The sequence below is a fragment of the Adiantum capillus-veneris genome, chromosome 10, assembly GCF_014529385.1.
Source record: "Adiantum capillus-veneris isolate H3 chromosome 10, ASM1452938v2, whole genome shotgun sequence".
Taxonomy (NCBI): domain Eukaryota; kingdom Viridiplantae; phylum Streptophyta; class Polypodiopsida; order Polypodiales; family Pteridaceae; genus Adiantum; species Adiantum capillus-veneris.
In genome coordinates this window covers 109,045,730-109,189,908 of record NC_140940.1, presented here as the reverse complement: position 1 = coordinate 109,189,908, position 144,179 = coordinate 109,045,730, and the positions used below count along the sequence as shown (strand labels likewise).

The following is a 144,179-nucleotide window of genomic DNA, read 5'->3' as shown; positions in this document are numbered from 1 at the left end:
TTCGCTCATGGATTGTTCAAACGACACATGTAGAGGCTACAACACAACTAGAGGTCATTGCCTGCAGCAAATCTTCTTGTACAAGAGATAGACATGGCACGGATCAAAGAAGTGATTGAGCAAATGCCAGCCATTTGTCACGCCTTAATCAATGGCGTTGTGATTGCCTACTTGATCGGGATAGTGCATAGTGGCCTGCACCCGTTCAACATAATGTTGGACTTTACTCGCGCAAATAAACCCCACATCGGCATCATTGATTGGGGGACGATGCTTAGAACGTAGCTAAGTGCGCAGCAATCAATTATCTGCATCCAAGCGCACAGTTGGACTCTACAGTTTTGGAGGCACAGAGAGCAGGGAATATAGAGAAGACTAAGTGACTGTGGATTGCTCCAGAACTATACGATCCACGGTGCACAGATGCATACACAAAAGCGAGCGCCGTTTATGCATTGGGTTATCTATTCAACATGCTGATAGACTTTTGGAGTGCAACCAGAAAAGTTTATATTCCAGAAGAAGTTTTTCACCACTCGGACGAAGATGTTATGAGGGCTATTTGGATTAACGTAGATTGTTGGATGAATTTAAAAGAGCGGGAACAAAGAAGAAATACATCTGACGTGTTGATATATTTTAAAGAACATTTAAAGACAGACCCTAACCCTGTCCAACATCCCCTTGTTGAACTTGCACCTGAAGTGGTTCACCTCCTTGAGTCAATTATCTTTAGTCATTTCAAATTTGTCGTATTGAGTGTTGGTATTTCAAATTTTCCTTGTGGTTCAATTAATCGCATCAGTTTTGGTTTGATTTAGTGGATTGAGTGTTGGTATTTCAAATTTTCCTTGTGGTTCAATTAATCGCATCAGTTTTGGTTTGATTTAGTGGATTCTGACGTCTTATGTAGTGGACGAGAAGTTGCTATCTTGTGCATCTGTGATACTGTTGAATCGTGAGAATATATATTTGCCAATAATATTGAATATTTGTCTATTTGTCGATTGCAGCTCCAAGAGAAAATGGTCGATGAAGAACAAGATATTGGCACCCAATCAATGCCTAATGATCAACAACAAGCGGCTGTTAATGCATTTCAGTGCACGAAGTCTCGAGCACATGGTATGTTGGCACAACAAGCGACGTGCATTGCTCGATGACTCTTATAATGGGCAAATCAAAACCACATGCAATGGAAAGAGATCAATAAAGAAGTGACGAAGGACATGATCAAAACAATATGGCCATGTGAGGACGTAGAGATCAATAAAGGAAGGTGAAAGGTTTCAAAGTGCAACTATGATGCGATCAAAGAAAATGCTGAGAGGATTTACTTGGAAGTTTATGGCCATTTCATGCACAATGCAGATTGTGCGTTATATTTTGTAAAAATGTTATATGTTCACTTTGTGCAACAATGACCAATAGAATTTTCATCAAAGGAGACAGCAGTTGTCAGTCATGATTTAAGGGAGAGTTGTGTCACTTTCACCCGAGATGAGCTTGCATTGATAGTGGAAGGCACCGACCTACAGTTAAAAAGAGAGAAGGATATTTACATGACACAATTGGCAGAGAAAGATACTGAAATAACACGGCTTTCTATAGCCACCCAGACACCCCAACGCTCATAGGTCCAGATGGAGAAAAGCATTTGCCACTTAAGCTAGGACGTTCAAAATCTGACACAACGAGTGAATTCAATACCTATACAAGGGACACACATCAGCCACCTTGTCCTGCATTCAGATTTGGTCCCCTCGTCTACTTCAGATGCATCCTCATCTTTCCAATGTCCAGTTTGCGACAATAATTTTGATGGATGGAGTGGATATTATACATTGACATGTGGTCATTATTATCACTTATTTTGTCTTATAACACCATATTAGAGAGTTTGAGATTTTAGAGCCAATTTGGGAATCACCAATGTCTTGAAGATTTGGCCATATGGACAAATCTCAAACCGTTTTTAAAGATCAAAGCCTTCCATAAGGTAGTACTTAAAATGGTCTTCCAAGCCATGCTCTCAAAACTTTGGATAAGATTTTTCTATGTGGTCACATATTAAGCTTGTTTTGAAAGTGGGAATTGGGAAATTTCCAAATTCACTAATATGTTGTTTTATTCGTTTAATGCAAAATAGTAGCCGATGCGCAATCTGTTTGGCATGGCAAATGAGTATAAATTCAAGAAAGCCCACCAAGATACCCCTAGCACAATTAGAAATCTGTTTAGTGGACAAGATGCTGCTTCAGAGCAACACAATTGAGATCGAGAAACTATGTATAATTGCGAATATGAAGCATTGTACATGATCAAGACACATTTGAATACAAGGTCTTTTACAATGGTTTTTGACACGATCTTCATTGTACTCTCAAGCTATATTGAATATGCGAAGTTGTTATCTGGTTCCAAGTCTGAGTGTTTTGGTTCACCTTATAATTCAACCTCCACATCTATCATCAAATTCTCTTCTATTTTGTCTGTAGTGCATTAAGATACACCAACATTGAACTCTTCTTCATCTTTGTTTTGACAATCATACAACCAGGTTGGCATTTCCTCTTCGTAGCCAGCACTTTCGATGTGATTCAATATCTTTTTGTTGCAAAACATATACACTAAATTTTTTGCTCTGTCTGCTATTGCGAATAGTGCTGTGAACATACTTGTACATACTCCAGTTTCTCTCTGAACTTGAGTTTGTTGCACATTGTGCCAGTACTTTCATTGCAAGGGGACGTAAGGTAGAGTAACGCTCTCCACCATTCATCATCCACCACTTCCATGCAGGTTTCTCTTTTGCCATTACCTGTACAAAATCATTCACAAAAGAACCTTCTTTTAAATTAAAGACACTCATTTCTTTGATAAAATCAATTTGGTCCTGAACGTTGGAGTAGAATATGTTAACCACGTGATAGAAATCGCTTACCACCTCTGTATTGGACATCAAATCTAAATTCCAATACTCCAGATCAAGCATGTAAGCAACATTATGGAGTGGACTATAAGCGATTTTCCACCTTGCATGAAAATACTTGGCCAATCTTTCACTTTTTCTTTCTGCTCAAGCTATCATTCGTCAAAGGCCGTGCTATTGAATGTGTCAATCACAACGCATTATTGCGGAGAAGTGATTCCAAGGTATAAAAGTGCGCGCAAAACCGAGTTTTAGAAGGAAGTTTCAGCATCAATGACATGTGCATTCTATACAATTTTCTTCCAAGCAGCCTTCCAATGATTGTTGTCTACCATGACCAAAGCACTTCTAGTAAAGAATATTTCTTTGGCGAGTGCAGTTTGTGCTTCTTATAGAGACTGAACTCGAAATATTTGATGTAATGATTTTGGACGCATCTGACCAAGTCCACCTTCATTGTGACGCTTCAAAGTAACACTGCTTGGAATTTCCTCCCCCTGCACAGGTTGTTCTCCAAGGTTTGTTGGCATCACTACAAGATCTGCGAAGTTAATATTTGGCTCTGAGAACTCTTGATTTACAACCACAGAGCTATATATCTGTTGTCTCTTGCCACTGTTTTTGGCGAGCTCTTCTCTCAAACTCTTTGCAAATGCAGGTGCCTGAGGATGTTCACATTTCTTACAACTCTTTTTCACGCTACCCAGAAAATGGTCCCCAATACGTGATGCACTGCTTGATTTTGTTGTGTGACAAAATTTACATTGTCATTCTATATATTGCCCGCATATGTTATGAGCATAATCCCACTCTTTGCCAGGAGCTTTTTTATTCTTTGGCTTCTTCGTACCACTTGTGCCCACATTTTGCTCCGTTGCTTTTAAATTAGAACTGAAGACAAAAGAACCAGATGTTCAGTTTTTGAAATATTTTTCTTATTTTGATATATATTAAAAAACCATTCAATATAAAAGAAACCATGATGCACAATATGAGATTTTCAATGCACGCTAGTCATTCCATATATCGATCACCTATATTGTGAGCAAACATACACATTGCCTATGCACAGCATAATAACTACAACAATGCTATGAAATTCTCAATGTGATTATCATTATAATGATTATTTATATGTCCACTTTGATTTGCAAACAATAAGACACATCTAATTTCAAATAAGACACATACACTACAAGAGGTTGTGTGCTCTTGTGACGCTGTTAGCGACGGAAATACACTGGGTTTTTATAACCCCCGGCGTCGCTAAAACCGTCGCTACAAGCGTCGCTATATGCGTCGCTATATAGAGACGCTCATAGCGACGGTTATAGCGACGTTTATACAGAAGACTATAGCGACGCTCATAGCGACGCTACAGAGCCATAAATAGCGACGGTTATAGCGATGCTCGAGAGAATTTTGTTTTGGTGGTCACGCTCGTACGGTGTGGGATCACGTCCTGTCATCGACCACTGTCAAAACATACAAAGATTTCATTATGTTAGAATTAAAAAACTCATAAACCCTAAACTATCGAACATAAAGAGCAATGCGAAAACACTTACAAAATCGGCCTCAAATGATGCCCATCCACCGCTCCCCAAGTGGTGCGAGCTCCTTGCCTCTACTCGCGCTCTAGCTGCATCCTTTTGTTGCTTCCACTTGTCGGGATTCTCGCGCGCTGCTTTCTTCGCATTCTTCCAATCTTCTTTGGCCAGCCAATCTGGCCTGTTCCACCCATTCTTGATTGCCTTTTGCACTTCGGAACGCTTGTGTTTGCAGTATTCGCGCATTCGAATCTTCATCAGGTCTTCATTGAAGCGCTTATTCCGTGTTGGAACGGGAAACTCATCATGAAGTATGCTGATGACTCTGTTTTTTAAATCACTTTGTACTTCACTCCATTTGTTTAGTATGTAGTGTCTAAACAGCTGAGAGCAAAGACCACGCATGCGCGAGATCACCTTCTTGCCGTCATCATCCATGATGATGCCGCCGCTGAAGTCGACAGAGTAAGACAAGCCCTCTGGCCGGTGACGCGTGAACCTGGGTGTCCCGACAGGGGTCTCTAGCGGCGTGTCGATGGGGGTACGGACGTCAGGTGTCTCCACCGGCGTCTGGGCCCCGAAGCGAGGAGTGTCGAGTGGGGTGGCTTCTGGCGGAGTAGGTGGAGGTGTGTAGCTTATAGGAACAGTCAGCCGTGCAAAACCTGGCGTAGATGGCAATCCTGTGGCTGGTGTGGGGGCGGGCAAAGAAGGGGAGGATAAAGAGCCTCGTCGAACACGAGGCGGTGTGGAGGTATCGGTGGCGGAATCCCCACAACAACCGCCACCGCCACCACTAGAGCGCCGGTGTCTAGACGAGTGTGAAGCTCGTCTCGTCGACGCCGAAGCTTCGGAGCGCGCCGAATGCTCCGAAAGAGAGGGAGATGCGGATGGAGTAGGAACGCGCGATGATGCGCCAGAGCGATGACGCTCCATGTACCACTGTCTCTGCTGCGGTGACAAAGAAGAAAGAAACTCCTCATCATCCATACCTGCATTAAACACACGAATATTTAAACTTAATATTGAATGAATAGAGTAGACAATGACGCAAAGACCATTAAATACAATGACGTAATGATGCATATAAATACAATGACGCAATGAATTGAGTGATAGAAGAGGCAAGTCGAAAACTCAGAATTTTCAATCAAAAGATGTGAGCGCGAGTAGAAAAGAGCGTTATACACCATGGAAGGTACTTAGAGAGCCAGAGCTTTTACAACACGGAGCAAAATTGTTCAAATACAATATTTGTGGCTTTAAGAGATCTCTCTCTCATCCTCGCATAACTCAGCATAACTTCCTATATCTATATAGAGCTCTCCGTTTAAACACATATCCTCTGTTTCATTTTGTAGCTCCTCTGCATGCACCCCATATAGAGTAGTAGCATCTTGATGCTCGTCTGGCACCACCGCAGCGGCTTCTGATTGAGCATCTTCTCTGATCTCCTCCATTGATGCCATTGTGATTGGCACATGGTAGCCTTCATATGTCCTTGCACTACGAGGGGCTACCTCTATGACGTACCACCAGTTTGATGTAGACTTTGTAGGATGAAATATTACCTGCCAGAGCCACATAACTTACATGAGAGCTTTCAAGCACATAACTTGTAAAAGGGGGATGTTAACTATTTACATACTTACTTGTTCACAATGCTCGGGTAGTACGAAAGTGTCTCTTAGGTCAGTCCATTTCTTAGTAGAATCCACCTCAAGAAAACCAGACTCTCCTCTACGCACAGTAGCGTTGCGACCCTCCATGATTATCTTGAACCATTGCACGTCGAACAAGTCGACAAAAAATCCTCTGTAATTGATCCTCAAAATCTCTTGTAGCGTGCCGAAGTAAGTGAGTTCCGCCACCACAGGATCTGCATCAGAGGAACGTCGTCGACTAGACTGTTCAAATTTTGCCATGATTCCACAATCTTGAGTAAAACGCTTTTTGTCGATTCGTTCCACCCTAAAATGTCGACCTTTACACCATGCTGTTGTGTATGACTTATACTACAACGAACAAAGATTATGAGTGGCCGTTCAAACGTTTATAAATAAAGTCACTTGCTAGTCGTGCATTGCAAACTTACCTTGGTCGCGCAACCCCGAGAGTACTCCCACTCTTCCTCAGTCACTTCGTCACCGCATTGTTGTGCGCTTTTCAATTGGTTGTGCAACCATCTTAAGCTCATGAAGGTTGGTAGGTTCTCCAGAACCGCTGGATAGTGCATCGGTGGTCGTCTTCCCCGTCTCCACTCGATTCGTGCCCTTTGTCGCTCTTGCTTTGCATCCTCATATTGTGAAATCCACTTTTGCATCACTGGATTGTGAAGCATGCAAAATCGGTTGATTTTAGCCTCTAGATCTTCCTTCATCTTCTTCTCAACACCGAGATTGCACATGACAATCCCAGATATGCGCTCATCATCTATGGTTCACCATAGCGTGTCCCGGGCTTTATCAAATCCGTCTAGCCACTCTCCAATGTACACTAGGGACTCTGATACCAACCAACCTTCTGCCATGCTACCCTCCGGAGGTGCCTTTTGACGCACATATCCCTTAAGCGTTTTCATGAAACGTTCTAAGAAGAACATCCATCTGGAATGAACTGTGCCAGCTATTTCCACCTCATCAACTATGTGAACAAGAAGATGCACCTGAATGGTTAGCATGGTAGTAGGAAAATGTTTCTCAAACATGCACACAAGCTCCGCAGCATTTAGTTTGGCAAATGGTATGGAGTCTACGTTGATCTCCTTTTGTGAGATCCATTGCACCAGCTTTGCAAGTTTGTAGATTGTGTTACGCATGTCGAGAGACAAACATCCCTCAATGGAAACCGGTAAAATAAACTGTAAAGTATGTGCAGCAATGATATTAAAGTCCACATTTTATGCAATGATATTAAAGTCCACTATGAACGTACCTGACACATTTTATGCCAAACGTGTGACTTCAAACCGGTAAGCTTTCCTTCTTTAGTAAATCACGTTTGGAGCGAGTGCATTACGCCGGTGGGGGTCTGTAAAGATCGAATGGTCTCTTTTACTTTGCGTTCTTGGGCTCCTGTGAAAATCCATGGTGCTTTAGGGAGTTTTATCGATCCATCAGACGCTGTTTGCGGCCAATATTGCTCCATACGATCCACATTTCTAAGGTCAACTCTGCTCCCAAAGTATCTTTCTTGCCGGTCAGATGGTCCCATAGTAGATTACCCACATTCTTGAATATGTGCATTGGATCGAGCAAGTGATTGATCGGAATCACATTTCGGACACTTCTCCATGTCTATGTATTCCCCTCTGAAAAGAATGCAGTCATTAGGACAAGCATGGATAGAATTGTAATCCATCCCCAAGTTTCGCAAAATCTTTCTTGCTTCATCTCGGGAATCTGGCATCACATTGTCAGCTGGTAGTATGTGCTCTTTCAGCAATCTACACAACATAAAAATACGATACAGTCGTGTAAAAATCTATCAGATCATTATACATTTAGAGTTTTATTAAAGTAAACTAATTGTAATAGATCACCTGAAAAGCGTTGTGACGCTAGTGTCACTCCATCCAAACTTTGCCTGCATGTTGAGAAGAACCAGGAGTGCTTTCAATCTAGACATACGTGCTCCATTATACAATGGCGTATCGGCTTCACTTTTCATATCATCATAGATAAGCCTTTCTGAATCCATGATCGTCTCGATCATTTCATCAATCTCGGGCTCAAACATTGCCTCGTTGGGAATGTGCTCTGCATGATCATCCCCCGAGCTGTCAGAGGCTACATCTTGTGGCCTCACATATGCTGCTTGACCAAAGCGCCTGCGCACACGTCTATTGGGTTGCAAGATTGCTGCTTGTTGGCCAGCGTCAGAGTCCGACGAGTTATAATTGGCAACAACTCGATCTATAAAAGATGGATCGAACTCGCCAAATTCGCGAACGTGCTGCAAAGAAACACGTCTTGTCCGTCGCACAGCATGCTTGCATTGATTACAAGGACATAAGACCCTCGTTGAGAGATAGGTGTTTCGGTCGGACGGTCCCACATCCTCGTCACTACTCATAATGAGTATAAAAATCTTATAACCTGGACAAAAAATTTAATATTCTATTGGCATTCTTCGTCTTATCTCTCTCTCTCTCTCTCTCTCTCTCTTAACCTCACATTCTCTAGTCATGTCCAATCCCCGCACACCTCGGTCTAGAGGTGCACGGAGATCAGAACCACCGGGTTATAATCTCGTCTTTATTGGTCAATACCTATATTTGTGGATACAAGAAATCTACACACCCACGTCTACATGATACTGCATGTAGTGGACAAAACCCCTTTGCCTCTTCTCTAGCTGTAGCACTTCACAGCATCTTAACATCTTTTCACAGTAGATCTTTTCACTGTTCGTCTAACTCTAAACCCTAAACCGTAAGTAATTCTTGCGTGGACTCGATCTAACGTAAATAATCGTAAATCTAAATAAACGTAAATCTAACTAAAAATAAACCTAAATCTAATTTAACGTAAGTCTACATCTAACCTAATCTTTAACGTCTTTTGGGATAGTTTCCTACGACGTTAAAACTCTCTTCTTCTTGTGTGTGTGTGTGTGTGTGTGTGTGTGGGTAAACCTAAATAAACCTAAGTCTAATCTAATATAACATAAATCTAAATCTAATGTAAATTATGTTATATTAAAAACAAAGAACTAAACTAACAGGGATTATAAGAACCTTAAAACTGATTTAACACATAATTTTTCACATAACTCGGCAAGAGTTGGGCATTCTCATCACTAAAGATGTGAGAGTTAACTTCCGGCGGTGACGCTGCCTCATCTCCATCCACATTTGACGACAGCAATTGGCCCTTTAGACCGTTCTTGCTCTTGTTACTAACTTTGAAGTTGCTGTTGAATGACTAGAGGTTGTCTAGATGGTCATTGTGTCGGGGATGTAGTGACTCTTGCCGCCCTGAAGATCCACCTTCTTCCCTATCTTCTGAAGACATTTCACCAGTACTTTTGGATCGACGGAGCCCACCATGAGTGAAGGCAGCAATACCCTATATTCCATGGAGGGCTTTCTTCACCCGCTTCATGCAGGCATCGCAGTCTATGGAGACCTAAATCTAATCTAATATAACGTAAATCTAAATCTAGCGTAAATAAACGTAAATCTAGTTAAAAATAAACCTAAATCTAATCTAATTTAACTTAAATAAACCTAAATCTAATTTAACGTAAGTCTACATCTAACCTAATCTTTAACGTCTTTTAAGATAGTTTCCTACGACGTTATAACTCTCTTCTTCTTGTGTGTGTGGATGTGTGTGCCAATAAAAAGAGATAAATGGTATAACCTTTCTATCACCCATGACAAGTATGATAGATTGATTATGCCATTTCCCTCTTGAATAATAGGTCTTGAGTTCAACTCCTTGTCGGCTAGATCTTTAGGTCTTTTAATTTTAATTAGTTTCCTACGACGTTAAATTAGTTTCTCTCTCTTTCTCTCTCAATGTGTGTGCGTTTTTTTGGATCGTATGCATGTTTTCTCTCTCTTTTCCTCTCTCAATGTGTGCGTTTTTTGTTTATGCATGTTCTCTCTCTCTTTTCCTCTCTCAATGCGTGCGTTTTTTGTTTATGCATGCTCTCTCTCTCTTTTCCTCTCTCAATGTGTGTGTGCATTCTTTGTTTATGTATGTGTGTGTGCGTTTTTGTTTATATGTTTGTACTCTCTCTCTCTCTCTCTCTCTCTCTCTCTCTCTCTCTCTCTCAAAAACACTATGTGTGTGTGTGTATGTGTGTGAGAGAGAGAGAGAGAGAGAGGGAGAGAGAAAGAGGGGAAGGGAACATGAGACTGAGGAGAGGGAAGGAGCATACCTGGCTTTCCTTCCTCTCCTCGTGTGTGTGTGTGTGTGTGTGTGTGTGTGTGTGTGTGTGTGTGTGTGGAGAAGAAAAAGAGAGAGAGAGAGAGAGAGAGAGAGAGAGAGGGAGAGCGTTACCTGCTCCTTGCTTGAGGGCGCCGAAAAACTCAGATCTGAGATCTGAGTTTTTGGGCGCGCTCGATTATTTTTTTAGCCCAGCCGGCGTCACTATGAGCGTCGCTAATATGAATAGCCTCTTGTAGTGATATAATGATTTTCATTTCATGTACTAATAATCTATGGTAAAACATAATGCACTCTCTGTATAAACCAATTCATGAACTAACGCAAATAAATATTCAATATAATCACTCAATTGAGGACTACTTGTACCCATTGAAGGATTGTAGTTCCCCCATACAACCAATTCAATATATAAAAGCTTTTTTAACCCAATTAAGGATTATAGCTCTTATATTGTGGAGTGACTGTGTATATCAACTCAAATTCATGATGGTGAAAAATGCAAAACTTCAAGGATTTTTGTCTGCCCAATACACTAGTACAAGACATCTGACCCTTGACTATCGACTCGTCATTTATATATGCTCATCTTCTAAAACAAATTTGGACCAATGGCTTCTTCGCAATGAGCATGACTCTCCAAGTTTTTAATTGTTTTGGTTTCTTACCTTTATGTCGATAAAAGAAGTAAAAAAAATTAGAAGTGGTTACCGAATTAAGAATCATGTTTAACCCAAAAAAAAGGACTTGTGACTATGTAACCTTAGGTCAATTCACAAGGAGATGATTATACCCGGCACTCAGATATACTCCCCAAGGATTTGCCTAGCTAAAGGACAATGGTTAGTACACTATTTAATATATATAATCACTCCCATCGGGCTTTTTTATTTTCTCGGCGGGCCCGCCTGGCAATTACAGATACAACGTGAAGCTTGAATGCATAGCTTAGAGGTAAAAATTGCACACATCACGCATATTGAATGGGAGTAGTTCATCTATTTCTTTGACCTTGAGAAGATGTGCATGTTGTGCATGGGTGAGTGCTTGGGTTTTCTTGCTAGCAAGTTAAAGTTTTATTCGATAATTAGTCCAAGCCGATGAGTTGAAAGCTCTTGCTTCTTGAAAGTGTTTTAGAGATGGTGGTTCTTGCGAATGCTCATGTCCATGTAGGGAGCAACAAGATGTGTCAAAAGCCAATTTTTAGGCGATGTAGAAGCAACTTGTCTCATATCATGCCATTAACACCCCTGTCTCGAGCTCCTCTACTATGAGTCCTATCCTCGAAGATAGCACTACTCAGGCACTTGAATTCTGCTCAAACTGAGCATAGACACATATGCATGTATCATTGTACGACACGTGGTAGAAAAAAGAAGCATAGAAACCCGTTGAGATTCCTTAGATTCGATCTAAACTTGTCATCAAAATATTTAAGCCATATCTTAGTGCTTCATGAAGGATGGAGAATGTCTATCACAATAAGCCAAAAGAGAAAAAAAAGGCCAAAGGGGACTACAACTTGTGGTAGATCTTAATAGGGTGACTGGATTGCAATTCCTTAACACTAGTTCTGTAATTGGGCACTCAAATGTCCTAGGACACTAAAGTGTCCTGGTTTGTCATCAACTTTTGATATTTATTTGTATAAGCTAATAGTTGAATTTTCAAGTCTTGCTCATTGTGTGCATAGGATATGAGTTGAAAAAAGTACACCATTTTTTTTCATGTCAAAATATATACTATATAAAAAGATATATGATAAGTTTTACAATAAAAATTTACGCAAGTTTTTTGTTGTTTTTGTAAGAAAACATAAAAACTATATAACTTCCTAAAGAAATTATATTTTCAAACTTATAAACCCATATTGATAGCAAATGACATCTTGAATGGAAATTATCATATTTGAAAGCCTATATTCATCATTTACTATAAGTAATAAATGAAAATTTGATTTTTTCAAAATGCTATTTTCAAGGTCATTTTCAGCCTTTCAAAGCCCTTTTAAAAAATTCATGCTATCTTTTTGCAAATTCATGTTCTAAGTTGAATCTAGGGGTTAAAACCAAGATACTACATATTTCTTGGAAACTTTAGAAAGCGTAAATCCTCTAAATAAATTTGGATTCTGAAATTTTTTCTGAGATACACTTTATAGTTGATTTACTCTTTTCATCTAAAAAACCAATTAAATGAGTATTCAAATGCTCCAAATGCCTTGTTATCAAGAAATTAGCTATACTTTACCGGTTGTGACAAAATTTTCAAGTATTACATGGAGTTTTCCAGTTACTATCTTATATATAAAATATCAAAAACTTTTAGCGTGCGCAATGTTACAACAAAGGAAAGAGTACCTCATTCAGTTTTTTCAACGCTCTTCAATTATAATACCCCTTGGAATTTAGAATCATACATGTATATATAACATAGTCAAGACTTTAATGCATTGTTATAATGTGTTTGACTTTGTATATGAACATATTTATATAGCATGCCTGTTTGACCCACATAGCTAGGCATAATTAAATACAAATGTAAACTTTTTTCTTTGAGTAAAAGCCTACATAATTACATAGCATTGGTATAAAGGAGCAATATGAAATTTTCTCCTAGGCCTTTGGAAATTTTTAACACTTATGGTGCCTATTCTTTGCAAAATTTGAATGCAGATTTGTGCGACTATAATTATTGGCTAATTTGGTTATGCTTGTAGGCTCAAATATGTAAGGAGATAATTTTTCAGAACTCTATTACTAGTTACAAATGCTTATTAAATGGAATTGTATATATTCTTTCTTTCAAGCACATGGGATTTTTTTACAGAATTAAGAAAAAAGGACGCAAAGTGTTCTTTTTGGTACCAAACTAGTGTTAAGCACTTAGCATGTCTTAATAAGATAGATGACTTAGCAGATTATGATATCTTGACTACATTTCCTCAAGAACATCCCATCAAAACAATAATTTGTGGGCCAAAAATATATCCAAATTGCATCATTTCTCAAATGATAGTGCACATATTCTAGTTCACAATCAATACGTATATTTTCCATTCGTTGCCACAAGGATATAAGACCCTTATAGAAATCATTGTGTGTGTATGTGTGTACGTGCATGTGTCGAGACCTGAAGCATATTCCATTGTCACCTAATATAAGACCCTCATAGAAATCATCGTGTGTGTGTGTGTGTGTGTGTGTGTGTGTGTGTGTGTGTCGAGACCTGAAGCATATTCCATTGTCATTCAATATTGGCTACCGCTATGTGTCTTTGTTTCGTCTCGAAAAAAATGTGCGGGAGGTGGTGGGCTCTATAGGCCATTCCCTTCAAGCACTAGAAACCTGTTATCAACAAAGTATTACATAAGTATTTACATCATTTCTTGCTTTTAGTATGGGTGATATATTTATTTTTTTGCCCCAATTCGGGGAATGTGTCACGAGTTTGGGCACCCTCTTGTAGTATGTGGTTAATACAATTGGGATAGCTAGTGTGTAATGGTTAATTGTTGTGTTGTCTTTCTATTTTTACTAATGGTGAGTTGATGATGTGTAGATTGGGACTTTGGGAATTGAGGAGAAGACATTGGCAATAGATTATTCTCGGCCATTTTTATTTGCATAGTGTTATAGTTTATATTTCCAATAAGCCACTATGGCTCACTTGTAAATAATTAGTGGGAACTTGCCCTAAAGAGGGTCATGCAATAAGTGGTAGTAGCAACCACACAAACACTCAAGTGGAACTAAGTGTAAAGAGAGGCCTCCAATTTTTGGCACCAATAAGCAATAACAAATATTAAATACCAAAATCCAAAAGAGGTGCCGAGGAGTTTGGGGCTACAATTTTTAGGCCATTGATTTGCAAGATTCCTCTCTCTCTCTCTCTCTCATGCTATGTTATGCTATGTTGTGTACTCTCTAATCTTGTCTACATCATCTTCCCCTTACAATCTTTCACTATCAAGTCTATATTGTGTGTGTGTGTGTGTGTGTGTGTGTGGTTCCATAGTCTAGGTGTGTGTACTTGGGTTTTGGGAGAGATGGTGAGAGGTTGACAGGTAAGTGTGCAAGAAAATTGGAATTGTGTGTGTGTGTGTGTGTGTGTGTGGTTCCATAGTCTAGGTGTGTGTACTTGGGTTTTGGGAGAGATGGTGAGAGGTTGACAGGTAAGTATGCAAGAAAATTGGAATTGTTAAAGCAATCATTCTCCTCTTCTTCTCACAACAGTTTTATCAGAGCTTCTGGTTCGAGGGAAATCAGTGATTGATTTCAATATTTAAGATTCAATTTCAAAATCTACAACATCAAGTTTGTAAATCAAGGCTAATCGGTGACTAATTGGCAAATCGATCAATCGGTTTTGATTATCGATGATCAAGATTCTATACGTCAAGTTTAAAATTCAATTTGACGGCTAAATCTTATGGATTGTGATGGGGAAGGGTGAGAGTTGAAGAAATAAAAGGTCTTAAAGATTTTGAAGAGGAGGTGATCAAGAATTAGGCATCGGAGTGCCTTAATAAAGTTTTGGAAAGCAGTGGATTTGGCTTAAGCAAGCTCTTGAGAGAGTTATGAGGGCAGATTCCGAGATCAAAAGAAGGATTTAAGAGAAGACAGCTCTCGAGATCTTTCAAGGCTCTATTTAAAATAAGAATTGAACTTCTTACGCTCGAAAATTGAAGCCAAGTCCATGACAACTTGCAAGCGAAGTAAAGATTTAGCTCTTCATGCCCCAGATTTTCAAATTGATGACTGTGGACTAAGTCATCATAGCACGACCAATTTGTCATGAAGATTACCAGCTAGACCAGGCTCAGAACCATTGTCGTGCCACTTTACGGGCACGGGGTGAAAGATGCAAATCTACATACATATTTGAGGTTTTGCCAAACTTATGGACAATGCTAGTAGCTGTTATGTCAGCAAGAGGACTGAGATGTATGATAAATGTGGGTTTTGGTGCCTAGAAATGGAGCTGCCGCTTGCAAGCCGAGTTATAGTGATGCTACCAAAATGTGATTTTATAAGCCAAATTTATAGTGTTTGACGTGCTCTCCATGCATGTCTTTACGACTCATCACTTGGAGCTACGGTAAAGAAGTTATGGCAGTTTGAAGGCGATATGGTTTGCAAATCCGTACCAGATTGGGTAGCTGTTGATCAAGGGTCAAAGTTGATATGAATGCATGGGCCTGAAGTGCTCACTTTGTGGAGTGCGTCCGTTTTTTCAGATCACCATTTGGAGCCATGGTTGCCAAGATATTGCCCATTGAAATTTCACCTAGGGCCGATTTTGTACCCGTTTGGTCGTCCAGATCAATGTGCCATCTGGGAGTTTTGGGCCAGACAGATACTCAAATATGGTGCACTTAAAAGGGCAATAAGTACTCAAGAAGAATCTTGTCCGGAATGTCATCTAATGTAGTGCATTGATAACTGGGCATGTTGGAGGACTTGTGATCGGCACTACCATGGTCGAGATTTATGTATAAAGTGATACTTTGGCAATTCTCAGCTGGTGATAGTCGAGCTCGATATAAGGTTGGTAAATAGCATATTAAATATGGGGCAATCCATAAGTGCCTAACGAGCTTTCAATAAAAAGGGTCTACTCTTGGAGAGCATTGGATGTGGGAAATGCTCAACATGGCAGTGGGAAGTTGGTTAAAATGTTGTTCTAGCAATGCCATGATCGATGTGTTTGTCAAATGAGGTGTCTTTACGAAAGCACGTTAAATTTTTTATGAGCTTTTGTATTTCGAATGTTGTGCGAGGCGATTCTTTTCTTGATTTGCATGCCAAATGTAGTGACCTTTGAGAGCCACCTGCCCATGAGCCATAGAGGGAATGGCCGCCTGTGAAGGTCTAAAAGGCTGCCCATTGGGGAGTAAAAGGGGGTCGGCCCTTGTGGGCTTAATGCGTGTGAAGGGAATAAAAATAAGGGGGAGAAAGCGTGGGCATGGTGGTCGAGGAGCAAAGGAAGCGTAGACAGAGAGAGAGAAGCTCGCGTCGGGCTCCATGAGGCTCGGGTGGCGACGACCGTGAAGCGCAATTTGCACATTAGGTGGAGGTGCTCTTGTTTGGGGCCATTTGTGACGGATTTGGTGAAGGTCGAAGAGCCGCTGCCATGTCATCAAGAAGGTTCCCGTGTCACATCAGTCAAAGCGCCATGATTGCCGTGGAGAGACTATATTTTTAAGGGTATTGGGGGGGGAGAAGAGTAGGAAATTGGAGGAGGAGAAGGATGGTGAATGGAGGAAGGCCTTGGAAGCTCTCTTGAGCTCGCAAGGAAGAAGAACTAGGCTTTCTCACTCTCTCTCCCTCTTTCTCTCTTGAGACCCGACAAAGAGAATCTCTCTCTCTCTCTCTCTCTCTCTCTCTCTCTCTCTCTCTCTCTCTCTCTCTCTCTCTCTCTCTCTCTCTCTCTCTCTCTCTCTCTCTCTCTCTCTCTCTCTCTCTCGGCAAAAAGGAGGGAAGGTGAATGAAGGGAGAAGTTCAGACCTCGAGGCAGATGGAATTGAAGGAAAGGAGGGGCAGTGCAAGGGAGGTGAAGGAAACAAGGGCAAGAGGCAGAGAATTTTACCTGGCGATTACAATTTTCTTTCATTGGATTCTTTATTAGGCTTTTTCAAATCAACAGGCATACCATCGATGGGTTATGCAATTGATTTGTAAAGGAATTATTGGGGATCAATAATCAAAAGTAAATACTGATTGCCAGCATCAAATAATTGTCAATATCTTCTTTCAATTTGTTTGTGTTCCTTATCGTGTTCGTCTCTCTACCCTTAACTACCCTTAAATTTTCCCTATCCACACCGGATTCCCTTGGTTTGAGGCTACATTGAATTTCCCTCTATAGCCAGAAGCCCGGCGCTTTCCCGATCGACCCCGGAGACGTGCGCTCTACGACACCGTGGCTTACACACACCTCTGCCTTGAAGTTGACCATCATTGAATTCTACAAAACTTGCTTCAAAAGGGACATCCAAGTTTGCTCAGGTTTTTCCTTTTCTTCCTCGTGGATGGAAAAGCCTTGTCGTTGGTCGCCATCAACCTTTCTCTTTCTCACAATGTCGACATCCACTACAGCTCACCATCGACCAGCAAATGTCACCCACCAAACTTAATCCAACCTTCACAATCTTTGGCCATCCATTGTATCCATTGCCCACATAGTGATACCCGGTCGGTAACCAATTACATTTCCGTTGAACATTTATTTTAGAGAGCCTTTCGTCAAAGCTTTCAAATTCCAGTTTTACCTACTATTGAACCAATAGTCTTAATCGTTGAGGATTTCACCGACCTTGTGTTCAACTACATTGAATTGATCACCACCTGCTCTAGGACAAGGGAGCTCAAATTCCAAACAAATATTCAATTTTCTCACAAGCTGACTGCTCAATTAATTGCCAAAGCTCAATTGTGCATGGGTACTACACTTTCAAACTGAACGCATGATCAACCATCAAGCTAAATACAAATTACTTTATTTTCATTATTTTGCATACCAATCATTTACACCTATATGTAGCTGTTCAAATTGTATCTATATATAAAAATAAATCAATATATATATATATATATATATCTAAAAGAAGAGAGAAAAGCATGCCGTCATGGCCCATTTTCCATAGCCACCTACTATTGTTGAACAACTCGCAAATTTGCGTCAATCACTTGCATATGAATGCATCCAAAGGTGGGAACTAGAAGATAAGCTGTTGCACGCTGTCCGCACTGAATCTGCACCTACTCCAAAGAAAATAAAATTAGCAGAAAAGCTTTCACATTTAAGGATTTTGATGGCAATAAAGATTCCAGCATAGTACTGGCATGGGTTAGTCAACTAGATGACTACTTCCATGGTGAAGACTTCCTCGAGCATGACATGGGCAAGTTTGCACCAAATCACCTTATTGGTAGCGTTGCACTATGGTGGAATGCCACCAAACAGCATGGTAGAACACCTTACACTTGGCACCAAATCACCTTATTGGTAGCGTTGCACTATGGTGGAATGACACCAAACAGCATGGTAGAACACCTTACACTTGGCATGCATTCAAGAAGTTTTTTTAACCCATTTATTACCCACACAGTACAAAGCTAAAGCATGTTTCCAATGGAATTTAATTTGCCAAGGTAGAAATGAATATGTACAAGCTTACATTGACCGTTTTTGGAATTGTCTTATTTAGCTTCAAGCTATCAAACATGTCAGTCGCACAAAAATAAAGCGTAAGTATATATCTGGGTTAGCACTGCTAAATGGTGTTGAAGTGGACATGTTTGAGCTAGATTCATTGTAGTCCTTCAAATTGGCACTCAGTACTGCGGAGAAAAAGAATGGTGGACATCAACTTCACATTGATCAATCTACTAGCACCAATCGTAACAAGAAAATTCCCTCCTCTCCTAACTTTGACAAGAACAAAAACTAGAGTCATAATTTCTTCAAGAGGCGTAGATTTGACAATTGTGCTACATCTTCTCAACCTCATAGCAACAACAATAACCACATGCAGTAGAGAGGCAGTCAAAACCCTTCCAACAATCAATGTCATAATCAATCTTCTAACGGTAATAAAAAGGTGAAATGTGTCAAATGTTTTTAGTTTGGTCACTATGTAGATAAATGTCCAAACAACCATGCTAAGAGCAACAGCCATCCCAATGGCCAATCTAATGGAGTCGCACACAACCACAACCAAAGACCATTCAACAACCGCCCAAACGCTACACAAATCAACCTTATTGAAGATGCTACTCCTAATGACAATAAAGTTGAGGTCAATTATGGTGAGGTCTATGATCCTGAGTATGATGCCAATGACCATCCTTCTTTAGGTATTCCTATCTCTCCACACACCCTTCTCAAAGTGACAGGCACAATTAAAGGTGAAGATATTACAATACTTTTGAATGATGGTAGTAGCCATGACTTCATCTCTACATGGTCAGCACATCAACTTTCTCTTTCACAACTCTCTTCACCTCGCAAAGTGAAAAGTGTTTTTTATAATCAATGTTTTTGTAAAACTCACGTCACTGTTGAAATTTGCATTGATGATTTTTTTCATACACATATTTATATTCGCACCACTGCATGGTATTGCTATGATTTTGGGGATGCCTTTTCGACATGAATTTAACCCAACAATCAATTAAAAAATACGCACTTTAACTCTCACCCATGAAAATGAAACCTACTTTATCCAAACAATCCTAGAACATGAAAATTTTCTGCTACCTTCTCACACCACTCAAGCCAATGATGTAATTAGAAAGCAAGGAAAAACTTTTCTAGTGCTTGTAAACCAACTTTCTGCTCAAATTGAAACTCCTCAAGACTCTTCACACGATGAATTTCTCTCACAATTTAAACATTGTTTCATGCATGATCTACCTCTTATAATACCACCATCGCGTCCTGAAGACCATAAAAGTGACATTATCTTGGATAGTGAACCTCCTTGCAGAGCACCATTCTATGTAACCCAACCGTGCACAGGGAAATACAAAATCAAATCACATATTTACTTGACCGGGGTCTTATTAGACCGAGTAGTTCACCATACGGAGCTCGAATACTTATTGTTAAGAATAAAAATGGAACCTTTTGTATGAGTATTGACTACAGGGCTCTAAACAAGATCATCATTAAGAATATAATTCCTATTCCCAAGGTGGATGATCTACGGGACAAACTGAAAGGGGCAATTTTTTTAGCAAAATAGGCCTTAAATCCGGATATCACCAAGTTAAAATGTTTTAAGAAGATGTCTACAAAACTGCATTCAGAACACAAATGGGACACTATGAATTTCTTGTCATGCCATTTGGTCTGACAATTGCACTAGCTACTTTTGCTCATATGATGAACCAAATTTCCATTGACCATAAAGACTTTGTCATTGTATTTTTTAATGGTATTCTTGTGTTTAGTACATCTGAGCTAGAACATAAGGATCATTTAACACGTGTCTTTGACATTCTTTCACAAAATCACATATACCTAAACCCCCAAAAGAGTTCATTTTTCCAATTTGAAATTGAATATTTGGGACACATTGTATCAAGAAAGGGAATACATGTAGACCCCAAGAAAATTGAAGCTATATAATCCTAGCCTAGACCAAAAACTTGCGAATAACCACCCAACCGTACTATATATAGGCCCCTGGTCCTCTAGCTCTTAGCTAAATATAGACCCCTATACTACAAGCGTGTCTGGCACTTTTCCAGGGCCATACCCTCCTAGTCCTACCCTTGGCATGACATTACTCCCCCCTTGGAGAAGCGTTTTTTTCCTCGATTGAATACACAATTTAGTAGGGGGTTCAATGAAACCAAGAGAAACATCTTGATTGTCCACATTGTTGTCCATGTGCAACTATTGGTGTAACCGGTTTAAATCTAACATAGTGTGTAGACTTTATTTGTAACTCACTTGAGTACTGTAAATGAGTTACCACAACTAGGAGGTCTTTAAGTGAATGACCAGGAGTCAAAGTTTCTCAAGATACTGGAACATTCGGAAATATCTCTTCTCAATTTTCCATACAAGTGACCTATTGATGTAACTCATCAGCCTATATTAAGTCCTTGAATTTGTGTCATTTCTATCAGTAGACAACCCCACCATGACCGATGTTCAAGGTTGAGAATCCTGATTTAAACGTGAAAAAGCTAAAGTTAGACTCGCAACATGTTTTGCTTCATGATGAACAAACTCCAAATTGGAAAGATAATCTTTGTCAGTTGGGTTGCTTCTTGCTAACGTATGCTCTTAGTGTATCCTTTAGCACTAGGTTAATACTTAACAACATCCCATTTGTTTTTAGATGAGTGGTAGAATGTATTGTTGTTTTCTTCACACCCGTTTACAGATAGTCCTCCAAAAATGATTGGTAAACGTGGGTTCTCAATCATTCACAAAATTGTGATGCAATCCATATAAGCTATACAGATTGGAATGAACCAACTTGGTTAAAGAGTGGACCTGATTGAATAAACATATACAATGTAATCAATCAATCAACAAACACACATACTGATTGTGCACCTTGTATGGTAGTTGGTAGATCCACAATAAATCTCATAAAAACATTGCACATGTGGTGCAATATGCTGTGTAGATTATTTTGTCCATGAATTTGCATGCTGTTCCATTTAAAACTTGTGTTAACACTAGGGCCCATAACACCTAGTTTGCATGCATTTAACAAAAACCTATCCGAACCCGCATTTTCATGCCTAGGATTACCATGGTAACTATGTAAAAATCTCACATCAAAAGTTGGACCATAGTAGAATGTGAAAACTCAATCACATCTAGGTACCAACAATGAAACATTTTCATTAACCGGACATAGCCATGCTATATATGCAAACAACCATCCATCAATGTGGTTTACAGTACTTGTAGCCTCAACAAGTATGTGCTTAGTATCCAATAATTAATGGCCACTAAAATTGCTCCTGATGCTATGTGCTCAAAATGGTCTAACAAACGGATGTGACTAGCACCTAAGGACTTTGTCACGACACATCATTAGGAAACACATGCCATTATCAATCCCAGAGACTCATATTCTCTACATGAGGAATATGTCTCATAAAATGATGTAAAAAAAAGTGTCATTGGCAAGTATGAAACGTACTTGTGTGTAGAGGTAATTGTAAACACTCAGTGACATGAGTGAGAGGGACCCTTGTTATCCTTACTCCACACTAGCTAAACTGAACTCCTTGAGTTCATAGAGCATGTTGCACACCTTGTGACTATCAACACGTGCCAAACAAAACCATACCATATAGGCCTATCACTGCAAAGTGCAAAAATTGTGGTACAATACTTTTCCAAAGTGTTTTTCTCCAACAAGACCTTGTCATGTGTTTATCGAGCAAAATACTATTTAGAGGGTTATCATTAGTCCTTGAGAGAAAGAGAAAAGATAAAGAGAATGATGGGCTAAGGAACATTCCTTAAGTTACTATAGCGTGTACCCTTTGCGTATGATGTTGTGCATTGTATGCCTGGTTGGTAGCTTATTCTATAAACAATATTCTGGTTGTATGAAGCTCTTGCAGAGAGAGGTAACATAAGACACATCCCAATCCACCTACCTTGTATGTGGTCGTGATTGTACTAAGGTGACTTAAGTATGACACTTTGCCTGTGAATTAAGTCCTTGATTTAGGTTCTTTGTAGGGTTGTTGTTTGTTGTTGACAACCACAGAATAAACATAAATTAAAAATGTTTTAAGACATCAATAACTTACCTCGTCCTTGATAGAGTAGCTGGTGTTATAGCAGAAGTGTAAACAATAATGAGATGGAATTATGTCTATCTCATTAGAATGCCGTGCACGCAGAGGTGTAAGCCCTTGGTGACAATGACGGCCCCTACAAATTGAGCCGATATCTTAAGTGCCATGCACAATTTATTCTTGATGCTTAGATACAATCGAGCTTGGGCCGACACCAATGGGGCAAATAGCTCACACCATATGGATGAAATATGCTAGATGCAATCACAAATTTGAGTAGAGGCTTCACTCACAGGAAAAACTTACACATCTAAAACAGCAGGAATTTGGAAAATTGGACAGCGCCATTGCGTTCAAAATGGCCAAAAACCCCAGTCTACAATATCAAAGTGCTCAAATCCGAGCTCGGATGAGCAATTTATGGCCAAAACAGGCTCCAAAAACAGCACAAACTGAGTTGCGGCTATTCCTCCTCTTGTTTCCATGTTTTTTATGGTTTTTTTCTCAAAGTTTTAATGTCCACACTTCAATTTATCACTTGGGCACCTTTGGCCTTCTGATTGATCTCAAACGGACCCCGAACAAGCCAAAAAATGGCCTCGCAGTGCGTTTTTGCTACCTTTCTATATCCATCCGCACACTTGGCACTCAACTTTTCCCAATAATTCATCCCGCAATCACGTGAAGTGGCCCCAAAATATAGTTCTCATGATGCCTTTTTTGCATAATTCATCACAAGAAAACATTTCCATTGTGTCCTCACTTATCCACGTGCAAGTGTTGATCCCATTCGACCTCTGACGCCACTAGATTCCATCTAACGCACCTGCTTACCTCATGGCGTGGGTCCGTTGATAGCTTCCTCAAGAAGTATCACACTCCACCAACTCGTCATTATTATAGAAAAACACACTGATACTGATGGTAATAAAAATCGATGTACTATGTACACGCTATCCTACCTGTACACATGTGGGCCCCACGTAACCACCTGGCTTTGGAAACTGGGCATATTCGATGCACCATGCATGTGTATGTACATATGCACAATCACTTCTTCCAAAAAACTCCTAACATAATTTGCCTATCCCCTAGCCTGCTAGATCATTCATGATCAGCAACAACAAAAAGAGATATGAGACTCACCGCGTCACAGGTCTCCTCATCCCTTACAAACATTACTTGTTTTGCAGACAACTCATCTTGCACCACCATCATTAATCTAGCATGATATAATTTAAGACGCAAACCATTTACCCTTGACTTATGTAGAATCCCATCCAGGTTAGCCAACTGATATGTACCATTCAGAAAACACTCCACTACCTTGAAAGGGCCTTCCCACTTAATTTGAAACTTCTTTTGGAATGTCTTATCCAACTTACTATTGTAGCGTAAAACCAAGTCATGTTTCTTGATACCCTTACTTTTGACATTTTCATTTATCTTTGCTAAAGCCTTATCTTGCATCTATCCATAGTGTTCCAATGAGCTCATCCTATCCAGTTGAACCTCTTGTAATTGTAAGAGCCTCTCTTTGAATGCATCACTGGACTGCCCAAACAACTTCTCTAACACCTTGACTGCAGGCAACTCTACTTCCACAGGCAATAGTGCTTCTTTTCCATATACCAAATGAAATGGAGTAAATCTTGTACCTGTCTTTACCAAAGTACGGTAAGACCATAATGCACTAGGAAATTCCAAATCCCAATTCTTTCCTTGGTGCTCTATCACTTTCGAAAGAATTTGTACCAACTCACCATTGAATCTTTCATTTAAGCCATTACATTGTGGATAATAAGGAGTGGTATACTGGTGCCTAATCTTCATCTTCACGCATAAAAAGTCTAATAGTTTAGCTCTAAATCCTGGCCCCTTATCCGAAAGTAGCTCCAGTGGCACCCCAAACTTACAACATATTTCATCGTACACAAGTTTTTCCACATCCTTCACAATGATTTTTTTTACTACTGTAGCCTCTGCCCATCTAGAGAGATAATCCACTGCAGTCGAAAATAGCTTTTGCCCCTGCTTGTGATAGGTAACGGGCCTATTGCATCAATCCCCCACTTTTCAAACACATCAAATGCCATAATAGTTTTTCGTAGCTCTGGCTTCAACACTCTCTTCCCAAATGCTTGACATCTATTGCAAGACCTACACCAATGGTGAACATCCTTGTGCAAACTAAGCTATACATACCCCTCTTGCAAGATCTTATGCAAGGTGATCTTTAGAGCAAAATGTCCGCCACATGCGCCTTCATGATTCTCTTCCAGCACTCTATAAAGCTCCTCCCGCCAAGGTACACGTCTCAATACGAAATCATCCCCTTTCATGTACAAGACATTACCAATCAATTTTTACTTGGATGCTCTACGCACAAAACCATACTGTTTAGACTTCTGAATGTCCTTCGGAATGATTCCTGTTAGCAGAAACTCTTCTTCTTGAGCCAAACTTTCCTGGGCATGATAAAGAGGTAAATTGGTCCTTAACACAAATAGCTCTGCAATCATGCTTTGAGATACTTCATGTGCCTCTCCATTTAGAGCACGTTCAATGTGTCTAATGCTCCATGATTCAAACTTTTTTAACAGGCCTTTAAATTTGAAACACATTTCCTTTAATGAGATGTTCTTGCTCTTCCACACACCCAACACTTGCTTCACAACTAACAAGGCATCGCGTTTTATGCTCAAGCTTCTAATCTCATGCTTCAAATAAATGTGTAATCCGGCTTCCAACGTAGCATATTCAGCCTCATTGTTACTATGCACATCCAATTTGAACCCTCTCTTGCATAATAGCTTCCCCTCTGAATCGTAAAGTGCTATACTCCCTGAAGCCGCATCATGGTTCTTTCTGTATGAGCCATCAAAGAGAAATACATGTGCATTGCTGATCTGTGGCACTTCTTTAACTACCCTTTTCACCACCTCTTTCTTACAAGAAGGGGATCCTCCTTGTAAGTGGACAAATCAACTAGAATAGCTCTTGTACTGTCTTCCACTAAAAAAGAGAACTCAAACTCTTGCACCTCAATTACCCATTTCTTGACCACATTTGACATGTTAGTGCCATTAATTAATTGTGGCAAAAAGGCGTAACTCGTTAAGAAAACAAAAGGTCGTGGTAGCAAGTAACAAGACGAAATCGTTGACAAGAAAATATTACATTGGCTATCACTAGCTCTACTTCCAATAATTTTCTTTCTGCTACCAACTTCACTCGGCTTGCACAATACACTGGCCTCATATAATGGCTACCCTTCCTCTTTTGGAATAGCATGGCTCTAATGGCATCATCCCGTACTAATGGATTTACATAAAACACTTGCTCCCAATCAGGAGGCTGCATGGCTGATAGCCCCCCTAACACATCTTTCACCTCTTGAAACACTTCTCACACTTGTCATCCCATTGCAATGGATCATGCTTTGCCACTTGTTGTAATGGATAAAGAAGCTGTGAAGACAATGGAATAAATCGCGCCATGTACTTCACTTTGTGTATAAAGGTTGCCAATTGATTTGTACTCTTAGGTGATGGAAGAAGAATAATAGACTTAACCTTGTCTGGATCAGCCTCAATGCCATTTTTTGACACCATATGCCCAATAACGTCACTCTTGGCTGTGCTAGATGACATTTCTTTGGATTTAGTTGTCCTCCACATTCATCATATCGAGCCAATACCATCTGCAGCTTCTCATGGTGTTCAGCCCTATTGCTATAGGCACAAAATTTGTCCTTAAAATCTCTAACACAACTACCAATGAATGGTGTCAATACCCAATTTGCTCTCTCTTGATAGAAGGATGTTGGTCTCCACTGGGACTATGAACCCTGCCTTCAATAACTTGTCCACCTCTTCCCGCAAGGCTTCTATTTTCTCTTGCCCCATCCTTCTTAGTCTTTGCTGTTAAGTATGGTGCCTGATTTATCTCTTGTAATTTTCTGTGGTAAAAGTGCACATTTGTAAGGCACCCATTATGAGGAGAAGCCATCGTGCGTGAAGGAAAATCACTCACCGGAAACCAACATTTTCACGGCCAAAAATCATGGGCAACTTTAGGGGCCGCCCCCGAGACTTTTTTTTTCCTTCGCCTGAATATTATGGCCGGACGGCGGCCGGAAAGTGGTCCGAAAACGACTGGTCAGTTGGCCGGTGGCCGGTGGTCGGTGGTCGGAAGTCAATGGCTAGTGGCCGGTGGCCGAATTCAATGGCCAGTGACCGAATTCAAAAGCGGATTTGTCTATACAAGGGCGGATTGGAGGGTCCGATTTGGACTTATTCACACAAGGACGGCTACACATGGCTGCCTCTCATAAGAGAGGGCAGCCCTTTTGGCATATAAAAGGAGGCCATTTCTACACACATTTCATAGTGTGAAGTTGATGCAACAAGGTGGGTGTGAGGTGGTGAGAGTGAAGCAAGGCGGGAGCTCCAAAAAGGTATAATCCCTTTGTAAACTACTTCTTGTTTTGAAGTACTAAAGCCATTGAGTGGCTGCTTTCCCGTGGACGTAGCCTACATTGGGTGAACCACGTATATCGTATGTACTCTCTCTTTCTCTCTCTACTCTATAATCTCGTGTATGTAAATCTGCCTCTCTCCATTAAGTAATCTACTCAATTATCTATTTAGCTATGTCTTATTTCCTAACATTTGCCGCACTGGCTTAGCACCTTCCTTTAGCTCTATATGAATCTCTTCTCCTTTGAACCCTCTAATCTCTTCATATGAAGTAATAAACAAATCATATGAAGAGATAAACAAATCAAGAAAACTAGCCAGCATGTGCAAATACATCTCCTTCTCCATAGCTGATGAGAGGTCTCCACTGATCATTTGTGTCATCAATTCGTGCTTCTTTGACAATTCAACCTTGGTTTGCACCAGCCCTTCAATCACTTCATAAGGCCCTTCACTTTCATCTTCAATCTCATTTGCAACTGCAACTAAACCAGACTCATGGATTTCTGTATCCATCATAAGAAATGCAACATCAACATCCTCATCATTGCTGGTAGTACTATCACTATCCTCGTCTGACACTATGGAATAGTCTTCATCACTAGACTCATCCTCATCTTCATAAAGTTCCTCCAATAGTTTCCTTGTGTCCATATTATATAGCTTCTTGGCATATGTATTTCCATAGAGGCTAATCGTACCACATCTCCAATCTTGCACAGCTCCCACTGCACGTAACCATGGTCTGCCCAGTATAATAGGATATGCTCCAAGCCCTGCTGGCATCACATGAAAATCAACCACCACCTTTGCATCATATGCCTCCACTTCTAAGCTCTTTACAACAACCAAACCTTTTACTTTCTGATGGTTTGCCAATCTGATTCGAAACCCTGACACCCCAGTCACCTGTAAGATCCATCTTTTCAACGCATGAGTGTGTTATGACACATATTTGGGCTCCGTCATCAACATAACCTTGTCCCAAATTTTTTCTTTTGTGTCACATCTACTATTGGGCAAATGTCTGGTAGCTCCTCCATCACCAACACCTTCACTGGACCTCTCTCTGGTTCTTTCTTCATTGGGTTAACCATCCTCTTCCACTGTTGCTTTAGCTTAGGAACCATCTCTATAAGCTGCCCAAAAGTAACATTTGCTTTGCTGCTTGTCAGATCCTCCTTCAAGTTATAGCTTAATTGCCCATCTCCTAGTGGAAAATCTGAAACATGAAACTTGCGACAAGCCCTTCTTTTCCTCTTGGCCTTGACATCCTCGCCTTCATGGCTCTTTCTCTTCTTCTTACTAGGACCTGCACCACTTCTTCCTTCCTTATCATGTGTGGTCCTCTTCCCAATAGGCATCACTAGTGTATCCTACAGCTTTGTTGCCTTCTCCAAGGTGATCGCACTTATCAATTTTGTCTTTCCCTTTTCCTCTTGGGTTAATCCATTGGTTCCTTCTTTTTGCTTAATTTCAATGCCATAATCATTTGACCTAGTTAGCACTTGTCTTGGCAATGGATACATGTCTCTCCCATCCTTGGTGGCTTATCACATTGCGGGCTGATGTGGCCCAACTCTCCACAATTATAACACATGGGTGTCTGCCTCCAGACTCTACGATTGCTTTGTCCAACACCGTTCCTGGGTTTTTCTTCACCTCCTGGCTGATTTGCAAACCTCACATGACCTCAATTATTTTCCACATTACCTAATATGTTTAGGCTGAGATTCCTCATTAAATCTACCACTTGCCTCATGTCTTGCCTTAGCCCATCATCTTGCACTAGTGTAGTAACCACTGCTGGCATAACCTGAGGAGTAAGAGAAACCATTGGTTCATGATGGAACCCCTGGCATGCAACCTTGCAAAGAATCCATAGGTTGAGACTCAGACCTCTTGGGCAAAGACTCTACTCCTAGCTGACTCAGTCTTCTCAGCTTCCATTCTTTGTTCCTCGCTACATCTAGTGCATCTTCGTTTGTCCTAGGCTTCTTTAGCTCCACTCTTCAACGTATATTCTCTCAAAGACCAGTCAAGAACATGTCTTTCTTCATCATGTTAGGTGGGGGTACCTGTGGTGCTAAGGCCTTGCACATCCGCTCCCATGCCATTGAAAACTTACATATGTACGCATCTAGTGGCTCACCTTCCCTTTTGCACCAAACCCTGTACTTCTTGCCACACTTTGTCAGGATCTTCTGTCTTCACAAACTCCACTTTCAATCCATGCCTTAGATTGTCTCAACTTACTCTCACACGTGGATCAGCCGCACGCAACTCCTCTTCAAATTCTTTGGACCAAACTCGTGCATCACTCTTCAAACAAATCCGGAGAAGATGTAACATCTATGTCGGATAATGAATCTGGTTGCTAATGCAGACAACCTCCATCTTTTTCAAAAAGTCTTCCACATCTTCATTACTTCTTCCATGATATTCAGGCTAAGAGAAAGCCATGGCTACCCAAGTTTCAATGCTTTGAGAACCCCTTCTAACACACATGCAAGGACCCAAAACTTTTTTTTTTCCGAGAAAAAGATCCTTCCATTAGTTCATGAAATTGCCCATAAGGCTACAACCACCTCTTCAAGAGAGGGCTACAACAAACATGATGTGGAGACTCTCCCAATGAAAAAACAACATATGTACAATGAGGCTAAATCAAGAAATGGGAGGAGGGAAAATCCACACAGGTGGATGGTAGTGCCATCTGAGTACACCCTGGATCATGGTGAAAAAAGGCCCAGGATGCCAGAGTCGAAGAAAAGCCTCTCTATGCTCCCGCATGCGGTTCGAGCTGCCCTAGAGTCTCTCGAGCTGTCCTTTGAGAGTATGGATCAGATATAGCCAAAGATCGCGAACAGTCTCTGCTGGTGGTACAGGGTGAGCCTCAAAGATGCTGAAGCAACGGGCCCGCCAGATGAACCAAAGTGTCAGGCCACTTATGAGCTCCCAACACTCCTCTCTCTCACTACACCACTCCTGTGGAGTAATCTCTGTGGCAAGGTCGCCCCCTTGCATCACTATCATCCTACTGGTGGAAGATAGCTCAAACTGGAGTGCCGGGCCCGTGAGAGTGGACCAAGCAGCTGCCCCCCCAAGTGTACTGCATCCGAGCCGTGGAAAGAGCAGGCTTCAGCCGAAGAACACGAAGCCACACCTACTGTGCCAAAGGACAGTCCCAAAGACAGTGACACTGACTCTCCACAAGATGGTCACAAGCTGCACATGCGGCCGAGAGACCACTATGTACAAGCTAGCTCCCAACTACTGTAGCTCTGTGTGCGACCAACCACTGGAACAAAGTGACTCGCCTCGGCTGTCTGGAGTCCCACAACCTCTCCCAAAACGCTGCAAAGAACTCCGCTGCTGTGAGACCCTCCTCCTGCCAATGAGGTGTTGCAGCAGGTCTCACCTATGAAGGTTAGCGTCCTGGCCATCCAAGTACAAGGCTGAGTCATCTGCAAACTCAATGTCCAGTAGCTCATCTCCCCAAATTGGAAGTGCTAAACCCCGTAAACCAACCTACTGCGACACCAAAAACCTGCTCATCGCCTCAGCATAGAACAGAAAGAGGAAGGGGGCAAGAGGGTAGCCCTGTCTGGCCGAACGTGTGAGCATGAAATGATCATCTCTACCTCCTTAGAAAAGTACCTGACTGTATGCCTGTCTGTACAAAGATAACACCCTTCTGATCCAAGCATCTGAGGAGCCCATCCTGCGTAGAGTGCCCTCTAGAAAGTCCCAATCAACTCTGTCGTAGGCCTTCTTAAAATCGAGAAGCAGAATCACCAGCTCCTCACCACGGAGCCAAGCTAGGGCAGAAGCCTCCCAGAAAGTAGAGATGTTGTCAAGGATACTACGCTCCTTGAAAAAACCTGTCTGAGTCCCATGTATAGCTCTCTAGAAGTGGCTGAATCCTCAAACTCAGAGCCTTGGCAAGAATTTTGTAGGCTGAGTTGAGGATGGTGATGGGGCGCCATTGTCAAATCTCATCCAAGGAGCCACCCTCCTTGGGAATGAGGTATATGAGGCCCTCACTCATGCTGTCAGGCATCTCTCCTGTGTGCAAGATGTACTGAAAAGCACTATAGAGATCTGGGCCAAGCAAGTCCCAATGCTCCAAGAGAAAACTGGGAGTCAAGCCATCCTCACTTGGACAACTACCACGGGGGGGTGCACTAAGAGCCGTGTGTAACTCCTCAAGCTAAAGTGGCAGCTCAAGCCTCTGACGCATCTCCTCAGTCACAAGACAAGGCATTTGTGCCCACACTTGCTCTCTGCATGCATCCTGACGCTGTGACTGAGGCTCTGCAGACAGTAACTCACAGTAAAAGTCAGTAGCAACTGCACGCATGTCCTCTGGCTCAGAAGCAGTTGACCTATTGGGCCTCCTCAACTCATTGACCTTGGCATGCGTATGCTGAGGTCCCACCGCCTCAAAGAAAGCACTAGTCACTCTGTCACCCACCTGTGTCCACTGTGATGCATGTCGATGGAAAGAAAACTCATGGCGCCGCTCCTCTGTGCTAACAAGCTCCTGGTGAGCTTGTTGTAACTGCTCCTTCAAGCAAGGACCATCTGGATGCTGCTCCTGCATCCTCTGCAAGGAAGCAACGCCCCGTCAGAGACCCTGCTCCTCCTCTTTCGCTGCAGCCAGGCGAGCCAAAGACTCCTGAAGAAAGAAATGACTAAGCTGAGATAGTCCTGAGGCCACTCTGTCAACAGGAGAAGCTGCAGATGTCTAAGCTCTCTGTCTAAAGAGCCTCCAGTCACTCTCTGAGTGTAGAGCCTAGCAAGACCCTCTCAGGGATGCGAAGCATCATGCTCCCCCTCCTCTGCCTATCTGTCACTGTGAGGAATACTGGTGTATGGTCCGAGAAGGAAGTCCCTACCAGAATGCCAATTGTCCCACCCAAGTCACAGAAGTGGTCACTACTGTAGAAGCGATCTATTTGCGATAGATTCACTCCTCCCACTTTGCGGTCCGAACAAGAGAAGGCCAGGCTGTCTGGGGGCCTCACAAAGCTAGAATGATGCCACACATCTGAAACCCTTAGAGTCATACAAAACCTCTCCCAAGCTGCCAACTCAACTCCATGCATAGTAGTGTGGCTACCACCAGTCCTGTCAGAGGGGTCCTCCAACATATTGAAGTCACCCCCTATGCACCATTGCTCTGCCTGCGTCAGAGACTCAACAATCTGTGACCAAAACTTTGCTCAGACACTTGCCACATAGGGTGCATAGATGTTCAGGAATCCCACAAGACAACCCTGAACCTGCATAGTGATCCACTGAGCCCTGCCTGATGCAATAAGCCCTCTACCCACAATAGCCTACTGCAAAGAATCCGCAATAGTCATACATGCCCCACCCTGGATACCTCCAGGTCCAAAAGCAGCAGACCAAAAAGTATCGTCCACGCAAAAGATGACCACAACGTCTAATGCGGCTCTCACACAGATGATGCTCCTGTAGCATAAGAAGTTCAATCTCTCCTCCCACAAGGAATCGCTGAAGCTCCTGACGTAGTCTGCCCCTTTGACACTGAAACTGGGGCCCACCTAATCCCTGTACATTCCATGAGACGATCCTCATGGGGAGCGAGAGAGAAAAGATACTATCGCAGCAACTAAACGTGCTATCTTCAAGCAGGCTTCGATGGGGAGTAATCTGCATCCGAGCGTCCTTTAGATAGGCATGACTGCAAAGAGTGCCTGGACCAAGCCCAAGTAGACCGAGCCGTACGTGAAGCAACCTCCACTATCCAGGAGTCCTCATGAATGTGTACATAGCATGGCGGGCACTGCGTATCAACAAAGAAGTGAACCACGATGTGTCTACATCCTGCTGCATCTGGAGGTGTCACAACAAACTTGGCCAATGGCCAAAGAGACTAAGCATGTCTGTAACTCCTAGGTCTCCCATGTGATGAGAGAACTCTAGGGCATGTGTTTGTAGCCACTCCAACATTGAGTCGAGAGTTCACTCTGTCTAGTCCCTACCACAAAGGGAAAAAGGGAAGCCAACCGTTGAGTCCAAGGCCTCTATCCCCCTAGCTGCAAGGAACAGAACATGGACCCTGAAGGAGGTTGCCTCAAGGTCTGGTGAGGAGTCGCCGAGAAAGCATGTAAAGTCGTAGGCAAAGAAGTCCCATCGACGTCGAATGTTGGAGCTCGTTAGACCACGAGGGACTGCTGCAAAGGGAGATGTCTGTACCAGAAGAGGGGGTCGCAAGAAAGGTTGTTCATCTCTTGCCAAGCGACTTGTGGCAAAGGCCTGCTAAGATATCTGTTAGCAGCCGAGGATTGCTCTAGCCCCTGAGTCGACTGTGGGACTGGAGAAAAAGGGGGGGATGTAGGAGCAGGGGGAGGGGGGGGAGAAGATGGGCGAGGGGGATCGGCAAAGGTAGGGGGACAGGAGGAGAGACGGAGGGAGTAGGAGGCGAGGGGGCGGCTGGAGAGGAGGGGGGGAACTCGGGGGGAGGAGGGGTTGTCAAGGTGTTAACCCTCACGGCTCACGGACACCCTATTACCTACGACGGACGTTGTAACCTACGACGGACATTGTATTATTTATTTGGTAGAGTCAAGTACCGGGTTTGTCGGTCCAATAGGAAAAGGGTAAGAGTGATCGCCGATGAGAGGTGCACTCTAACTGGAACATTCAAGGGATTAGTTGGCTAAGCATGGGCGCCCAAGTGTGAATGGGGTTAACTCATATAAAAGTCAACTAAACCTAAAATTCACTCATTCTCTCATTTGTGCAATAGAAGAGTGCTCTTGCTCCATCTCCATCTCCATCTTCTTCTTCTTCTTCTTCACCTCCTTATGTGTGTGTGTGTACGTGAGAGAGAGAGAGAGAGAGAGAGAGAGAGAGAGAGAGAGAGTGTGTGTGTGGGTGATCGAGCATTACGAAGGCACGACGGCGGTGACGAAGCGGTTGAGCACAGCGAAGCGGCGGCTCCTTCTTCTTCGCGGTGAGGAATCCTACACGAAGCAAGCGTAGAGCGGTGAGTGACACACCATCGCCTTCTTTGAGCTTACTAGTTTAGGCTTGTTGTGTGCTTGGAGCCATTTGTGGCTCGCACACGGTGTATCGGCAAGTTCCTTGCATTGACACGTGCGACATACGCACACATTTTTGGCGCCGTTGTCGGGGAGTGCCATGCATGAAGCTCGAGTAGCACTTTGTGCTTCTCCGTGGTGCAATTTCTATTGTAGGAAAGGTAAGGAAGGAGTGTGTGTGTGTGTGTTGAGAAGAGGGATTTGGTGTTATATTGTGTGTTTTTTTTTATTAATGGAGTTTTCAAAGGTTCTGTGTTTATTCTCTGTGTATTAAGGTAGTTAGTTTTCTTTGTTAATAGAGATTTCAAAGGTTCTGTGTTTATTCTTTGTGTATTAAGGTAGTTAGTTTTCTGTGTACAGTAAGTAGGAAGTAGATTAGTGAGAGTTAATAGAGTGTGTTAGTGTGTAAGAGTAGGTGTATTAGTTAGAAGTAGGTAGAGAGAGTGTGTGTGTGCTCTCGCGCAGGCCGCGACGGCCTTATCCTTTATTTTTATTTTTATTTAAATAAAAAAAAAATAAAAACAAATTAAAGGTAGGACCGGGATCGGGAATATCTCCCAGACCCAAGCCCAGACCCAATCCCAAGCTCACGCTCAAGCCTAGGCCTCAGTCGCCTTTAAAAAAAACGAATTTTAGCTTCACACGTAGCTAAAACTTGATTTTTGAGGACCAACGGAACGTCGGATGCCCGAAAATTGTGTTGTAAAGCACACAGCGACCCTTTAAGTGATACGCTCGTTTCGAGCTATCACACACTTCAATCAAAAAAATCAAACATTAAAAAAACATCAAAAACAAGAAAAAATCAAGTAGAAAACGGGGTGAAAAACACCCACAAAACAAAGCAAGTAACCTTTGAGGGTACTTGCCGACACTTGTAGGGCACCCAAAGCACATGTATCTACGCTCTGGTCATGTGCTAGAGTCTGAACAACTAGCTAGTGCTTCGATTTATGGGGGTACTCACTATCCTTCCACGCTAGGGTCTACGCCCTCGGCGGGGACCCAAGGTAGTGCAACCCAAGACCCAACTATAGCGGCTAGCGACTCTTCCTTTGACTACGATATTATGGAAGAGCATCTTACACAAAGCCCCGGGGGAACAAATGAAACCGTGCCTAGCTGGGCCCAACAACCTGGAACTAGTGTTTTTAGTCGTTTGATGGAAACTTTTAGTAGAGCCACGCGCTCTGAACCTACAGCTAGTGAAGTAAACGAAGGGGGTGGGGAAGTAGAATCACCATTCACATCTCCTGTAGACCCCACACTCCCTCAGAGTGTCCACGTGGACATTCTACCTACCTCATTTAATGAGGGCCCTACCGAGCTACCACCTCCAAAGTTGCCTCTAAGGTAGCGGTGACTAAAAGTCAAAACACGGGAAGCAACATTACATCCACCTCACGGCAACCCTCTAGTACACCAAGTTTGGACGGGGTATTTCTCAATGAAAATTGGGAATATGACCTACACACGGAGACTTTGACCGACCTATACATGGGCTACACATACCATGTGGGTTCGTTAGAAGTTGTACAATCCACATCTAGTGCCGCTAGTCTCGAGGAACAACAACACATGATCTGCAATGTCATCCATAGGATTATCCAGTCCGAGAGGCAAAATCGAGGAATAAACATACCTTCGACGGGTCCTATGCGATTTTTAGACACGGGCAAAGGGAAACAACCCACTCTATCACAAATGGAGACTCCCCCAGTGAGTCCCATCGATTCCCCATATGTTGTTTCGCCAGGGGTCTCAATGCAATTTGAGCCCACAAGTGATAGCTTTACTTTTCCAAGTCTAGCTCATCTTTCCGTTGATGACACCACGGCTACCATGCCTACCCCAATGATGGGCATGCCAAGAAACACGCCATGGACCTCGTTTGTTAGTAAATCACCGCTACATGGTAGCTCAATGCCTGCAATAGTACATACAAGTGCGAACCAATCGTATGCACCTATGGGTTCACGTACTCATGTAGTCCCTACCCCTCCCATTGTTTCAACTACCTATGCTCCACAACCACAATACACAAGTTCTTATTTCCATGGGACTATACCGGCTAGCATTAGCATGTCACATCCGACGTCTGCTATGCCTAGGGCCACTCATATGAACTATGGACCACCACATGGCACAACATCGTACCCAACGTGGAACCCAAGGGCTTCCTATGTGCCAAGCCCAATGCCAATACCTACTCCACATGTAGTCTCTGGAGCGCCTTCACCCACGGTGCCTGCTCACTTAGGTGACTTGGCAACATTTGCTCAAGCTATTAGTCAATCTATTGCTGAGAATATGCGTAACACGCCTGATAGAGAGCATAGAAGTAAGGCAGTACAAATAGCCAAGCTCACACAAAAATTTAGTGGAGACGGGGATGTGAGAAAGCATATAGAAGTGTTTGAACAAATATGCGATTCTCTAGGAGAACACAATGACCTGCATAAGAGCAATGCATTAAGCCTAACCTTAAGTGGAAAGGCTGGGGATTGGTATAGAACCCTAAGGGTGGAAGAAAAAACGATTTACCCTACTCTTAGGAGACTGTTCTTAAAAGAATATATACGAGAGGGAGTGCTTTGGGGTGTAGCCTCTCAGCTCCAGAAAGCCCAACAAGAGGAAGGAGAGTCGGTGAGAGACTTTATAAGTCACTTGAAGCATTTGAATTCTCGTTGTAATCCAAATGAGCGCTTCAACAATAACCAATTGCTTGATAGATTCATTAGGGGATTACGACATGAGGATATCTACAATGGCCTAGTCATTAGATGTATCACCACTTGGGAAGCAGTCACCACCAATGCGATCCAATTGGAGGATAATTTAATGATTCAAGGAGAAAGAGTGTCTGTTGAGACTAAATCTATTAGCTCGCAAGCATCAGGGCATCAGCCAATGACCCTAAAGCCTATTGCTAAGGAGCCAAAGATATCTGAGATGACTTTAGCAGATCTCACCAAGGCTATTCAAGAGAGTCTTAGAGAAAATCGTGCTCCGCAAAACAATCATATGTATCCAAGAAGGGAGCAACAATGGTGCTCATTATGCTATGGACCGCATAGTACCAGTGAATGCCCTACTTTTAGAGTAAAATTCAATGGGAACTGCAATGCATGTGGAAGGTATGGTCATCAAGCTAAGGATTGCATAGTATTTAAGCGCACGCTGGCCAATAGACCAACCTTAGCATGGACAGACACACCTCGAGTGCCTGCATTGATGCCGGCCCCACCTCTTGAACAAATAGCACAACACATGGTCCCTAGGGCCCAAAATGCTGTTCAAACAACACCCTTACCACCTCCAGTGCTCGGACTACAACCACCACATCCGAGAATCACTTCTGTGAATCAAGTGGGTTGTGAGTCATCTATTTCTTGTTTGGAAGGCTATGAGGAAGATATAGATCCTAATATCGCCTATGGGATGGATGTGCTTGAAGAAAGTCCACAATACTACATGGAGGACTATTGGGGACAAGTCAAACATGTATATCAAGTAGTTGCTCTTGCGGCAAGAAGCCAAAATATCAATTACACCACTAAGAGACCACCTCTTCAATGCTATGAGTGTGGAGGTCCACATCGTGTAGCTGAGTGTCCTATTAGGCTACAAAAGAACGCCACACTGATCCAAACCAATCAAGCGAGTACGTCTACAATGCCGATACTCATGTGTAATCGATGTGGCATAGATCATTTGATTGCCCAATGTCCAAATAATCCAAATGCACCGAAGATCACGCCATTAAACTTGATTGAAATTACCAAGGATCCATCACCAAGTACACCCGTGGCACCAGTAAACGTACTCACACGATCGATGCTCCAAAAACAAAATTATATTCTTGAGGAAAGAGACACGGCATCAATTGCCCAATCTCAGAAAAAGAAGAAAATACGAAGAAAGAGATCGCAAAAAGCAGCGAAGTCAGACCCCAGTTCAAAGACCAACATAGGGACAGGTGATGACCCCGCATATATGAACGACGCTGAAGAAGATTCTGATTCAGGTGAAACCATGGAGACCAAAACGACCACTAACATAGAAACCAACAAGGAAGATCTTCATGAGCCACAATGGCCAGGATCCAAAAAGAAGATAGGAACTTACCCAAACCCTACAGAGGATTGAGCGAGTCAAGCAATTAAGGAGTTTGGTAGAAGATACCCAAAGGGATCTAGAACCAGCACCTAGGAAGATCCAGATTACAGACACCGTGTTCCCTACGCAACAAAAACCTCACCAAGTCCATAGACCCTTGAACATACCTAGTGTCATCCAAGAAGAAAGTGACTTAAAGTCATGGGAAAGTGGGCGTACTCACTTCTTGATGGAAAGAATGTTTACAGAGGGACTACTTGATCCTATCGAAGAAATGGAGATCCCATCTTCCCCACATCAAGGGACTCAAGGCCAAAAGGTGCCGTTAAACATTGCCAAATTGATGGATTTCATGTCTTCAGAAGTTAGAACTACCATCATGTCCAAACTATATAAAGACCCCGAGCTAGTCTCAGCTCTTCGAGCCTTCCTCAATGGAGAACTGAAGTTTGGGCTACCACAATTTGCATAGATGGATGGAGCTGGGGAGATGCCAATAGAGGAGGAATACATAGATCCACAACCCAACCTAGATGAGAACCTTGTTATAGAAATACCTGTTAACAAGTTTGGACAATACTTTGAGGGTGATGAATCTAATGCGACTATACCAATCACTACTAAGGGATTAATTGTGGAGGGAATCCTTGATGGTGGCACTGGGGTTAGCATTGTGACTAAAAATTGTTGGGAAACTATGGGAAGACCTCTTGCGACCACAACCATAGTAGTGAAGATGGTTAATGGGTCTATTGTTAAACCTATTGGGACGCTAGAAGATCTCAAGATCAAGGTCTTTGGACATAAAATAAGGATTACCTTTATTGTTATGGATTTCTCCAAACACACTATGGCATCGGAGATGATCTTAGGACGTCCTTTCATGAGGGAAGCAAAAATGGTACATGATTGGTCTAAAAACCATGTCTACTTGTAGTTCCAAGATTCTGTCATTCGAGTGGATCTTGTGACGGGTCGAGCACATCCTCTAGGAAACAGGTTTATAATCGATCATAGATCTGACACCACAGTTCACTCGGCCCCATTGCAGTATTGTTACACGTGTAAAGCGGACACTGATGTTGGGGAAGATTCTCCTTATATGGATGTACTACCTGGGATGATTGAGTCGGACAATGTGGATTGAGTCCACCTAGCAGCAACCATAGACACTTGGGGAAATAGGGGGACGACCTGGGTAACACCTGAGGGGGATGAAATACCACCACTTGCACCCTTAAACATGCTAGAAGCAATGCATATAGCTTCTGATGATCTACAAGATGAAAGTTTGACTGGCATTGAAACCAGTAGCGCCTCACAAGACTATAGCCCACACGATTTGGGATCATAATCATTAGTTAAAATTGACTCTGAGGACAAAGAATCTGAGTTAAATCTTAGTGCAAATGTGGGGACAAACCATTCAGGGCCCAGTGGTAACCTAGGTGATAATCTATCCAAGGGAGCAGAAGACACAAGTAGTGATTCATCTAGTGAGTCTTCACTAGAAATCAACCGTAATCGAGAATTAAACAAGAAGAGTAAGAGATATAAGAGACGACGATATCGAGCAAATGTGCGGGCTAAAATAAATGAAAAGAAATCTATCGCAGAATGGCTTAATTATATAGGATCATGTGATGCTCATCGAAAGTTGGTAGATAACTGGGGTAAATACCTTCAAAGCGTTATGTGGTGTAGTCCACAACCCATTGACATCGCACAACTAGAGGCTACAGATAAGCCAAAGTTAAGCTGTACCGTAAGGAGACGACAAAATCGAGAGTTAGCTCAACAACAAAAGGAATCAGAAGTTAAATCACAGTCCACAGAACAACAGGACCCCACAGACTTACACCCTGCACCTGAATATTTCAAATCCTATACCACAGAGGAACGTAAGGTTGTGTATACAAAGGCTCAAAGAAAACCTATCGATGGGAGCAATGGAGTCTATGATGGTCCAACGATAGTTAAGGAAATAGAGTTAGTAGACCCAGGAGAAGAGTCTAAACCTGTTTTCATTGCCCAAGATCTGACCGAGACTGAGGAGTGTGTACTTAAAGAACTTCTCAAGGAATTCAGGGATATATTTGCCTGGACTTATCATGATATGAAAGGTGTTCCACCTTCCGTGGTGCAGCACACAATCCCCATGAATAGCATGGCTAAACCAGTTCAGCACCCTACCCAATGAATCCTAAATATGCAAAGATCGTTCAAGAAGAGATTGAAAAGCTTGTGGAATGCGGATTCATATACCCTATTGAGCACTCAGAATGGGTGTCTCCAATAGTGATTGTGCCAAAAAAGAATGGGAAACTTAGAGTGTGCGTGGATCTCAAGAAGGTCAATGTCGCCACTAGGAGGGACCATTACCCCTTGCCATATTCAGAACACGTGCTTGAAAGAGTTGCAGGGAAGGAAGCTTATAGATTTTTGGATGGGTACTCTGGCTACAATCAAATCACAATTGCGCTGGAGGATCAAGCTAAAACAACCTTTATAACCGAATTTGGAGTGTTCGCATTTCGTGTTATGGATTTTGGCTTAACCAATGCCCCGGCTACCTTTCAAAGATTAATAAACACTACTTTTAGAGAATATTTGAGGGAGTTTTGTGAAGCTTTCTTAGATGACCTTTGTGTTTATTCCTCTTGGAAAGAACATCTATCATGCTTACGAAAAGTGTTTGAGAAGTGTAGATTGTATCGCATCTCCTTAAACCCTTTCAAATGCCAATTTTGGGTTAAACATGGAGTCATTTTAGGTCATATAGTGTCCAAAAATGGGATTTCCACAGATGAGAGCAAAATTAAAGCCATTGCAGAATTGCCACCACCTACAAACTATAAAGAAGTTCAAAGGTTCATGGGCCATGTTGGTTATTACCGACGGTTTATTTTAAACTTGATCGAAATAGCTCGTCCTTTGTACAAGCTTCTTATTGAGTTCCAATGGACTACGGAGTGTGACCATGCTTATGAGTCATTGAAAAAGACCTTGACTAGAACTCCTATTCTAGGAGTGCCCGATTGGAATGTAATTTTTCATGTGCATATTGATGCATCGAACTTTGCTATTGGGTGTGTTCTAGCTCAACCAGGAGAACATAAACTGGACTACCCCATTAGCTTTACAAGTCGTCAGTTGAATGATGCCGAAAGAAACTACACCACTACAGAGCGGGAAGGTTTAGGTATGATTTATGCAGTGAAGAAATTTCGCTACTACCTTCTAGCCAACAAGTTTGTGTTCTATGTTGATCATCAAGCCTTGTTGTATCTAGTAAATAAACCTTGTTCCACGGGAAGAATTACACAATGGTTGTTAATTCTCCTTGAGTTTGATTTTACCATTGTGGTGAGACCTGGTAAAAGACATGTCATGGCTGATCATTTGTCTCGCATACCCAATGGTGAAGACCCTATTGGAGTCGATGATGAATTGCCTGATACTTCTCTATTCCTAGTCGAAACCATACCTGAATGGAGTGAGAATATTGTGAACTTTCTAGTTAATGGTTTTCCACCCAAAGAGCTTCGTAAGGACATAGCTCGAAAACTATTAAAAGAATGTGAACCTTACTCTCTCATTGCAGGGACTCTCTACAGGCTAGGAAAGGATGATATTCTTAGACGTTGTGCCCGTGAGGATGAGTATTTATACATACTGCAAGAAGACCACATGGGTATAGCCAGAGGACATTTCTCAGGGGAACTAACAGCTAGAAAGGTGTTGCAATCAGGCTATTGGTGCCCAACCTTATTTAATGATGCATCACTTTTTGCAAAAGGATGTGATGAATGCCAACGTTACAAGATCACACAACAAAAGGATAGGATGCCCTTACATCCTGTTAAAGTGACTCAACTATTTGAAAAATGGGGTTTAGACTTTGTAGGCCCAATTAGTCCGGCAGCTCGTAGCACTCAATCTCGATATATTATCGTTGCCACTGACTATGTGACAAAGTGGGCGAAAGCCACGGCGACACGTAAGGCCGATGCAAGGTCAACTGCCAAGTTTCTCTTTGAGAACATTGTTACAAGATTTGGTTGTCCCTTTGAGATTGTGAGTGACAATGGTACTCATTTTATAAATGGAGTAATAAAAGAACTCACTACCAACTTTATGATAGCTCACCATAAATCCACACCTTATTATCCACAAGCAAATGGCCAAGCTGAGAGCACCAATAAGACCTTAATCTCTATCTTAATCAAAACGGTGGAAGCTCATCGCACAGATTGGGATTTAAAGCTTACATCAGCTCTATGGGATTATCGTACTGCGTATAAAGTTGCCATTAACTGCACACCATTCAAGATGGTATATGGCCAAGAAGTGGTTATGCCATGAGAGTTTGTCGTTCCTAGTCTTCGAGTAGCGTCTCAAGAAGGTTGGGATGGTAACCCCTTAGTTGAGCGATTATATATCCTTGAAAGGCTAGATGAAGAGAGGCAATTAGCTGTGAAAAATGCACTTGTGGAGAAAGATAGGAGGAAGAAATGGTTTGACCGTCATCTAAAGAACAAAGATATCAATGTTGGTGATAAAGTCCTTATGTATGGAGTACGTAACGAAAAACAAAAGTTGAAATATGCGGGAAAAGGACCATATAGAGTATATGAGATCACCCCACAAGGAACCATTCGTGTGGAGACTCTTGATGGAGTTGAAACCATTGGATTCTTCTATGGGAGCAAATTTAAAAGATACTATGATCCTTTAAGCCAAGAGGAGTTGCGTGCCATCCATACAAAAAAGGCAGCCAAGGCACAAATAGAATTGAAGAAGATACAAGCTCAAGCTCAGGCTAAGGAGCGACAACAACGTATAAGACGAAAACGAGAGGCTAACCTTGGAGTCACACATGCATTCCACGTTGAAATCGATGAGGATTGGTTGGACTCTAACACACCTCTACGATACCCTATTGAGCTAAATAGCACCTATGGAAAAGTGTTATATAACGCCTTATTGGACATGGGTGCTAAATATAATCTGCTATCATATGGGGTGTGGTGTCAGTTAGGGAAGCCACCTCTATCTGAGAGTATTATCCAAGTCAAGGATGTCAACAAGAAAAAAACTACGGTTTTTGGAATGTGGCACACTTCTGTCAGTTATGACAATGGGGTTGTAGCTCAAGACTTTTTGGTCATGCCTGTTGGAACTATGGAGGGTAATATAAACCTAGGACGCACGTGGATGATAGCCACCAAATGCACTATTGATTGGGGGACTGGGGGTGTCACAACGCAAAAACCAACTCTTATCCCTACCACTCAAGCCATAGTCCCTGAGATATTGCCTAAGGAAATAAAACCCAAGACATTGCATGTCCAAGAGGTTGAACCATACGTCCCCATAGCCCAACTCTCTAGAGCTTCAACTGATGTAGTTGAAAGAAAGCTTGAGACGCACAAAAACCATCCTAATATAACAAAGAAAACATACAAGTGGGTCCCTAAAGCTTCTTTAGTAACCATGGCTGATGCTAAAAAACGGAAGCCTCGTAAGAAACGTCCCCCTCACTCCAAGAAATGTAAAGAAACATTGCGTTGGATTCCTAAATGACTATTGGAAGCCCAAGGATACTATGAAGGAAATGATCAAATCTGGGTGCCCAAATGTAAATTGTACTCTTACCTGTCACCGAGCCCATGTGAGCTCAATCCTATGGCTCCAAAACAAATTGAAGATCGTGGAAAGGAAAAAATCACAGAATGCGACACACCTACTCAAGAGCTAGTTTGGGTACCAAAGAAAGAACGATTTGTTCCACCTAGCTCAGGAACAGGGAAAGCAAATGAAGCTTCTTGCTCTTCATGTAGTTCCTATACGAAAATAGAAGCTTCGATACAACCTCCACCTACCATTGTACATATCCATACAAGCAAGAAAGAGTTTACACCTCCCGTTGTAAGTTCACCACCTACAACGATGTTGCAAATAAAATCATGGGAGAGTACCTTACCACCCTTGCAACTAGATAAAACGCATAGAGCGGTCGAAAACTATTGGTTAAAGCCTTCACCTATAACAACTTGGAACAACTGGTTTCAAAGGGTGACGACATCATTTCAAACAGTATGATCTACCCAAGGAAGGGGGGAGTGTTTGTTGACATCCATCATTCACTTGCTTACCTCTCAACCTTTCTCCCTGACCTCTTAATCTCCAATCTTAGGGAATGTATATATAAAGTCTTATACTCACAAAAACAAGATAAAAAAGTAAAAGAGCAAGAGCGACTAGCAACGAGAGAGCACCCTATCAGATCCTACACATAAGTCTAAATTCACCATGTCACATCAAGCAACACACAAAAACAACTCATGTTTCAAAGACCTAACCAAATCTATTTGTATTCTCAGAGATGGCTAGTTCACCAGAGGCATACGCTTCTATTTTTTATGAAAGGTACCCTTTTTCTTTTTCTCAAGTGTTTCACATCTGCTACCCTGTACTTTCTTGCGATTGGGATTTGGTAGAGAGACTTGCGCGTGAGCGAAATTTTGAGGAGTTAGAATGGCTGATACGTCTATGGATAACTAGTGATCCCTACCCAGTAGCGAATGTTTCTCCGGTGGCACATGCTTATTCTTTTGCACAGGATGAGTATCCACGCATCGCGAGGTTCTTGATTAACACGCTTGCGCAAGAGGATGATGAAGAAGAAATAATAGAGACCGAGGAAGACTATGGCCTCATGGAAAATGATTTCGTATATCTAAATGATGAGGATAGAGGCCTAGTCTTAGGGTGGCCACCCGGTTTATATAATATCCTCTTTCCTTGATTCTAAAAGGGATGACAGATAGGTAGGTTAGGGGTCTGGATTGCGTTTTGAGTTTATTTTCTAGGAGTTTTAATTTTTTCACACTGATATACCTCCTAGAGGTATAGTGCTTGTTTTTTGGATGTGTTAGGTAGAACTTATATGGATCTCCATCCACATGGCTGAGGATATCTGCTTCGACGTAATGAGCAACTCCATACCTCTAGGTGTACTACTTTCCATGATTCATGCTGGTGGATATGTATAATTGCTAATAATGATTTTTCATGGTTTGTTTGAGTGCAATAGTTATGTTTGTTATCTGCCATTATAGATGTATAAATTTGTCTTTGCTTAAGTTGATGGAACTAGAGTTTAATTTTATGGATAAACCTTGAGATTAGGAGACCGTGACTTTAGGTTAACTCATTTACTTGACCACTAGGCCTAGCTGATAAAATTATCTGAGTATTTGAGACCTTAGGAATGTTTAAGGCATAGAGAAGCTTGCTCACTTAAACAACAAAAACACTAGTGAGAATACAAAGTAAATGGAAGCAAAAAACATAAGTGCCACAAATGAAAAATCTAATGTTGGAAGAGAAATCATGGCTTGATTTGGTACTTCACTTACATGTATTGTCTATGGTACTAGATCCCTAGAGGTTCCCAGTGTGGGCGCTTTTCCTTGAGAAGCAAAAAGCCCCGGACATACAAAATAAGCACACACGTCAAATGATTGTGAACCAAAGTAAAAAAGAGAAAAAGAAAAAAATGAATGACATTTAAAAGACTTTCATCAAGCTTACAGTTAACATTTCAAGCTTTTGTTTGCAGTTATGAGAGCTAGTTGGCTAATCAAAGCTGAAAAGCACAATATGGGAATCTTACATTTAGATAATATTCTTAGCTTAGCTAGTACTAGAGTAGTTGTTTTAACCTTAGTCATAGCTTACTAATTTATAGACTCACCCATAAGCCCAAAACTCTTGATTAATTAATTTACTCAAAGTGCGATTTATTTGTCTTTAATGGCAGTCTAACATTTCATAAATCTTGCATTTACTCATTTCCACATGTACTTTACATTCCCCTCATGATTTATGGAAATATAATTCCGCTTGTTGAAACAGTGACTTTGCCTTGTAGATTCAAATCCAGATGCTTTACAACGTGGACATAACAAGCTTCAACTCAATAGATTCGGAGGACGGAATCTACATCAGGAAGGGGGGCATGTTAACCCTCATGGCTCACGGACACCCTATTACCTACGATGGACATTGTAACCTACGACGGACATTGTATTATTTATTTGGTAGAGTCAGGGACCGGGCATGTCGGTCCAATAGGAAAAGGGTAAGAGTGATCGCCGATGAGAGGCGCACTCTAACTGGAACATTAAAGGGATTAGTTGGCTAAGCATGGACGCCCAAGTGTGAATGGGGCGAGCTCATATAAAAGTCAACTAAACCTAAAATTCACTCATTCTCTCATTTGTGCAATAGAAGAGTGCTCTTGCTCCATCTCCATCTCCATCTTCTTCTTCTTCACCCCTTGTGTGTGTGTGTGTACGTGAGAGAGAGAGAGAGAGAGAGAGAGAGAGAGAGAGAGAGAGAGTGTGGGCGATCGAGCATTACAAAGGCACGACGGCGGCCGCGAAGCGGTTGAGCGCGGCGAAGCAGTGGCTCCTTCTTCTTCGCGGCGAGGAATCCTCCATGAAGCAAGCGTAAAGCGATAAGTGACACACCATCGCCTTCTTTGAGCTTACTAGTTTAGACTTGTTGTGTGCTTGGAGCCATTTGTGGCTCGCACACGGTGTATCGCCAAGTTCCTTGCATTGACACGTGCGATATACGCGCACACAAGGGTGAAGCTGAGGTGGAGGCTGGGACAGGGACCTCGTCCTGCTGAAGAGGACCAAATCGGTTCCCTATGGGAACCCACTGCTGCTGGGCAGGCGCCTAAGGACCTACTCTGAGTACCAGGCTATCGTTGTGGCCGCTGCCATCGTCGATCACGAACCTGCTGCCATTCCTCCTCCGCTGGAGCCCCAGGCTCTGCCTCTCGGGGGGTTCACTATGTGTAAAACTACCATATCACGTGCGTTCAAGACATGTTTGTAAAACCCTTTATCTGTGAGTTTTTTAAGGAATATAATGTACCCTTTTCTTTTAAAATCTGTAAGTTCTTTTCAAATTTGAAAAAATAATGTCCTTCTGTATATATATTTCTGTAAGTTTCAAGAACTTTAAATACCCTTCTGTTGAACTCACGTGATAGGTTACATTTTTATTAGGTGACCTCCCCGGGCTCTGCTTGTGTACTCTGTGTCTCTGCCTGCTGCTGCTGGCCAGGGCCTGTGGTGTAGGTCGGGGCCTCCTCTGTGGACAGTCCTTCGCAAGATGGCCCATCTATCGACAAATGAAGCACTGATTCGGGAGGCCCGAACCCCACTCACCCGAGGAAGTAGGATGACCTTCGGGAGAGTGTGGGTGTCCCTAACCAGACGGCAAACTAAGGGAATATCGGCCGCCTTGGCATGCCTCCTTCCACCGGCCCTTGTACACTTCTGTGGAAGCTTCAATGCACACCTGTGGATTAAACCCCCTCAACCACTCTATGAAGTACCTAGTTGGAGGGAGGGGACTGCCCATAAAATGGCCGTTGCTGACGTGTCTCTTTTGAAACAAGGTCGAATATAGATGCATAATTAACTAACGAAATACTTCTCAAAATGAGAGAAGTATTTTTCTACCTACAATAATTTCTATTTAATTACTGAAGAGCCACGTTAGCAACGGCCATTTTATGGGCAGCCCCCTCCCTCCAACTAGCTACTTCATAGAGTGGTTGAGGGGGTTTAATCCACAGGCGTGCATTGAAGCTTCCACATAAGTGTACAAGGGACGACAGAAGGAGGCATCCATGTTTTCCATGACTGATCGCCTAAAAGGCCACGTCCTCCTCTGTTTCCAGCCTGAGGAGCAGAGGATGGAAGCATCCGGCTGGGAGGGGTTAATGAAGGAGTACACGCAGACGCTCAACTGGTTACGCCATGTATTTCTATTGAAGATTCTTTGCAATATTCAGGTAAGGATCTTTCCTTTCTCTTTTGTGCTTCCCCCCCCCCCCCCCCCCCCCCCCACACACACACACACACAGAGGCTGCTCCAATCATAGGGCTTTCTCTGATAAGGCCTTGCTTCACTCCCATGGAAGTTTTTCTCTATGTGTCGAGGCTTCTCCAATCATACGGCTTTCTTTGATAAGGCCTTGTGTCGCTCTCATGGAATCTTTTCTCAGAGAGAGAGAGAGAGAGAGAGAGAGAGAGAGAGAGAGAGAGAGAGACGGCTACCTCCTTCTCCTCCTTGTTGGCTGGTTGGCTGCACTAGCTCGACATGGTAGCCGTCTCCTCCTTGTTGGCTGGTTGGCTGCACTAGCTCGACAGCCAACAAGGAGGAGACGGCTACCATGTCGAGCTAGTGCAGCCAACCAGCCAACAAGGAGGAGACGGCTACCATGTCGAGCTAGTGCAGCCAACCAGCCAACAAGGAGGAGAAGGAGGTAGCCGTCTCTCTCTCTCTCTCTCTCTCTCTCTCTCTCTCTCTCTCTCTCTCTCTCTCTCTCTCTCTCATGCATGTCGAGCTAGTGCAGCCAACCAGCCAACAAGGAGGAGAAGGAGGTAGCCGTCTCTCTCTCTCTCTCTCTCTCTCTCTCTCTCTCTCTCTCTCTCAGCATGGCCATCGAGTTGATCTTGAGCACGACAGGGCTGCCTATGGGAGGATCAAAGGCTCAGAAAAATGCCAGCTATGAGAGAAGGACGCCGGAAGAGAATGCAGAGCGTGAAGAAAGCCTGCCGGGGAGGGTGAGCCTTGGGCTACACTGGCCAGCTAGCCATGGTCCGACCACGAAAAGTGCTAGCCATGTCAGCGCTCACACTTGCAAACCTCATTCAGCCGGCTAGCTGGAGCCTACGTGCTCATGCTCACACACACACACACACACAGAGAGAGAGAGAGAGAGAGAGAGAGAGAGAGAGAGAGAGAGAGAGAGAGAGAGAGAGAGAGCAAACTGCATGCCACACTACATGTTAAGGTCTAGTGAATAGGTCCTTACCGGGCTGCTTTGCGAGCCGAGCTTATCAATTATGCATTTCTTTTCTTGCCGAATCAATGTCGTGTGACATGTACACGCGGACGCTCAGCTGGTTACGCCATGTATTTCTATTGAAGATTCTTTGCAATATTCAGGTAAGCATCTTTCCTTTCTCTTTTGTGCTTTCCCGAGACACACACACACACACAAAGCTCTAGAATGTCGAGCTAGTGCAGCCAACCAGCCAACAAGGAGGAGAAGGAGGTAGGCAGCTCTCTCTCTCTCTCTCTCTCTCTCTCTCTCTCTCTCTCTCTCAGCATGGCCATCGAGCTGATCTTGAGCACGACAGGGCTGCCTGCGGGAGGATCAAAGGTTCAGAAAAATGCCAGCTAGGAGAGAAGGACGCCGGAAGAGAATGCAGAGCGTGAAGAAAGCCTGCCGGGGAGGGTGAGCCTTGGGCTACACTGGCCAGCCAGCCATGGTCCGACCACGAAAAGTGCTCGCCATGTCAGCGCTCACACTTGCAAACCTCATTCAGCTGGCTAGCTGGAGCCTACGTGCTCATGCTAAGAGAGAGAGAGAGAGAGAGAGAGAGAGAGAGAGAGAGAGAGAGAGAGAGCAAACTGCACGCCACACTACATGTGAAGGTCTAGTGAATAGTTCCTTACCGAGCTGCTTTGCGAGCCAACCTTATCAATTATGCATTTCTTTTCTTGCCGAATCAATGTCGTGTGAGATGTCCAGAAGTGGGCTTTTCATACACGGGGGCTGGCACCTTTGTCTAGACTTGTACCTTGAAACCCACGAGTACGCGATCTGTGCACAAGGCAGGCATTCCCATTGTTTCATGAAACATGGGGAACAAAATAAAGTTGTTGAAAGAGCATCTAGGGTGCATCAATTGGGCCATTAACCTTTTTGTGGCGGTTCATGGGATACTCTCTTTCTGAAACAAACGTACTACTTTTGTAACTTGTTTTGTTTTAGAGTAGAAGCAACACTCGTGGAGAAAATAAATCTCCTTGTGGAGCCTGGTTCATATTGAGAAGAGCCCAATAGTATTGTGCTGCTTATCTACATTCAGAAAGCTATCCAATTGTAGGTTCACATATGCCATCTTGTGGCTGAATAATTTTCAATTACCGAAACATTTTGGATGGCTATGTCATCAGTGTTTTTTATTGAAATGTGATGAGAGAGAGAGAGAGAGAGAGAGAGAGAGAGAGAAGAAGAAGAAGAAGAAGAAGAAGAAGAAAGTTTTAACGTCGTAGGAAACTATCCCAAGAGACCTTAAAGATCTAGCCGACGAGGAGTTGAACTGAAGACCTGTTATTCAAGAGAGAGAGAGAGAGAGAGAGAGAGAGAGAGAGAGAGAGACGTTGATAGTACCCCTCACAAGCTTCTCACCTGCATCTCCACAACCGTCAATAATTCATGCGTAGCACAAGCAGAAGATGCAACCTAAGGAGGTTAAGACAATGGAATTCGCCATCCCGGCACGATGCGCAAACTCCTGGAAGCTTCTGCTGCAACTCAAGAGCAACACCCTCGGAATATCTATCGTCAACTAGACTCCAACTCTGAAAGCAAGGACAATTGTGCACATCTCGTCACCCCCTTCTACACATATCGTAGTCTCTAGGACATTGCTCATGCGTTAATGACAACAAAAGCTAATTAGAGAGAGAGAGAGAGAGAGAGGAGGCTTGCACGAACAGCTTTATCTGCCTTGCTAGTAGTGCCTGCTCGGAGTCGGAGTCGGAGACGAAATCCGAACTTCATTCGTCTGCTCAGCCCCGCCCGTACGACTTGCCCCTCATCTATTCTCCTACATGAATTCACGCTGAGCAAGCGGGGTCACGACTTTCTCATTTCCCGTGCGAGCTTACTTCTTGCTCGTGCCTTGTGATTTGCCTTTGCCCTACAGCCCTTCGCGCCCATTCTAAAGATGTTCGCGCTCACGTTGCTGAGCTGATATGCACTGGCAGCAGCACCGCCCAATCCCTACCCTCAGTACAAACGCGTTGCCAGTCCACTGGAGTTTCTTCGCCTCCAATAAATATGCCTGCCACACATACTCGAAGTAGCTGAACCTGCCCTACTGTACCTTCTGGTGACAATAGCATGCAGCCTCTTGTTGTACCTTCCGATTTTTCTGTAGCACAAGCTTTCTAAGCTGCTGAGAGAGAGAGCCAGCTTCGGATCTACTTCAGCTCTTTTTCGGCTGCCTGAAAAGAAAGAGAGAGAGAGAGAGATCCTTCCACTGCTCTCGACGACTCTCTTCTTTGCTCCTTCATTCGGTGCTTCATTTGGGTCCTTATTCATCACAAATTCATCAGTGTTCCATACTTCATGGCCGCTCAGCGGGTCCAGAGTGCTCCACATGGGGCTCCACCGGCACTCGCGTGTCGTGTGGATTGTACTGGTGATCTTCTGACTCGCATCGACACCAAAGCCCAACACTTGGCGCAACATGCCTTGGTTGGCCGGATGGTTGGACACTCCACCTCGCTTCGAGATTTGTGTGAAACAGCTTTGGGCACTACACAGGGCAGGATTACAGAGCTTACTCTCCTGGGCAGACGCATCTTCATGGTTCGCCTTTCTGATTCTGCCACAGCCTCAACTCTCCTAGCTCACTCTCCAATCCGTGCTGATAGCAGGATGCTCTACTTGACCTGGTAGTGTTTGGAGTTTTCAGTAGAGGGGTTTGATAGTCGACATCTCATCCCTAGGAGTCCTCTTACACTATCCTTCCCTAATATGCCTCTACACTTCGTGGACGAACATCTGCTGTAATTGATTGCTAGCCACTCCATTATAGTGGTGCTAGAATCTTGTACCTTCTCCTTTGGTCCATCTCGGATCCAGGTCCCGGTGCTTAGAGATACTTCACTTCTAGATAGAGTTGATTGCACTCTCTTCGGTTGGTGGTTACTGGTCACCTAGGACAGTGTTTATGTTGCCACGAGAGATGGGCCACCTTACGCGTGATTGCCCCACCTAACCACAAGGTCAGCGTTTGCAACAGCTTGAGAGGGGGAGAGAGAAAAGAAGAGAGCTTGAGCCTTGAGCCTCGTGGACTTGAAAGTTGAGATGATTCGAGAGGTTCTTGAATCTTCAATTGCAAAGAGAGAGAGAAAGAGAGAGAGAGACAATACTTAACACTAGTTTGGTACCAAAACACGACACTTAAGTGTCCTTTTTTTACAAATTTAGATTAAATGCTACTTGCACCAAACGATGTATTTAAAAAAACCCTCTTGAAATGCTTAAATATGCTAGCTAGAGGGTCTTTAAAAAATATAATCTTACACTTTAGAATCTATCATGATCAAGCAATATACTCATCAAGTGGACCCTCATGAGACTATGATTGATGCTTTGAAGAAATCAACTTTATAAGCTGATGGGAACAGTCCGTAAGGACTTGAACCTGTTGCTACAGGTGCATATCAGCAAAGCAACGTGAGCGCGAACAATTTAAGAATGGGCGCGAAGGGTTGTAGGGCAAAGGCAAATCACCAAACGCGAGCAAGAACTAAGCTCGCACGGGTAAATAAGCAGGTCGTGACCCTGCTTGCTCAGCGTGAATAAATATAGGAGAACAGATGAGGGGCAAGTTGTACGGGCAGGGTTGAGCACACGAATGAAGTTCGGGCTCTCGAGCAGGCACTGTTGGTCGAGCAACAAGGCAGGCAGCCTTCTCTCTCTCTCTCTCTCTCTCTCTCTCTCTCTCTCTCTCTCTCACACACACACACACACACATTAACTTCTGACGTCATTACCGCATGAGCAACGTCCCAAAGACTAAGATATGTGTAGAAGGGGGTGATGAGATGTGCACAATTGTCCTTGCTTTCAGAGTTTGGAGTCTAGTTGAGGAAAGATATTCCGAGGGTGTTGCTCTTGAATTGCAGCAGAAGCTTGCAGGAGTTTGCATATCATGCCGGGATGGCAAATTCCATTGTCTTTACCTCCTTAGGTTGCATCTCTTACTTGTGCTGCGCATGAATTATTGAAGCGTGTGCGGAAGAGAGAGAGAGAGAGAGAGAGAGAGAGAGAGAGAGAGAGAGAGAGAGAGAGAGAGACAAAACGCTATGTGTGGAAGAGGGGGCGATCAGCCCCCCATGATTACCATGAGCAGAAGATCCAATACAACAAACAAATGATAGATATCGGTAACCTCTTGGCCCCATAAATAGGTGCCCAAGGGGAGGTAGGGCAAAGTCTAGAAAAATCTCCGACAACCCAACAAGAAATAGATGAAGTATGAGATGGGCACCTGCACAAAGGTGGACAGCCGGCCATATGCAAAGGGTGGCCAGTCCGGAGATATACTAGCCGTACATGTATACCCTAGACTTGTGAAGTAGCAGAGTGGTGTAAGTCCAACACCCCCTCTCAGCACCTGATGCTGAACAAACCACGTGAAGCCGAAGATGTGAAGCAAATGATGAAGATGTCTCCTGCGATGTCCACTGAAGGACAATACTCCGGCGAACTCCGCGAGTGTTGCAGTAGTTTGGGGTGTCACGACCGCCAAGAAATCTCCATGGTAAATTGCCGTCACGAGCAGTGTAGCAAACTAATGTACTCTGTCGATACAAGGTGAAGTGAAGGTCCCAAACTGAGTGTGAAAACAACTCCTTGTCGTAAAAGAAGTGCCAATAGACCTGCAAGTGTCTTGCTCCAATAGAATCTGTGGTGTCTGTAGTCAAACCGTCTGGAGAAAATGGAGAAGCCCAAGAACCATCATGAGAATGACCGGAATCTTATCAATGCATGAACCTCCAACCCAAGGTGGCTAGGTGGCTAAGCTGTGAAAAACTCCAGGGAAGGCCAGATGTAGCAATCTGCACCATAAATGTCCTCCAAAACAAGGAAAGCCAGACTAACCAATCTTTACTGTAGAAGCTACCGTAAGCTGCAACAGTCATCGATAGACGACCAGTGGATGGTGTCCAGCCAGTAGGCAGGGTAATCCAAGATGAGGGGAAAGCCAGACTCAACAGTTTGCACTGTGTAGGACCTCTGAGAAGAGGTGTGGTCAGACCAAGCTGTCTGCACCGTAATCATCCTGTAGAAATAGGGAAGCCAAACTGAGCAATCTGCGCTGTGAAGATCCTCTGAGAAGAGGAAAGGCCAGACCAATCTGTTTGCACCATCTTGCCTGTATCTCCTACCTCCAATCTTGCCTGTATCTCCTACCTCCAATCCTTTGGTATCAACCAAAAGAGAATCCGTGCCAAAAATGCCACCAAACTACATCTCGGTGTGGCTCTCAATGTGAATGAGCTAGGAGTGGCCTACTACCCATGTCGGGGGATTAGTCTGCTGTAAGGTTATCGAGGGTGAGTGTAAGAAACTGTGAAGTTAGAAATCCAAATGATCAGGAGTGTACAAGAGCAACTGCACTACCATCCAAGCTAAGCTCCGGGTGACTCCGGATGTAGTCGCGGGATGCTTGATCTCCCGCATCTCGCGGGTAAACTCTCCAAAGAGTCCAAAGCAGAGAAGTTCCACTCCATTCTGTAGATCCAAGCAATGAGCCTGTCCAAGAAGAGATCCAAGATCATCTCCCTAAGTCCATGTAGATGCTCCTGTATAAGCAAGTGATCTGACGTGTCGAGATCAAATGGTAAGTGTCTGTCCACCAAAGATAGTGGTGTCTTCTCTGGGAATGTCAGAATCCCATATGCCATGAGCATGGCCATATCTTGTATGAAAACCTCTGATGAGTACATAGGTATGTCTATAGAAAACCACAAGTCACCACCCCATCTGGAGTGCGCAACTGCCGAATGATGGCTGGAATGAATGGATCTCCCAAGGACCGTACGTCCATAGATGATCAAACCGATGTCGAAGCAGCAGTCATAGAGAGACCGCACGGACCACCACCGGATGGTGTCCTGGGAGGAGGTAACTTCATCCTTTGTGAAAAACACAAGTCAAGAGGCTACTGTCCACCCAAAAACGCAACTGCGAGGTGATGAAAATGCTACTGTCCAGCCATTTTCAGCGTTCTTGTATGCTCTCGGCAGGCTCCGGAGCGGTGCAAGGGGTCTGGGAGGGTGGGGAATCAATGTCACAACCCCAAGTGGGCTGAAAACAGAGAAAAACAGCCAGATGTATGGCAAAAATCTGTAGCAGATGAAGAGGAACAGGACCGGCAAGACACCGGATGCTGAGCCGGTGTGGAATGCAAGATCTATGGGGTCCGGACAGCGTTGCCCCCCTCTTGCAAAAACGCTGACCTACTTGCCAAAAACGCTGGCAATTCAGCCCTAAAACGTAGATCTGGTGCCCTCCAGCAAAAACGCAAAGGGTCTTCCTGTGCATGTGGTGCAAAAATGCTGATGTTCCTACCTTGCACTTGCTGAAAATGCTGGTGGTTTCTTGCTGGAGAGCTCCACCAAAAAACGCAGGTGAATGCTGCAAATGCAGGTAGAAGAGGAGGCATTTCCGCCGATGGATGGTGCCCAAAAGGATAGCGCTAGGCAGCCAAGAGGCGATCGTCTTGTGTGAATGCAAAAACGCAACTGGAGAAAGGTTTCTCCGCGATGGAAGTGCTCCAAACTCCATTGCTGGCCTGGCTGATGCAAAAACGCTAGTAGATCTAGAGAAAAATGTTGGTTGATTGAGCGTGGGAGGAGTACCTGATGCGCAAGAAGCACCCGGACCATGGAGAGCCTGAAGGTGCTGATACCATGTGATGCCTGAGCTTTGATACCATGTGAGTGCGCGTGTGTGGAAGAGAGAGAGAGAGAGAGAGAGAGAGAGTAGACACAAAACGCTATGTGTGGAAGAGGGGGCGATCAACCCTCCATGACTACCATGAGCAAAAGACCCAATACAACAACAAGATGATAGAAGTGGGTACCCCCCTGGCCCCATAAATAGGTGCCCAAGGGGAGGTAGGGCAAAGCTTGGAAAATTCCCCCACGACCCAACAAGAAATAAATGAAGTATGAGATCAGCACCCGGACAAAGGTGGGCAACCGGACAATGCAATCTAAATGCATATGCAAAGGGTGGCTGGCCCGGAGACATACTAGCTGTACATGTATGCCCTAGACCTGTGAAGCAACAGAATGGTGTAAGTCTAACAACGAGAATGTTAGAGTTACACCACCGTTGCTTCGCCATTTTGTACGGCTAGTGATTTTCCCAGGTTGGCCACCCTGTTAGAGTTACACCATCGTTGCTTCGCCATTTTGTATAGCTAATAATTATCCTGGGTTGGCCACCCATCGCACATCATGTAGATTGCATGGACGGACACTTTTAGCACGTGTCCGGCTGGTCATTTTTTGAGCCTGGCTGAGTGGACCTTTCCATCGCGGTAAAACTGCAAAACGCCACCTAGCATTTTCAGCCCTAGCATTTTCTGCAAACTTCAGCTAGAGTTGTTGGACCAGCCTTGCGTTCTTGCAATTCAACGCATCGATCTGCAGTTCCCCCCCTTGGCGCCCTCTCTCTGCAGCAAAAATGCACCAGCAACACCAGATCTGCCTAGCGTTTCTTGAGGACAGATCTGCGTTTTCTTGCTCCCTTGCGTTTTTGTGGTTGCTGCGTTTTCAGCAAACACTAAGCCACTTGCACTCAAAAGGAGCGGCCGAGACTTATACAGGAGACCCCTCTACCGCCTGGCACTTGCAAAACTACACCTTGGTCAGGTATCTACACCCAATCGGCACTATTTTGGCTTTGATTACTTGCTGTTTTCTCTCTGTTTTTAGCCCCTCAACGGCTGAGAAGTGCGAGAACCCCTTCCTCCGACACTCTAGGACGCTCCTGTATCGATCGGTGGTGCATAGGCAACATTTTCAGAACCCTTTGCAGCCTTTTTTGGGCGGACAGCAAGCTGAATTTTTACGCTTTGTGCAATTGATCACTCCTTTGCTTGTCTGGACACCATCCGGTGGTTGTTTGTGCGGTTATTTCGGACTGCTACAGCATTGGAGACGGTAACTTTGTCGGCGACTTCCGATCTTATCGATCTACCTCTAGGATACTCTTTGAGCACGCGGCATGTCCACTCCGAAGCAGAAGGGACAACAACAACAATCCTAGAAGGGGGCCACCACGTCTTCTGCGACTATGGCCACTTCCACTTCTGCGACTACATCGGCATCTGCCGACGCAACATCCAACAATTATGCCCTCACCTAGTTTTGCTGAGGAGAAGAAGTTGGATTTACACAACTATTCTGTGTGGATGACAAGTGTCCGCACAATCATTGCCTAACATCGATCGACTTTAGGAATGGTTGAATGATTTCACCCATCCGGCTACCAGCCTACCCTTCCCACTGCCACTCAGGCCCAGATCGACGAGTGGGTGGATCAGGACATACGAGTCTTCACCTTTCTTATGATGAATCTCTCGGACCGTATCACGAAGGAAGTTTCCAAAGAGGAGCATGCACATTCATTGTGGAGACGGATTCTTAACCAGTTTGAGAAGACCTCGTTTTCCAGGCAGATCACACTTGAATGGGAGTTGTACAACGTCCAGTTCAAGGATTTCAACTCACTCGATGGGTTGACCCACCGCATGCGGGAACTCTGGGACGACCTTGTCTCTGTAGGAGGCGACATCACTGCACACATGGCTGGCCTCTTACTATTCAAGTTTCCCTATGCTTTGATCCCTACTTTCAGAGTTTGCTCCCATCTGGACGTACCTCTTTTACCACATGGGACGAGATTCTCCCTTCCCTTAGACAGATCGAGGGGCACTCTGCATTCCGAGCCGGAGGTTCTTTTGATGCAAAAGGAGCTTTGATAGCTCAAGGAGGCAACAAGAAAGGTAAAGGTAAGAAGAAGAAGAAGAACAAGGACATCGAATGCTACCACTACCACAAGAAAGGGCACAAAGAATCAGAATGCAGAAAGAAGAAGCGAGACGAGTCCAACAAGAAGAAACAAACAGCCTCGACTACAGTTGTAGCCTCTCACAAGACGGTGGGGAGCGCTCTTGTCGCAACGACGGACCACGCTCTTGCTACATCGCAGTCAGGTACATGGGTTGTTGACACTGGAGCCACCACTCACATGACTCTCCAACAGTCTTGGTTTAGCTCTTCTAGGGAAACTCATGGGCAGATTGTCACTATGGGTGACAACCATGAGATTCAAGTGTCTGGCATATGCCAGATTACCCTCTTCCGTTCTACCTTAGACCCGAAGTTCAGCTTAGTGAAGGTGCTTTACGTTCCAGACATGGCCTTCAACCTCAACTCTGTGTCGATTTTGGACTCTCAGGGAGCTGACATACACTTTGGGAGTGACACAGTGACCATTTCTGATTCCACGACAGGTACTATCCTTGCACACGGTGTGCGCAATGGTTCCTTATACCGCCTCATTGCTCTTCTGTCTCGGACCACAGAGTCTTGTTCTCTGTGGCATGCACGATTTGGACGTCTATGCTATTAGCAGCTTCAGCAGGCTGCTAGGAACTCTATGGTGGAGTGTTTACCACCGATACGCTCCTCATCAGGCGTATGCGAGGTTTTCCAGGACAAGCAACACAGGGTTCCCTTTCCGAAGCAGGCATCCAACAGAGCCTCGGTACCGCTCGCACTGGTTCACATTGATCTATGTGGCCCAAGGGGCACTTCTTCATTTTCTGGCACACTGTTTTTTCTTGTGCTCGTGGATGATTTCAACAGGTACACTTGGGCTTCATTCTTAAAGCTCAAGTCGGAGGCTTTCAGTTTCATCTGGAATTGGAAGATGATGGTTGAAAAGGACTCAGGAAAAGGACTTGCATGTCAAATGTATTCACTCAGACAGAAGGGGTGAGTTCACCTCGAAGGACTTTGTACAATGGTGCAAGTCAGAGGGCATCGAGTGCCAGTTGACTACTGCCTACACTCCTTCCTAGAACGGAGTTATTTAGAGCAGAAGAATCAGACTATCATGGAGATGGCTCGTGCGATGCTTGTGCATGCTTCTTTGCCTTGGGTTTACTGGGTAGAGGCGTGCAACACGGTGTTTTACATCCCGAACCGCTCTCCTATCCATGCTTTGTATGACATGACTCCTTATCAAGCTTACTATGGGCGCAAGCCCTCGATCTCACATTTTCAAGTTTTTGGGTGTCCGGTCTTTGTCCATCTGCCAAAGAAGAAGCGACAGAAGCTAGACTTCAAGGCAAAGAAGCTCATCTTTCCGGGATATTCACAAGAGTCTGATTGTACCGGATTTATGATCCTTACGCCAAGACCACCACAACTAGACGTGATGTGACTTTCATGGAGCTTTTCAGCACACCTGCAGAGGGGACAGCTTCCAACTCTATATTTTCCCTACCTCCTCCTCGTCCACCTCCTACACCTGATCCTACCCCTATCCCTGATCGTGTACCCTCTACACGACAGCCAGTTACTTCACCTGATCATGCCATGTCAGATTCTGATTCTGATGTGGATGAAATTCTCCTACTGTGGAGGTGGTCCCACCTCACAAGGAGAAGTTAGTACCTGGTTGGCTCTACTCTACGGTTTCCTCCTCTAGAATCACAAAGTTACCAGACTTGCCAAACCCTGGACAACCTTGACGTTCTGCACGCCTCAAGGAGAGGCAATTTTATGACAGCGCAGAGTTCGTGAACTTTGCACTCATGTCTGAGATTCAAGCTTCACCAGTTGAGCCTTCCTCGTTGGAGGAAGCACTCCAGGATGATTGCTGGAAGCGTGCCATGCAGACAGAGATGGATGCTATCGAGCGGAATAAAAACCTGGACTTTGGTTCCCACGCCCAACAAGCAAAAGGTGGTTTCTACTAAATGGATTTTCAAGACAAAGTACAAGGCCAATGGTTCCCTCTACAAACACAAGGAGAGACTTGTTGCTCGGGGTTTCACATAGCTACCAGGCGTGGAATTTGACGAGACCTTTGCTCCCACCGCTCGCAGGCCTACCATACGTACACCGTTTGCTCTCGCAGCCAACTTTGGTTGGCCTATCTTCCAATTGGATGTCAAAATTGCTTTCCTGAACAGGGATTTAGATAAAGAAGTTTATGTGGAGCAACCTGTTGGGTTTCGTATACCAGGCAAGGAGAATTGAACAGGGATTTAGATAAGAATTTTATGTGGAGCAACCTGTTGGGTTTCATATACCAGGCAAGGAGAATTGGGTCTAACAGTTGTGGAAGGCAATGTATGGACTGAAGCAGGCTGGACGACAATGGTACCTCACACTTGACCAGTTTCTCATGAAGCTGGGGTTACGGAGTATCTCATCAGATTCTAACTGTTATGTTGTCTCTGATGGCTCTTTGGTTGCAATAGTGATTGTCTATGTGGACGATCTCATTTTCACAGACTCATCGACCAGCAAGATCAAGTCGATCATGAAAGCTATGGAGACACGTTTTGAGATGACTGATCTTGGGCTTCTTCACTATTTTCTTGGATTCGAGATCTTTCAAACACTAGACGGCATCTTCTTTTCTCAGCGGAAGTATGCAAAGGCTATCCTAGAGAGATTTTAGATGACAGTCTGTAGACCATTTGGCACTCCTCTTGAGCCTTGGGAGAACATATCGCTCACGATCCTTCCCCAAGAATTGACTTAGAGCAGTACATGAATGTTATCGGTTGCCTTGTATGGCTGACTTATTCCCGACCAAACATCTGTTACACAGTTTCTATCCTCAGTTCCTTCAACACCCGACCTCGTCAGCGACATTGGCAAACTGCCCAACATCATAATTACCCGGAACGGAAAATTGAAACGGGGAACGGGGAACGGGGAACAGGGAACGGCAACATGCATGGATGCCATTCCCTGTTTCGAATACTCACGTCCGAAACACGGAACAGGAATCCGGAACGGAAAATTGGGATGGAAACGGGGAACGTAGACCTGAAAATGGCCATTCCCTGTTACTATGCCCAACATACTTTGTGGTACATCAACGGTGTTACCATATACATGTGGTAGTGATGTGTGTGAACACACTTAGGACCGCTGAGGCATTTTTTCCCTCACTAGGAGGTTTTTTCTCCCCGTGCAGTGTATATACGCCCATCATTCTAGGGCTATCTATCTTTCCATTGCACACTAAGTAATACACTCTTTGTTGTGTGCCTTGACCTTCCTTCATCTTCTCTAAGCTGTGTGTCTTCCTGCAACCCTAATTCCAACAATTGGTATCAGAGCAAGTTACGTTCTCCCTGGCTTAGTCGCCAGCAACTCCGAAACATGCCTGCTCACTTTCTCCAATTTCAGTGAGCTTTGGTGAGCGTTCGCAGGTCGGCAAAAACTTCGGGAAAGCTCTAAGAGCTTAGTCTGCTCAGATTTTTTATTCGGGCTCATTTCGGTCTCCGTTTCCACTACAGGCAGTACTACACAAGCTATTTCGTCATTTTTTGCAAAATTTCTGTCAGTGCCATTTTCTGCATAACAAATCCCTTACGGTCTTCTACGATTCATGTATATAGCACGTGTTGTTCTTGCTTTCCTTCTCTTCTTTTCGGGCAGTTTTCACATCAGGTGCAATGGCTGACAACAACACAAATGTGTTCAAGATGTTTGCTGCTGAGAAAGATTGGATGGGGACAATTACTCTATGTGGGCTTATATGATGCAACATGTTCTTGTGTCTAAGGGCGTCTGGAATATTGTGCAGGGCATTGATGTACGTCTTGGTTCTAAGGATACAGGGGACGTTGAGGATGTTGCAGGTCTTGCTGCAAAGATTGTTGCTGCTGTTAGAGTTGTTTTGCCTACGACAGAACAAGCTCGTTGGGATGTAAAGGATGTGCAGGCTCATGCGTTGATTGTGTTGTCTGTGAAGCGCACCATTACTCCTCACATTCGTTCAGTGAAATCTGCAAAACAGGCTTGGGATATTCAGATTGGTCTTTATGCAAGTCGCAATGAGGCTAAAATTGCATTGCTGTGTAAAGAGCTGGAATCGAAGGTTATGCATGAGGAAGATGATATGGACACTTTCCTTGCTCGTTTCAAGGATATCAATGAGCAACTTATCTCTGCAGGTGAACGTCATCTCAGACAGTTCCCTTGTGCAGACTATTCTTGATGCTTTGCGAGATTCTTACCAGACTTTTTTTTTTCCGAGAAAAAGATCCTTCTATTAGTTAATGAAAACTGCCCATAGGGCTACATCCACCTCTGCAAGAGAGGGCTACAACAAGCATGATGGGGAGACTCTCCCAATGAAAAAGCAGCATATATACAATGAGGCTAAATCAAGAGATGGGAGGAGGGAAGAGCCACACAGGTGGACAGTAGTGCCATCTGAGCACCCCCTGGACTACGGTGTAGAAAGGCCCAGGGCGCCAGAGTCGAAGGAAAGCCTCGCTCCCGCATGCGGTCGGAGCTGCCCTGTAGTCCCTCAAGCTGTCCTCTAAGAGTATGGATCAGCTCTAGCCAAAAGTCACGAACAGTCTCTGCTGGTGGCACATGGCGAGCCTCAAAGATGCGGAAACAGCGGGCCCGCCAGATGAACCAGAGAGCTAGGCCACTGATGAGCTCCCAACACTCCTCTCTCTCACTGCACCACTCCTGTGGAGTAAGCTCTATAGCAGGCTAGAGTGTAGGTCACCCCCCCTGCATCACTATCATCCTGCTGGTGGAAGATAGCTCAAATTGAAGTCTCGGGCCCGTGAGGGTGGACCAAGCCGCTGCCCCCCAAGTGTATTGTCGAGCCGTGGAGAGGGCAGGCATCAGCCGAAGAACCCGTAGCCACACCTGCTGGGCCGAGGGACAGTCCCAAAGACAGTGACGTTGACTCTCCATCAACTGGTCACAGGCTGCACATGCGGCCGAGAGACCACTATGCACAAGCCAGCTCCCTACTGCTGTGGCTCTGTGTGCAACCAGCCACTGGAACAAAGTGACGCACCTCGGTTGTCTGGAGTCCCACAGCCTCTGCCAAAAGGCTGCCAAGAACTCGACTGTGAGGCCCTCCTCCTGCCAATGACGTGTTGCAGCGGGGCGGGCCTCTCTCTGTGCTGCAAGTATATGATGTCCAAGCCGAACAGTGTACTGAAAGAAGGGAACTCCTAGGCGGTCTGCAGAAGAGAAGGGGTCCCTCCATAGCCACTCACCAGGATCCCACTATACTCGTGCCAGTGGACAACACTCCCAAGCCCAAAGCCTCCAGTGTCCAATCTCAAGAGCTGCTGGGTCAGGCTCTATGACGCAAGTCCTCCCACAGATGCCCACAACTCGGATCCTTTGGAAACAGCACTCTGCTACCTGCGGGGCCTCTACTGCAACTCGCTGTAATCGTCCCCCACCCTGAAGCTCGAAGAACAGGGCTGCAGAAGAGAAGGGGTCCCTCCATAGCCACTCACCAGGATCCCACTATACTCGTGCCAGTGGAAAACACTCCCAAGCCCAAAGCCTCCAATGTCCAGTCTCAAGAGCTGCTAGGTCAGGGTCTATGACGCAAGTCCTCCCACAGATGCCCACAACTCGGATCCTTTGGAAACACCACTCTGCTACCTGCGGGGCCTCTACTGCAACTCGCTGTAATCGTCTCCCACCCTGAAGCTCGAAGAACAGGGCTGGCACAGTCTCTGAGCAGGCCCTGATTGAAATGAGAACCTCTAGTCGTGTGAAGGCTCCCATCCACCGGGGTGCTACTGGCTCGAGAGGCGTGAGCCACTCAGCTGGAACTGACTCTGAGATGTCCTGACACATGCTCTGCACCCCTCACATGCCCTGTAGCTGGACACCCTGCACCTCCTCTGACAAACCTGTGAACTCTAGCCAGTCACCTAGAGAGCGCGCTGGACATGCTTCCATGAGACCCCAAGAAACATGAGGCCGACTCCCAACCAAGTGGCCTCTTTGAGTGCTAACCATGGGGTTCCAGACGAGGGGTTGCCGTAGGCGCTCCTCCGTGCAAGTCGGCTGTCTCTGCTCTAGGCCACGCCATAAGAGCTCCCAAGATCGAAGCAAACTCACAGCGAATCGGTCCTCCAATCTCCTGCTCAAGCCAACTCGGCGCAACTCTGTAAAGATCCATCTGGTCGAAGGTTGCCAAGGGCTTCCTGACTGAGGCACCCTGGCACGAAGCCTCTGCAGTAGGAACTCCTTCCAGGGCTCCTCGCCTGGAAGAAGTCCTCTGCTCTGCTGTGCTGTGCTGGATCAATGATCCCAAGACTTCCCTGAGAGCAAGGAAGTGTGATGACCGACCAAGCCACCTTGGCTCGGGAAATCTGAGTGTCACGACCTGACCAAAGGAAGTTCCTGATCAGCCTCTCTACCTGGCTGATACAAGAACTCGAGAAGATCCAGCAAGAAGTGATGTACCACATAGTCGCCAACAACACCTGGTTGGCAACTACTACTCTACCAGCCAGCGAAAGTAGTGCTGAGCTCCAATGTAACAGCTTTCTCCTGATGGACAGGAGAAGAGGAGCAATTTGCTGCTTGGGGGACAAGTCCAAACCAAATTGACAACCCAAGTACCGAACTGCAGTCCCTAGAGGAATCCACCTGAAACCCTCTCCTGGCATCCAATCTGGCACAGGAGCACTGCCAACCGAGAAAGCCACTGTCTTTCTCCAGTTGATCAGTGCGTCCGATGCACAGCAGAAGGTCTCGAAAGCCTGCTCACATCTGTGTAGATTGGCCTCCTGGCCCTCTAAGTACAAGGCTAAGTCGTCGGCAAACTCAGCATCCAGAATCTCATCTCCCCGTATAGGGAGTGCTAAGCCCCTCAGACCAACCTGCTCTGACACGAAAAATCTGCTCATCGACTCCACATAGAACAGAAAGAGAAAGGGGGCAAGAGGACAACCCTGTCTAACCGATCGTGTGAGCATGAAGCGCTCACCTCTACCTCCTGCCAAAAGCACCTAACTATGAGCCTGTCTGTACAAAGCTGACACCCCTCTGATCCAAGCATCTGAGAAGCCCATCCTGCGTAGAGTGCCCTCTAGAAAGTCCCAGTCAACTCTGTCGTATGCCTTCTCAAAATCGAGAAGAAGAATCACAAGGTCCTCCCCACGGAGCCGTGCCAGGGCAGAAGCCTCCCAGAAAGTGAAGATGTTGTCAAGGATACTGCGTTCCTTGACAAAACCTGTCTGAGTCCCATGTATGAGGCTCTCCAAAAGTGGCTGAATCCTCAAACTTAGAGCCTTGGCAAGAATTTTGTAGGCTGAGTTGAGGATGGTGATGGGGCGCCACTGTTGAATCTCATCCAAGGAGCTACCCTCCTTTGGAATGAGGTAAATCAGGCCCTCACTCATGCTATCCGGCATCACTCCTGTGTGCAGAATGTACTGAAAGGCACTACAAAGATCTGGGCCAAGCAGGTCCCAGTACTCCAAGAAGAAGCTGGGAGTCAGCCCATCCTCACCTGGACAGCTACCACGAGGAAGGGCTCTAAGAGCCGTGTGCAGCTCCTCAAGCTGAAGAGACATCTCTAGCCTCTGGCGCATCTCCTCAGTCACAAGACAAGGCATATGTGCCCAAACCTGCTCCCTGCATGCATCCTGCCGCTCTAACTGGGGCTCAGCCGACAGTAACTCACGGTAAAAGTCAGTAGCAACTGCACGCATATCCTTGGGCTCACAAACAACTAACCCATCGGGTCTCCTCAACTGATTGACCTTGGCATGCGAGTGTCGAGATCCCACTGTCTCAAAAAAAATACATGTCACTCTGTCTCCCACCTGAGTCCATTGAGATGACTGTCGGTGAAAGGCAAACTCATGACGCCTCTCCTCTGTGCAAGCAAGCTCCTGTCGAGCCTGCTGTAACTGCTCCTCCAACCATGGACTGTCTGGATGCTGCTCCTGCATCCTCTGTAGTGAAGCAATGCCTCGTCTGAGACGTTGCTCCTCCTCTCGCGCTGCAGCCCGTCGAGCCAGAGACTCCTTGAGAAAAAAGTGGCTAAGTTGAGCTAGGCCTAAGGCCACTCTGTCTGTGCAGGTAGAGCCTGGCTGTCCATGTCCTCTGTCCAAAGAGCCTCTACCCTCTCTCTGAGTGCTGAGTCCAACAAGACCCGCTCTGGGATGCGAAGCATCGTGCTCCCACTCCTTTGCCTATCTGCCACTGTGAGATCACTGGTGCATGGTCCGAGAAGGATGTCCCTGCCAGGATGCCCACTGATCCCCCCAAGTCACTGAAGTGGTCACTAGTGTAGAAGCGATCTATCCGCGATAGATTCACTCCTCCCACTCTGCGGTCCGACCTAGAGAAGGCAAGACTCTCTGGAAGCCTCACAAAGCCAGAGTGCTGCCATGTATCCGAGACCCTCAAAGTCATACACAACCTCTCCCAGGCTGCTAACTCGACTCCATGCACAGTAGCATGGCTGCCTCTAATCCTGTCAGAAGGGTCCTCCAACATGTTGAAGTCCCCTCCTACACACCAATGGTCAGCCTGAGGCAAAGACTCAACAATCTGTGACCAAAACTCTGCACGAGCACTCGCCACATTGGGCGCATAGATGTTTAGGAAGCCCACAAGGCCACCCTGAACCTGCATAGTAATCCACTGAGCCCTACCTGGCACAATAATCCCACTGCCCACAATGGCCTACTGCAATGAGTCCGCAATAGTCATACATACCCCACCCTCGATGCCTCCAGGTCCAAAAGCAGCTGACCAAAAGGTATCATATCGTCCACGCAAAATCTGACCACATCGCTGAATGCGGCTCTCAGACAGATGGTGCTCTTGTAGCATAAGGAGATCAATCTCTCCTCCCACAAGGCAACGTTGAAGCTCCTGACACAATCGGCCCCGCTGTCACTGAAACTGGGGCCGGACCTAGTCCCTGCACGTTCCACGGGACGATCCTCATGGGGAGTGAGAGAGAACAGATGCTGTCACAGCAGCAAGACGGGCTACCTTCGAGGCTGGCTTGGATGGGGAGTAATCCGCATCCGGGCGTCCTCTAGATAGGCGAGACTGTAGTGAGTGCCTAGCCCAAGCCCAAGCAGAGCGAGTCGTGCGTAAAGCAACCTCCTCTGTCCAGCAGTCCTCATGAATGTATACATAGCAAGGCAAACACTGCGTATCAGCAAAAAAGTACACCACAATGTGCCTACATCCTGCTGAGTCTGGGGGTGTCACCACAAACTTGGCCAGTGGCCACAAAGTCTGCAGCAAATCTGTAACTCCAAGTTCTCCCATGTGGTGAGAGAACTCGAGAACCTGTGTATGCAACCATCCCACCACTGAGTCGAGGGACCACTCTGTCTCGGTCCTACCACAGAGGGGGAAGGAGAAACCAATTGCTGAGTCCAAGGCCTCTGTCCCCCTAGCGGCGAGGAACAAAGCATGGACCCTGAAGCAGGCTGCCTCGTGGTCTGCTGCGGAATCGCCAAGAAAGCGAGTGAATCCGTAGTCAAAGAAATCCCAGTGGCGTCGGAGGTCAATGCTTGTCAAACCACGAGGGATAGCTGCAAGGGAAGATGTTTGAATCTGTAGAGGGGGCCGCAAGAAAGTCTTACCCTCTCTCGCTAGGCGACTCGTGGCAAAGGCGCTGCCAAGAGATCTCCTAGCCGCCGGCGAGGGACCAGTCTCCTGAGTCGACTGTGGAACTGGAGCAGGAGGGGGGGAGAAGGAGCTGGGAGGGGGCGGAGGGGAGGAAAAGCGGGGTGGGGCGAAAGAGGTAGAGGGGCGAGGTGGGGAGTGGACGAGAGCAGAGGGCGGGGGGGAGGATGAGGAGGAGGAGGAGAACTCTGAAGGGGGGACGGCTGGCGAGGGTGAAGCGGAGGTGGAGGCTGGCGTAGGGGGCTCCTCCTACTCAAGAGGACCAAAGCGGTTCCCCGTGGGAACCCACTGCTGCTGAGTAGGCACCTGAGGGCCACTCTGAGTGCCAGGATGTTGCTGTGGCCCCTGGCGTCGACGGCCACGGGCCTGCTGCCACCCCTCCTCCGCTGGAGCCCCAGGCTCAGAGGGTGACTCTGAATCTGTGCTCTGTGCCGCTGGCTGTGGCTGCAGCCCAGCCTTGGCAGGCTAGGACTGAGGCTGAGGTGCAGTTCGTGGCCTCCTCCGTGGACAGGCCTTCACTAGGTGGCCCATCTGTCTGCAAATGAAGCACTGGTTCGGGAGACCCGAGTACTCCACACTCTATCTAAACCAACCCCTACTCACCCGAGGCAGAAGTATGACCTTTGGGAGCGTGTGGGTATCTCTGACCAAAACTCGAACTGAGGGGATGCCAGTCGCCTTGGCAACTACTGATGCTGCCGTACGAGGTGTCTCTAGGACAGTCCTGATGGCGGAGCCAATCCTGGAGAGAAGTGGTAAGTACTCCCTGCGTAAACCCGGAAAGCAAACTGAGATGGGGATGTCTGCCTCCTCTACTAGCACATCCGAAGTCGGGTCAAAACCATGTCGCCACTGTCGAAAGTGGGCGCGTGATGCTCGGATGGCCAGTGGACTCATAGCTATGACCTTGGAAGCCATCTCGGAGGTCTCGAACTCGATCTGGTAGAACCCTCGTCCGAGAATCTGGACATCCAAGATCTTGCCCACCTCTGCGAGAAGGTGGGCCTGGAGAAGGTCACACAGCTCTCCTCTGCTGGGTCGGGTGCCGAGAATCTTGCAAATGACCGAGGTCGCCTGCAAACGCTCTACCTCTGCAGCTAGGCTCGCTTGCTCTGTCGGTGAAAGAGCAAGTCGAATGGTGGGCTCAGCAGAGTCGGGCGAGGGGGCTTCGGAGGAGTCCCTCTGAGGTGGAGCATGAGCCTCCATTAGTCTCTGCTGCTCTGAAGGAGAAGGGCGGACGAGAAGGCTAGCGCTTGAGAGCTCGGCAAGAAGAATACAACTGAGAATCCACTGCCAGGCAATTCAAGCGAGGCCTTCGGAGGGGGGAAGGGGGGGGGGGGGGGGGGAGAGGCGAGGGCAGCAGGCAGCGAGCAAGAGGGGGGCAGCGGGCGGGGCTGCACTCTGGCTGGGTGCAAGCTCAGCAGCGCTCGCGGACAGACAGTGCGCAGGCAAGGGGCGCGAAGGCGAAGGGGGGCTATGGCGAGCGGGAGCAGCCGGGGGGGGGGGGAGGGGAGCGCGCAGAAGCAGCAATGAGCCTTTTCAACAAAGAAACACCTCATATCTGCTTTCGATTCTTACGAGACTTTTGCTAGTACTTGGAGACTTACGATCCAAGGAAATCCTAAAGTTGTCAAGTTTGATGCATTGTGCACATTGTTGTTGCAAGAGTCACTTTCCAGAAAAAATAGGACTAGACAGCGTGCAGTTGAATAGGCCTTTATTGCTGCTCAAAGAAAAGGTGATAACAGTAATGTAGCCACTTTTCATGGTTCTTTTGTGAGTGGAAAATGACATGTTCCTAATGCTTCTGCTTGCAGCAATTCAGCTGGAAATTCTCGTGATAAGGGCAAAAGGAAGATGTGTTGCCATTATTGTAAAGCTAATGATCCCTTGATCAAGCAGTGTCCTAAATTGAAGGCCAAAAATAGTTGATCACTTGATCAAGCAGTGTCCTAAATTGAAGGCCAAAAATAGTTGCACCAACGACCTCGCTGCTGCTCACCCCCCCCCCCCCCCCCCCCCCCCCCCCCCGCGCGCACAACTACAAACTGCCCCCCTCGCCATCGCTCACGCCTCCCCCCTCCTCCCTCGCGCTGCGCATTGCCCTGCCTGCTACCCTGCCCGCCATTGTCCAGCCCTCCAATGCGCTGTCTTCGTTGGTACAGCCAGCCCTCGAGCCCCCGTTCACCGTCGCTACACATGCCCGGCCCTTGGCCTCAGCCCTCTTACTCCCCCCCCCCCCGCCCCCTGTTTCCCCCTTTTTTCGCCTTCTACCTGCCTATAGGCTGCTTTTTCAGCTTGTTGGCATACGCCTCGACACCAACGACCCTATCCTTTCAGCAGCAGACACAAAATGGCGGCCTTGCTCCACCTCCGAGGGACTCCACAGAAGCCCCCTCGCCCGACACCGCGGAGCCTTCGACTTGCTTTTTCCCTAGAAGAGCAAGCGAGCTTGATAGCCGAAGTAGATTGGCACTCGCCCCAGTCGGGGCGAAGTTCGGGATTTATTGCAGGCCCGTCTTCTCACCGATGTGGGCAAGATCACAAATGTCCAGATCCTCGGGAAAGGGTACTACCAAGTCGAGTTTGAGTCTGCAGATATGGCGACCAAGGTGATTTGGATGAGCCCCCTCAGCATTAGAGCAGCTCGAGCTTACTTCCGACGTTGGCATCACGGTTTTGATCCTACTATAGATGTGCTCGAGGAGGAGGCAGACTTGCCGATTTTGGTTTTCTTCCTAGGCCTGAGGCGAGTACCATCCCCTCCTACCCAGGATTGGTTCCATGTTCAGGACAGTTTTGGAGTCTCCACGCACGGCAGCTTCGGCCAAGACCGCAGGTCTACCTACTGTGTTGGTTCTCGTTCGTGACACACTCCCTCCCCAAGGTGGTACTGCTGCCTAGGGTGAGTGAGGGATGGATCGGACAGAGTGTGGAGTATTCGGGTCTTTCGAACCAGTGTTTTATTTGCAAACAGATGGGCCATATGGCAAAGGCATGTCCTCGCAGGAGACCTCGACCCACAGCGCATGCGCAGCCGCCCAAGGCTGAGCATGCCAAGCAGCCAGGTACACAGGATACACAGGCTGGTACTTCAACAGAGACCAGTGACCAGCCAGCTGATGGTTGGCAGCAGGTCCCTGGCCGCCGGCGTCAGGGGAGAGCTCACCCCACTGCTCCTCCTAGTGGCCGATCTGTTGCAGCTCAGCAGCACTGGGTTCCGACCCCCTCCAGCAGGACCTGCCTGAGGAGGCTCCGTCCACTTCTGTTCCTCCACCACCACCTCCTCCTCCCTCAGCCACTCCCGCCCCGCCTCCCCTGCCTCCTTCCCCCCCCCCCCCCCCCCCCACCTCCACCTTCGCCCCCTGCCCCTCCCCTCTCCTCGATGGGGCCCACAGCCTCGTCTTCGAACCCCTCCGTCACTACTGCTCAGACACAGGATACTAGCCACGCTTCTGCCGCGACGCGTTCTCTTGGTAGTGCTTTCGCTACAAGCCGTGTGGCTCGTGAGGGATAGCCCCACTTGAGGCCGCCTTTTTTGGTGCTCACTTCTCCCTTTGCAGCGATCCCCAAAGGTCTGACCAGCTTCGACATTTGCAGACGATGGGATTTCTTCGATTACAGCTTCACTCGGTTTCTGGGTGATTCCTCTTCCGACTTGGAGGAGGCCAGCTTTCGAGTCCACGTCCTGTTTCTTGCAGCTAGAGGCAGTGAGGCCCAAGACACAGTGGTGGGTTTCTTCTTTCCGTTGTGTGGTAGGGATACCACGGAGTGGACCCACTACACAGTCCTAGACTGGATCTAGACCCAGGCTATTGAGTTCTCACATCACACAAGGGACTTAGCAGTGACAAATCTGGTGCAGACACTTTGGCGTCTTGCCAAGTTTAGCGTGACACCTCCAGATGCAGCGGGTTGCAGGCACATTGTGGTGCACTTGTTTACTGACACTCAGTTCCCTCCGTGTTATGTTTTTGGCATGAGGATTCTCGGACAGAGGATGTAGCCCTTTGGACTGCACGCTCGGCTTGGGCCTGGGCAGGATAGTCACTTCTTGCGCGCTTGTCTAGAGGTCGTTCGGATGCGAACCGGCCTTAAAGATAGCGAGGTTGGCTGCTGTTGCAGCATCTGTTTTCTCTCACTGACTCCATGAGGATCATCTCATGGAATGTGCAAGGATTAGGAGGGCCCCAGTCTCAGTGACAGAGGGGTCGGCTGCGTCAGGAGTTGGAGAGATGCCTTGTGGGTGGTGAGATTGACATTCTTATGCTGCAGGAGCATCATCTTTGTGAGAGCCGCATTCGGCGTTGTGGTCAGATTTTGCGTGTCGCTATGAGAGTTTTTGGTCAGCTGCTTTTAGACCTGGAGGCATCCAGGGTGGGGTATGTATGACCATTGCGGACTCTTTGCAGCAGGTCATTGTGGGCAAAGGGATTATTGTGCCAGGCACGGCTCAGTGGATTACTATGCAGGTTCAGGGTTGCCCGATCGGCTTCCTGAACATCTACGCACCCAATGTGGCGAGCGCACGTGCAGAGTTTTGGGCCCACATTGCAGAGTCTTTGCCGCAGGCAGAGCATTGGTGCATTGGGGGAGATTTCAACATGTTGGAGGACCCAGCTGACAGGGTTGGAGATAGCCACACTACTGTGCATGGAGAGGAGTTGGCGGCTTGGGAGAGGTTATGTATGACTTTGCAGGTTTCAATTGTGTGGCAGCATTCTAGCTTTGTGAGGCCACCTGATAGCCTCGCCTTCTATCGTTCGGACGGTCGAGTGGGAGGAGCGAATCTATCGCGGATAGATCGCTTCTACACTAGCGATCACTTCTGTGACTTGGGAGTGACTATTGGCATTTTGGCTGAGACTTCCTTTTCGGACCATGCACCAGTGATCCTCGTAGTGACTGACAGGCAGAGGAGGGGGAGCATGATGCTACACATCCCAAAGAGGGTCTTGTTGGACTCTGCGCTCAAAGAGCGAGTGGAGGCTCTTTGGACAGAGAGCTTAGACGTACAGGACTCTCCTGCTGACAGAGTGGCCTCAGGACTTTCTCAGCTTAGTCAACTCTTTCTTCAGGAGTCTGCGGCTCCTGGCTGTTGCGAGAGAGGAGGAGCAACGCCTCCGACGGGGCGTTGCTTCCTTGCAGAGGATGCAAGAGCAGCATTCAGACAGTCCTTGGTTGGAGGAGCAGTTACAGCAGGCTCACCAGGTGCTCGTTAGCACAGAGGAGAGGAGCCATGAGTTTGCTTTCCATCATCAGGCATCTCAGTGGACCCAAGTGGGTGACAGAGTGACAGGTGCTCTCTTTGAGGCAGTGGGACCTCGGCATACGCATGCCAAGGTCACGCAGTTGAGGAGGCCCGACGAGTCGGTGGCTTCCGAGCCAGTGGAAATGCGTGCAGTTGCTACTGACTTTTACCGTGATCTACTGTCTGCAGAGCCTCAGTCAGAGCGTCAGGATGCATGCAGAGAGCAGGTGTGGGCACAAATGCCTTGTCTTGTGAGACTGAGGAGATGCGACAGAGGCTTGAGCTGCCTCTTCAGCTAGAGGAGCTGCACACGGCTCTTAGTGCACTTCCTCGTGGTAGTTGTCCTGGTGAGGATGGCTTGACCCCGAGCTTCTTCTTGGAGTAGTGGGACTTGCTTGGCTTAGATCTTTGTAGTGCTTTTCAATACATTTTGCACACAGGTGAGATGCCTCACAGCATGAGTGAGGGCCTGATCTACCTCATTCCTTGGATGAGATTCGACAGTGGCGTTCCATCACCATCCTCAACTCAGCCTACAAAATTCTTGCCAAGGCTCTGAGTTTGAGGATTCAGCCACCTCTAGAAAGCCTTATTTATGGGACTCAGACAGGTATTGTCAAGGAGCGTAGCATCCTTGACAACATCTTTACTTTTTGGGAGGCTTCTGCCCTCGCGCGGCTCCGTGGAGAGGATTTGGTGATTCTTCTTCTCGATTTTGAGAAGGCTTACGACAGAGTTGACTGGGATTTTCAGGAGGGCACTCTACGCAGGATGGGCTTCTCAGATGCTTGGATCCGAGGGGTGTCAGCTTTGTACAGACAGGCACACAGTCAGGTGCTTTTAGCAGGAGGTAGAGGTGATCGCTTCATGCTCACACGGTCGATCAGATAGGGCTGCCCTCTTGCCCCTTTCCTCTTTCTGCTCTATGCTGAGGCGATGAGCAGGTTTTTGGCTTCACAACAGGTTGGCTTACGTGGCTTAGCGCTCCCTATTTGGGGAGATGAGCTACTGACGCTGAGTTTACAGACGACTCAGCCTTGTACTTGGATGGTCAGGAGGCCAACCTACACAGGTGTGGGCAGGCTCTTGAGACTTTCTGTTGTGCATCTGGCGCACTGATCAACTGGAGAAAGACTGTGGCTTTCTCGGTTGGTAGTGCTCCTACGCCAGATTGGACGCCAGGGGAGGGTTTCAGGTGGATTTCCCCAGGGACTGCAGTTCGGTACTTGGGCTGTCAGGTTGGCTTGGACTTGTCTCCCGAGTAGCAGATTGCTCCCCTCCTCTTGTCTATCAAGAGGAAGCCGTTGCATTGGAGCTCCGCACGACTTTCTTTGGCAGACAAAGTTGTAGTGGCCAACCAGGTGTTGTTGGCTACTATTTGGTACATCACTTCTTGTTGGATCTTCTCGAGTTCTTGTATCAGCCAGGGTGAGAGGCTAATCAGGAACTTCCTTTGGTCAGGGCGTGACACTCAAATAGCCCGAGCCAAGGTGGCTTGGCAGGTCATCACTCTTCCTTGTTCACAGGGAGGGTTTGGGATCATTAATCCAGCACACCAGACCAAAGCCCTTCTTGGGATGTTCATCGTCAGAGGACTTCTTCCAGGTGAGGAGCCCTGGAAGGAGTTCTTGCTACAGCGGCTTTGTGCTAGGGTGCCTCAGGCACGAGTCCCTTGGCAACCTTCGACCAGATGGATCTTTACAGAGATACGCAGAGTTGGTTTGAGCAGGCGACTGGAGGACCGCTTCGCTGTGAGTTTGCTTCGATCTTGGGAGCTCTTACGACGTGGCCTGGAGCAGAGACAGTCGACGTGCACGGAGGAGCGCCTACGGCAGCCCCTCGTCTAGACCCTATCTTTCACGCTCGGGCAAAGCACATTGTGTTGCAGTACCACTATGTTCGAGAGCAGGTTTTGGCTAGAGATCTTCATTTGGAGTATGTCCCTACAACGGACAATACAGCAGACATCTTCACGAAGGCTATACCTCAACGGACTTTGGCTTCTCACCTTCGACTCATCTGTGTTGTCTCAACATCCGGTGCTCAGAGGGGGTGTTAGAGTTACACCATCGTTGCTTCGCCATTTTGTAAGGCTAGTGATTTTCCCGGGTTGGCCACTCATCGCACATCATATAGATTGCATGGGCAGACACTTTTAGCACGTGTCCGGCCGATCATTTTTTGAGCCTGGCTGGGTGGACACATTTTTAGCCATTTTTGGGCTTTAATGTTTTTTGCACCTGTTACACATTTTGCCCTACCTCAACCTAACATTCTATAAGTAGAATAGTTAGGGTCTTGTAGTCATACATTGTGTATTGAGAGCATCATTTGTAGAGCACTTGTGTTTTCTTCCCCCCTAGTCTTCTTGAAGCTCCACCCCCACCCTCTTGTCCCACCTACCCTCCAGTCATTACATAGGATAGCTTATTTCTACTTTTGTACCTTTTATCCTTTATGGATACACAGAAGACACCCACCTCATGTACTTTGATTTGTCTCATAGGCCGACTTCGGCCTTTTTATAGACGTTAAAAAATCTTTCTTTCTTTCTCTCTCTCTCTCTCTCTCTCTCTCTCTCTCTCTCTCTCTCTCTCTCTCTCTCTCTCTCTCTCTCTCTCTCTCTCTCTCTCTCTCTCTCCAGCGTTTTCGGCGCGTGTGGCTCAGACCCTCTCCGCTGCTCACTCTCACATGGCATCAATCGCCAAAACTTGGAGCATCTGCATTGATCTCCCTACCAAGGCCTAGTGCTAGCAAACTGCAACCTTCCATCGCAAAGAACTGCAATTTCAGCCTAGGGTTTTTTGGACCAGCAAGCGTTTTTGCAAGATCGAGTGTTTTTGCAGATTTGTCTGGCGTTTCCTCTCTTATGGCCTTGATCTGCAATCTCCCTCTCTAGCGCTCCCCTCCTGTAGCAAAAACGCACCAAATCCGTTACGGTGAAGACAAAGAGATGGGTTATCGTCTCTGGCACCCGAAATTTCATAGTGATTCGAAGTTCGTAGCTGGTATTCAAGAGACTAAGATGCACAAACAGCCAGTCAAGGAGGTTGAGTATCGAAAAGTCAGATTCGAGGACGTTGGAGAGGGGGAATAGGGGAAAACACCCGGCACAAACACAAGGGCCTCTCTATAGCTCAGGGTATCCACAGCACCCCTATCCTCTCGGAAAACACCTTCAAAAAACACACCTTACACTAGCAGACCACCCCCTGCTCAATTTACACTGCTCACACACTCCACAAATCCACCACACAACGCACGCCGACTGCCACGGTCTTTCTCCACCCTTACACACACTCATAACTGCTCAATCTCACTCTCTCACACAAAACACCGCCGGTCCGGGGGCACCCACATCCGCACAGCCGGCACCGAGGGGAAACATGAAAGCAGGAGAAAGAGAAGGGGGGAAGGGGAAACAACAGCAAGAGGGGGCAACGATGGCTTGATTCACTTCAAAAGGCATGTACACTGGTTTGCTATGCCATCACCATCGCCATTTTCAAGAAAAAGTTACAAAGGGGTTAGCTTGTCAGAGAACTTCACTTTGCAGGCTTCAAACGGCCCCAAAAACGCCCTCAATTTGACTAAAATTTGATTTTTTATAGGGGGGGCCTTTAGTTTTGGAATTTACACTTCCATTGGCCCATCTGGCATCTTGATTTGGCATCTTTTGGAAGGGGGCACCACTTTGCTTCATCTGCTTTCTCCTTCTCTCTCTCTTGCGCTTGGGGGGGGGTGCAATAGCGAGGTCGCTATTGCCCCTTGGTACTTTTTTATTTTTTTTACTTTTCCTTCATTTTTTACCCCTTTGGGGCTACCATTTTGCACTGCTCTTTTGTCCTAGCTTTGACCCTTGGCCACCTTTGCTCCGGCTCTTTTGACCTACCTTTTACTATCCTCTTCCCTCTCTATTTCACTCTCCCCTCCTTCTTAGTCCGGCTTCCACTTTTGTCTTTTGCCCTTGCTCTGGTTCCACCTCTGCTGGCCCTTGGAATGCTCCTTGTTTCCTTCTTATACACCTGGCGGCCTTCGGGCCCTTTCTCTCCCTCTTTATTTCACATGGGACTGCCCTTCGCATTTGCCCCGGCTCGTTCTGCTGTCTCGGGAACCTCTCCCCTATGCCATGGCCGCCTCTCACTCGTGGGACACCCCCCTTCGCATTAGCGAGGTCGCTAATGGGGGTCCCATTCCTTTTCTAAAACGCGAGCGTGTGACCCGGTCCCGCCACGTCATCAGTAACCGCCACTAGCAAGCCGCCTTGCACCGTCTCTCACTTGGCCAAAAGTCGATAGTCCCCCATGCACCTCCGCGCCATCGGCGTTGCACCCAAGGCCGCCAATGCAGCGCTCCACAGGAGCCCGCCCTCGCCACCCTTTCAAGAGATTTCTCACCCTCTCACACATACCCAATGGAGTTCACGGGCTAGGCTAAATCCCCCACCATCCGGACCTCATACTTGCCATGTGGGACTACCTCCTCTGCCATGTGGCAGCATCTGTTGGGGTGCCTCCCCTTAGGATGGCCTCCAAGGTTTTAAAAAAACCCCACTGTAACTTTAAAAGAAAACCTTTTTTTTGCCTTCCTTTTTGTCACAAATGGGAGCGCATAATAATATAAAATACATTCGGATAAATAGGATTTATCACTTATTACTGAAGCCAGAGGATATAGAGAGAAATAAATAGAGAGAGAGATAGAGAGTGAGAAGATCGACACAGTACTAGGGACCAGAAGATGGGATGCTCCCTCCCCGTAATAGTATCTTTATTACTGAGGAGAAGTCTATACAAGCACTTGAACCGAGCGTATTACCACGTTCGTTCTAGAATAAGACTTGATGGTTCCCGGAAGCCTAAGCTTCCGATTCCTAGGGCAAAACCCTATTCCAAGGAACTTTCGTTCCTTATTCCAATTCCTCGAGGATCAAGGTTCTCGTCTCTGGATCTCACCTTCCAGACTCAGGGCATGGCATCCTTGCAACTCTTTTCCAACTCTCTTTCCAGAGTCCTCTTCCCGCAGAACAACTCTGCTTTCCCGGACACGAAGTCCTTACTTGAAAATCCCAACTTCCGGATCACAACTTGAGAGACTACCTCTCTCCGATCCGTGGATCTACTTCCCAAACTCGGGTATGAAACCCTTGGGCTGATCTGGCTCTAGTTCCTCAGAGCGCTTTTCTCCTGCAGAGGCTCATACCTTCCTCGGCTCCTACTCCCTCACTAAGAGGAAGTACACCTGCAAACAAATACTCAGAGTTCATGACATGAAAATCGTTACCTTCAAAGTCTCGACGCTCGAAACGCAACTCCGTTCTCGAAAAGCAATTCCCCGGAAGAGATCTCTCCATAGAAAATCCTCTCTTCCAATCCTACACACAAAAGAGGTGTGTTCTCGGGTTCCTTCTCGTAAATCAGCCCCGTCTACGACGTTTATGGGCTGAAAACAGAGAAAAGCAGCAACTTGTCGCGACGGAAACACGCTTCGTAGGCACTTCTTCGCGAGGGAACTCGCGCATTGGGTCTTGGCGACATCTGGTACACTTGGGGCAGCCATGGGCATCACCGGCAACGTCTTCTTTACGGCTGAAATCTGCAGCAGCATCTCCTCCTTGCAAAGATTGGTACCACCCTCTGAGTGAGGGCATGTGATGCTTTTATAGCTCCTAGCCACGAGCACGAATAGCTGCTCGTGTAGAGATCGCGGCTGTTTTTTTTTTTTTTCTCCAATTTCTTTTTTCGTTGTTCTGCCAGAAAAAGAGAGAGAAAACGCTGGCTGATCTGTTGCCTTATTTATCAGATGGCTGCCCACTTATTAAGTGGGCGGCCGGTCAGCTTTAAAAATGGTCTGAATCTGTCCAAAAACTCAAGAAAACCTTATAAGTTAAAAACAATGCTTTCACTGCACTTACCAGGCGTCCTTGGATGCAATCACACGCACAGTTGCAATGCAAACATAGACTTCCTCGCGGGAAAGCATTTACTTTCTCGAAAAGCAATTCCGCTTTCTCAAAAAGCATCCGTTTTTCCTCAAAGTTTCCTCTGAACCCATCTTCATTCAAGTGCTTGCTTTTTCCTTGTGCACAATTCTAACACAGTTCGTAATTTCCTCCCGACTATGGATATTCCCTTTCCGATGCACCCGTCACCCACCTTGTGACGCATCAGGAATACCCATCACCTAGTCCTTTCCTACCGAACTTACGGTACAATCTCCTTCACGATGCTCTATGTCACCCATCCTATCACGCATCAGAGATGTCCGTTCCCGGATGGTCAGATACTTCTTCCCAATGCTCCCTGTCACCCATCCGATGTGACGCATCAGAAGTACCCGTTCTTGGTGGCCTTACAGATATTCCCGTTCTCAGTGTTCCTGTCATTACTTTAAATGACGCACTAGGAATACTCTGTACTCGGATGTCTCCAGTGAGAAAAGCACTCTCACTTAAAATTCCAATAATTCATTTAGAATTATTTTTTCCTTGGTGTTTCAAGCGAGAAAACCCTCTCACTTATAAATCCAATAATTCATTTAGAATTATTTTTCTGTAAGATAAAGTCAATTTAGCAACATCCCTCTCACTTATAAACAGTTGTCCTCAACTATAGAGGTCCAACTGAACTGCTGGGGAGAGACCGGAAAGATTCCAAATCTTGCTCAATGGTGAGTTGAGCTGGTCCTTTCTCAAAAGAGAACTTAAAAATTAAATTAAATAGAAATTCAAAAATTCATTAATTCAATGCTTACCTTACCGGTTCATGTCATTCCTCTAGTACCTGGAGGATATCCTTCACCAATCATCAAACTTACGAGCCATGTAAGAACTCGTCATTCACATCTTTCCAACAGATCGGAAGTTTTCCTTATCCGAGAATTTGTTAGCTCAATTCCACCTCCTCAATCCCGAGAAGAATAATTCCTCCTAGAAATCAATCTAGGTCTATGTCCTTGCGCATAACCTTGCGCTATTAGTCCTGAGGATATTAAACCTCTTCTGTCCTCCCGCATAGGGCATGTCGAGAGCATTAAGCTCCTGTGAATCTTCCTGTGGCAGACAAAGTGTGTCATCTTACCAAAGTAAGTTCTTATTCCGGGCCTTTGCTTTGGGTAGGCCAATTGTTTCGAGAAGAATAATCTTCCTAGAAATCAATCTAGGTATTTGTCCTTGCGCATAATCCTGCGTTGTTAGTCCAGAGGGTATTACCTCTTGTGTCCTCCCACATAGGGAATGCCCAAATCATAAGAGTATTAATCTTGATGTCTTCCTTCACAAACAAAGTGTGTGATCACCTTAAAGAAGGTTCTTGTTTCGGGCCGTCGCTCAACATAGGCGGACGGTTCCAATCCGAAGATTCCTTGGGCACGGCGCACTTCCTTCCAATCTTTTCCTCCTTGCAAGCATCAATGACGCCTTGCAAAATCTCAGGCAGATAGGATTCTAACCATAGCATTTTCTGAACGTACGTTCAAACCTAGTTCACAATAGAGCGAACCCTCTTCTCAGGGATGTTCTCCCATATGTAATTCTTACCATTTTGAAACGGTTGGCGAATTATATTCTTACGAATAGAATAGTTCGAATTTATTCCAGCAGCGTGTAAATGCTACTTGACCTGCTCATGGAGAAACATATACCGCAACCAAAAGTTGCTACTGTAATGGTAAAAGCACATAGCGTACTCAATGATCAACGACCATCAGAAAACCTCTTCTCCGTAGAGAAACTCAAATTCCTTCTACCGAACACATCTCAAATACAGATTCTCGTGTCGGAATATCCTTGCGTGTAAAAAGGCGCTCAAGAGAGTATAACAAACTCCCGTCCACTTCCTGAAAAGGAAGTTGGTTCATCTCATTCCGTTCAGCAGAAAAAAAAATCAATTGGTAGATGACCCACCTTGGCATAGGTCTGCATCTTCGTGTGTTATCCATGTACCCATAGGTGTACATAATTCTTAAGCTGTGTTAGAGTTTTGATGAACGTGGGAAATTACCTTCCCTTCGTAAGATCCTTAGAGAGAAGACGCTCAACCTAACGATCCCTTGGCTCGATCTTAGAGCAAACCCGCTCATTAAACAAACTAGGATTTCAATCCTTCGATTCTCGAGCACAGTCCGTAGTCGTCGCTTGTTCCTTCCCTCATAAAGAGAGTGTTCATTCACTTGTGAGAAAAGCACTACCATGTTCTCCCTTACCGGGTAGAGGGTGTTGGTTCATAAGGTACTCAAGCTTAGTGAAAGCTGTTCTTGGTTGAAATCTGGGAATGGTTCCTTCCTTTCTGCCGTCCTACCCGCAATAGCAGGTAATTTGTTGGTGAACTACCGGATACGAGATCAATAGTTGACCTTCCGGATATTTGAGCAAACCAATCCATCGCATAAAGCAATGTTTCAACTCAATTCTACTCTCATAAACACTCGAGAGTGATTGTCCTGGTTAGACACATGCATATCTCGTGCATAAAAGCAATACGTAGTTTATGAGTTCCTCAAAGATTTAACTTTGATCAATGACCTGCCCTCTCACTTAAAATTTGAGGGTCTTCTATTCAAAAACTTAGGAGTTAGATTGAATTCCCTTACTCCAAACTTTCTCCGGATAGCAACGTATCCTTCGAGGAGAGGTAACAAAAATTCATTGTTTCTGTGTTCAATGGTTCCCGTCCCATTGCGGGGTTTGTATTCTATGTACACTAAGGTGTACACTTTCAGCTTTTATTGCTGACTCCACCATCTGCTGCAAAGTATCTTGCAGATGGGTTTACAAAATTCAGGCAAAAGTCCTTCGTTAAATTTGTTCATCTTTCCTTCCTCAGAGAGGATCAAGAATGGAGCTACCTTGGCAAGAGTGAACCACTACTTGCTTTGACTCACTCGTATTCCTATTGGGCAAACCAATCCCAATCTTCTTGAATGCCTTCCTCAAAGCGTAGAGGAAAAAAATTTGTCGGAAAATTCAGCCTTGAATTGAATCCAAGTCTTGTTGTAAGTTCCTTGCAGAGCTTTGGTATACCACCAAGTACTTGCAATCCCCTTGAGGTGTTTGGTCACAATACCTCACCTTCGACGCTTCTCAGAAATTGCCGTTTGCAAAGGCAACTCAAACTGTCGAATAAAAGATATAGCTTTCAGGATATCTTCCCTTCCATCAAAAGTATCAAACTTCACTGGAGTGTTCTTAGGTCTAAAGACCTTCTTCATATCCTTCCCGAAATGACGGGATTTCTTGGCTATGGTTATGGTTTGATGTTCATGGATATTTTCTGGATTCTGAAGGATCTTGAGCATTCCGCTCCTTGGATTCTCTAGGTTCTTGAGAATCATGCTCTTGTCGCCTTCTCAGAGAATCCCAAGTCTTGTGTCGACTTCTTGCAGAGAGAAATTTTTTTTCCAACTCTGTGAGCTTTTCCTACAGGACTTAGGTTTCCGCCTGCTTACTTCTCTCTTGGCTTGTCATGGCTTCTTCCCGTATCTTCCCAGAGTCGTCCTCCTTTACAGAGAAAGAGAGGAGACCATGCTTTGATACCACTGCAACAAACGGGAGCGCATAATAATATAAAATACATTCGGATAAATAGGATTTATCACTTATTACTGAAGCCAGAGGATATAGAGAGAAAAAAATAAAGAGAGACATAGAGAGTGAGAAGATCGACAAAGTACTGTGGACCAGAAGATGGGCTGCTCCCGCTCCCTCCTCGTAATAGTATCTTTATTACTGAGGAGAAGTCTATACAAGCACTTGAACCGAGCGTATTACCACGTTCGTTCTAGAATAAGACTTGATGGTTCTCGGAAGCCTCAGCTTCCGATTCCTAGGGCAAAACCCTATTCCAAGGAACTTCCATTCCTTATTCCAATTCCTCGAGGATCAAGGTTCTCGTCTCTGGATCTCACCTTCCAGACTCAGGGCATGGCATCCCTGCAACTCTTTTCCAACTCTCTTTCCAGAGTCCTCTTCCCGCAGAACAACTCTGCTTTCCCGGACACGAAGTCCTTACTTGAAAATCCCAACTTCCGGATCACAACTTGAGAGACTACCTCTCTCCGATCCGTGGATCTACTTCCCAAACTCGGTTATGAACCCCTTGGGCTGATCTGGCTCTAGTTCCTCAGAGCGCTTTTCTCCTGCAGAGGCTCATACCTTCCTCGGCTCCTACTCCCTCACTAAGAGGAAGTACACCTGCAAACAAATACTCAGAGTTCATAACATGAAAATCGTTACCTTCAAAGTCTCGACGCTCAAAACGCAACTCCATTTTCGAAAAGCAATTCCCCGGAAGAGATCTCTCCATAGAAAATCCTCTCTTCCAATCCTACACACAAAAGAGGTTCCTCGAGGATCAAGGTTCTCGTCTCTGGATCTCACCTTCCAGACTCAGGGCATGGCATCCCTGCAACTCTTTTCCAACTCTCTTTCCAGAGTCCTCTTCCCGCAGAACAACTCTGCTTTCCCGGACACGAAGTCCTTACTTGAAAATCCCAACTTCCGGATCACAACTTGAGAGACTACCTCTCTCCGATCCGTGGATCTACTTCCCAAACTCGGTTATGAACCCCTTGGGCTGATCTGGCTCTAGTTCCTCAGAGCGCTTTTCTCCTGCAGAGGCTCATACCTTCCTCGGCTCCTACTCCCTCACTAAGAGGAAGTACACCTGCAAACAAATACTCAGAGTTCATAACATGAAAATCGTTACCTTCAAAGTCTCGACGCTCAAAACGCAACTCCATTTTCGAAAAGCAATTCCCCGGAAGAGATCTCTCCATAGAAAATCCTCTCTTCCAATCCTACACACAAAAGAGGTGTGTTCTCGGGTTCCTTCTCGTAAATCAGCCCCGTCTACGACGTTTATGGGCTGAAAAGAGAGAAAAACAGCAACTTGTCACGATGGAAACATGCTTCGTAGGCACTTCTTCGCGAGGGAACTCGCGCACTAGGTCTTGGCGACATCTGGTACACTTGGGGCAGCCATGGGCATCACCGGCAATGTCTTCTTTACAGCTGAAATCTGCAGCAGCATCTCCTCCTTGCAAAGATTGGTCCCACCCTCTGAGTGAGGGCATGTGATGCTTTTATAGCTCCTAGCCACGAGCACGAATAGTTGCTCGCATAGAGATGGCGGCTGTTGTTTTTTTTTTTTTTCGATTTGTTTTTTTCAAATTTTTTTTCGCTGTTCTGCCAGAAAAAGAGAGAGAGAAAACGCTGGCTGATCTGTTGCCTTATTTATCAGATGGCTGCCCACTTATTAAGTGGGCGGCCGGTCACCTTTAAAAATGGTCTGAATCTGTCCAAAAACTCAAGAAAACCTTATAAGTTAAAAACAATGCTTTCACTGCACTTACTAGGTGTCCCTGGATGCAATCACACGCACAATTGCAATGCAGACATAGACTTCCTCGCGAGAAAGCATTTGCTTTCTCGAAAAGCAATTCCGCTTTCTCAAAAAGCATCCGTTTTTCCTCAAAGTTTTCTCTGAACCCATCTTCATTCAAGTGCTTGCTTTTTCCTTGTGCACAATTCTAACACACTTTGGAATTCCTCCCAACTATGGATATTCCCTTTCCGATGCACCCGTCACCCACCTTGTGACGCATCAGGAATACCCATCACCTAGTCCTTTCCTACCGAACTTACGGTACAATCTCCTTCACGATGCTCTATGTCACCCATCCTATGATGCATCAGAGATGTCCGTTCCCGGATGGTCGGATACTTCTTCCCGATGCTCCCTGTCACCCATCCGATGTGACGCATCAGAAGTACCCATTCCTGGTGGCCTTACAGATATTCCCGTTCTCAGTGTTCCCGTCATTACTTTAAATGACGCACTAGGAATACTCTGTACTCGGATGTCTCCAGTGAGAAAAGCCCTCTTACTTAAAATTCCAATAATTCATTTAGAATTATTTTTTCCTTGGTGTTTCAAGCGAGAAAACCCTCTCACTTATAAATCCAATAATTCATTTAGAATTATTTTTCTGTAAGATAAAGCCAATTTAGCAACACTTTTCCCGGTCCCCATATTTTGCTCGAGGGTGGGAAGCTCGAGCCACCAAGCCATGCCAAATCTTCGCCGTGCTGGTCGCGGAGCATAAAAATCTCGCTCCCTTCGGACCCTTTTGAGCTCGCTACCCGAGGCCACAAAAAAGGCAGAAAACATCAGTCAACCTCTTCATTAACGCTAGCTCCAGACTTCGTTCTGTTGTATCTAGCTGACCAAGAACCCGATTGACGAGTTGTCGATTTGTGCTAGCTCCACATGATGCATACTATCTTCGGAAACCTTGGCGAGGCCAAAAAGATGCCAGATGGTGCATTCTTTGATGCGGGTAAGTGGGCTCAGACGCGGCCCCCGAAAAAATTTCAATCGACCATAACTTGCTAACCAGAGCTCCAATCTGCAAACCGAGAAGACCGGCATGCTCCACAACTCGAGCTCTACACATGTATCCACTGACACTTGCCTAGGCCACCTGTCCTCAGCTGCCCTATCCATCGGGGATCTGCTACACACTCTATCTTTAAACTTCAGTATCTTGTGTATCGGGGCTCCGTTTGATGAGCTGTCAGGACCAAATTCTAGAGCATCTCGAGCACTACATCTCAGGACACTCATAGAGCACTTCGGACATCTTCATCTGCTACTCCAACTGAGCCCTCTTTGAGCCTCCTTGGCCTAAAAATCCGCTTTAGACATACTTTTCCGCTACCCTTTGGCTGCCTAGGTCCTTGGCACCTGCCCTAGCCTTCTGCACTGCACTTGCCTGCTGCCTTTGCCTGGCATAGACTATTTCCTAGCTTAGACCAACTTTGGTTGCACCATCATTGCCTAGCCCCCTCGTCGAACATTTATGTTCGACCAAAAGCATATGTACAAAACTTTGAAACTGGCACACCAAACTGACGATTAAAAGCACTCACAAAACCATAACTGTATGTACAGGCTATGTACAAAGGCTTCATCTCCTTTCTCTCACACACCGCATGCTATAGGTGAGTTTTCCACCCCCCTTGACTACAATTTGTTGCACCTCAAGCACTAGATTTCTTTTAAAGTATAATTTGAGCCACACACCATTCACCCTGTTCCTAAGAAGCTTGTCATTTTCTCTTACCAGCTGATAGGTCCCATTCGGAAAGGTTTTTTTCACTTTGTACGGACCTGTCCACTTCTTCTTGAACTTTTTCTGGAAGGTGACATCCAAGTAGCTTCGTACTTCCTGACAAGGTCTCCTTCTTCTATGTTCTTGTCTGGCAGGTTCTGATTAAACTTGGCAACCCGCTTCTCTCTCTTCTTCGTGTAGTAGTCTGCCGTTGCCTCTCTATCCATCTGCAAAGCCTCTAAACTGGCTATCCGATCTTGTAGAACCCCTTGTTGAGTGGCATTGACACGCCACATACCCTTTAAAGCACCTAACTGTGCATGCACCGGTAACACAGCTTCTTTACCATAGACTAGCTCAAATGGAGTGAAATTTGTAGCTACTTTATAGGACGTTCTATACGCCCACAAACACTTCTCTAGATTTCTCTCCCACTCAGCTTCCTGCTTGTACACGTACTTCGTTAACATCTTGACAATTTGCCCATTAGCACTCTCAACTAGACCATTGCATTGGGGGTGATAGGGCGAGGAAAACCAATGCTGAATCTTTAGCTTTTCCACTAATGCACTCATAAGCTTGCTTCTAAACCCCTGACCCCTATAGAAACTAACACCCATGGAACACCAAAACGGCAACAGATGTTATCAAACACAAACTGAGCCACCACATTAGCATTTACTTCTTTCACTGCTTTGGCCTCGACCCATCTCGTAAGGTAGTCAATGGCTACCACTACGTGCTTCTTACCGCTCGTAGACTTTGGGAGAGGACCTATAGCATCCACACCCCACCTCTCAAAAGCACTTTGTGTGATGATAGCGCCCTGTGACTCCGCTACCAATCCTTTTGCACTACTCTTCTCTTTTGCAACTTGGACAAACCCTCTGAACATTGCCCTGTACTCAAAAACCCTTCAAGCTCCTTTAGAGTCTCTCTACTTACATAAGTGGCCACATATAGACCTGCAACATGCACCTGTACTTTGCTACTTGCTAATTAATCCGCCTCTTGGTTCTGCTCTCTTCTCACATGCTTGAATTGGACTTCTTCAAAAGACTTTAGCATCTTCTTGATGGAAAAGAACCAATGCTTCAAAGAATCTCGTTTTACCTACCATGGGTCTAACAGTTGCTTGATGACTAGCAACCCATCTCCCTTCACTACCAACCTTGAAATGCCAAACTCTATACACTGCTTTAAACCCAAATGCAGAGTGAGATACTTCGCCTTGTTATTGGTGTGGACATCCTCAAGATCATACGCTTTCGAAAATATAGCTTTACCGTGTGGGTCGTGTATCACCACACCTCCTCCTGCTTTCTGTACTACCATTCGATACGCTCCGTCGAACCACATTGTAAAAGCATCCTCCAAGTCAGGTTCCTCCTTAGCTTCATCTCGTACCACTCTTGGATAGGCCGGCAAATCGACGGCCTTGCTGACAAGAATGTTTGCCAAATGAGATCGACTCGTGTGATCTACCTTGAACTCGAACTCGAACTCTTGCAGCTCCACCCACTTCATAATCCTCCTTCCTGGCTTCAAATGTAGCACTACCTCTCGCAATAAATTATTAGCAGTTAACACAAAAAACTTGTGCACAATTAAATGCACCTTGAACTTCCTGCAAGCGAAGACCAAAGCCATCACCCATTGCTCTGCCCCGGTGTAGGTAGCCTCTCCTGGGCTAATCACCCTGCTCTCAAAGTGTAGCGGCTTGTAGCTTCTCCCTACCTTTTGCAGTAGAACCGCTCCAATAGCAATTGTGCCTACTGTCATAGACACATAGAAGTCTTCCTCTCAATTGGGAGGACATACCGCTGGCAACTGACACAAAATCTCCTTGACCCTATCAAAAGCCTCCTGAGCTTCTCCATCCCACTCATAACCATGCACCTGCTAAGCCCTCTTTTGAAGAGGATGCACATATTGCGACAACATCCAAAAGAAACGTGATAGATACTTCAGTTTATGAACAAACGAAGACAAACCTTGAGCATCTGATGGCGGCTCCATCAACACCAACGCCTTCACCTTCTCAGGATAAGACTCTATACTGTTTTGCGACACCACATGACCCAACAGCTGCGCTCAAGGTTGTGCTAGCTTGCACTTCTTAGGGTTTAACCGACCTCCTTCTTCATCAAGCCTTTGAAAGCATAACTGCAGCTTCGATAGGTGCTCCAATCTTGACTGTATCATCCAGAAAGACCCTGATAAAACGGCCCAGGTATAGACCAAATACCCTGTTCATCCAATCTTGGAAGGTGGCATATGCATTCATCAATCCAAACGGCATCCTGCGGTAAGCGAAACAACCCCATGGAGATATGAATGTGATTTCAACTGGTCTTCGAGCGCAACCCCTATTTGAAAGTACCCCGAAAAGCCGTCCATAATCGAGTATCTCTCATGTCCAGCCACCTGGTTTAGGATCTCGTCTTGAAATGGCAAGGGATAGTGATTTCTCTCGGTCGCGGCATTCAGGGGCTTGTAGTCGACACACACTCTCCACTTCCCATTCTTCTTAGGGGTTATAACCACTGGCGAGACCCACTCTGACTCTTTCACGGAGAATATGATACCTGCCTCCAGTAACTTATTGATCTCATGCCAAAGGGCCTCCTTTTGGATTTCCCCTAGTCTTCTCAACTTTTGTGCTTTAGGCCTATGTCCTTCCTTGAGAACAATCTTGTGCTCTACCCCCTTTGCACCTCGCAAATGCTTGTACTTCGTAGCAAATAGATTTGGATAGGACTCACACAGTTGAACATAACCTTCCTTTCCACCTTTGGTTAAATCTTCACTCAACATGCTTGAAACCTTCTCTATGCTTAAACCATGAGCTTGAGGCTGCGAACCTTCTTCTTTAGGTGGAGAGTGGTCTATGGTGACTCCGAATAAGTCAGCATCTATCTTCAACATGTCATCCTCGCTCTCCTCTTCCTCTGTGCTAGTGTAGCCTTCATCATAACCTGTCTCTGTCTCGTATTTGTAGCTCGTCGTGTCGCCCTCATCTTTAACTTCCATAGGATGAGAACTGCTCTCCTTGGTCTTCAAATCAAGCACAATCTGCCTTCCTCTCTCTTTGTCAGGCAAGGTAAACACTTTGCTCTCCCAATCCTGCTTTGCTCCTATCACCAAAAGCCATGGCCTACCCAAAATGATTGGATAAGCATTATCTCCTGCCTTCATCACAAAGAAGTCTATCAGGCACTCTATGCCCATCACCTTGACCTTCGCATCTTGAGCCACACCCAGACATCTGGCTTTAGTATGGTTGGCCATCCTTATGCGCACATTCGTCTTGACTACTGCCTTGACCCCTGTCTCTTTCATGGCTGCTTCCGTCATAACACAAACCTACGCTCCACCGCCTATGTAGGCTTGGACCTGTATCCTCTTTTCTATAATCGCATCCACAAGCGGAAGAATATCAGTGGGGTTACCTACCCTCAAAGCCATGTTTTGCACCGCTTGCACATTTCCCTTAGCTCTTGGCAGCCTGGTGCTAATACTTGTGGACCACTGTCTCCTTAACTTTGGATTTAAAGCTAACAGCTGACCAAAAGTAATGTTTGCCTTTTGATTTTGAACATCACTCACTAGATTGTACTCGGAATAGCCACGCCCTAGCTAGAAATACGCTTGTTTGATTTTGTGACGCCTCCTTCTTTTGCTAGGCTCGGGCTGCTCTCTACCTTCATACACCTTTTCTTTGCCTTTACGAGCTCTAGTTTCCCGCTGTGTTTCTGTCTTTCTCTCAACTCTTGCTCTTTTATTAACCAAAACTTCGACATCCTGCTTATCCACCCCTATGATGTTTACTCTTGGGACTTCGCCTCCGTTTGGCGGAGCTGGTTGCACAGGATTCTCCACCGCTTGCTCTCTTAGACCATTGAATTGCCCTTGACCTCGACCTCTACCAAAAAGCGGGTAAATGCCTCCTCTCTCCCTCTATGTGGCTGAGGACAATCGGGTGCATAGTACCCCTCTTCTCCACAATTGTAACACCTACCTGGCAGCGGCCTTGCCCTGCCCCTTGCTCCTCTTGGTTGTCCTCTATCCATGACACTGAACTGCAACTCCTGCATCTGCTCGGACAAATCTTGCACCGTGCGCACCCAATTTTGCGGCACAACATATACACCTCGGTTTCCATGATTTTCCTCGAGTATAGCCTCCCTCGGACTCTGCAGTTGAACATGGGTCATCGTCTCATAGCCTGACACACCCTGCTCTCTCTTCTTCTTTATCTTTTTGCTCTTTGATCGGGCAATCGCTACCGCACCATTGTAATTCTCTGGGCTTTCGAAATCGACTTTTTCTCTCACCTTGGGATGCAGACACGCCATGAACTTATCCAGCTTGAAATAGTCTCCATTAGCCAATTGCATGGCTATCGCTAACTCTGCCCAACATTCTTCAAAATGACCCAAAAACAGATTGAACTCTTCACTTACATCTTGCTTAAGCCCCTTCAGCTTTGCATCCATCTCGACTGGGGACACCTCTTTGCGAAAGTCGTAAATGAAACCTCACCCGTAGAGCCGGCCATGCTTGCTTCGGCTCGCCTTCCAACGCTTCATACCATACTTTAGCTTTACCACGCATCACCAAAGGAAAGTCTGCATCTTGCTATCCTCGTTCGGCATACGCAACGATAGCATATACAGCTCGAAATCCGACATCCACTCGTCAGGGCTCTCTTTGCTTGTGAAAATCGGTCCATAGCTTTTAGCTGCCATGACGTCCAACGCGAAAAACCACTACTTTTCAATTAACTAAGAGAAATCAGTGTGCTCCTACGTGGGGCACAAGAAGATGCAGAGGGGGAATGGGGCAAGGTGGTACCAAACGTACTGTACGTGGCGTATATGTACGTACTGTACGTTGTTCCGTACAGGAAAATTTTTTACGTACGTAAAAATACGTACTCTTGTAAAAAAAACGCAAAGTACTAAATTTTCTAGGACATTTCCAATAAAAAACAAGAGAGAAGCCAACAACTTATAGAGACATTCAAAGACATGTTTTACAAGACAACCATATACTATGTAACTATTGCAAGAGATTTGGATTTTTATTTTAAATCAGCATTGTACGGGCTTCCCATACACCCCAAACCCCAAAAAAAAAAAAAAAAAAACCCGGCGTACGGATCGTTCCGTACGGTGCGGATCTGTACATAACGTCCGTACGATACGGAACGGATCAGTACGTACGTTTTGATCCAACCTTGGAATGGGGGAACCACCCAGCACAAACACAAGGGCCTCTCTATAGCTCAAGGTATCCACAACACCCCTATCCTCTCGAAAAACACCTTCAGAAAACACACCTTACACTAGCAGACCACCGCCTGCTCAATTTACATTGCTCACACACTCCACAAATCCAACACACAATGCACGCTTGATGCCACGTTCTGTCTCCACCCTTACACACTCTCACAGCTGCTCAATCTCACTCACACAAAACACTGCCGGTCCAGGGGGGCACACACATCCGCACAGCCGGCACCGAGGGGAAACATGAAAGCAAGAGAAAGAGAAGGGGGGAAGGGGAAACAACAGCAAGAGGGGGCAACGGTGGCTTGATTCACTTCAAAAGGCATGTACATTGGTTTGCTCTGCCATCACCATGGCCATTTTCAAGAAAAAGTTACAAAGGGGTTAGCTTGTCAAAGAACTCTACTTTGCAGGCTTCAAACGGCCCCAAAAAAGCCTTCAATTTGACTAAAATTTGATTTTTTATAGGGGGGGCCTTTAGTTTTGGAATATACACTTCCATTGGCCAATCTGGATCTTGATTTGGCATCTTTTGGAAGGGGGCACCGCTTTGCTTCATTTGCTTTCTCCTTCTCTCTCTCTCTTGCACTTGTGGGGTGGGGTGGCGGGGGGGGGGGGGGGGGGGGTGCAATAGTGAGGTCGCTATTGCCTCTTGGTACTGTTTTATTTTTTATACTTTTCCTTCATTTTTTACCCCTTTGGGGCTACCATTTTGCACTACTCTTTTGTCCTAGCTTTGACCCTTGGCCACCTTTGGTCCGGCTCTTTTGACCTACCCTTTACCAGCCTCTTCCCTCTCTATTTCACTCTCCCCTCCTTCTTAGTTCGGCTTCCACTTTTGTCTTTTGCCCTTTCTCTGGTTCCACCTCTGTTGGCCCTTGCTCAGACGACCTTGGAATGGTCCTTGTTTCCTTCTTATACACCTGGCGGCCTTCTGGCCCTTTCTCTCCCTCTTTATTTCACATGGGACTGCCCTTGGCATTTGCCCCGGCTCATTTTGCTGTCTCGGGAACCTCTCCCCTATGCCATGGCCGCCTTTCACTCGTGGGACACTCCCTTCGCATTAGCGAGGTCGCTAATGGGTTCCCCTTCCTTCTCTAAAAAGCGGGCGTGTGACCCAGTCTTGCCACGTCATTAGTCACCGCCACCAGCGAGCCGCCGTGCTCCACCTCTCACTTGGCCAAAATGCCGCCGATAGTCCCCCATGCGCCTCTGCGCCATCGGCGCTGCGCCCAAGGCCGCCAATGCAGCGCTCCACAGGAGCCCGCCATCGCCACCCTTTCAAGAGAGTTCTCACCCTCTCACACATACCCAATGGAGTTCACGGGCTAGGCTAAATCTCCCACCATCCGGACCTCATACTTGCCATGTGGGACTACCTCTTCTGCCACGTGGCAGCAGCTGGGGCGCCTCCCCTTAGGATGGCCTCCAAGGTTTTAAAAAAAACCCCACTTTAACTTAGAAAAAAACCTTCTTTTGCCTTCCTTTTCCCGGTCCCCATATTTTGCTCGAGGGTCGGAAGCTCGAGCCGCCAAGCCGTGCCAAACCTTCGCCGTGCTGGTCATGGACCATAAAAATCTCGCCACCTTTGGACCCTTTTGAGCTCGCTAACCGAGGCCGCAAAAAAAGGCAGAAAACATCAGTCAACCTCTTCATTAACGCTAGCTCCCGACTTCGTCCTGTTGTATCTAGGTGACCAAGAGCTCGATTGACGAGCTGTCGATTTGTGCTAGCTCCACATGATGCATACTATCTTCGAGAACCTTGGCGAGGCCAAAAATATGCCAGATGGCACATTCTCCGATGCGGGTAAGTGGGCTCAGACCTGACCCCCGGAAAAACTTCAATCGACCATAACTTGCTAACAAGAGCTCCAATCTGCAATCCGAGAAGACCAGCATGCTCCACAACTCGAGCTCTACACATGTATCCACTGACACCTGCCTGGGCTGCCTGTCCCCAGTTGCCCTATCCATCAAGGATTTGCTACACACTCTACCTTTAAACTTCAGTATCTTGCACACCAAGGCTCCGTTTGATGAGCCGTCTGGACCAGATTCTAGAGCATCTCGAGCACTACATCTCAGGACACTCATAGAGCACTTTGGACATCTTCATCTGCTACCCCAACTGATCCCTCTTTGAGTGTCGTTGGCCTAAAAATCCGCTTTAGACATACTTTTCTGCTACCCTTTGGCTGCCCAAGTCCTTGGCACCTGTCCTAGCCTTCTGCACTGCACTTGCTTGCTGCCTCTGCCTGGCATAGACCATTTCCTAGCTTAGAGAAACTAGTTGCACCAACGTAGCCTCAACTCCTGTTATATAGAATGCTCCAACTACTAGTGATGCACCTTTCACTAATATTACTTCAAAGATTGCTCGTGAGAGAGCTAGTGCTCATGATAGAGCAATATCCAATAATGAGACACTGAGGAGATCTACGCGTGTAGCTCGTGCCCCTAAGCGTTTTTAGCGAGGCTTAAACTATTTGCTAGTGATGGACTACGGTGAGCCTTCCTGCTACCAAGGATCTATTCATATGGAAGATAGCGTGAAGTGGGAGCTGGCTGGCTGCCTCGATGTGTTCACTATAAGAGACAAATATTAGAATGTACTAAGTTTTATTTTCTTGCAATGCTAGTTTATAATTTTTTGTATGCAGGTAGACAAACTTCGCCAGAACTAATCTTTGTTGTCACGTGACACATCCAATCCTATGTGTCCGTGGACAAGCTACAACATGATCAGGGTTCGGTTCAGTCAGTCGAGTCAGTCTAGATTAGAAGTGATCTGGCACTTTTTATTCGTAGACCGTGCATGCCTAGTCACTTAGTGTAGATGCATATCCAATGGTTGCACACAGCATGATCATAAGCATTCCCATCAGAATCCTTCAACGAATTTTCCAGTGCATTTAGCTTATTTTACCTATTTTTGGCATTTTTCACTTATTATTTTTAAGAGACTTTTGTTGGAAAGTAGGTAGGGCAAATTGAGTAAGTTTGTATATAAGCAAACCAAAGCTAGCACTAAATGGCATAAGAGGCAACAGGAGCCAAGCTCAGCAGGCAACTTCTCAACAAGACCCCTTGGCAGTTTCCCCCTCCAAGCAAGAAGCACCATCAGACCCTTGCCTCTAGCGTTTCTCATCAGTAGATCATCGCCAGAAGCAAGCTCAGGCCTAGTGTTTTGCATCAGCATCATTGCCAGCAGCAGCAGGAACTCAAACCTAGCATTTTCTGCAAACTCCCATATCTAGCGTTTTTGTAGAGCTTTCCCTAGCGTTTTTGCACATCATTGCAATTTTGTAGCGGTTTCAGCCACAACAGTGCAACGTTTTCAGCAATGAATAACCTGCAAGTTCAGCCCTAGAAGAGTAGCAGATTCAACCCGAAAAGACTGTTTTCAGCCTTAAGAAACCTCAGTTTTCAGCCCTAAACCTGCAGATTTTCAGTGTTAAAGACCTACAGAAACAGCCCCAGAATCAGCGTTTTCGGACTCATAGTGTTTTTGGACAGCAGATACTCACTTGCAGATTTCAGCCTTTAGACCGGTGTCACCATCCCCGTCGTCATCGTCGACATAGCCTAAACTTGCATCAGTCCCATGCATTCAGTTTGTACCAGTTTGTGCAATCATAAGTAGACCACTCTCGCCGACGAGAGTAAGGCCTTTGGAGGAGGGTTTTACAACGTCTCTGGTGTCGTATCTCTCTTCTCTCTCTATCTCTCAGTCTCATACACTTGCACGCACAATGTCCATTCATTTTGTTTGTGATCATATGTCACGTGACACATCCAACCCTATGTGTCCGTGGACAAGCTACAGCATAACAGGGTTTAGTCAGTCCAGTCAGTCTAGATTAGCAAGTGATCTGGCGCTTTTGTTATTCGTAGACCGTGCATGCCCAGTCACTTAGTGTAGATGCATATCCTCTGGTTGCACACAGCATTATTATCAGTATTTCCATCAGAATCCATTAGAATCAGTCAAGAGAATTTTCCAGTGCATTTAGCCTATTTTACCTATTTTTGGCATTTTTCACTTATTAATTTAAGTGACTTTCCAACAAAAGTAGGTGGGGCAATTTGGGTAAAAAAATATATAAGCAAACCAAAGTTAGCACTAAATGGCAGAAGAGGCAACAGGAGCCAAGCTCAGCAGGCAATTTCTCAGCAAGACTAAGCCTTGGCGGTTTCCCTCCAAGCAAAGATCCCCATCTCTTGCGTTTTCCAACAAGCACCATTACCTAGCATTTTCAGCATCTGCACCATCGCCAGCAATCCTCAGCATTGGCGTTTTTGCATTAGATCCTCCCGCAGCATCCCACAAGAGCTAGCGTTTTTGGTTACCATCAGCCTAGCGTTTTTGACAGAAGCTTCCCCTACCGCTTTTGGATCCCAGCACATGCAGCAATGCAGCGATTTTCAGCAATAGAAGAGTAGCAGATTCAACCCATAAAGAGGTAGCAGATTCAGCCCGGAAAGACCATCAGTTTTCAGCCTAGAGACACCTCAATTTTCAGCCCTAAACTTGCAGATTTTCAGCGTCAAAGACCCACCAAAAACAGGCCCAATCTCATTGTTTGCGTGTGTGGTGAACGGTTTGGCACTCCGTCTCTTTGCTCATCTACATTGCATGCACAGTCTTTGAGGAAGACAAGATTTTTTCCACTCACTTTGCATGGAATAGCTATGTTCATGTTTTTGTTTTGGAAGTGGTTTCAGGAATTTTCAGCCATGGAGATTCTTGAAGAAGAAAGAAGCATGACACTCGACGAAGTTGAAGCATTGAAGGAGCCACAAAAGACTTTGTGTCTCTTTCGGCGCGGCCCAAAGAAGCAAGCCTTGCAGACCTTCATGAAGTTCAAGTACCGCACAACCCACACATCAGAGTGGGCCGGCGAAGAGTCCCTTCCAGGATTCCGGATGCTATTGGCGATCTCCCTCGACGCCATACAGTTCGGTACCAGTACCTCACCTTGAAAAGGAGGGGATGTCACGTGACACATCCAACCCTATGTGTCCGTGTACAAGCTACAGCATGATCAGGGTTCGGTTCAGTCAGTCAAGTCAGTCTAGATTAGAAGTGATCTGGCACTTTTGTGAGTCTATTCGTAGACCGTGCATGCCTAGTCACTTAGTGTAGATGCATATCCTCTGGTTGCACACAACATGATCATACGCATTCCTATCAGAATCCTTCAGGGGAATTTTCCATTGCATTTAGCCTATTTTTGACATTTTTTGACATTTTTCACTTATTATTTTTAAGAGACTTTTGTTGGAAAGTAGGTAGGGCAAATTGAGTAAGTTTGTATATAAAAAAACCAAAGCTAGCACTAAATGGCAGAAGAGGCAACAGGAGCAGCTTGTATATAAACAAACCAAAGCTAGCACTAAATGACAGAAGAGGCAACAGGAGCCAAGCTCAGTAGGCAACTTCTCAACAAGACCCCTTGGCGGTTTTCCCCTCCAAGCAAGAAGAACCATCAGACCCTTGCCCCTAGCGTTTTCTTATCAGCAGATAATCGCCAGAAGCAAGCTCAGGCCTAGCGTTTTGCATAAGCATCATCGCTAGCAGGAACTCAGACCTAGCGTTTTTGCAAAGCTTTTCCTAGGGTTTTTACAGATCATAGCGTTTGCAGTTTTGCAGCGTTTTCAACCACAGCAGTGCAGCGTTTTCAGCAATGAATAACTTGCAAGTTCAGCCCTAGAAGAGTAGCAGATTCAGCCCAGAAAAACCTCAGTTTTCAGCCCTAAACCTGCAGATTTTTAGTGTCAAAGACCTACAGAAACAGCCCCAAAATCAACGTTTTCGGACTAGTCGCAAATTTCAGCCCATAGCGTTTTTGGACAGCAGATACTCACTTGCAAATTTCAGCCTTTCGACTGGTGTCATCATCCCCGTCGTCGTCATCGACATAGCCTAGACTTGCATTAGTCCCATGTATTCAGTTTGTACTAGTTTGTGCAATCATAAGTAGACCACTCTCGCCGACGAGAGTGGGGCCTTCGGAGGAGGGTTTTACAACGTCTCTGGTGTCGTATCTCTCTTCTCTCTCTATCTCTCAGTCTCATACACTTGCACGCACAGTGTCCATTCACTTTGTTTGTGATCATAGCACTCTCTCATTAAGAACAGAAGGCTCTACCTTCCATAAGAACAAAAGGAACCTTGCACACAATTTGGAGCACTCATCTTCAGCAAAGCGCAAACATTCATTCCGTTGCACCTAACATTTGCAGACGAGATTTGTATGTTAAGACAAGCGAAAGAAAAGACAAGAGGTATTCTTTCACTATCTTATGTATTTTGCTTTTTGTTGGAATGTGCGATTTTTTCTCTCGCAAAATTCTTAGCTCAAACCAACGCGGATTCTTTGCAGACTCCTCTATGAAGCAAAGGTGCTTCCACCATAACGTGTGAACCGAGCCTTAGTAGAAGTGTATAATGTTTATACGTACAGTGATTGGAAAATTCTTGCTTGTAAACAGAGTCAAAAAGACTTTCTTTCTCTGAACCACTGCATGAATCATGCATCAACTGTTTCGGCGATTTCCTTAGCAAAGATTTCTGCAGATAACAAAATAAGATCACAGAGAGAGAGAGAGAGAGAGAGAGAGAGAGAGAGAGAGAGAGAGAGAGAGAGAGAGACCTTTGGTATGCGAATAAAATCATGCAACGACTGTTGCGATCTGCTCAACAAATATTTATGCAGATAACAAAATAAGGTCACAGAGAGAGAGAGAGAGAGAGAGAGAGAGAGAGAGAGAGAGAGAGAGAGAACCTTTGGTATGCATCTAATACTTATCGAGACTACGTATAAATTAAAAATAGACTTTAGAAAAATGAGCAAACATCACATTTGCATGCCCCTCGGACTAGCACCATGGTAGAGAGAAAGAAAGTTTTCTTTTGGCCTTGTCTACGAGCAAGAAATTTCAACCACTGTACATGTAAACATTTTACACTTCTACTAAGGCTCAAGGAGACGTGGTGGTGGAAGCACCTTTGCTTCACAGAGAAGTCTGTAGAGAATTCGCACTGGTGTAAGCTAAGAATTTTGCGAGAGAAAATATCATCCATTCTAACAAAAACCAAAATATATAAGACGATTTTAAGATAGATACGTGGCCAAAACGTTGGAGTTGTTTGATTCTTTTTTGACTCATATGACCAAGCCGGTTATGCAACAACTCAGCAGACGAGATCGGCAACATAGATTTAGTTTTTTTTCATAGAAGAGACATATAAAGAGTACAATGAGCCATACTTTTAGCCTTTCAAGATAACCAAATTTTTCTTGCAAATTATCGATAACAAGGCCAGCCATCTCACATGTGCCTCTATAATTCGCAAGGAAAATTTGGTTATCTTGACGGGCTAAAAGTCTGGCTCATTGTACTCTTTATATGTCTCTTCCGTGGTGAAAGAGAATTTAATCTATGTCGATCCCGTCTGCTTAGTTGTTGTATAACCGGCTTGGTCATATGAGTCAAAAAAGAATTAAATAACTCCAGTATTTTGGCTACGTGTTTGTCTTAAAATTTTCTTGTATATTTTGTTTTTGTTAGAATGGATCATATTTTCTCTCGCAAAATTCCTAGCTCAGACCAATGCGAATTCTCTACAGACTTCTCTGTGAAGCTAAGGTGCTTCCACCGCAGTGTCTGAACCGAGTCTTAGTAGAAGTGTACATGTACAGTGGTTGGAAAATTCTTGCTTGTAGACAAGGCCAAAAAGACTCTCTTTCTCTCTACCATGGCGCCAGTCCGAGGGGCGTGCAAATGTGATGTTTGCTCATTTTTCTAAAGTTTATTTTTAATTTGCATGTAGTCTCGATAAGTATTAGATGCATACCAAAGGTCTCTCTCTCTCTCTCTCTCTCTCTCTCTCTCTCTCTCTCTCTCTCTCTCTCTCTCTCTCTCTCTAACCTTATTTTGTTATCTGCAGAAATCTTTGTTGAGCAAATCGCAACAGTCGTTGCACGATTTTTTTCGCATACCAAAGGTCTCTCTCTCTCTCTCTCTCTCTCTCTCTCTCTCTCTCTCTCTCTCTCTCTCTCTCTCTCTCTCTCTCTCTCTGTGTGTGTTCTTATTTTGTTATCTGCAGAAATCTTCACTGAGCAGATCACCGAAACAGTTGATGCATGATTCATGCAGTGGTTGAGAGAAAGAAAGTCCTTTTTACCCTGTCTACACGAAGAATTCTCCAATTAGTGTATATATAAACATTATACACTTCTACTAAGACTCGTTCACACGTTATGGTGGAAGCACCTTTGCTTCATAGAGGAGTCTGTAGAGAATCTGCACTGGTCTGAGCTAAGAATTTTGCAAGAGAAAAAATTGTCCATTCCAACAGAAACCAAAATACATAAGATAGTGAAAAAATACCTCTTCTTTTGTCTTTTCTTTCGCTTGTCTGAACATACAAATCTGTCTGCAAAGGTTAGGTCTGGCAAAGTTGTGTCTACCTGCATACAAAAAATTATAAGCTAACATTGGAAGAAAATAAAAATTAGTACATTCAAATATTTCTCTCTTATAGTAGTGAACACATAGAGACAGTCAGCCAACTCCCGTGTGCCAGAGCTATTTGTATGCATGTAATACCTTTGGGACATCCTCAAGACAATACACAATCCCGTATGTATCTCTATATATAACATACACTGTCTGCAAGCCTCCGTCCGAAAGACACTACAAGCAAAAAAACACAAAGCTTCATTAAATAAAGCAACTTTAATGTCGAACCAAATGATAGAAATAAATAGGTTAAATGAAATAAAGACAATGATCCTACCATGCGTGTCTTCAAACCTGTGTATTGAGTTCAGGAGCACATCTCTCTTTGTCGACGGAAGAGTGACTCTCGCCTCCGATTAGTTAATCTCTCTATCTGCAGATACCTTTGCCGAGCAGATTGCCTAAAGAGTTGGTTCCATATTCGAGCGACGATGAAGGGGAGATCAATAGGGTAGCTCGCTAAACAATGTATAGTTGGTTTTGTATGAGAGTAGCAATGAAGGTTCATGATATCTTCATTTTTTAGTCCAATTCAATGAAAATTTATTTTTTGTATACTTATGGATGGGATATAAGGCCTTGTATACAAATTAGCTTCTCATTAGTGTAGGTTAGCTATGTTCATGACAAGTTTAGATCGAGTCTATAAGGCATCTCGGCGGGTTTCTATGCTTCCTTTTTCTACCATGTGTGGTACAATCATGCATGCATGTGTGTCCATGCTTGGCTTGATCAAAAATCAAGTGCAAGCTATCTTCCAAAATAGGACTCATAGTAGAGGAACTTGAGGCAGGGGTGTTAATGGCATGATATGAGACAAGTTGCTTCTACATTGCCTAAACTTGGCTTTTGACACATCTTGTTGCTTCCTACATGGACATGAGCATTCGCAAGAATCACCGTCTCTAAAACACTTTCAGGCAGCGAGAGCTCGTCATTCATCGGCTTGGACTAAGTATCGAATGAAAAGTCTAACTTGCTCGCACGAAAACTCAAGCACTGGTCCACGCACAACATGCACGTCTTCTCAAGGTCAGGGAAATAGATGAACTCATCCAATATGAGAGAGGTGTGCAACCTTTATCTCTAAGCTATGCATTCAAGCTTTCACCTTCAGTAAAGGGGTGTGGATTTGGCATGATATGTTACCTTGATTGCACCCTCAATGCGACTCAAGTACTCAAGCAATAGTTGCAACCCTTGCATCAATGGGTGCCACATGCATATCCTTGAAGATGTCATAAATTTTCAGGTGGGGTAGCTCAACCTCAGTGGCACTATTTTGCATATACATGAAAAAATAAGAGGTGAATGGTTGAGATAGAAAGCCGGTGCCAATCTCTCTCTTCTACATGTTTGTATCCACTTCTAGCTTGAGACCGACAAAGAATCAAGCCCCATAAAGGACTCCTTCGAATGGAGCAAGGCGTTGTGTGATACGTCGGTTCCCCTTGTGAATTAAGCACAACATGTCATAGAGACTCCAACGGCCTATGTGGATGGGAAGCTTCATAATGTACTTCATGAGGCATGCCTCAATGTAACAAAAACTTCCCTCAAGCTATCATGATATAGACTAGGATCCCTGTCAAGAAATCATGGACCTTGTCACCCAAGTAATGGATTCGATAATAGAATTTTGAGAAAGCAACAAGAGGCTCCATGGCTAGCACAAGTGAGAACTAGAAGGCTTGCATGAAAGGAGGCTATAAGCACAAAGTGACAGTGACTAAAAAGCCACTTTTATAGCACTCCCTTCCCCCTAAAAAAACATCAATTGGATCAATAGGCAAAGCCCTACACCACTAACATACCTATATATGGTAACCCTAGTTCCATGCGCCACTAAATAATACACAATTTGACACAAATACGAAGGAAATTTAAAATGATCACTCTCCTTCTCTCTACCTTATAAACATTGAGCATGTACAACTCAAACCTTTTCTTGCCTGAAAAAGATTATTGTATTTTAAATGGTGCCGCATAAGTGCACTAAAACAAGATTGGACATGCAAAACCACAAAGTTACTATACAGGTGAAAGCTACAAAGTGCATTTTACAGAACCCAAATGAAATTTTCCACCTTTGGCAATTCTTAAATCGTCATGGACATCTTCATATTTTCTATAACCAAAACAATATTTGTCAATAGAAAAGTGACTAGGATTGAAAAAAAGACATTACCACTTAAAAACAACATTAGGATTGAATAGGAGGGAAGCAAGAAAATGCCCGTAAAAAGCTTTCTTTTGAGAAGGTCAAGTGTAATTCCTATAGATTTCCACAATGACGAGAAGCTAGGCAATGCTCCCCATTCCTGCACGTCGCTAATGAGAGAGAACCTAATGAAATCTTTTGACAATGCGCAACGGTTGCCCTACGATCCTGTTTAACTTCATAATGCAAAGCAAATGTTAATGACAATGCAAAGCAAAAGACATTAACATGGTGATAGGTGCCTACCTTTAGAAACTCAAAGGCTTTAGCAAATATCGAAGAATTGCAAACTTTTTCACCTACACTGATGTGAAGCTAATTTGTATACAAGGCCTAATGTCCCATCTGTAAGTATGCAAAGAATAAATTTTTCATTGAATTGGACGCGAAAATGAAGACATCATGAACCTTCATCGCTACTCTCATTCAGAACCAGCTATATATTGAGCTACCCTATCGATCTTCCCTTCATCATCACTCGTATATGGAACCAGCTCTTTAGGCAATCTGGTCGGCAAAGGTAACTGCAAAAACCCAAATAAGATCAATGCGAGAAACAGAGAGAGAGAGAGAGAGATTAACTAATCGTAGGCAAGAGTGACACTCTTTTGTCGGCAGAGAGAGATGTGCTCCTGAACGCAATACACAGGTTGAAGGCACTCATGGTCAGATCATCATCTTTATTTCATTAAACCTATTTATTTCTATGGTTTGGTTCGACATTAAAGTTGCTTTATCTAATCAAGCTTTGTGTTTTTTGCTTGTGGTTTCATTCGGACGGAAACTTACAGATAGTGTATGTTGTAAAGATACATACGGGATTGTGTATTGTCTTGAGGATGTCCCAAAGTTATTACATGCATACAGATAGCTCTGGCACATAGGAGCTGGTTGGCCGCCTCTATATGCTCACTATAAGAGACAAAGTATTAGAATGTACTAAGTTTTATTTTCTTGCAATGTTAGCTTATAATTATTTGTATGCAGGTCGACACAACTTTGCGAGAACTAACCTTTGGAGACGAGATTTCGTATATTCAGACAAGAATAAGAAAAGGCAGAAGAAGAGGTTTCTTTATAAAACTATTTAATATATTTTAGTTTTTATTGGAATGGACGGTTTTTTCTTTTGCAAAATTTCTAGCTCAGACCAGCACGGATTCTGTGCAGACTCCTCTGTGAAGTAAAAGTGCTTCGACCGCAACATCTATACCGAGCCTTAGTAGAAGTGTATACTGTTTATATATACAGTGGTTGGAAGATTCTTATTTGTAAACAAGGTCAAAATGGCTTTCTTTCTCTCAACCACTGTAGTAATCATACATCAACTGTTTGGGCGATTTTCTCAACGACGATTTTTGCAGATAACAAAATAAGATGAGAGAGAGAGAGAGAGAGAGAGAGAGAGAGAGAACTTTGGTATGCATCTAACACTTATCGAGACTACTTGAAAATTAAAAAAAGAAATGAGCAAAGAGAAAATTTGCATGCCCCACGGACGGGGGCCATGGTACAAAGAAAGAAAGCCTTTTTGACCCTGTCTACAAGCAGGAATTTTCAAAACACTGTACATCTAAACATTATACACTTCTACCAAGGCTCAGTTCAGACGCTGCTGTGGAAGCATCTTTGCTTCACAGAGGAGACTGTAGAGGATTCACGTTGGTCTGAGCTAGAAATTTTGCGAGAAAAAAAATCGCCCATTCTAACAAAAACCAAAATACATAAGACAGTTTTATAAAGAATACCTTTTATTTTGCATTTTTTGTGGCTTGTCTGAACATATAAATCTCGTAGGCAAAGGTTGGTTCTCGCCAAGTTGTGTCCACTTGCATACAAAAAATTATAAGCTAACATTACAAAAAAATAAAACTTAGTCCATTCTAATACTGTCTTTATAGTGAGCACATAGAGGCGGCGAGCTAGCTCTTATGTGCCAAAGCTATCTGTATGAATGTAATACCTTTGGGACATCCTCAAGGCTATACACAATTTCGTACATATCTCTACAACATACATTGTCTACAAGTCTCCGTCCGAAAGACAATACAAGCAAAAGAACACAAAGCTTGATTAGATAAAGCAACTTAATGTCGAACGAAATGAAAGAAATAAATAGGTTTGAAAAAATGAAGACAATGATATAACCATGCATGCCCTTCAACCTATGTATTACGTTCAGTAGCATATCTCTCTCTATCGACGGAAGAGTGACTCCCGCATGTGATCAATTAGTCTCTCTCTCTCTCTCTCTCTCTCTCTCTCTCTCTCTCTCTCTCTCTCTCTCTCTCTCTCTCTCTCTCTCTCTCTCTCTCTCTCTCTCTCTCCCCAAGCCCTCGCTCCGGCAGCCTTCATACACCCTCGCCGAGTTCTTGCTCGCTTGCTCTCACCCTGTGCCAAACTTCCATACCTAAAGATTGGATATAATTTTTCAGTAAGAATGCATAGGGGTAGAAGCATGTTAACGTGCTACGCTTTTTATGCTAGTTCACATATATGAACAAGCATACCTAGTTAGCATAAGTTTAGGCATGTAAGTCACTATATTAGTAATCATATTTAAATCCTCAAAAAGTACAATAGAATAATCAAAAGTGGTGGCCTATTGAATTTAGTCTTTGAAGCTGTTTGTTGGCACCCATGGGCGTTACAGAGGAGAGAGTGGGGAAGTGATGAAGCGAAAGGGTAGGAGCAGTGTGGAGTCTGCAACAAGGCAGCGCATGGAAGGCATTTGCGTTCTCCTCAGCAGTCAGCAGTAGCTGCTAAGCAGGAAGGGAGCTCGGAGTTCGAAGAAAAGAGCTCCAAAGAGCCGACTACCTATCTTATACACAGAAAACGCAAAACCCCTTCTGCTTCTCCATCTCCCTGCAAAAGGGCAAAGCTATCTTCGTCTCACGATTCCCTAATGTCCCATTTCAAGCAGACAGTCAAGGTGGAGAAGCATGACTCCGGTACTCGACAGTCAAGGTGGAGAAGCATGACTCGGGTATACTCTCTCTCTCTCTCTCTCTCTCTCTCTCTCTCTCTCTCTCTCTCTCTCTCTCTCTCTCTCTCTCTCTCTCTCTCTCTCTCTCTCTCTCTCTCTCTCTCGTGCGGGTTCTGTGTGTTTTCACTTCTACCACAAGAAGCTTCATGCAATACAGTTGAGCACATTTCCATGCAATACAGTGGAGTACATTTTCATGCAATACATTTGAGCAATACAGTTGAGCACATTTCCATGCACATTTGAGTAATACAGTTGAGCACAGTTCCATGCAATATAGTTAAGCACATTTCCCTTTGCTAGATACAATACAGTTGAGTACATTTCCCTTTGATGTGTGCAGGCCGATGCAAAGCTCCGAAGGTCATGATCCCCATGCACGACAAATTATGTAAAACTTTGGAAGAGTTCAATGCTGCTTATGGCCTTTCCATGGAGGGTTTATATCCCAAAATGGTTAGGTGGGAGCATGTCACTGATCCCGAATGGTTCAATGTGTTCAAACAAACAAAGGATCCCAGCCAGTACCGCATCAAATGTAGTACCATCCGCACCAAAATGTATGAATTGATGATGAAACTGCACTACAGTGTATACCAGAAGGCCCCAACCAACATGGAAATTTCCTCTGCATTTGCAAAGGGTTTCGTAAAATAATTCACTCCTGCCGTGATTGCAAGCGGGACAGCCATTAGGTTCAATTGGGCCGAGTTTGCGGTGCAGTACTTGCATGATATTTGAGAGAAGGGCTATTATGAGGGCCATGTTAACAAGTGGAGAATATACAATCTTCAGCTTCCAGCTTCAAAAATTGAGGATGAGTCTATTGACATCTACGAGGAGAACATGGCAGTGGCAGGAAAGAGTACTACCAAATCTACCAAGGCCACACTTCTGCCCAGCGAAACCGCGAAACGCGTTCCAGCTGGCATGAAACGCGAAACGCCTGAAACGCCCAAAACGTTTCAGTCGCTGGGTGAAACGCCGCCTCTGAAACGTTTTAAAAAATTTGGGGGTGTTTTTCACAACCTGGGGGACGGGCAGATTTTTGCCTGGTTTTTTTTCCCCTGCGGCTGCAAATGTGAGCCTTTAACCTTAGGCTATAGCCTTTGAAATTTAACGCGACTCCTGACTCTGTTGACTCGCTGACGCGTCGTGGGCAAGTTGCAAGCGAGAGAACGCAGAGGGCCAGAGGTAGAGCTACGGTGCTACCGGCTGGGAGTTGCAGCTTCAGCCTTCAAGCTTGCGAGGTAAGTACAGTGTACTAAGGAATTGGCAATTGATCTCTCTCTCTCTCTCTCACACACACACAACAGCCAACAGACAAATTGACAATTCAATTGTCAATTTGTCTGTTGGCTGTTGTGTGTGTGTGTGTGTGTGTGTGTGAGAGAGAGAGAGAGAGAGTTATCAAATTATCATTTATAAATTGTGAAGACTCACGAGTCAGTGGTCACTCGTGACTCACGTCCCGACTCCGGTCAATTTTCTCGAAGATTTTTGCGGTCAATTTTCACATGTGTTCACTGTTACATGTTTCAAAATTTGCAGGGCTGAGGATCTTCGATCATGGTGAGAGGACAAATCAGGCAGCCAGTAATTGAGAGGGATCCATGGGAGTCTACAGTTTTCATTTCCAAATATCACAAATCTAGCTCTCGCAGGGTTGTATGTAAGCTGTGTGGGGATGTGCTCACAGGAGGTGTGACCCTCTTGAAAGCCCATTACGCTTGGATCGGAAGCAAAGGGAGAGATGCATACAAATCTGTCTCCGAAGAGTTGTGGCTTTCTTTTGGGGGTGAGCGGGCGAAGTACATCAGTCTTGTCATGCGGCATGCCCTCTCTCGAGTCCCCAATAGGTGAAGAGGCCCTATTAAAGAAAGTCCAAGATGAAAAAGGTAAATTGGCTGCTCAAAACCCTCCTTTGCCTATGGTGGGTGCTACTTCTAGTACTCCACGAGCCTCAACTTCAAATATCCCTACTACATCTAGTACTCCACAAGCCTCGACTACAAATTTCTCTTCCACCTGTCGTGCTCCAAATGTTACTGCTAGTGTGGAAGATAGCAATGCAGGAGATGCTACAGAAGCTAGCACTCAAGACGTGGATACTAGTCATGATGCTCCTTCTATTAGCGCTACACAGGTAGCTCCTTCCCAACCCGAAGTGGGACAACTTGGAGTAGGTACGCATAAGAAGAGGGCTCGCACTTCTGGGCGCTCTTCTACTTTGCATGATGTTTGGGCTCCTAGCTTGAAGAAGGCAGCGGAGATTGCCGAGGAGCGTTTTTTTTTACCAATGCAACATTGCATTCCATGCTGCACGCACAGGGGCCTACAAAAGATTTGTGAATGCCGTCTCAATGGCTGCAGCTGCGGGAGCACCAATTACTCCTGCCGGATCCGAGGCACTTCGCACTAGCAGATTGACACGTCAAGTAGACATGGTTCATGAGCAATTGCAAGGTCATAGAGATTCTTGGGCAGTATATGGCTGCACTATCATATCGGATGGTTGGAAAGATGTGCGAAAGCGTCACTTACTCAACATCCTCGTCTCTTGTTGTACCGGCAAAACATTTTTGAGAGCCATTGATGTGTTTGGAGCTGGCATACGAATCACTGGTATGTTTCTTATCCTTATTTCTTGTCTCTTGGAAATCAAAGTGAAGTGTTTCTTACAAGTTACAACTTACAAGATTCGAATGCCAAATGTGCAGGAGAGCTTATTTTTCAGCACATTCGAGATGCTATCGAGGAGGTTGGGCCACAACATGTGGTGCAAGTGGTGACAGAAAATGCAAGCAATTGCAAGCTTATGGGCGAAATGGTCGAAGCTGCATATCCACACATAGTATGGAGTCCTTGTGCAGCACACTCCATTGATCTTATGATGGAAGATATTGGTGCACTACCATGGGTGACTACACTAGTTGATAAAGCTCTACAGCTTATCAACTTCATTCATCGAAAATCATTTGCTCTAGGGTTGTTCACTGCCCATTGCAAATGGGCTCTCAAGAAGCCGGCAAAGACCCAATTTTGCTACATCTTTATTGTCTTGTGCCGGTGAGCTTCTCAAAGGTTTCCTATTCTTTGAATGCACATTTTTTAGACTTATGTGAAGCTCAAATATACATTGTTTTATGTACAGCTTGATGAAATGCAAAGATGACTTGCGTCGTATGGTGGTAGATGAAAGGTGGTTAAATTGGCCAGACTCCACCACTCCTGCTGCTGTGGCGATCCTTGATGGGGTGATTTGCAACAACACGTTTTGGAGGGAGATTGATGGCCTTCAAGCAGCTCTTCAGCCGATAGGTAGCGTTTTACGCTTGTGTGATAGTGAGGGATCCACCCTCGGTCTCCTCTACGAGTTCATGACAAAGTTGAGGGTAGCCATACGTGATTGCACGTCATTGAGCTCAGACAGGTAAGGTTTTTGAAATATTTATCTTTCTTTCAAGTCTTAGACTCTTAACTCTTATGGCATTACATGATTACACATATCGTAGTTTACGTGATTATGTGAACTTGTGACATGTAGAGTAAGCATCATGCTTGACATATTTGATGTACGATGGAATTGGTTTCGCCGTCCTATACATTGTGTAGCCCACATGCTACATCCGGCTTGGAGAAGTGAGACTCAGAGATCCGATCGTGTGCTTTTGACCGGATGGAATGAATATGTGGAGAGAATCTATCTAAACAATGGTCATGCGCAAAATTGACTAGAAGAGGATCTTTTGGAGTATAGAGGTAAAGATCTCTAAAGTCTATACGTATAAGGTCTTAAAGCACAATCATAAATAGCATATTCTAAAGTCTTTAGAGCTTGCAAATTGTGTCTTGATTCTTGTGAGAAATTATACATATAGGTGGCAGGGGAAATTTTTCTCGTGCAATTGCCAAAGATGTTGAAAACCAAGCACTTCCAGTTTCATGGTGGGAAAAATTTGGGGGTTTGACACCCATGTTGCAGTCTTTGGCTTTGCGGGTCCTCTCCCAAGAGGTGAGCTCATCCGGTGCGTAGAGGCTATGGAGCATAATGGGGGACATACATACAAAAGATCGAAATAGGTGAGCTTCTCAATGAGAATTTAGCTTTGGTCATACGTTCATTGCAGTGACTAGTTTATGCATTTTGCCTAACTTGTGGTGTCTTAACTTTTTTGTAGGCTCAATACTCCCCAGCTTGATAGGTTGGCATTTGTTAATGCCAATCTTCGGGTATTGGAGAAGGCGGGCGGATTGGATAGTGCCGGCCCTGTCAGTTGGCTACCAAAGCAAGTGGATCATCGACAGATTGTAGTTGAGGCAGCCGACATCTCACATCTCCAGCCACATACACCTGAGGACGATGTGTATGATTTCATCCGTGAGGACATGATGAGGTTCTCACAACAGACTCGTTCGACTACACGTCGCCGGCGTGGGGAGTCCACGGTTGCTACTACTAGTGCTCGTCCTGAGAGAGCTACTCGAGCACGTAGGCCTAGACGCAGTGTTGCAGAGCTTACTTCTACTACTAGGCGACTTACTCCGACTCCTTCAGAGTGTGAGAGATATGAGGGGAGTCAGTCAGATGGATCTCAGTAGTCTCTTTTTTAGTCTAGAGGAGCGACTCACTAGCGCTCAGATTTGCATATTTTGTCATGCTACTCTATCATTTTGTCATGGGATAGCTTTTTTTGTGTTTGTCGTATGGGTTTTGACACCATCACTCAAGTCTTGACTCTTTACAGTCTTGTGCTATGTAGTCTGTCGAGTCTCGACAAGATTATGGTTTGGATTTCATCTTATTTACATGGAGATTTGACTTATGTGCTTGACATTCTATGTGCATTGTGTTCAAACTTCACTATCTAATCCATTGTTTTGTTTAGTTCTACTAGTAATGTTCGATGAATCAGAAATCTTGAGACTTGAATGTGCAAGTAGTTACTAGTTGTAAGTTGTAATTTCTGTCGCTTTGAGGTTTACATTTTGCTCACTTTCAGTTTGTTACAGTTTAAATTATGCAACGGTCTATATCTTGGATGATGATATCTCCCTCTCTCAAGCATCTAGATTCTAGATTTGGCACAAATGTGTGCAAATGTGTATTGCATTGTGCACACCTATTATGTATATATATAATACTATATATATACCCAAAATTGGCGTTTCGGTCATACGTTTTACCGAGGCTCCTCTCAAAGGTGAAACGTTTCGGGGTGAAATGCCCCATTTCGGGGTGAAACGTTTCGGGTCTGAAACGTTTCACGGTTACGCTACTTCTGCCTCATTAAGATAGTCGACAGGAGAGGAAGCTTCTTCATTTTGTGAGTTGGAGGAATGGCAGTGCATGAAGGCAGCTATCCTTCATATGAAAACACAGCTAGAGTATGATAAACAGAATCTAAACAATGTGCAAGAGGCCCTGGAAGTTGCTAGGGCTTTGAATGCAAAAAATGAGAAGGTCAATCCTATTGTCACAGCCATGAGACAGAGGTTGCAAGCAGCTGAGATGGAGTTGCAAGCTCTATTGCAAAGCAATTATGTGGATGCCCGGTGAAAGATGGAGCTTGAAATCAGAATAGAGACAACCAAAGACAGCATAGAGGCTTTGGGGTTTCCTTTTGGTGAAGATGACCCCATAGATAGTGACATGGACATAACCTGTAAACTTGTAAGTGTTCATTAGTTTCATCTCTGCACTTTATGTTTGGTACATGTGCTCAGCTAACTCATGTACTTACCATGCTCTTTTTGTCTTGGTTTTGTAGATTGAGGTGGACATTGCAAAATCCAAGGTGTAGAACTCTGAAAGCCAACTTGAACTTCCGATTGCGGATTTCTCATGAAAAGATGAAATGTTTGGATTCAAGGGAGTCACATTCCATGTCTCTTCCTTGGCATGACACAGTATCCGAAAGAGCAGAAGAAGGATTGGGCATCAAGCATCGGCATTTCCATTGTGTTTTGCCACAGTTGATTGATTTAGATCATAAAGTCGAGATTCGACCCCATTGTTTGTGTGTGTTTGATGAATGGTTTGGCACTCCGTCACTTTGTTCATCTACATTGCATGCACAGTTTTTTCGACGGAATAGAATTTTTCCAGTCACTTTACATGGAATGGGTATGTTCATGTTTTTGTGTTGGAAGCGGTTTCATGAATTTTCATCCTCAGAGATTCTTGAAGAAGGTAGATGTAACAGACTTGGACATTCCAAGTCGAGAATCTACCGCGACAGCACAAATAACCACTTCAAAACAGTTCACAGTTCACAATTGATTCGACACTGGCCCGGCGGAGTTTCGTGCCTAGAGATATTGGCCCCAAAGTCTAGCGCCCCTTTCGGTATTTCTTTTTATATTAATCTATGTTCAAAGTATAAGAGTGAGGGCAGGCGCTCACACTCAGACTTTGCGTCTAGATGCTTTGTGTTATGAAACCCTACCCACGTATTTAAAGAGTACAAAGGGATGCTTAAAGCAGAGCCCCAAAAGCTTCAAAAGCTGTCCCAAAAGCTGAAAATCAAAAGCTTGAAAAATAAAGCAGTTTAAACTCTCATATGCTTCATAAAATAAAGCAATTCTTTTAAAAAGCTTTTCCCAACTTGCGTATGCTTTTTTTCAGTCAACTACCGTAAGAAAATCAGCGTCCGTACACTGCCGTGAAATGCGAAAATCCGTACTGCAGGGCATGTCAACAGCTATCCGCTTTTCCTGCATCCGTACAGGGCAGCCACGTCAGCATTTTTGCCAAACATATCTCATGTCAAGGGAGGTTGTGTGTGTGTGTACTGGGCAGTCACGTCACCTGTTTGTGACATACCCCCCTCTTGAAAGCATTGTAATCACCCTCGATTACGCCTGCAAAAACAGACAGAAGCCATAAACTATCTTAGCAGACACTGACTGTTAGTACCTACGCACTAGGAACACACATCTAGCACATGTACCAATCGACAGTCACATCACAAGACATCACAGGACAAATCACATTCAACATTCATTCGGATCTTAGACCATGATTTATCGGCAATGCAGTTAGCAATCGTATCTAGATCCACTCAGGACTTCATAGATGCCCGATTGATTAACCCCTATTGCAACCATGTCTATTCGAGATCATTCAGACCAAAATGCTGCAGTCAATTCGTCGATCAGTTCCTGCACTCGCATGAATGCGAAGGTTTGGTGACATGGTAGGTGGGTATTTTCTTGGATGACATGCTCATTTCATCAGTTGGGAACAATATGAACAGGATGTAGAGGAGGTATTAGCTAGATTAGAGGAGAGTCAGTTATACATTGTAGCAAAGAAGTTTAAACTTTTTCGGACTACAGTCTTTTATCTTTTCTATATCATCTCTACAGACGGAGTCTCGCTGGACCGAGCAAAGGTTGAGCAGGTCCTTAATTGGGATCTGCCTCAAACTGTGATCATTCCTAGGATTGTGTCAAGCATATAGTTCTCACATTAAGGATTTTGCACACATTGAAACACCCATACAGATGTGCTAAGAGGGATTAAGATGCATCACCAACGCGTTTTACCCGAGGCAGCCATACTGTCTTTAGAGGCTCTTAAAGTTCCGGTGACTGAGGCTCTATGTCTTATCCTTGCCTCTTGGGATGATCCCTTTGAGGTATGGACAGATGCGAGCAACGCCGCCATTGGGGCTAGCTACAGTAGCATGGCCATCCCGTTGCATTTTTAAGTAGAAAATTAAACAATGCAAAACAGAATTATTCAAGGTATGATGAGAACTTTCGTCTATCAATCATTCCTTACAACATTGGAAGCATATGCCTCATCTTACGGTTGCACCCTAGGCTATGTTGAGTCAAGATCTTCGGTGGTGTCGGGATGCCATCGTAATAAATAGTTGAGATTGTTGTAGGGAGAACGACGAGCATGGTAAACCGTTGTCACAGAAACGGAAGCGTGTTCTTACAACTTTAAATTAGGACTGCATGATACAAAATTGAGAAAACAATGCAGAAAATCGACACAGCACTAGGGTCCAGAAGATGGGCTGGTCCCTCCCCTGAAGGAGATTTTCATTAATTTTCTAAATTTTTACAAGCACGTGAACCCGAAACAGAATTTCATTGTTAATGTCCCGAATATTTATATGATACATAAAGATGCATGGTTTCGTAAGCCTATTGGCTGAAATTTTTCATACCTATAGCCGTGAACGGCTCAGTAAGCTTCGTACTGAGAATTTATGTGTGGAAGCTGCTTCTGCTGGTATGTACTCGCGTAGGGGATGCCCACACAAGTTCTCCTTGGCTGAGTGCACAAATTTTCGTGGCCAACCGGTTCTGCGCTTGTCTGAGTACGACAATTCCCCGTAGAGATGCACACAAGCTCCTATGGATGCACTCTACTTGTGCGGCGGTGCACAGCCTTCACGGACACCAGAACGAGAGAATCGTAGAGAGAGAGAGAGAGAGAGAGAGAGAGAGAGAGAGAGAATTGGCTGAACTGAGGACTGAGAGAGGAGACTTTGTGCGTGAATGGAAACTGTTGCAAAATAGTCCCAAAAGGTAGCACTAGCTGTTCTTTATAACCTTGCGGGAGATTTCGACCATCTGGCGCTGCATGAGAGAGAGAGAGTAAAATTTCTACGCTGGCCTTCCATATTTTCCCACACTATAGCTGAGTTTTTTTAATGTTTAGTAATTTTGGTTGCGTTCAAACTGACTGGCCACTGAGTTTATAAGGTTTTTAACCTTTCCACTGAAAAACATGCATTAAATCCCTGTTTTTTGGCCAATCTGAAGCATTATTAACCCGACCGATTTTATATCTCTTCTGACTCATTCTGCCAGCTCTCGTCGGGTCGTATTTCCACTGTGCCCGGTTGGCCACTTCGTGGGCTGCCACCGCAAAACTATTAAATATAGCTTTTCTTAGCGAACTGGGGACACCACTTATTCATGTGCTTGTTTTGAACTATTCTGCACTACGTCCGTGCGGCTACTATTCTACTAATCTTACTATCTAGACTCGGATAAGTTTCTAGATGGTACATTGCACCGGAAAAATTATCCGTTCATAACTAACTGGTACCAATAAAATTCATAAATTCAGATATTCATTTTGTGTGCATATAAATCATTTTCATTTATCTGTAGCCGTCGCTAAAAATATTACATCGTTTGGGTTCTAAACAGTTGTCCTCAAGTGTAAAGCTTTATGATACTGATCCAAGATGTCTGCAAAATCTTGCAAATCGGATTCAGTCATCCATTGAGAATACTTATGCAGGATGTCTGCAAAATCTTACAATTTTGATTATGTCATCCACTAAGCATTTGGTGGGGAGTAATTCTGAAACTTTACTAAGTACTTACCATGAATAATTCAAAACTTTAGTTGGCGATCCTCATGATGAATGATCCGTTCTGGAAGAAGTATTTCTTCAGTTTCATCTACCTCAAGAAGATCTTCTACAACCGATTCTACAGGAGGTTCGCCAACGAAAGGTCGTAGAAGGCTCGTGTGAAAAGCATTATGGATTTTCCATGTCATAATAATCAATATCTAATTCTCCTAAATGATTTTCTCATATTAAACTGATCATATAATGTGGGCAAGTGCCAGGGGAGAAAAAGATTGAATATTGGTTAAGCTAGCAGACCGGCCACAGTAGGGATCCAAAGGAGGGAAAATAGGGATCCAAAAGGGGGACCATCTGCAAAAGAGCCATGTGCAACAATGGGCCAAAAAGAAGGTTCAGCCCATTAAGACTTCCAAAATGCTAAGGTTCCAAAATTCAAAGGTTATGTCCAAAGGTCAACCCTAGGGGAATTGGATGCTTTGTGCGTGTAAAAAAAGTCTTTGCATATCCCTACATGGGAGGGGAGCGAGCCTTTCTTCTAGGGGATGAGAGAGAAAGCCACACACACACACACACACACACAAGCTCCCTTTACACAAAGGGAATGAGGAACACATGTCAGCTCCCTAGGCCAGATGCCCACAAGGTGTTATGCTTTTTGTTGCTCTCTCCACCCAAGCACTCTTGTAATTCTCATTAGGAATCTATTCTAATGAAATGCCCACTATGTTCATGCTAATTTCCGCTACACACAAGTTTTTAGGCCATTAAATGTTACATTGGTATCAGAGCACAAGGTTTCTCTTTTCTTGCTCAAGAAGGGAGGTCCTCAAGCTAGCTATAAATGGTTGGTATTATTAATTTCCTGTGAGTAAGTAGAATAGGGATTTTTCAGCCTTGCAGTGCGCCTGCCTTCGTGCAGTTAGCGGGGCATCACCGTCGAGAGCTATGGTCTTAATAGTGGAGTCCTACGGGGCTTGCCTACGGCTTAACCACTATTGAGCTATTAGAAGCTTGACAGGAGCCGGTGTTGTTTTGGTGTCGAAAGACCCTCTCTTCTATTCCTTGCAATTAATGGTATTCGAGCCGCGGGTACAGTAGCTTGAGTGCTTTTTCTAAAGGGGTAAAGAGGAGTAGCAACTAGGGCTTGAAGTGCCAAAGTACACCTAAAAAATTTACGCCTAAAAGTTGTTAGAATGGCTGATAATAGTAAAGAGAGTGAAATTAATGTTGATAACTTTGATTTTGCTCATGAGCAACCTACTAATGATGCTTCAATGCTTGTTAACTATCTTGTTTCTAGGCTTCAACAAGCCATGGGCAATCCATCTCTCCAAAGCGAAGTGCAACAGCAGCTCCGTGCTCACGGGATTCTCCAAGCTCATCACCATGACGAGAGAACACCTAGGAAGCCTCCTTGTGAGACTACCAAAAGAGGTCTCTCTCCGATTCGGGAAGAAGAAGAGAATCCGTACGAAGGGCTCAAGAATTTACTTCTTGATGATGCATCTCCTTCCCAAAGGAGAACTCAAGAGCCTCCACCGAAGTAACGAGAAAGAAGTGAGTCTCCCGCCACCTCGACGGAGATGGCTCCACGAAGACGGCGGGCTAAACGCTCTCCATCACCACCAAAGCGGAGAAGACCATCACACTCTTCTCCACGCCATAATTCAAAGAGGGATGATAAAAAGCAAGAGAAGAAAAAGGTTCTCCATCTTCTTCATCCTCTTCCTCTTATGAAAGTGATGGTAAAGACGACGAAGATCAAGACAAGAAAAAGGCGAGAAAGAGGTCACCCTCTTCTCCACCTTCTTCAAATTCTTCACCTTCTGAAGAAAGTGATGGTGTAACCTTTGAACCATCAAAAAGAAGAGGCCATAGGAAATCCTATGTCACATGGAAGAGGTCATCCAAGCTGCAGAAATTCAAAGAGGGAGAGAAGAGCATCTCTTTCCTTACCTATGATGGTACCTTTGGTGCTACGGACAAAGTCTTGGCCTTTATCCAGCAATTCGATGCGGCGTTTGGAGATGAGGGCTTCACGGAGTCCTCTAAGCTACGCCATGTAGCTATGCACTTTCAAAAGTCCGCCAGGCAATGGTGGTCTAGCCTACAAGCCAACGGTGAAGCTCCACGAACATGGAAAGCTTTAAGAGCTTCCATTATGAAGCAGTTTTTGGCCACCAATGCCAAAGACAAAGTACTCACCGAATGGCGAAGCTTAAAGCTCTCTCCCTATGAATCCATCCACAAATATGTAGACAAGTTTTGGGACCTACAACTCAAAGCCACTGTCTTCAAAAAGTTGGATTTTGGAGAGCAAAAGCAACAATTTTGTGTGGGCTGAACCGAAGAAATGGTGGAGTATGTCAACTCCCAAAGGCCACGTACCATATCGATGGTAATACACCATACTATGGTGACCTCTCGAATCAATTTCCAAATGGGGGCTAAAAGAAATAATAAGCCCACGGAAAACAAGGGTTCCAATGAGCCTAAGGGGAAGGACAATGTCCAAAAGTCTCCTAAGGACAACTCCAACAAAGCTAAAGAGAAGGGAGTTTACAAAGGTAAGAACAAACTCTCTCCTGAAGAGCTTGAGCGTTATCGCAAGGATAACCGGTGTTTCAAGTGCGGCGAACAAGGGCATGCGTACTGCGCTTGTCCCCAAAAGAACAACCACCAAGATCCTCCTAGAGCTTCCTTGGTTGAAATCCAAGAGGAGGAGACTCACCAAACTCACCACAAAGGATCTCCTCTATGCCATGCTTGGGGAAAGGTAAGAGAACATGATGCTTTTATTCTCTTTGACCCTAGTTCTACTCACAATTTTATATCTATAGAGTTGGCTACCAAGCTAGGCATACAATCCTTCGAGATGGGAGATGTCCTACCCGCAGACAGTGCCTTCAAGGGGCAAGAAGCTTCAGTCACTCCCTTAATCGGGAAATTGAGGCTTCATGTCCAAGGCTATGTGGACAAAGAGGACTTCTTTATCCCTCCTCTCAAGCATGAGGATGTAATCCTAGGGGCACCATGGTTTGACTGCCTGGTTGCCGATGTTAAGTTTCCTGAAAGGAGAATCTCTTTTAAGTTCAGGGAAAAAGACATGTATATAGATGTTAAGGAAATGGGTAACACTATTCCCATTGTACATACACAAGCTTTCAACAAGTCAATAAAGAGCTCTATTTCCGTGTACATGATTTTTGTTAAAGATTCTCAAAATGAACCTAATGCTTTAGCAAAAGAAAATAAAAGCAACCAAAGGAATTAGAGTTATCCAATTTTCTCAAGGGGTTTCAAGATGTTTTTATTGACCACATCCCTTGTGAGCTACCTCCTAAACGAGGTAATGATGACCATGCAATTGAACTACTTCCAGGAAGTTCACTGCCTAACAAACCTCCTTATAGAGTTTCTCAAGCTCAACAAGAGGAGATTATGCGGCAAGTGCATGAGTTAGTTGAGAAGGTCATGGTTAGGCCTAGCTCATCTCCATTTTGCTCACCTGTGCTATTAGTGCAAAGAAAGACGGCACATATCGTATGTGTGTCGACTATAGAGCACTAAATAGAATCACTATCAAGAATAGGTTTTCCGTTCCACGGGTAGAAGACCTATTTGATAAGCTACAAGGATCGACCTACTTCAGTAGGATTGACCTAAAAAGTGGCTATCATCAAATAAGGATAGTTGATCAAGACATTGTAAAGACCGCATTTCGCACCACATTTGGTCTTTACGAATACATTGTCATGCCTTTTGGCTTGACCAATGCACCAGCCACATTCAACCGCTTGATGGAGAAGTTGTTCACGCCTCATCGAACCTTCACTGGAGTGTTCTTTGATGATATTATCATCTACTCTAATTCATTAGAGTCTAGACGAACACAAGCAACACCTCCAGGTAATATTTCAAGTTTTAAGAGAGAATAAACTTTATGTTAATCGAAAGAAAAGTGAATTTTTATTGCAAGAGATTCAGTATTTAGGTCACATTATCTCTCAAGATGGCATCCAAATGGATCCATCAAAGTTAGAGGTAATAAAAGGATGGCCTAAACCAAGGAATCTTCATGAACTAAGAAGCTTTATAGGTATGTGTGCATACTATAGACACTTCATAGAAAAGTTCTCACAAATTGCGGGACCATTACATGACCTAACAAAGAAAAGCGTTAGGTACACATGTTCTGCTAAGGAGAACAATGCTTTCGAAAAGTTTAAAGAAAAGCTTATCTCTCAACCTGTGCTTACACTACCGGATCTCTCAAAATCATTTGAGGTCCAATGTGATGCTTGTGGTGATTGCCTTGGAGCTGTTTTACTCCAAGAAGGGCACGCCATAGGCTATGAGAGTCGAAGGCTCGACCCTGTTGAGCAAGCTCTAGGCATATATGATAAGGAACTCCTTGCAGTTCTACATGCCTTAGACTCATGGAAACACTATTTATTGGGGACTCCTTTCATTCTGCGAACGGATCACCAAAGTCTTAAGTACTTCATGACGCAGACCAAGCTCTCCGACAAACAAATGAGGTGGGCAAATTTCCTTTCGCAATTTCATTTTCATAATCAAGTAGCTGATGCACTCTCAAGACGACCGAGAGTGAATGCGGTTTCCATAGCCACTCACAATGATCTATCTTCAATGATAGATGAGTACGCTATTGATCCCGATTTTAGAGATGTGATTTCAGCCCTTGCATTAGGGAAGAAAGAAGAACCATTTACTTTACAAGATGGTTATCTTCTCTATGGTAATAGACTATGCGTTACTAACTCACTACGTGAGAAAGTAATGTATGAATCTCATGCTCCACCTTATGTGGGGCATAGAGGGATTCAGTCTACCTTAAAGGGAATTGAAACATATTTCTATTGGCCTACCATGAAACTGAACATACAAGAGTATGTTTCTAAATGTGTGGTATGCCAAAAGACAAAATTTGATAGAGGGAAGCAACTTGGATTGCTTCAACCCTTGTCAATCCCTAATTCACCATGGGAGAGCATATCCATGGATTTTATCTTTGGATTGCCTAAGTCTATCCATGGGAATACGGGAATATGGACGATAGTAGACAGGTTCAGTAAACAAGCTCATTTTATACCTGTCAAAAAGACTATCAAAGCCCATCAAATGGCAACCCTCTTCATTTCACAAATTTTCAAGTACCATGGCTTGCCAATGTCCATAGTGTCGGATAGAGATCCTAGAATGACCAGTAATTTCTAGAAGGGTCTCTTTGAGAATTTAGGGACAAGGCTAAACTTCTCTTCGGCCTATCATCCACAAATAGATGGCCAAAGTGAAATAGCTAACCTAAGCATTCTCGATCTACTAAAAGCCTATGTAACGGAAGTAGATCAAAGATCCCAATGGGAGAAGTACTTACCCTTAGTGGAGTATGCTTACAATAACACTGTACACACTTCCACGGGAAAAGCACCTTTCGAAGTAATTGACGGAAGATCAAAAAGTCCCTTGCTACTTAAAGTACATGGGAAGATCTTCACTGCAGATGAGTATAGCCGAGACCTACAAGAATCTTTTCAAAAGATTAAGGATGCTACAAGAATCTTTGATAGAGGGAAGCAACTTGGATTGCTTCAACCCTTGTCAATCCCTAATTCACCATGGGAGAGCATATCCATGGATTTTATCTTTGGATTGCCTAAGTCTATCCATGGGAATACGGGAATATGGACGATAGTAGACAGGTTCAGTAAACAAGCTCATTTTATACCTGTCAAAAAGACTATCAAAGCCCATCAAATGGCAACCCTCTTCATTTCACAAATTTTCAAGTACCATGGCTTGCCAATGTCCATAGTGTCGGATAGAGGTCCTAGAATGACCAGTAATTTCTAGAAGGGTCTCTTTGAGAATTTAGGGACAAGGCTAAACTTCTCTTCGGCCTATCATCCACAAATAGATGGCCAAAGTGAAATAGCTAACCTAAGCATTCTCGATCTACTAAAAGCCTATGTAACGGAAGTAGATCAAAGATCCCAATGGGAGAAGTACTGGAGTATGCTTACAATAACACTGTACACACTTCCACGAGAAAAGCTCCTTTCGAAGTAATTGACGGAAGATCAAAAAGTCCCTTGCTACTTAAAGTACATGGGAAGATCTTCACTGCAGATGAGTATAGCCGAGACCTACAAGAATCTTTTCAAAAGATTAAGGATGCTATCTCTATCTCACAGCAAAGGCAAAAGGCTGCTGCTGACAAGCACAGAAGAGCCCAAGCCTTTAAAGAAAATGATTGGGTCTTGTTAAAGTTTCCCAAGGCTCGATTAAGGCACACGACGGGCAAGAATCCTACGGGCCACCAAAAGTACTATGCTAAACTAGCAAAAAGGTACTATGGTCCCTTCCAGATTCTTAGGCCAATCAATGAGATGGCCTATCAACTCAAGTTGCCCAATCATTGGCTCATTCCATGTGAGCCTATTAAAGCCTTACAAAGGAGAGCCACCTCAAGAACCAACTATTGAAGACCCACCGGAGATCGAGGACCAAGAGGAGGTGCTGCAGCCCGAGTTCATTCTCCGATATGAAGACAAGGTATTAAGAGGCGGTAAGATTATCCGACGATATCTTATTAAGTTTAAGAATTATCCTTTTGAAGATGCTAGATGGATGCAAGGCATACAATTAAAGGATAACCTAAACCTTGTCAATGCTTACAATGCTTCCCATGAGTAAGCAAATGTACAAAATGTTAAAAATGAACAAAGTTTTTTTTGTCTTATAAGACTCTTTTTCTTTATTGTGCACAAAAATGAAGTAGTATGCATGCTTAGATCAAGTTTGTGGAGACGACGTCTCCCAAACACCAAGTAGAGCTTGTCACTCTACTATGGAAGATTGATAAGACTAATGTGTAGACATGCTTGCGGCAGCCTGAGGCTCTCAAGCGCCAAATGGACTAGTCATCCATTGTGGAATGATGTCGTAGGGTAACATAGGGATCCTCTACCCGCTAAGAAAAGGACTCATGAATATGCTTTATCTTCTCTACACCATAGTCGAGGACGACTATGATTTCAAGAGAGAGGTAATGTCATAATAATCAATATCTAATTCTCCTAAATGATTTTCTCATATTAAACTGATCATTTAATGTGGGGAAGTGCCAGGGGAGAAAAAGCTAGAATATTGGTTAAGCTAGCAGACCGGCCACAGTAGGGATCCAAAGGAGGGAAAATAGGGATCCAAAAGGGGGGCCATGTCATAAAATCTAATATCTAACTAACCCAAATGATTTTCTCATATTAAATTGATCACTTAATGTGGGAGAATAAACGGGAACAAGTGTTAAGATATAGGTATGTGATTTTAGATCTATCTCAACACGGGGCCAATGTAAAGGGGCCCAAAAGGGAGATGGTCTATCAAAGAGCAAGGCTAACCAATGGAGCATAAGACCTTAGGGTTAGCTCATTGAAGACCTCCAATAAATGTGTGTAAAAGTCCTTTTGACCTTAAGTAAGCTAGGGCTGAGCTTGAGGTGGGAACCCGGCCCAAGCTCGAGGTGCTTGTCCTGCTTGAGGTGCTTGTCATGCTTGAGGTGTTTTTCATGCTTGAGGTGCTTGATTAAGATGCTTGAGGTGCTTGACTGGCTCCATGCTTGAGGTGCTTGACTTGCTGCATGATTAAAGTACTTGAGGTGCCTTGAGAAGCTTGCCTGAGATGCTTGTGGGAACCCCCCCTAGTTCAAGTGCTTTGTCATGCTTGGTGAGTAAGGTGCTTGATCACCTAAAAGTCAAAAGCATTCCTACAAGAGGGGGGCGAGCCCTTTTCCTAGGGCCTAGAGAGAGAACACCCACTCACACACACAAGGGAAGCCCATCTTGAAGAGGCAGCAAGGACACATGTCAGGCCCCTACCCATGTTATCTTCATGTGTTGCTTGAAGCCTATTGGCTAGGCTTCAAAGGGGTCCAATGATAAATTACATGAATTATCTAATTGTTTTAGCATTTATCAAGTCCTCTCTCTCAAAGGGAAAAGGGGGACACTTGTCCCAAGGCTACCCATGTTGCTTGTAATGGCTCCTGCTTGTGATTGGCTAGGCCTGGAGGGGTCCAATGAGCTTCAGGCATGAGCTACAAGGGGGGGTCGACCCAAGCAAGCTAGGGGGGTGCCTAGGGGGTATACTCACCCACACACACTCACAAGCACTCTCATTGTGTGATATGCAAAGTGCAAGAGCTCCCTCTCCAAGCAAGTAGAGGTGGAGAGCCTACACCAACACTCTTGGCTATGGAGTGCAAATCCAACCAAGAGCCATGCTTCAATGCTTAAGCTTGCCATCTCCTTCTTCTTCATTACTATGCTATTATGTATGCTAGCAACAAGAGTATGATAAGTGAGGAACTAATTCTTTCTCCTACGAAATGTTTCTTCTTCCTCTTCCCTACCCTCATTCCCTGCTAGCTCTCTCCACCTTCGAAGGTGTTTGAGGTCTTGGGACTGAGGCTTGGGATAGTTAAAGCTTTCTTCAAGTTTATGTTATGTTTGTGGTGCATGAAGCCTTCCATCTTCATGGCATCACCTAGGTCACAAGGAACACAAAGACTGTATTGTAACAAGTCTCTCTTTATGGGAGAAATCATAATACAAATGCCTATTGGAGGGGGGACCGGCTCCACATAAATCCGGTCCTCAATTGTTGTCATGTTCTCTAAACTCTCTCTCTTGCAAAAGTATTGTCTATGCCAAGTTAACTAATTGCTATGATTATGTTGCTATCTTCAATTATGTATACCCGCTATGCTCACAAAATCATTTCTTGAAAGTACTCTCATTAAATTCCGCTATTCTCAAATTGAATAGGCAAATTCCATTACATTGGTATCAGAGCATTTGGTTTCTCTTTTCTTGCTTAAGAAGAGAGGTCCTTAAGTAGCCTATAAATGGTTGATGTTGTTAATTATAATAGAGTAAGTGGAACTGGGATCTAATACCGGTTTTGTTAAGCCCACTATGTGGGGGATGGTGCACACCTCGGGAGCTTTGGACTTAATAATGGAGTCTTTTTAGACTTGCCTACGGCTTTACCATTATTGAGCCATAAGAAGTCCGAAAGGAGCTAGCCCTTGGCAACTCTGCTATGTTAGACCTACTCCTCTACTCTCTATAATTAACCACTTTGAGCCGTGGGTGTAGATACTTAAGAGCCGATTTTCAAAGGCTAAGAGGAGTGGCAACTAAGGTTTTGAATTGCCAAAGCATACACTAAGTACATACATAAAATTTTGTTAACATGGCTGACAATAATCAAGAGAGTAGAATGAACATTGATAGCTTTGATTTTGCACATGAAGGTGCTAATGAAGATGCTCCCATGTTTGTGAATTATCTTGTGACTAGGTTGCAACAAGCTATGGGCAACCCTACCTTGCAAGCCGAAGTTACTCAACAACTTCGTGCCTATGGAATTTCCCTTCCTCTCCAAGAGGAGAGAGAGCTTAGGAGGCCTCTTGAAGAGACCCCCAAAAGAAGACTCTCTCCCATTCGAGAGGAGGAATCCAAAGAGAAAGAAAGCAATGAAAGTCTAAGTTCTTCTGAAGATGTGGCTCCACGAAGAAGGCGGTCTAGACGATCGCCTACTCCTCCCAAGAGGAAAAGAGCAACCCATAGTCCTTCTCCTCATCACTCTCAAAGGCAAGAGAGGAAACAAAGGAAGAAAAGGGCTAGGAAGAGGTCACCCTCTTCTCCTTCTTCTTCACCTTCCTTCTCTTCCGATGAAAGTTATGGCTATTCTCCTAGAGAATACAAGAGGGGAGGGCATCGCAAATCATTTCCTGCATGGCGAAGGTCACAAAAGCTAAAGAAGCTCAAGGAGGGAGGAAAGAGTATCTCTTTTCTCACCTACGATGGCACCTTTGGTGCTACCGACAAAGTGTTGGCCTTCATCCAGCAATTTGATGCGGCCTTTGGGGACGAGGGCTTCACAGAGTCCTCCAAGCTACGCCATGTAGCTATGCACTTCCAAAAATCAGCTCGTCAATGGTGGGCTAGCCTTCGTGGCAATGGAGAAGCCCCAAAGACATGGAAAACTCTACGAGTTTCCATCATGAAGCAATTTCTTCCAAGCGATACTAAAGATAAAGTTCTTACCGAATGGCGCGGCTTGAAGCTCCTCTCTCATGAGTCTATCAACAAGTATGTAGATAAGTTTTGGGATTTACATCTCAAAGCTACTGTCTTTCAAAAGATAGACTTTGCCGAGCAAAGACAACAATTCTGTGCGGGATTACCTGAAGAGATGGCCGAATATATCAACTCTCAACGGCCCGGTACTATTACCGAAGTAATCCACCACACCATGGTTGCTTCACGCATCAATTTCCATCAAGGGGCTAGACGTAATGTCAAGCCCATGGAAAACAAAGATAAAAATGATGCAAAGGGGAAATCCAATGCTCAAAATAATTCCCAAGGCACTTCCAACAACAACGACAACAATCGGTCCAAGGAGAAGGGAGTTTACAAAGGTAAAAACAAACTCTCTCCTGAAGAGCTTGAAGCTTTTCGCAAGGACCATAAGTGTTTCAAGTGTGGGGAGCAAGGACATGGCTATCGTTCTTGCCCCAAGAAGAATACTCGCAATGAGACTCCTAGGGCTTCCACCATCGAAGCTCCAAAAGAGGATGCTCATTGCAAAGGATCATCACTCTCCTATGCTTGGGGAAAGGTAAGAGAGCATGATGCCTTCATCTTGTTTGACCCTGGCTCTACTCTCAACTTCATATCAATAGAGTTGGCCACCAAGTTGGGCATTCAAGCTTTTGAGATGGGAGATATAGTAACAGCTGATGCAGCTTTCAAGGGACAACAAGCCTCCGTTACTCCCTTGATTGGGAAGTTGAGGCTTCATGTCCAAAGCTATGTCGACAAAGAAGACTTCTTCATCTCTCCCCTCCAACATCAGGATGTTATCCTAGGGGCACCATGGTTTGATCGCATGGCTGCCAACATGAAGTTCCCTAAAAGGAGAATTTACTTCACCTACAGGGGAAAGAACATGTATATAGATGCTAGTGAGCGTGGTCGCACTATTCCACTTGTAAATCCTCTTTCTTTTGATAAATCAATGAAGAGCTCAGTTTCTGCGTACATGATTTATGTCAAAGAGTCTCTAAAAGCTAATAATGTTTCATCAAATGGAAATGATAGGAATCAAGAAGAGTTAGACTTGTCTACTTTCTAAAAGGATTCCAAGATGTGTTCATCGATGATATCCCTATGGACCTACCTCCAAAACGAGGGGATGATGACCATCGTATTGAGCTCCTTCCAGGAAGCTCACCGCCTAACAAACCTCCTTATCGAGTCTCACAAGCTCAACAAGAGGAGATCATGAGGCAAGTACAAGAGCTGGTAGACAAAGGGATGGTGAGGCCTAGTTCCTCTCCCTTTTGTTCTCCAGTCCTTTTAGTGCAAAAGAAAGATGGTACATACCGTATGTGTGTGGACTATCGAGCACTAAACCATATCACTATCAAAAACAGATTTCCCGTACCTCGGGCAGAAGATCTGTTTAATAAGCTACAAGGCTCTACCTACTTCAGTAGGATTGACCTTAAGAGTGGCTATCATCAAATAAGGATAGTGGATGAGGATATCTTAAAGACCGCGTTTCGCACAACATTTGGTCTTTATGAATATCTAGTCATGCCTTTTGGCTTGACTAATGCACCAGCTACATTCAATCGTTTGATGGAAAAAAAATTTAGACCATATCGAAAATTCACTGGAGTGTTCTTCGATGATATCATCATCTACTCCAAGTCTTTGGAGGAACATAAGCAACATCTCCAAGTGATTTTTCAAGCCTTGAGGGAGAACAAACTTTTTCTCAACCAAAAGAAAAGTGAATTCTTCCTTCAAGAGATTCAATATCTAGGCCATATTATCTCTCACGATGGTATTCGTATGGATCCATCAAAGTTAGAGGTAATAAAATCATGGCCTAACCCAAGGAATCTACATGAGCTAAGAAGCTTTATTGGTATGTGTGCATACTATAGACGCTTCATAGCAAAATTCTCTCAAGTAGCAGGACCACTACACGACTTAACCAAGAAGAACGTTAAGTTTGTATGGACTGCTAAGGAGCAAAATGATTTTGAAAAACTCAAAGAGAAGCTTACTTCCCAACCAGTCCTCGTGCTTCCGGATCTCTCAAAGACATTTGAGGTCCAATGTGATGCTTGTGGTGATTGCCTTGGAGCGGTTTTGCTTCAAGAAGGGCATGCCATAGCATATGAGAGCCGAAGGCTCAATGGTGATGAACGAGTCTTGGGCATTTATGAGAAAGAGCTTTTAGCTGTTCTACATGCCCTAGACACATGGAAGCACTACCTATTGGGGACTCCATTTATCCTACGAACCGACCACCAAAGTCTCAAGTATTTCATGACGCAAACCAAGCTTTTCGACAAACAAATGAGGTGGGCAAATTTTCTTTCGCAATTTAATTTCCATATTGCTCACATAGCTGGTAAGCACAATCAAGTTGCCGATGCACTTTCACGACGACCAAAAGTTAATGCGGTGTCTATAGCTACTCACAATGATCTATCCTCTATGATAGATGAGTATGCTACTGACCCTGACTTTAGAGACATAATGTCAGCCCTTGCTTTGGGGAAAAGAGGAACCATTCACCTTGCAGGATGGTTATCTTCCCCACGGCAATAGGCTATGTGTTATCCATTCCCTTCGTGAGAAGGTTATGTATGAATCCCATGCTCCTCCATATGCAGGGCATAGAGGTATTCAACCTACTCTCCGAGGAGTAGAGACGTATTTCTATTGGCCTACCATGAAAGTGGACATACAAGAGTATGTTTCAAAATGTGTAGTATGCCAAAAGACCAAGTATGATAGAGGGAAGCAACCTGGATTACTCCAGCCATTGCCTATTCCAAATTCACCATGGGAGAGTATATCCATGGATTTCATCTTTGGATTGCCCAAGTCTATCCATGGGAATACAGGAATATGGACAATAGTCGACAAGTTTAGCAAGCAAGCACATTTTATTCCTGTCAAAAAGACTATTAAGGCACATCAAATGGCAACTCTCTTCATATCTCAGATTTTCAAACACCATGGATTACCCACATCCATCGTGTCAGATAGAGATCCTAGAATGACCAGTAATTTCTGGAAAGGTCTCTTTGAAAATCTAGGAACAAGATTGAATTTCTCTTCGGCCTATCACCCACAAACGGATGGCCAAAGTGAGATAGCCAATCTTACGATACTCGATCTACTCAAGACTTATGTTACCGAAGTAGATCAACGCTCACAATGGGAAAAGTATTTACCGCTAGTAGAGTATGCCTACAATAATACTGTACATACTTCTACGGGCAAAGCACCTTTCGAGATCATAGAAGGAAGACCTAAAAGTCCCTTGCTACTGAAAGTACATGGGAAGATCTTCGCCGCCGATGAGTATAGCCGTGACCTACAAGAATCTTTTCAAAAGATTAGGGAGGCTATAGCCATCTCTCAACAAAGGCAAAAAGCTGCTGCTGATAAGCACAGAAGAGCCTTAATGTTCAAAGAAAATGATTGGGTCTTACTCAAGTTTCCTAAGGCTCGATTAAGGCAAACGACGGGCAAAAATCCTACGGGCCATCAAAAGTATTATGCTAAACTAGCAAAAAGATACTATGGTCCTTTCCAAATCTTGAAGCCTATCAATGAGACGGCTTATCAACTCAAGTTGCCCAACCATTGGCTTATACACAATGCCTTTCATGTAAGCTTACTTAAGCCCTACAAAGGAGAGCCACCAATTGAACCAATTATTGAAGACCCTCCCGAAGTTGAAGACCAAGAAGAGGTGCTACAACCCGAAGCTATCCTTCGGCATGAAGACAAGGTACTACGACATGGTAAGATTATCCGACGGTATCTTATTAAGTTCAAAAATTATCCTTTTGAAGATGCTAAATGGATGCAAGGAGTACAACTTAAGGATAGTATGAACCTTGTCAATGCTTACAATGCTACATTAGAGTCAGCAAATGTACAAATTTTTTTAAATAACTCATGTTTTTGTCTTATATGACTAGTCTTTTTTAATTGTGCACAAATTTAACTAGTATGCATGCTTAGAATCATGTTTGTGATGACGACGTCTCTCAAACACCAAGTAGAATTTGTCACTCTACTTTGGGAGAATGAAATGGACTAAAGAGCAGACATGCTTGCGGCAGCTATGTCTCCCAAGCACCAAATGGATTAGTCATCCATCTTGGAAAGATGTCGTAGGGTAAAAAGGGATCCTTTACCCGCTAAGTACGATTGACTAATGACTAAGACTTTATCTCTTCTACCTCATAGTCGAGGACGACTATGATTTCAAGAGAGAGGTAATGTCATAAAATCTAATATCTAACTAACCCAAATGATTTTCTCATATTAAATTGATCACTTAATGTGGGAGAATAAACGGAAACAAGTGTTAAGATATAGGTATGTGCTATTAGATCTATCTCAACACGGGGCCAATGTAAAGGGGCCCAAAAGGGAGATGGTCTATCAAAGAGCAAGGCTAACCAATGGAGCATAAGACCTTAGGGTTAGCTTCATTGAAGACCTCCAATAAATGTGTAAAAGTCCTTTGACCTTAAGTAAGCTAGGGCTGAGCTTGAGGTGGGAACCCGGCCCAAGCTCGAGGTGCTTTGTCCTGCTTGAGGTGCTTGTCATGCTTGAGGTGTTTTCATGCTTGAGTGCTTGATTAAGATGCTTGAGGTGCTTGACTGGCTCCATGCTTGAGGTGCTTGACTTGCTGCATGATTAAAGTACTTGAGGTGCCTTGAGAAGCTTGCCTGAGATGCTTGTGGGACCCCCCTAGTTCAAGTGCTTTGTCATGCTTGGTGAGTAAGGTGCTTGATCACCTAAAAGTCAAAAGCATTCCTACAAGAGGGGGGCGAGCCCTTTTCCTAGGGCCTAGAGAGAGAACACACCACTCACACCACACAAGGGAAGCCCATCTTGAAGAGGCAGCAAGGACACATGTCAGCCCCTACCCATGTTACCTTCATGTGTTGCTTGAAGCCTATTGGCTAGCTTCAAAGGGGTCCAATGATAAATTACATGAATTATCTAATTGTTTTAGCATTTATCAAGTCCTCTCTCTCAAAGGGGAAAGGGGACACTTGTCCCAAGGCTACCCATGTTGCTTGTAATGGCTCCTGCTTGTGATTGGCTAGGCCTGGAGGGGTCCAATGAGCTTCAGGCATGAGCTACAAGGGGGGGTCGACCCAAGCAAGCTAGGGGGTGCCTAGGGGGTATACTCACCCACACACACTCACAAGCACTCTCATTGTGTGATATGCAAAGTGCAAGAGCTCCCTCTCCAAGCAAGTAGAGGTTGAGAGCCTACACCAACACTCTTGGCTATGGAGTGCAAATCCAACCAAGAGCCATGCTTCAATGCTTAGCTTGCCATCTCCTTCTTCTTCATTACTATGCTATTATGTATGCTAGCAACAAGAGTATGATAAGTGAGGAACTAATTCTTTCTCCTACGAAATGTTTCTTCTTCCTCTTCCCTACCCTCATTCCCTGCTAGCTCTCTCCACCTTCGAAGGTGTTTGAGGTCTTGGGACTGAGGCTTGGGATAGTTAAAGCTTTCTTCAAGTTTATGTTATGTTTGTGGTGCATGAAGCCTTCCATCTTCATGGCATCACCTAGGTCACAAGGAACACAAAGACTGTATTGTAACAAGTCTCTCTAATGGGAGAAATCATAATACAAATGCCTATTGGAGGGGGACCGGCTCCACATAAATCCGGTCCTCAATTGTTGTCATGTTCTCTAAACTCTCTCTCTTGCAAAAGTATTGTCTATGCCAAGTTAACTAATTGCTATGATTATGTTGCTATCTTCAATTATGTATACCCGCTATGCTCACAAAATCATTTCTTGAAAGTACTCTCATTAAATTCCACTATTCTCAAATTGAATAGGCAAATTCCATTACAGGCCATTTGCAAAAGAGCCATGTGCAACAATGGGCTAAAAAGACCCTAAGGTTCAGCCCATTAAGACTTCCAAAATGCTAAGGTTCCAAAATTCAAAGGTTATGTCCAAAGGTCAACCCTAGGGGAATTGGATGCTTTGTGTGTGTAAAAAAAAGTCTTTGCATATCCCTACATGGGAGGGGGCGAGCCTTTCTTCTAGGGGATGAGAGAGAAAGCCACACACACACACACAAGCTCCCTTTACACAAAGGGAATGAGGGACACATGTCAGCTCCCTAGGCCAGATGCCCACAAGGTGTTATGATTTTTGTTGCTCTCTTCACCCAAGCACTCTTGTAATTCTCATTAGGAATCTATTCTAATGAAATGCCCACTATGTTCATGCTAATTTCCGCTACACACAAGTTTTTAGGCCATTAAATGTTACATTCCAAGTCTCTGAAATATCCAATCCAAAAGCTACATCATTGATCTGTTCTCTAATCTTAAACGGGCCATCATATCTGTCGGAAGGTTTGACAACCTTCCCTTTCTAATTTGCTTGTTTCCTAAGTCTCGCTTTATCTAGTTGGAAAAGAACAAATTGTCTTACAATGAGTTTGAGATCACAACAATGTTTGTCAAGCGCTTTCTTATGCTTTTCTTGAGATCTAAGGATAGCACGTTTCACATGCGTGGCCTTTTTTTTAAACATCTGAGCCAATGCCTAGATCTAACTGCTTTAGAGCAGCCTATACTAAAGAGGTCTATGCTTTTCTAATTTTAAATAAATTGTTGAGCCCTCCGAAGAGTCTATGCCGACAAATGCCGCTCTCCACTTCGCAGAGAGGATTCTCCTAAGCACTTCTCCTAGACGAGAGACTAAGTGTTAAAGCTCTTCCAAACTATCGCAAGTCCTAAGCTTTCAAGGGTTCTCATGCACTCTCCTATCGAGAGTTCTAGCACGGGTCCTGGTGCATTCCTTCAGCAGGAATTCTAGCACAAGACTCTCTGGTTCGAATAGTCTAAGTCTCCTTAATTAGTAAAAATTTAACACGTACACACACTCTAAGTATTCCAAAGTGCTCTTACCGCCACTAATTCTTTAAACTTTTTCATTTACTAAGGCGTGACGTTCGAGTTCTTGCAAGCATCGACTCTCATCAAGGTGGAAAGGTACGTAGTGTACGGTACGGTTTAGGTACGTACGGAACGTACTTCCGTACTGAACCAACCTTTAGGTACGTGATAGGTACGTACCATTTGTAAAAAAAGAAAATTACACTAAATTTAAGTTCACGGACCTTTCAAAAGAGAGTCTTTTGTAATCCTGGTCGATTAAAAAAGCCTAAGGCTCTCTCCCTTTCACCCTATTATCCCAATCTGAAAGCGCCTCTAGCGCGAGTGGTCCGTGGAGAAAATGGCCCCAAAAAAAAACAAAAACAAAAACAAAAAAACACCACCAAAAAAAAAAACTTGTCGTACTGCACCGTACCGTACGGAATCGTAAGGTACGTACGTACGGATTCCACCTTGACTCTCATAGACAACATCATGCCTTTCTTCGTTGAACACTGCTCCAATCCCTTTGCCATATGCATTGCAATGGACTTCAAAAGGATTTTGGAGAGCTGGCATAACTAGTACAGGTCCATGTTTCAAATGATACTTAAACCGTTGAAAGGCTTCTTGCTGTCTGAATCCCCATACAAACTTTATCTTTTTGTTTGTGAGATCATGTAAGGGTAATTGTTGTGAGATATGATAGTCAATGCTCATTTGAAGCGTGTCGTCTTTCTCCTGAACAAGCAAGACTGGTGAACGGTGACGAGAAGTACCAGGTCAAACAAGGCCCTTCTCAAGAAGTTCATTTACTTGTTCAAGGTTTTCTTCTTGCTATAAAAGATTAGCTCGATTAGATGGCTGATTTGGGGCGAACTGCCTGGAATCAGATCAATATAATGATCTTCCAGTCTCTCATGAGGTTAGTCATCAGCAGGAGTGTTAGTAAAAAAATCCTTATCTAAATTGGACAAGACATTTTCAGCACTCATCTCTCTGTCTTTAGCAAAAATGAAGTAAACAAAAAGACACTTCTTTATTTCTTGTTAATAGTGATGTGGCTGACCATGGGTATAGGCCAATCAGTAGCACTTGCATCTACATCATACTGTTGTCCTTTGAAAATAAAGAACAATTTCTTATTTACATAAATTGGGAGAGACATGAATTCTATAATGCCAAGGCACTCCCAAAACAACGTGGCAGCCTTGTATTAGAGCAACTAGGAAAGACTCTTGATCAGAGTACTTCCCAATCTTCATATTTGAATGCCCTTGCACTGGAGCGGAACTCGTAGTCAACCCTTTAAAGGCTGATCCTGAACTGATTGGAGTGCACAATCTTTCCCAAGTAAGTCCAAGAGATTCTCAAATATCCAATGAAATAAAATTGTCGGTGGAGCCTAGATTAAACAAGATCAATACTCTCCACCCATTCAAGCTGCCCCACGCTTTGAGTAGCTACCTTTTTCCTTTCTCCTTCCTGGTGTTGGCTTATACGTCGGGTACTGAATTTGATGCAAGAGGAGGAGAATCTTTCTTAAGCTCTGGACAATCTGGTTTCCTGTGGCCTTTCTCGCCACAATAGAAACATTTGCCCTCTTCCATGTTCTGATCAATATTTACACTGTGTACGTGCCACACCACGATATGCACCCCCTCCAAACCTGCACATCCTCCGACATGTGCCAAATTTATTGCATCGAGCATCGACACTAGCTGTCTCATGCAATAACACTCATCACACATACATGGACCGTCATACCCGTTTTTGCTCGTCCGAATTAGGATACTCTAGCTGGAATGAGTATTTGTAATCGATAGTTTCTCCAAGCATTCTGGTGCTAGCAGCACCAACACTTTGCATACACATTGACTAGAGCATTACCAATTGTGGACTCCATTTCCACCCCCTTTTTTATCATATGGTACATACTGGTAGGTTTCATATTATATTGGTTCGGAATCTTTGCAGATTCCTTACATCACTTCCTTGCATCACTTACCTTGATGGGCTGAAGTAAAACCCTAAGGACAACCAGGTTTCGAACCTCTGCAAGTCCGCAAGAGAGCGATTTGCTCACACTGGGCTAACCAACCAGCAAACGAGTGGATTATGCATGCAGCTGCACATCAAAATATTAAAAAACTATTGATGTTTTGAGCACTCCAACCTGCGCGCTCTCAGCCGAAGGCAAACAGTAGCACACTACCTTGCGCATGCTTTTCTTTTTATTTAAAGAAAAAGATGCGCCCTCCACATCGCCTCCTCCGCTGCCAATTACCACCACCTCCATTCCGCCAACATCCTGCGGTTCTTAAGGCACAGCAGCCCCCCCCCCCCCCCTCCCTTTTCTCGCCGATCGTTGGCACATCTTGCCCTCCCTGCCACCTACTGCAAGCCTTTCCCTCACCCTTTCTTTAATTGGAAACGGAATCTACATCAAATTCCACTAATAGATTACTTTTCGAAAATCGTAGGTACATACCTGCCTTTAATGACCTCGAAGAAAAACCAAAATTTGCTTCAACGCTAACACCCAACTTCTTTGTCGCGAAGCCCTTCACTCTGAATCAAAATCATCAAAAGTATCACCAGTCTAGCACTTTCAAAAGGTTGTGTCAGTAGTTCCAGCAGGGTTGCGAGCTCTTTTCGAGGAAGAGAAAAAGCATCAGTTGAAGAGTGAAAGAGAGATCGGCTCTGCATATATGTCACTCAGCATAACATCTAGCTAAATCTACTGCATGCTCAAAGGCCAATCTCTTAGGCTCCATATTTCCCCATTTTCGACAGCACCTAGGAGAGAAAAACAAAGAGCATCAGATAATGTTTTATTGTGATGTCTTTTCAAAATGCCTTGCACGCTGAAAAGGTCAATCATGCAAGTGTAAATCTTTGCATCCGTCATAATGCTGCGTTTTTCCCTCATGCTATCAAAAAGCATGCTCTAATCCAAAGCTCGAATACTGCCACATGCTTTCAAGCTGTAAATATATGTGACATCATCAAGATTGAAACCCTCTCGGATCATTTAATTGAAAAAAAAAACCCAATGTTTCCTCATAAAGTTCAAACTTTACATATCCTGCCTACAATGCATTCCATGAGAATGCATTGCACCATGGAAGCTCATCAAACACTCCTGTTGCTCTGGCTAGTACACCACATTTGCCGTACATATTTACAAGTCCACATTGACTGATTAACTTGTTGTTTAATAGACTGTTTCTGGAGATTCTGATGTCTATCTCTCTTCCCTTCTCTATTGCTTGCATTTGATCAAAACAATCAACAGTTTAATTTGCAAGCTCATATTTGGTGTAGCTTGCAATAAGTACATTCCAAGTGACTGAACTTTTCTGAGGGAGCTTGTCGAATATTTTCTGTTCTTTTGTAAGAAGCCCAGCCTTGGCATACATCTCAATTACTAGTGTGGTCTGTATTCTTATGTCTCGACTTAATACACCATATTGAGTTGCTATAGTATGCAACTTGAGAGCTTCACATAAGGCTTTCATGAATTTCAGCTCGTAGAGAAATATGACAGCATCTGCAGAGACACATTGAGACTGCATCCTCTCAAAGAAATCATGTGCCTCCTCACCAGTTCCATGTTCAACACATCGTGCCAGTAATGTAAAATCATCTTGAAGTGGAAGTACGTCGAACACTTCCTTTGCTATAGAGAGCAGGATGAACTTACAGTACATGTCAAGCAAGGCATGCCCAACCACTGGGTCTTGCTCCAAAACCCCTTGCCTTCCAAGATCAGCATGTATTCCAGGTGCCCCAATGTTGCAGAAGGCTTTCAAGGCACAAATACATGTGACAAAATCTAGTGCTATGCTAGCACCCTGCATTTTCTCACAACACTCAACTGCTTGATCACCATGACCATGTTTGACATTGTCTACGAGTAATGAATTCCATGAAATTGCATCTTGTAGTGGTAGATTTTCAAAGACTTGCTGTGCATTGCCAAGTAAGCCATGCTTGGCAAAGACATCAGCCAAAGTGTTGCCAACATCTAGTTTTGACATGCTCATGAATACTTTGAGCCATGTCCAGGGACACTATTTTACCAGAAGCTTTTGGGCTTCACATGAATGTTTTAGCATCCGAAAAGATGCCCTCCAAATACATTTGCTTGAAAAGATCGAGTACCACAAATGCAGCTTTGAGTGCATTCCAGCAAACCACATGTTGAATACGTATTCTGAAAAACACTTTTTGTGAATATGTAAGTGAACCACCCTTAATGAACATATCAGCAAGGGAGCCTCAAAATAAGGCGTCCACCTCAACGAACCCTGTATAACCATTAAACATTCCCAAAATCAGCCTTGTAATTGACAAAAACTCGTCATATCCTTTACAGCTCATATCCTGGCAATGGATTCCACCTGGATCAAAAGGCACCAGAATAATCTCCCAAATCATACATCTCATATCGTGTCCTCCACATCAAAATTTCAAACACCATATGCAGCAACCTAGCATCTGTTAACTTGCATTCATCTTTGTCCAAAAAGTTTATAAATTGTGTGCCGACCTCATATACACATTGTATTGCATCTAGAATACTCTCGTGATTCAAACCCTCTTTAGCTTGGTTTTGCATGCTATCTTGGCATAGCTCATGAACTTTGTACACATGCTTTCGAACATCCTCGACAACTTGCCCGTCCCTATACTCATAGATACTCTGGTTGATTTCAATTGAGTCTACATTACATGGCTTCTCATATACGGCATCAAGTATGCCCTCATCTACTGATTGCACCTGCTTGTTCTGTTGAAGTACAGACTTATCTATTGTAGCTTCAATTATGGCAAGAATAGGTTTATGATTTGTATGCTCTAGTGTGACCTGGAAACTTGCAACAATCGGCTCATTCATTCGATCATCTGGTATGGCACCTTCCATCTTCTCCAAGACATCACAAATACTCCTTACATCATGTGATTGCAATTGGAGATCTTGCTCCAAAATCTGATGCGAATACTCATGTTTGAGAGCTGTTTGAAAGTCATCCCAGCTTTGCCCATGTTTCATCCACATCTCTCAAACACAGACACTGATTTCTGGCACCACTAATTGTTTAAACACTTCAATCATCTTACTTTCTGAATCGTTTTGACGTTCCATCCCTTGCGCATAGACCTCGAGATATCCAAATAAGTCATACCCATCGAACAAGTTCCTCTCATCATACACAAGCTGCATAGCTGTATTCATTGCGTCCTCAATCTGCTCCTCTTGAAGTCTTGCCACCTGCTCGTGCATACGACTCAAAACCTGTTGAAGCATCTGCATAATCTCCCGTTTGGCTATTGAATCATTGACCACTCCATACGCCATATTTGCTTCAATTTGATCCAGAACATCTTCTTTTACCATAGTCATCATCGCTCCCACCCCAGCTGTTTCGCGTCAGGTTCACCAAAAATGTGGCGAAGCTGTGCGCGCTAGCCGGGAAGACACGAGGTCCTTGGCTGTCAGAGTTTTGACAGAGAGGAGTAGTTTGTCGTATGCTATGTGCTGTGAACAAAGATGAAAATTACAGAAGAAGAAAAATCGACGCTCGATTATTAACACCTTGCAGAATCCTCTTGCTGATCATCATTGAATTTTCACGCAGCCATGCTTAGGCTTGGGCGTTTTCCCTGCACAGTCTACGCCAGTGATCTCCTCTAGCTTGGGCGTTTTTTGTCTTTTTTTTCCTCCAGTGATCTCCGCCCTTTTTTTATCGTACTTACTAATTTATATCCAATTCTCCGCCTTGTTCTATCTTTACTTTGGCCTTTTTTGCCCAGCTTCAAAGTCCCATAATCTCAGAAGCTTTGCGTAAATTTTTATCCATGCAACACGAGAGACCGCTTATGGCCAAAGATGATCCAAGCAAATTCATGCAGATCCCAGTGTATCCCTTTGCATTCCACCTATGTACATAATGAAGATATTATGATGATTTGAGGAAAACCCCAAACAATGGTGCATCTACAGTGCTAGAACTTCATGAGGAACTATTTGTACATCAATGCCCAATACCACACACGAAAAACTGCTAAAATCTTGTTGTGATCAATATTTACACTATCTACGTGCCACAGCACGACAACGTCAATAGCCAACGTGAAACGCGAAAATCCGTACATTCGGCCACGTCACCACTTGTCAATGCAAATCGCGGAGAGCCGTTCTATCTGCCACGTGGCACTTTGCCACATACCCCCCTCTTGAAAGAATTGTAATCGCCCTCAATTACGCCTGCAAAACAAATAGAAGCCATAAACCAACTTAGTAAACAGTGACTCTAAGTATCGACGCACTAGACACGACACATCTAGCACATGTACAAAGACGACAGGCACATCACAGGACATCACATGACAAATCAATCACACAGAAAAATTCATTCTAAATCTCAGACCATGACTGCCGACAATGTATTTAGTAACCGCATCTAGATCCATCCCGGGCCTCACTGATGCCGTATTAACTAATCTATATTGCGATCATGTGTATAGAGATTTATGAGACCGAAATGTTGCAGTCATTTCTTCTTTTAGTTCCTGCACTCAAACAAGTCAAATGAGAGGGTACAAATCAATCATGTCCAATTTCGGGAATTCCGTTTCATAAAGTCATTCAACAGAATACTGTCAACTCATGAGTATTCTTGAAACCCAAAGGGAATATCAATGACCTTATTCAATCGATGCCTAGCATAAGGTGGAGCATGACTTTCCATCAAAAACTTTGGCTGTAAGTGTTTAGTAACACATAACTTTCCATATAGTGCTCATGATGTTGGCCATCAACAAGCTGATCATAGATCCTTGCAAAATCTGAATCTTCAGCATAATGTATCTTCATTTCATCTAGTTCACAATGGTACGGAATTGACACTGTTGATATTTGGGGCTTTCGTGACAACGTATCAGCCACCACGTTCTTTTTCCCTTGCACATGCATGATCTGAAAATGGAACATTGACAAGATGCTTGCCCATCGCATGTGTTTCTCAAAAAACTTCGTTTGTGTGAGAAAATATCGCAAGGTTTGATGATCTGTTTGGACAACAAAATCAGCCCCTAGCAGATAGTGTTTCCAACTAGTGAGAGCGTGAATTACTACCAGCAATTCTTTCTCATAGACTTGCAAGTTTCTTTTGGTCTTCAAAAGAATTATGCTCTCATATGCGACCACTCGGCCATTCTACATTAGAACTGCATCAAGGCTATGGCCATATGCATCACACTGAACCACAAAAGGTTTCAAAGATCTGGTAAAATAATTACCGGATCTGAAGGCTAAAATTTCCTTGGCTGTCCACTTGAAAATAACTTCTTTTCCTTGCAGTGCATAGCGTGGAGAAGCAATCTTAGCAAAATTTCGGATGAACCTCCTGTAGTAGGAACATAAGCCTAGAAAGCTTCAAATGTCATGTACGGACTTCCACTTTGGCCTAATGTCATGACCTAATTGCTTCCACTTTGGTGGGATCCATGTGTACCCCATCCTTCGCAACAACGTGCCCGAGGAAGTGAATCTCTTCCAAAAAGAATTCACTCTTCTTTGAAATTAATGAGTAGCCCGTTCTTACATAACTCATTGAAAACTGTCGTCAAGTGGTCCCTATGCTCCTCTTCGGACGTTGAGTAGACAATCATGTCATCAAATAAGGTACCCGCAAAGTTTCTATGTGGTCTAAAAATTATGTCCATCATTCTATTAAGCATGGCAGGAGCATTTGTGAGACCAAATGGCATCACAAGAAACTCATAGAGACCAAAGGTTGTCCTGAGTGCAGTCTTATGGACATCTTCTAGCCTAATGCGTATCTGGTGGTACCCACACTTTAGGTCTATCCTTGTAAACAATGATGCTCCCTCAAGCCGATCAAGAATGTCATCTATCCTCGGTATGGGGAACCTGTTCTTGATGGTATTTATATTCAAGGCGCGATAGTCAATGCACATGCGCCATGAACCATCCTTCTTCTGCACTAAGAGTACATGCAAACAAAAAGGGGATGAACTGGGCTGAATCAGCCCCTTCTCTAAAAGTTCGTTGACCTTACTCATAATCTCTTTTTGATGGGTTTTGTTAACCCTGTACGGTGGTCTATTCGATGGACTAGAACCTAGCACAAGATCTGTTGTATGATCCTCAAGTCTCTCAGGAGGTAGCTCCCCTAGCAAAGAGTTCGAAAAACAATCACTGAAACCACTCAAAAAAGTTGACTTGTCTTTATCTAAGGTAGACAAATTAGATATAACTTCAGGTACTTCTTTTGCAAAGATCAAGGACGCAGAAAGATGATTCTTTATTACAGATGAAATAGCAGAAGCAGAAACAACTGGAACAGACTCGCCTTTAAGCTTTACATCAAGGACATGAGTCTTTCCTCTATGTACAAGGATAATGTTTTTGTTATAGTTCCACCATAGCATGCAACCTATAGCACCATGGGATACCAAATAACACATCACAGCCCTCAAGTGGCATAATATGGAATTCTTCTACATCCACATAACTCTGAATGTGGAGACGAAACTTTCCCAAAATGGGAGTAGTAGGCTCTGAATGACCTGGGCATGCCAAACCTGCTTCACTTGTCATACCCATCTCCTCTACACGAATGCCCAACTTTGATGCCAATTCTGGTGATATAAAGTTTGCACGGGCTCCCAGATCAAAGAAAACCAGCACTGTCTGGTCTCTAACTTTGCTCCAAGCTCTGCACAGTTCTGTGGCATCTATGTTTGGTTGGACACCAACCAAATCTGGGACAAGTCCTGCACTCGGCTTTGGCTTCTTCCCTTATGGTTTGAATCATCATCCTTATCCTGTGACTTCTTCTGTGGGCATTCACAAAATGTCCTTCCAATTCACAAATGGAGCATTTCTTGGCCTCTCTAAGAGCTTTCCTGTCTTCAAAAGTTTTGCCAGAAAAATGCCTTTTTTGTCCTTGTCCTCGTCTCGAAGAACATTTAGATTGCTTTTTGGGCATGTCAGCTTCTTCAGTGGAGAGCTTCTTTGTGGGAGGCACAGAAGGCTTTGCTGCAACATTGCCCTTGGCTGAAAATTGTTTGCCTTGGGACTGTTTCGACAGATTGCTGGCCACTCTTGCATTCTCAATCAACTGGAACATATTCATGACATTACTCTTTGTGCAGTAGTCCCTGGTTTTGTTGGGAAATCCGCAACGGTACTTCTCAATCTGTTTTGACAATGGCACAAATATGTAAGAGGTGACTGGCAATAGTGTGGCCCAAAACTGTTTATTGTACTCTTCCAGATTCGCACATTGTTTAGCATTCAACTCGTGCAATCCACTTCAAAAGTGTTTGTCAGCCATGCACGCGCAAAAAGCTGTTTGAATTGGACCCACATTGTTGGAGGTTGACCCTGGTTCAACAATGCGGTCCACCATTGAAGCGCATTCCCTTTCAAGAAAGTGGCAGCCTTGCGTACCTTCGAAGACTCTGTGAAGTTTCCTCCAGTATAATATGCATCGAACTGTTGTATGAAGGTCAAAGCCTTCAGTTAATCCTCAGTTCCTTTGAAATTCTCAAACTTCACTCCCTGTCCACCTTCCTTGTAATCCTTAGGCTGACTCAAAAGAGCCACATTATCATCTTCATTCTGGGCTCGGCTAACACGTTAAGGTGGCCGATTTGGTGGTGTGGTTCCGGGAATCAGACCGATAGTATGGTCCTTAGGATGAGATGGGGGTAACTCTCCTCACAGGCCCTTTGAGAAACAGTCAGCATGTGTGTGCAGAAAATCTTGTCGTTCTTTGTCTAGTTCAGACATGTTCGTTTGATGTTCATCATTTAATTCTTTAATAGATCAAGTAAACAGAAAGACCGGATTTGATTAATTTTGAAATGACTGAAGCCGATACAATAGGGACGGACTCGCCCTAATGTCACATCAAGTACAATTTTCCTGCCCTTCTCATTTGTCAAAGTCGCTTTCTTGGCTTGATAGTCGACCATGGTGTTGTTCTTTTGGTACTAAGGGATTCCTAGGAGACGTTGCACCCTTCCAGAGGCATAATGTAAAAGTCCTCCTGCCCTAAATATCCCTAACAATGCAAACGAAGTTTGCCAATGACAGGCGTAATGGCTACATCCCATCCGGGTGCCACTAGAATTGCCTCCGCCGGTGGCCCCATCCTGTCGGGCGTAATCTCGAGCCATGCTGCCAATTCAGGTGAAATGAAGTTGACCTTGGCTCCTCCATCAAAAAAGATAAGGGCTTCTTTATCGTTCACTTTGCCCCATGCTCGACAAAGTTCTGTACTTTCATCTATCTGGCTTGGATCAGTTCCCATGCAATCCGGTATCAGTCCCGCTTTCATCTTGCCTTTTCTGCCACGTTCCTCAACTGCTCTAGAGCTCTTTGGTTTGTCTTCAGTCTGTCCTCGTTGTGCCTTTTTGGGGCACTTTGCAGAGATGTGCCCTTGTTCCCCGCAACCAAAATTCTTCCCCTCTTTGAGATGGTTACCCCTCTCTCTAAGAGTCAATCGGGGTCGTGCAACTTTCTTTTCTTGGGGATTCTTTTTCTTTCTATTTTCATTGTTCGAGGTCTGTCTGGTCCTTTGAGTCAAAATTTCACCAGTGGGGTAGGTTAAATTCTTCGAATGTATCGAGAATCCTCGTTTCGCATGTCCCATTAGGTTGTATAGACTCAGACTTTTGTTCAAGGCAGTAATCTCTCGTCTCTATAGGGCATCCGCAGCAAAACCGCTCAATCTGTTCCTTGAAAGTGACCTTCTTTATAATAATAATACTTAAAAAAAGAATCCCAAAACCTCTTGTGATATGCGTCCAAAGAATCACCCTTGGTCATTCGACGATAGTTCTAAGCGGTTCTTACATCTCGTTCGTACTCCTGAGTCAACCAAGAAAAAATAAAGAGCCATTTTGAACTTCAACCACTTGACCGGGCTTCTTATCTCAGAAGAAGATTGGACCACCATGTTCGAGCATTTCCCTTTAAAAACGATGCAGCCCTCCCGATCTTGGAGTGCTCTGAGTAATGCCGTCCAGAGAAGGCTATGTCAAACTGCTGAATGAAGGCCAAAGCCCTCGGAGCATCTCGGAATCCAGAAAAGGATTCAAATTTTTTTGATTTTCCACCCTCTTTACATTCCTTTGTCTTCTTGCTCTTATCTTCAAGAAAATTGTATTAGTTGTCTCTGCAAAAGTGCCTCTTCTTCACATAAAACATGTGATCGTCGGAGTCTGAACTGTCAGAGGATGACTCCTCCATATAACTATCACAAATTGGTTGGAATTTGATCTTTTGTGCCTTTTTCTTGTTCTTTCCAAAGCTTTTCTTTTTTGCTTCGCTTCTTGCCCTTTCTATCCTCCTCACTCAAGTCGGAAGAGGAAGAGCTAGAAGAACTCTCGGAAGAAGAGGAAGAAGAACTGGGTAGTCCTTCAAAACGCACACGCTTCTTCTGCTTTCTTGTCGATGCAAAAGAATATTGATGGCACTTTTTTGATTGCTTCTTCGTGTCCAAAAGCGGACTGACCTGGGTCTAGACCACCTCTTGAAGTTCTTCTTTAGTAAACATCCTCAGAGTAGGAGGTTTCTTGATTGCCGGTTTGATGGCTTTCTACTACTGAGTATGAACTTTAGCCATGGACTGCTGAGTCAAATTTTTTGCAAATTGGGGATCTTTAGCAATTTGAAGCATTTGCTTTGTGCACTCGTCAACCTGTTGTCGACGTTGCATCTCCAAGAGTTCATAATGTGTAGGCCGAGGTGGCCCGTACTCATCTTCTGCTAAGTTGCTTGAATTTTGTCATATTGCCTCCTCCTGCCTCAGCAGTTGCAAAAGAGGTCAATTGATTCTTTTCGGAATCCATAGGTGTCGCGAGAAAAGGGATCGGATTTCCCAATAGAAGAGAAATCGGCCGTGCTCTGATACCACTATAAGAAACTTGGACACCCCACGACACAACAGAGATTCACTTCAAAAACTCTTCACAATTTCAAGAGTCGACACGGCTCGATGTAGTTCCATGCCAAGAGAGATTGGCCCCAAAGACTGACGCTCCTTTCGGTATTTCTTTTATATTAATCTATGAGCAAAGTACAACTTCTCGCGGGTGCTCGCTCTCAGACTCTGCGTCCAGATACTCTAAGAAGTGAGCCTCCTTGGGTCACTTATAAAGATTACAAGGGGTGCTAAAAGCATAGCCCCAAAAGCATGAAACTCAAAAGCAACAAGTCTTCAAAAGCTGTCAAAAGCACCAACACCAATTGCGAAAATCCATACAGCCAAGCCACATCAGCAGCTGGCTCGAAACACAAAAGTCCGTACATTCTGACACGTCACTAGTTGCTGGCACAAATCGCAGAGAGCTGTATTGTCTGCCACGTGGCACTCTGCTATGTGAGCTTGTCCGTACAGTGTTGTCCTTGTCAGCAAGGTTGTCTGCAAGGTGACGCCACATCATCAATTTGTGATAGGAGCTGCTCCTTCTGGTATCTGCTCACGTAGGTGATGCCCACATGAGTTCTCCTTGGCTGAATTCTACTTCTGAAACGCGTTAGAGTATAGAAATTTTTGCGGGCAGCCGGTTCTACGCTTGTCTGAGTGTGA

The 144,179-nt window shown here is 44.5% G+C and overlaps 3 protein-coding genes and 2 pseudogenes across 3 annotated transcripts; 1 reads left to right on the top strand and 4 right to left on the bottom strand.

Annotated features, from left to right (window-relative positions):
• Positions 1 to 86,138: 86,138 nt before the first annotated feature.
• Positions 86,139 to 89,897, bottom strand: LOC147449444 (uncharacterized; annotated as a pseudogene).
• A 9,758-nt stretch (positions 89,898 to 99,655) lies between these two features.
• LOC147449443 (uncharacterized) lies at positions 99,656 to 100,861 on the bottom strand. Its single transcript, XM_086521890.1, has 4 exons — positions 100,793 to 100,861; positions 100,007 to 100,093; positions 99,788 to 99,867; positions 99,656 to 99,710 (listed from the first exon to the last, which is right to left on the bottom strand). Exons 1-4 carry the CDS (start codon positions 100,859 to 100,861, stop codon positions 99,656 to 99,658), a joined length of 291 nt encoding a protein of 96 aa, XP_086378016.1.
• A 5,832-nt stretch (positions 100,862 to 106,693) lies between these two features.
• On the top strand, positions 106,694 to 109,728 carry LOC147449442 (uncharacterized; annotated as a pseudogene).
• A 22,918-nt stretch (positions 109,729 to 132,646) lies between these two features.
• LOC147449441 (pentatricopeptide repeat-containing protein At4g18520, chloroplastic-like) lies at positions 132,647 to 135,599 on the bottom strand. Its single transcript, XM_086521888.1, has one exon. The coding sequence runs from the start codon at positions 135,591 to 135,593 to the stop codon at positions 134,844 to 134,846; it is 750 nt and encodes a 249-aa protein (XP_086378014.1). The 5' UTR covers positions 135,594 to 135,599; the 3' UTR covers positions 132,647 to 134,843.
• Positions 135,600 to 135,950: 351 nt separating this feature from the next.
• On the bottom strand, positions 135,951 to 136,609 carry LOC147449440 (uncharacterized). Its single transcript, XM_086521889.1, has one exon. It carries the CDS (start codon positions 136,607 to 136,609, stop codon positions 135,956 to 135,958), a length of 654 nt encoding a protein of 217 aa, XP_086378015.1. The 3' UTR covers positions 135,951 to 135,955.
• Positions 136,610 to 144,179: the final 7,570 nt, after the last annotated feature.

What these genes read in the sequence shown, in the direction of transcription:
- LOC147449441 (XM_086521888.1), bottom strand. Translation starts at nt 135,593, where the DNA reads ATGAGCATGTCAAAACTAGATGTTGGCAACACTTTGGCTGATGTCTTT.
- LOC147449440 (XM_086521889.1), bottom strand. Translation starts at nt 136,609, where the DNA reads ATGTGGATGAAACATGGGCAAAGCTGGGATGACTTTCAAACAGCTCTC.
- LOC147449443 (XM_086521890.1), bottom strand. Translation starts at nt 100,861, where the DNA reads ATGAATGACGAGCTCTCGCTGCCTGAAAGTGTTTTAGAGACGGTGATT. An exon ending in TTGCGAATGCTCATGTCCAT is followed by an intron (nt 100,094 to 100,792) that starts GTAGGAAGCAAC and finishes TTTTGCTTGTAG; the next exon opens with TGTCTTTCGGACGGAGGCTT. An exon ending in AAGAAAAGACAAAAGAAGAG is followed by an intron (nt 99,711 to 99,787) that starts GTATTTTTTCAC and finishes TTCTTAGCTCAG; the next exon opens with ACCAGTGCAGATTCTCTACA.